General features: G+C 43.0%; 1 protein-coding gene and 1 pseudogene across 1 annotated transcript; one reads left to right on the top strand and one right to left on the bottom strand.

Annotated features, from left to right (window-relative positions):
• Positions 1-4,386: 4,386 nt before the first annotated feature.
• On the top strand, positions 4,387-39,253 carry LOC127636914 (dopamine beta-hydroxylase-like). The gene is made up of 12 exons (XM_052117715.1): positions 4,387-4,717; positions 10,315-10,461; positions 11,537-11,794; positions 14,030-14,206; positions 16,564-16,666; positions 20,335-20,501; positions 21,802-21,945; positions 24,298-24,336; positions 24,637-24,696; positions 38,303-38,430; positions 38,758-38,917; positions 39,093-39,253. Exons 1-12 carry the CDS (start codon positions 4,391-4,393, stop codon positions 39,225-39,227), a joined length of 1,845 nt encoding a protein of 614 aa, XP_051973675.1. The 5' UTR covers positions 4,387-4,390; the 3' UTR covers positions 39,228-39,253.
• A 9,633-nt stretch (positions 39,254-48,886) lies between these two features.
• On the bottom strand, positions 48,887-126,438 carry LOC127636644 (sarcosine dehydrogenase, mitochondrial-like; annotated as a pseudogene).
• Positions 126,439-144,179: the final 17,741 nt, after the last annotated feature.

The raw sequence follows: 144,179 nt of genomic DNA, 5'->3' as shown, positions 1-144,179 counted from the left end.
TTTCAAGGACAGCAAATTTTGGTCATTCAAGTGTCATTTTGTTTTCTCATTTCCATCCCTCCCACACTTTCCCTGTTTAAATTAATTTCTTGTCCTCATTTTGTCCTAATTTGTTGCCTTTCTGCTTCCTTTCTCCACACTTCAGCCCTGTTTTTGCCTCTGTTCCCTCTCTCCTTTCCCTCCTCTCTCTGTTATTAGTAGTGTTTTCTAAACCAAACATTATCTGTATCTATTGCTCAAACTTTGTTTTTTGTTTTTTGAAATCTCCAACTCTCAGTAATAAATGTTAAACTTGGACATGTTTAACTCAAAATAAATGATTTTTCAAATCATGCAAAATGTTAAAACGTTAAAGAGAAGTCTATTTCTTTCTTATCCCTTCTACAGTCTTCATTACTGAATGTCACTCTTAGTATTGCCCGTTAAATTTGACTGGATACAGTAATCATGTATGTGTGCATATATATGTGTGTGTGTGTGTGTGGGTGGGTGTGTGTGTGTGAGAGAGAGAGAGAGAGAGAGTGTGTGTGTGTGTGTGTGAGAGAGAGAGAGAAAGTGATTATGTGAGTGAGTGAGAGAGAGAGTGTGTGTGACAGAGAGAGAGAGAGAGAGAGAGAGAGAGAGTGATTGCGTGAGTGAGTGAAAGAGAGAGAGAGAGTGTGTGTGTGTGTGTGTGAGAGAGAGAGAGCGAGAAAGTGATTATGTGAGTGAGTGAAAGAGAGAGTGTGAGTGTGACAGAGAGAGAGAGAGAGAGTGAGAGTGATTGTGTGAGTGAGTGAGTGAAAGAGAGAGAGAGAGAGAGAGTGTGTGTGTGTGTGTGTGTGTGTGTGTGTGTGTGTGTGTGTGTGTGTGTGTGTGTGTGTGTGTGTTAAAGTGTCTAATGATTTGTTTTTTCTTATGCATGATCAAATTTGACCGGGAACGATTTAGGTGTAGCACTGTTTGATAAAACCACCTAGAGTAATAGAATCAATTCCAATTTTTTTGTGTTCAGATAGCATATGTAGAAAAATCACCTTGTAACACTATTTTTATCAAAAAAATACAAATCAAATCAGTCAAAAATGACCAAAGAGAGTAAAAGGGTTAAATGATTAGGATTTTTTCCTGGCAGATGATATAATGGGCAAAAAAATCATATACATATACACTGAATCGGGGACCCGAACCAGGTCAGAAAATATTAGAGACTTGGGGGTTGACTCTTTCGACTTGGACTAGTAAGTAACCATCTAGCAATCACCCAAAATACCTTAGAAACCCCCTAATAACCACCCAGAACCAGACTGATCATTCTGTGAATTCAGCAAAAGGAGGTTGCAAGTTTTGCTTCTGAAAACAATCTGTGATTACAGAAATTTGAAGCACTGCCCCCAGTGGCAAAAGCTGGAAGTTTCCACGTGCCAAAAGTGAATTGTTGCTGTTGCTGTAAATTATGTAAAACAGTCAACAGGAATGCATATTTGATTTACTCTACCCACTAACCCAAACCCCAACACTAAACCCAACTGTCAGTGGAGTAAAAATGCTATTTAAGAGTGAAAATGCAACCTCTGAATTGCACTCACCATTGTTTACGTGAATGCGATTACTTTCTTGTTTCCATGGGACTAGAACCCATGCAATGCTCGAGCTCATGCTATGCTGTCAGTAACGCTACAGGGAAACGTGAAAATGCTTGAATTAATGCAAAAATGTCTGATGGGGAATGCCGCTTGTAAGTAATTTGGTCGACATGCACATAGCAACATGTAAACAACCACAGAGAACACCTTAGTAACCACATAGTCACACCCTGGCACACACAAGGAATATTCACATTTCCTTCAGAAGAAAATGTCAAACACTTGTTTTGTCTATTTTTGTGTTTTGTGACACATTAGTGCAACAGCAGGCCATGTGTGGTGTGTCATAGGCCTGATGATCTGCTGCTTCAGTCCACAGAACACTCATCTCTCTGGGGCACCGAATGGCCCTCTGGCACCGTGACTTCATTTCATTACCGGCTCAGACCGGCATCTGTTGCTTTCTCGTCCATCCTGTGTTCACACTCCCTCCTGCCATTGCCACAGGGACCTAAATAACCTTTAATTCTTCAAACAAGGTATACATGTTTCTTGATTGAGACAACAAAATTGGCAGCAGATGGACAGTGGCTCCAGGGCATTTGTTTTTGTGTGCATGTGTGTTAGTGAGATTGCAATTGTTTCATCTCAATATTTTTTAATTTCTTGAAAGCCAAGTAAAAAATAAAGACAGAAAATAAAGGTGTTGTTATTAGAAATATTCTTTCTATCAGCAAATGGCAAAGCATGAATCTGTCACTCATGCTATAAAACATTCTGTGTTGAATATAAAGTATATCTTTACTGACAACCAATAGCAAACATGTCACATATATTTACAAATATACTTTATATATTTACAAATATATCAGACATTAATGCAACTATTTTATAGGCTAATGCTAAATTATAGGCTAATGCTTTAAATGTTGTAATATAAAATTATATTTATTATATAAATATATACAGTACTTTATATATAATAACTATAAATATACCATATTTCATGTTCATCTCATTATTTATTTATTTATTCTGGTAAGTAGCCATATAATAAGCAGCATAACGTACTGTCAGCTGGTCATTACCACAAAATAAACTCTTTAGATTGATACAAGACTCCTCAACTCCATATCAGGCCCCTGATCAGACAGTTGGGGTTTATTTTGCCATAATAACTGGCTGACTGTACATTATCCCTTACATATGAATTGAAATACAAAAGGTAAATCAAGATATGTAAATTGCAAATACAAACCCTCTTTATTAAAGCCATTTTTCATCGTATTGGCCTTACCAACCCTCTCTCCTTCAGGCCAATGGAGATCATTGCTTTATAAAAGAGGCAAGCGCAGCAAAGAGCACATTCATTTAAAGCTTAATTAGTGTTTTTGTTTCCATTAACGATGATAATTTGACATTTATGCTCTCTAATGTGCAGCTTTTTATTTTCCACTTCAGAAAAAAATCTTTCCAAGACTCCCAATAGACATCTCTGGAAGTGAATGGAAGTGAATAGGATCAGTTCATAAATGCTAAAATACACAATGTTTCAAAAGTAGAGCCACAAGATGTTAACATTATACATATTAGCATGGTTTTAGTATGATAAAATCACCTTATCTGTACTTACTATAACCTTATATCCAATATTACAACTTTGTTGTCATGACAACTGAACCCTGTAATCCCAATTTTGGATTCAACTTTACACAGATAAGAGTGATACGTGTAAGTGATCACACTAAAATCATGTTATCACATATAATGTTTACATCTTGTGGCTATACTTTTGAATCTATGTGTATTTTAGCATTTATAGACTGGCCCCATTCACCTCCATTGCAATGGCCTGACATTAACCACCTTTTATATATATATATATATATATATATATATATATATATATATATATATATATATATATATATATATAAAAGGAGATTTTAACCAAGAATATTCCCTTAAAGATCTAGAAACAACCTAATGGAAGAGATTGGTTGAGGGTGAAGGTAATAAACTACTGTAGAGCACATTATCTTGGCCAACTTTACCAAGAACCTAATAACATGGTAACACTTTTAAATACAAAACAAGTAAAAGCAATGTCCGAATGCAAATGTCGTCCTATGCTTTAACATCGCAAATCGTCTAAGCAATAATTACACTTAAAGATTAGTTTTTCTTAAAATTTGTTTCACGTTTGTAGCACACAAACAAAAATATATAGTTTTACAGAAATCTGCCATTGGTGTACCCTGCCCACGCACGACAAGCAGATGTTGGAGAAAAAAAGTTTGACCAGAGGGCAAAATAAACAATTGAATTTACGTTAACCCAGCTAACACAATTAGCCAGGGTAAAATAGAGGCTGTCACAGGGTCGTGCTCTTAAAAGCCAGAGAGATTCAGTGCAGACCAAAAGCCACAACCAACAGAAGTCGACCAACACCAAAGGACCAGTGGAGACCGAAATGAGAATCAGCTACTGACTGAGAAATAAAATTGATCTAGAAAGTCATTTGAAGAAAAACTGACTTGGGATCCTCAAGAGACGGTCTGTCAACAGCAATAAGGTCTGAAAACTGCAAGAGAAAAGGAAAAGACAAGAAAGACTTCAACAAATCGTACATGAGACAAGAGGATAGAGGGACAAAACAAGTCACACCAGTCCCCAGAAGTGGACAACCACAAGGACGGACAGAAAGGCATTCCTTGAAAATATACTATTAAGTCAAACAGTTTAAATGGACCTAAACATAAAAGCATAAAAGCAAACAAACCACAAAAGTTGCAACAAGTGAAAAAAAGGAGACTTCTTTTGAAATGCGTCTTCTAAACAAGGACCTGCGGCTTCAAGACGTCACCCTCATGTACCTCACCGTTTTGGCCACTGTGGTGGTGCTGTTGGTGGCATCCTACCAGGCTCCTGCTATCCACTCCAGACCCACCCTGGCCTATCACATCCCCTTAGATCCCTCCGGTCAGCTGGAGCTGTCTTGGAACATCAGCTATCCCACCCAGGAAGTCTACCTTCAGCTGAGGGTTAAGGAGCTCCACCACGGCATTCTGCTCGGCATGTCTGATCGAGGAGAACCCACAAATGCAGACCTGGTGATTCTCTGGGATGACGGTCACAAATCATATTTTGGGGTAAGAACATAATTGATGCATGCGTTGCTTATACAATTTGATTTGATTAAGGTTTTGCCTTATGGGGTTGCAAACCTGTATTCTATACAAAGGGATGGTGCAGGATTAAGTACTATTACTGAATACATAACTAGAAGCACCTAAAAAACAAGAAAAAAATTTGAGAGAAAAATTGTTTTTTAAAAATGTATGTCCACATATGTGGATTTGTTTTTCTTCCCATCAAATTGCTATAATGTTTCCAGGTTGTTGCTTATAAAGGTTTTTAGACACTACAGACATTACCTTAGAAATTAGTATAATTATTTCAGATTCAAAGTAATGACCATTATCATCCAATCACTGCCAACCATGAAAAATTAAATTTAAAATTCTGAATCTATGTACTGATTATCATTTTAGCATGTCTGCCAAACATGTTGAGTGGTTCAAACATCATCTGCAGCCTGAAAAGAGGGAATGCACTTAGCTGCATAGAAAGCTAGGATATCCCCTTGCTCTCTATTTAGTGAATGACTTAACTCCAGTGTGTTGTCTGTCTCCACTGGTCTCAGAACAGTTTGAAATGCACCTTATTTTCATATTCATATTTTCATTTTCAACTCCGTATAAAACCTCTGAAAGCAAAATATTTCAGATTTGAGATGAACCCATTGAGTCTCAAATTGAAAATGCACATTTAATATAGAAATGCCTTCTCATGGATTGCACAGTGATAACAAAATAAAATTGTGGCAGGGCGGAGGGCGGAGCCGGGTCGTGATCATACACACCCGGTCCCTTATCAGGCTAATCAAACCTCCGAGAGGGATAAAGGTCAACTGCAAAGGATTGTGCGGGAGAGAGACATGTCCGTCATGTGTGTGTTTGTGTCTTCTGTTTAAGTTTTATATTAAAATATTATTTATGTTGAAAAGCCGGTTCTCGCCTCCTCCTTTCCATTGAATGCTTACAAAAATATAACACAATTTATATTAAAATTAAGCTAAATGTTTTTTCAACTTTTAAGCAACATGTTTTTTCAACTTGTAAGGGAATAATGTCCCAAAATCCACGTTTGTGGACATCATGTTAATCAGTGCGCTGAAGAACAAAAATGTTGTGAATTTTTTCTTTTCCCTGTGGGAGGGCATGCCCAGGGGCGAAAATTTCATCAGAATTTTGGGGGGGACAATAAACATAACAATTATCAAGAGCAATTTTTGAAGGGGACACCAAGGAGTTTTTTGTTGTTGCCCCATTTGCATTTGTATTATTTTATTTCTTAAACAATTATTTTAAGAATATATCATTATATTATTTACAATACACATATTTTAATGATATTTTAGGGGGGGGACAACCCTCAGATTTCCGCCTATGAGTGTGCCTTAAGCTCAGTCTGCCAGCAGGTCATCCCTGCCTTCCTGAATCTGGGAGGGGACAGGGGGAGGGAAACAGCAGTTCTCCCATTTGTGACACAAACACACATGACGGTCAGCTGCCCGTATATGATCTCTCTCTTGTCCCTCCACCATCCGCAATCGACCTTTATCCCTATCGGAGGCTTAATTAGCCTGATTAGGGACCAGGTGTGTATAATCACGACCTAGCCTCACCCTCCGCCCTGTCACAGAGATCAGAAGCACTTTTGTTGGCTCTGCGCCGGTAGAAGCGCTTCTTGGTAATCAACGTCATGCTGTTGTGTCACGTGTCTCTGTGTGCCAGAAGTTTAACCCTTAAAAGACAGTTTAGAGTCTTGTGAATAGTATTCAGTCTGTTTCAATTCATTTAAATTATGTGTTGCATATAGTGAAGCCAAAATACAACATCCACTCATGTGGATGTAGGGTCCCACGAAACAAAGTAAATAACATTAGAAGCTTTTCCACTATCAGGTCAGTGCAAGACAGTGCTATCAACTGGCCCAACGGGGCCAATAGCTTTGGACCTGAAGCTGCGAGACCAAAATCGGCCTGCGTTCCCACCATCGGGCCAATAGCCCTGCAGTGTTGCCCTGCCCTTACTACCCACCCTGGTGCCAATATTACTCACCCTACCTATTTCACAAGCAAGAGGGAGTCTCAAGCTGAGGTATTGTGTTATCTAGAATATCCCATTTATATCTTTTGTAAACATTAGATAGTTAGCAACTGCCACGGTGTCCTGAGTGGTCTCTACACTAATAGTAGAACGATGTACCAGCACACTGTCCAAGATCTCGAACCATGGAAAGTGATTTTTTTTTGCCACAGCTTCGGCATTGGGCATTTTAACAGATTTGTACTGTACCTGGAATTTTGTAATTTTTTCCAAACCTGTACCATTGTGCACTGGATACAAAACCTAGCAATTTCAGCGAAACTCCTTCAAAGCCTTTGAAATTGACCCGGCCTCACACCCAAGTTGGCCTTGTTTGGCCCAAGGGTAATATCTGGGCCAAAGGCCATTGGAAAACCATAGCGATAGTACAGGAAATGAACATAATGGTGAAAAAAATTATTTGTGGTTAAAAATTGTTTTTGTAAAACCCTTATGAAAATGAACCATGTTTTATGTTTATCCCCTTATAAGACCATGCTCAACTAGCCAGTTCTTTGTCATTCAATAATTGAGGTTTGATGACGAAACTGTAACTTTCGAGTCAGAGCATACTCTCTATTACTCTTGAGTCGAAATAGTGTTGCTTTATGGATGTTGTTATGATTTCCTGATACAGTTGACACCTACACACACATTGAGCTGAACAACTCTCTTTTCACCCATCGCACCCCAAATAAAGTGGTTCAAAGCAGTAGGTTATGCTTGTGTCGAAGTCTCCGTCATTCATTATGAATGTTTTCGGGTTTTTTTTGGCTATGGGCTATGCAGGTTGGTTCAACTTGAATAAATGTTGTATGGCCTGCCGTCCACCCTGCCTCCCACAGCATCTGTCTGTGAGAAGGGGAACAGACATCACAAGTCAAAACACTGAATCGCTGCTGAGACATGAGCTGAACTAACACATTAATGTGGGCTACACAGGGGTGTTTGGCTTTAAAATCGAATAAATGAATGAATGAGCAAACAAACAAACAGATAAATAGATAATAGAGAGTGAAAAATTTGATGCCATGAAATCAGTGTCAATGAATTTTGTGGCATTTACTTCCACAGTTAGCATTGTAGCTAATCTACCTCTGAGTTGACTAAATAATTAATACTTTTTTTTTTTTTAGCAATATATGCATTCCAAATTTACTGTGTTTCTCAAGAAAGAAAGAAACCAAAAATATTGACATTGAATATATACATCATATTAGACTCAGGGGCATATACAAATTTATGTCCAATCAAAATGCTCTCTAGAATGAGAAATTCATCCTTACTGACGTGGAGTGTCATAAGAGACAGATTTGGAATGCTCTTAATAGGGAGAAGGGTCTGTCTGCATCCTGATAGGTGTAGGTGTATGGTTACTGTGGGACTCCAAATAAACATAATACAAGCCTACTACAAGTAACGCCTCCTTTAAAAAAACAGCTAAATGCTTGAGTCTTGCCATAGTTGGATGTCACATTCATACACTGTGTTTGTTGTGTTTATTTGGAGTCCCACAGCAACCATACACCTACACCTATCCCTACCCATAAACCTAACCCTAAAAAGATACAAAATATTTCAAAGTTTGTGAAATTATTAAATATACCACAACTTAAAAGTTCTATTGAAAATAATCATACCGCCGTATCAGTAGGTGGCGACAGTGAGGAGAAATTTCATGAAAATGAAGCTGAGAAGAAGACAGCAGTATGCTAAGCTAATAGAGTAACTGGCTAGCTTGTAAGCTAATTTTAGAAAACTGAACAGATTAATGTTAAATTTTGCAATTTATATCTTGATTTATAATATGATATGTGTTGTATAATTTAAAAGTTATTCTTTGTTATATTTACACAGTTAAGACAACATGAATCATAGTGATTGTATAGGATTGTACATGTTTTTAAAAAATCACATGGAGCATCGTTGCTCAAAAGATTCCCTTACCGGAAACGTCGTCATATATTCTGAAGTCTCTCAAGTCATTAGAAGACAAGCACAAGTGTAATAAATGATGCCAAAGCCTTATTTTCTCCTTAAAAGAGATGTAGTTTGTCTTTCATCCCTAATGACAATGAAAGGGAAACAATCTTTTAAATATTAGAGTTGTTGAAATTGAGTTTAAAATGCATTTTTTCATTTTTTTATTTATGCCATTTATCTGTTATAATAACACTGCACGTTTGACAATCTTCAATGAAAATTAACAATAGTGTCATTTGTATGATATGCAGATTAAAAACAGCTACACTTGAATGCGCGAGCTCGTTATCGTGTCGCTAGTGAACATTGTCCCAATGTTCAATGAATGAACACCCTTGCCAGTGCCTGAATTTGTGTTCACGATATACTGATTCACGACATATGGAGCTGATTGAGACGCACTGTTGTTCATAGCAAGGAGCTCTGAAAGGTTAATTGGCGGCAGCTATATGCGTCATTCAATTAGTGCTCATCATGCACAGCGCATGGGAGACTCAACTCGTTGCAACTGATTTCAATACACTTTTCAGTACTGAATTGATTATTAGTATATTTATAATGAACATTTATCCGTCTTCGTCCATCAAGCTTATCACGCTGCATTCTGCGATCGTCTACCTCCGGGAAGGATATTTATGATGATATCTTAGAATTTGGCTAAAACAAGATACCTTAGGAAGCAGCATTATTATGATACCTACATTTTGAAACAGCTGTTGTTTCTGGAGCGCACATATGATGCCTAATGCTGCCTCTGGAGGCAGCTCACTATGTTTTGGAACAGACCCTTATTGCAACATTAGTGTAGACAGCTTCATTAATAATAATTGGATCTAATCGATTTTCACATTTGATTTATTAAAAATACCGTGGTCAAATAATAACACAATTAATAATGCTTCCTGATCATAATAAGGAATTGTCATACCACCTTCATATTTCAATGAGTCTCAGTCGGTAATAAGGGGTGGTAAGCGCAACTCCAGTTGAACAGGCAGCACAGCTGTAGAGGCAACAAACCACACTTAATGTACTGAGAACAAACAGCACAAGATGAGGACAGACAGACACAGCTAGAGGGAGTGCAACTCCAAATGTTTTTCTAAGTTTCAAACTACATTTAACTTGACACAGTATCCAAACTTTACTGTGTTTATAACGGGATTCAACCAAAGTGAGATGCTCCAAAAGTGTCCGTCTGACATATGTGTATCTATCTATCTATCTATCTATCTATCGTATCTGTGTGTGTATCTATCTATCTATCTATCTATCTATCTATCTATCTATCTATCTATCTATCTATCTATCTATCTATCATGTATGTGTATATATATATATATATATATATGATATATATATAGATATAGATGTCTAGATTGTTCAAAAATTTATTTTCATTGTCATCACCTCTGGATTCCTTGCTGTATATTCATGTATTCATATAAAGTATATACTTATTTAGTCCAAAATATTTGTACATGTACAGCGTTTGAACAAATATTCTCGATGCATATTTGATATTTATTTTTTTTTATATGTAATATTTCTAGGATGCATGGAGTGACAGTGAAGGTCGAGTGATGTTAGACACTCATCAGGACTATCAGCTGCTTGAGACTCATCAATCCACTGAAGGCTTCTTCCTGCTTTTCAAAAGACCATTCAGCACCTGCGACCCACGAGACTACATCATAGAGGCAAAGCACTAAACAAATTCAAATAGAACAGCTGTTAAGTAGTGGTATTTGGTATTTTTTTTATATGGTACTTGTGGTATGACAAGTAGAAATAGATAGAAAGAGAGAACAAAGTTTTTGTTCTATTTCTTTCAGTCTCCTTAAATGCTCCAAATTGTAAGAAAAGAGACTCAGTTAAACATATTAAAGACCTTATCTGTAGTATGTAATTTTTTTTTAGTCAAATGAATATTTCACCCAAAAATGAAAATTCTGTAATTATTCACTCACCCTTATGTCATTCCAAACCTGTATGAGTTTATTTATTCTATGAATAACAAAAGAAGATTTTAGGCAGAATGTTCATGTCACAGCTCCTATTCGACCTGCCCTGAATGATATTCGAACCGGCAATCCCTGGCATTGGAGTCAGATGCACTAGCAAGGAGGCTATAAAAGCCATGGCCTCTAGCATTGGCCATGAGTGCATCTCTTAAGGCCAGGAGAGTGAGGTTTAAACACTGCACAGCAATCATGTACCAGCTGGTTACCGTTACATTCACATTGCACTTTACCATACAATGAAAATAAAACAAACACCATAAATGTATAATTAAAGTGGTGCAAACCACTCATACACTATATTCAGAGTCTTCTAAAATTTAAAAACAAACAAAAGTTTCATCAATGATAATCTTCCCTGCATTAACGCATTGTGTTCCATATGGATTTGGAATATCAGAAGAGTTAGTACATGTAACAAGGTTTGGGAAGGGAGGATGCGGGAACCGAATTAACATTTAAAATAACTTTAATTAGACACCAACATAAAACTGAAACATAAAGACACACACAGAGTGGCTGCATGCGTCTCTCTCTCTCTCTCTCTCTCTCTCTTTCTGGCATCCCTGGGCATCCTCCATTATCCCTCTCCCATTGATTAGGCTACTCAGCGCCTTCCTCTCGGCCTGGCCATGCCCTCCTCCTCATCACAGTACATAATGACAGATTTTTCATTTCTGCATGAACTATACCTTAAAGGACCGATACCAATTTTAAAAGCAGTTGTACTTAAACCAAAACTTCTGATTTTCAGGAAGGCACTGTTCACTTCATCTATGCCATACTGGAGCATCCAGTCCTGTCTTTACATGAGCTCAACATGTCCCGCCTTCAGCCTGGTGTCCAGCGAGTCCTTCTCTTGCGTCCAAACACTCTCCCCCCTTCTCTCCCGAGAGATGTACGGACCCTAGAGGTCCTGGCGCCTGATGTCATCATCCCCACACAAGAGACCACCTACTGGTGCCACATCTATCAGCTTCCCCCCAATATGCCCAAGAACCACATTGTCATGGTAACTTCAAAGTCTTAGAGCCACTTGTATCATAATATTACATAAAACCTTTCTATGTAAACTTTAAGAGACATGGTCAATAATTGAAGCATGCCAGGTACCTTGATCAATTATATATTGTGCTTTTTGGTGCAAAAGTTTTGCAAGTTTGGGGTGATGTAAATTGAATATGATAATTAGTGTTGTTTGCTAAAGCAAGCATCACTATTATTATTGCTCATCTGTAGTGTTTGGGATTTGAACACACCCTTAAGCCCAAGTATTAAACTTAGCACAAAATGGTACGGCATGTAACTTTTGCCGCATTGTTCATGTTATGGACATGATGATACCTGAAATCATGTGGTTTGCTAGGAGAGGTGTGCTGTATTATTCTAAGTGATCACAGCAGTGTTTTCTACAGAATTATGTTTTTGTATCGGGAAAACCCACTTAAGTTGTTAATTCAGGAACTGCTCTGTCAGATTTTGTGAGTTTATTCAATGAAGGATTCATCAGACTGATTCAAACTGATAGCTTGTCTTATTGTGTGATTCATTAAAAAAATCAGAATATTTACTTGTTTGTGAAAAAGACTACTATAATCACACTGAATGTTTGTTTTTGAGCGTATCCAGTGAAGACAACACAATATAAAGATAGAAAGGTTGTCTTGGCATTATTTTGTGGTACACATTATTTTTATGTCATCACATTCAATTAAGATTGCAAGCTCAGGTATAGAAATGATATGTATTAAATATAACTTATTTTGCTCTGGTATAGGAGATTTAGCTGTGGAGCGCTGCTGGCGCTGGAAACACTGGATCAGGCTTATGATTTTTAACTACCACATGATAAAATGGGCAACAAATCCTATAGACTCCAAGCCATATTTATTCACCAGAAAAACATAGAGACATGGGTGGGCTATTTTAACATGGGCCAGTAAGCCCTGACTTTACAACCTCTCACAACTCTTAGCAACTGTCTACCAACACCTTAGCATCCACTAATATCACCCTAGCAACCACCTAGTAACACTTAAGTATCCACCCTGAACACCTGAGCAACCACCTAGCAACACCCAAAAATCCACCTAGAACACCCTAGCAATTACCTAGCAACACCCTAGCAAACATCTGACAACGAAACAACCACCCAGAACACCCCAGCAAACTCCTAGCAACACACTAGCAAACATCTAATAGCTTAGCAACCACCCAGAATACCGTAGCAAACACCCAGAACACCCAGGCAACCACCTTGCAATGTCCTAGAAAACACAGAACACCTTAGCAACCGCTCAGAATACCATAGCAACCACCAAGAAACACCTTAGAATCCACCAGAACACCCTAGCAACCACCAAGCAACACACTAGCAAACACCTAACAGCTTAGCAACCACCCAGAACACCGTAGCAAACACCTAGAAAACCCAAGCAACCACCAAGAAACAGCTTAGCAAACACCCAGAACACCCAGGCAACCACCTAGCAATGTCCTAGAAAACACAGAACACCTTAGCAACCGCTCAGAACACCATTGCAACCACCTAGAAATATCTTAGTATCCACCCAGAGAACCTTAGCAAAATCCTGGCAAGCACAGAAAAACTTAGCATCTACCCAGATAACACTGGCAACCTCCAAGAAACACCTTAGTATTCACTCAGAACCACTTAGCAACACCCTATAAAACACCTAACAGCTTAACAACCACCCAGAATATCCTAGCCATCACCTGGAAACACCTTAGCAACTACCCAGAACACCCTAGCAATGCCTAAGCAATCACCCAAACCACTCTAAAATATCCATATTAACACCTTATTATCCACACAGAACACCCTAGCATCCACCCAGAACACCCAAGCAACCAATTAGCAATGCATTTGCAACTACCAATAACACCCTAGCAACACCATAACAAGTACTTAACACCTTATCAATCACTCAGAACACCCTAGCAGCCACATAGCAACATCCTAGCAAACACCTAGTTACACCTTAGCATCGAGAATGGTGGAAGGATGAACGACATACCAAATTTGTCTCTGATTCCCTGTCACGTGGAACTTGCCGAAATAACAATTCAGTCAGGACCACATAACAACCCCCAAGCAACACCTTAGCATCCACCCAGAACACCCTAACCACCTAGCAACACATAAAAAATTAATGTTCCCCATTTTTATGTTGTTACGTTGGTTATATGATTGAACAGAAATTATTCATTTCATTTCTCTTTGCAGTATGAATCAGTGATCACTCCTGGTAATGAAGCCATCGTTCATCATATCGAGGTGTTTGAATGCTCCCCACAGATGGACACCGTTCCACAATACAGCGGCTCCTGTGACTCTAAGATGAAGCCTCGTAAACTCAATTACTGCCGCCATGTTCTGGCTGCCTGGGCCATGGGAGCTGAGGTACGGAAGCTACAGTTCTTCAAACACAATCCCAATCCAATAATATTAAATTAATAGATAACCCAAAAATGTATTCTGTTTTTATTTACTGTCTTGAACATTGTTCAAACCTGTATTACTCTCTTCTGTAAAAGACAATAGTAGCTCAATGTTCAAGCTGCTCTTTTCCATACAATGAAAGTAGAGATGGTGATCATGACTGTCAAGCTCCAAAAAGGACAGAAAATCACCATAAATGTAGTTCATTTGACTCATACATTATTATTTGAAGTCGTTCAATAGCTTTATTTTACAAAGCAATCTTATGGCTGTCGTAGAATACTTGACATACCGTATAGTGTGAATCACATGTACTACTTTCTTGTTGTTTTAAATCTGCTTTTTTGTCCTTTTTGGAGCTTGTCAGCTCCTGGTCACATGTGTTTGTTGTCTCCAAATCTTCGACAGTGTGTTTCCCAATTAATCAAATCCATAGAGGTCACTCTTCAAATCAATTGTTCCCTGTTTAGCTCTAAGTTGAGCAAGCTAAAAACAGAGCTTATGATAATAAGCATTTTTAGATGTTCATTTTAGGGGGCAAACATACAGATGGGCTTCATTTGAGCTAATTCGCCCACTCTTAGTAGGTGCCAGTCATGGTTTTTTGGTTTTGAGCAGAGCTGAGAGCCAAACTGAATGCAGAGGCGTCCTGATATGTCAGCTATGGAGCCAGGGACTGAAGGAGAGCTCGAAGAGAAAAAGAAAGAGAGAGACAGACCTCCAGTAGGATTACATGGGAGTAAAACAAACTCGAATCATGTGTTCTGCTCGCTGCCAATGTCAAGCTGGAGAGATGAGATTATGTGGTTTTTCTTCATTAGATTGCGGTTTCTCTTTTAGTTTTTCATCATTTTGTTTTTTAAATGTTGTTTGATGCCTGGCGAGAGAAAGAGCAGGAGTGGGTGAGAGACAGGGAGGGTGTGATGGAGAGAGAAAAGAGACGAGTATGGGGCGAGAAACTGGAGGTGGAAGGAGGGCGGTTATGTAATTCGGTATTTCAGAGTTTTCAGAATGGACAAAGTAGGGTCTATATTTCGCCTTTACTGTACATCACAAGTCTTAAATAATGTGGCCTTTCTGTGTGTCATTATGGCTCTAGCATTGGTTCCCAAACTTTTTAAAACTAAGGCACCCTTTTGTACGAATTCTTCGCCCACGGCACACGCAGACATGCGCAAGTGAGCATATGAAAGCAGCCTGCTAGTTTAGTATGTTTTTTAAGCATTTAAGTATTGAATTATAGGGACACTAGAAATGTCCTCATAAACCACATTTATAGCATACTACACTTGTAATTACCAGTTTATAACCTAAAACAATGTCCTTGTAAACTACCTAAACCTGACCCCACACACACACACACACACACACACACACACACAACACACACACACACACACACACACACACACACACACACACACACACACACACACAATCGTTTATATCCCAGGCAACTTCTGAACTTTTCTTGACCCCACAGGAACAAAGAACTAATATTATAACAATGTTTTTGAGGAACTTTCAAATTCTCACAAAGATTAAAAATGTATGTGTCAAAGCAAACTTCTTTGTTAAATATAAAAACAACATTAAAACAATACATGTGTGATAAATAGCACAAAAAAAAAGTTGTATAAAGTCAGGTCAACAAAGCCTACTATTACAGTAATTAGTTCCAAAAAGAAGTATAAAACCTGCTCTAATTACTCAAAATCAAGTTAACAAAAAGATCGAATGCAATATCTAGTGAAAATATATTCATAATGAGAGATTTGTATACATTTTAATGAGCTATTTTTGACCAGGAACACCACAAGTGTGTGCCATTTGTTACAAAAATGTTCTGGTTAAACATTAAAACAAAACAGTGTGATAAACAGGACAGAACATGTTAGATACTGTATTTAATATAATAAAAATATCCATTCAAAAAATATTTATGCAAAAATGTTTACGCATTAGCTCAGGTAATATAGGCCTATTGTCAAAATACTCCAAAAAGAGATACAAAACAGGTCACTACAAATCAAATTGAAAAAATATTTAATGCAATATTTAATGATAATATACTGTATGGACTTTATACATCCACTAAAATCATTTTGGGACCAGTAGGATTTAAGTCATTGCAAAAATGCCTTAGAAAAGTGAAATTGGTTCTGAGAAAAACTGAGAAATATGCTGAGATGGCATATGCCATTTTTTTGGTTATTTTATTCTTTAATGCAATGACATTCAGAATTTGTTTTAAACTGTGTCGAAATGTTCAAATAATTTTGGTGCCACCATATAATTTTGTATTTGTGTATGCACAGCAATTCTATTACCCTGCTGATGCTGGTTCGCCTCTGGGAGGAGATGGATCTTCTAGGTTTCTTCGTCTTGAAGTTCATTACCACAACCCTCTCCTTATATCAGGTATACTTAAAATACTTCCTATTGTTCTTTCTTAGGCAGGCAACATGCCATAGACTTCAATACAAGTTAAGCTCAATCAACAGCATTTGTGGCAAATTTATATTTATACTGACTACTCCTTTTCTTTTAAAAGCAAAAATGAAGATTATAGTGAGGCATTTACACTGATGATCCAAAACATTATGACCACCTTCCTAATATGCTGTTGGTCCTACTCGTGCCACCAAAACAGCACTGACCTGCTGAGGCATGGACTCTGCAAGACCCCTGAAGCTGTCCTGTGGTATCTGGTACCAAGACATTAGCAGCAGATCCTTCAAGTCCTTTAAGTTGCAATGTGAAACCACCGTGGATCGGACTTGTCATAGTAGACCTTCTGTCGGTTTGGACCAGACGGAACAGCATTTGTTGCCTCACGTAAAAATGAGCCTAGGGCGCCCAACACTCTGTTGCCAGTTTATGGTTTGTCCCTCCTTGGACCTCTGTTGGTAGATACTTTCCACTGCTGACCAGGAACACCTCACAAGGCTTGCCGTTTTAGAGATGCTCTGACCCAGTCGTCTGGCCATAACAATTTTGCCCTTATCAAAGTCGCTCAGGTCTTTACTCCTGCCCATTTCTCCTGCATTCAACACGTTGACTTTGAGAACTGACCATCAAAGACCATTAACTTACGATCTAATCTACCCAGACCTTGACATGTGGCCTTGTTTGTGTAACGGGAGCCAGCTGGTAGATAGCTGTGCAGTGTGTACACCTCACTCTCCTGACCTCAAGAGGTGCACTAGCGACTGGCGCTAGAGGCTGTAGCCTTTATCCTCCTTGTTAGCGCACCCGCCTCCCATGCCGGAGACGCCGGTTCGAGTCCCATTCAGAGAGGGGTGAGCAGGGCTGGTTACAATGGTGCCATGACCTGGATGGGAGTGAGGTTTAGGGGGGCAGCTGGTAGATAGCTGTGCAGTGTGTAAACCTCACTCTCCTGACCTCAAGAGGTGCATTAGCGACTGGCGCTAGAGGCTGTAGTTTTTAGCCTCCTTGTTAGAGCACCTGCCTCCCACACAAGAGACGCCGGTTCAAGTCACATTCAGAGCGGGGCGAGTAGGACCAATTACATTTGGAAATGATCAACATTATTTGTGTCACATGTGAGTGGTCATAATATTTTGGTTCATAGGTGTATAATGGAAGTGAATGGGGCCAGTATTGGAGGGTTGTAAACCTTATAATTTAATAAAAGCACTTACATGAGTTCTACTGTTAAAACTTGTATATTATTTGAGCTGTAAATTTGTTTAAACCTTTTTAGTTCTATAATAACACTACCTCAACCTTTTTTTTGATGAATGCCCCCCTACTTCATTCCCTTTCTACTGGATGTAGAAGTAAATGTATTGGCATCAACATCAGTAAGGATATCTATAACATCTATAAAAAGTTACCTAATATATGTGACTAAATTAGTCTAACAGTGTGACTTAGTTGGAACTTTTATCAGGTTCTTATTAATTCAAATGAGTCATTACTTGGAATTTCTGAAGGCAAACAAAATCACTTATATTTTCTTAGACACAAACAAAAATATTTTAGCCTATTTCTTTAAGACATTTCTATTTCATCTTTAAAAAAATGGTGTATTTTGCATTTGCCCTTTTGAAAATTTAAATGTATTTTATTTATTTTTTTAATAGTTTTAACAATGGTATTTGTAACAAGACCAAGCACATGAAAGCATGATCTACTTCACTAGCGTGGTTAGATGTAACATGCTTTCTATTAAACAAATTAAAGAATTTTTGTAATTACAAACAGCAGACCTACTGTACTCTAAACACATGTAAAAAAATAAACAAAATATAAACATTTAAAAGTTGTAACAAAAATGTATTATATTCCCTCACTCCCCTAATGTAGCCTATGACAAATGTATTAGAGCTGAAGTAGTGATATGATAATATTTATAATCAATCTATTTCTGCCTAAAGTACAGTTAGTGTTACAGTAAATTCAAGGGTGGGGATGTAGAATTCTGTGACGAATGGTTGCTGCATCTGGTGCCTTTCTTCTCACTGATTCTCACAGCACTGCAATGATCAGAGTTGTGCATTTAAGAGCTTGAGACCGGTCTGTGAGTAAAAACTCACCTGCTTTGCACTCGCGCTGCTCTGTCTATTGAGCCGTATCCACCTACTGAGCCATACAGGTGCATTAGCTGAGGTTGTGACTTCACCTGTCTATATGACGCTGCTAAACAAGATGCATCAGATACATCGCTAGACTTCAGAATCAGATGAACTGTGGTACAAGTGTGCACCAACCCCTATAATGGAGTCTAGATTAACATTTAAATGTAAACAGGGCTTGATGATAGATTAGATTAACATGACTGATAAACACCCAAAATGTGTAACCTAATGCCAAACCTCGCTACTAATTTGCTCTCAGCGCCCCCTGGCATCCTTTGAACGCTCACTGGGGGCAGTACCGCCCCCATTGAGAACCCTTTGATTTTTGGTACTACGGTGTCAAATTGGATATAACTTTACACAGAAATGGTTAGTAAGCGATTTTATCACACTTAAATCATGTTAACATGCATTTTGAATACATATTGTGGTGTATACATTTACGAATTGGCTCCATTCATTTCCATTGTAGGTGCCTCACTGTAACCCAGAGTTTTCACTGGTAAATTTTTTTTTTTTATGAAAGTCAAAATAATTTTTTTTGTGATAATCAACATTATGCCACAAATTCTGTCAATTGAGCTCAACTTGTATTGAACCCAGACTATTCCTTTAAACTGTGGGCATGCAGACAGTTGCTATAAACACCTTTAATAAATGGTAAATTGTCTTATATAGTGCTTTTGTTAACATTAGAGGTTACCAAAGCGCTTTACACTGTGTCCCAATCACCCATCCACATTCACACTCATACACCAATGGCGGCAGAGCTGCCATGCAAGGTGCTAGCCTGCCATTGGGAGCAACTTGGGGTTCAGTGTCTTGCCCAAGGGAGTATCCACAACTCGGCATGTGGAGTTGTGTGGGCCGGAATCAAACCACCAACCCTGCGATTGGCAGCCGACCTGCTCTACCACCTGAGCCACAGTTGCCCCATAGAGCATAACTAATAGAGTAAAACCCTAATGTTAATAGCCTTACTTTTACAACTAAGGGCTTTCTAAACTTTAGTTATAATTGTAAATGTACAGTATTGTCAATTAGGGTTTTCTTTGCATCTCGACTGCAGAACATCATAGAGACTTAGGTATGGGCTGTTTTGACTTGGTCCTGTAAGCAAACACCAAGATAACATTAAGCAATGCACTAAAAACCACCCAGAACACCTTAGCAACCATCTAGCATCACCCTGGTAACCACCCAGAACACCTTAGCAACTACCTAGCATCACCCTGGCAACCACATAGCAAGACCATAGCAACCACCAACAACACTTTAGCATCATGGTAGCGAGTTTTTCATGGATGAGCACCACTCAACCTTTCTTCAGAAAGCATAGTTTAGTATGACTCACCCCCCCCCCACCCCCCCCAACACACTTTCTTCAAAACTCCTCACAAGACTGATTAAACCAGCATTCTTGTTGTTATTTTTGAATACATAACTCCTCTTCACAAATTCTATGTGTGTTTATTTTTGTCACAGGACGAAGGGACTCCTCAGGCATTCGTTTATGGTACACTCCATCTCTGAGGAGGTTTGATGCGGGCATCATGGAGCTTGGGCTAGTGTACACCCCTGTCATGGCCATTCCCCCCCGCCAGCGCGCTTTCCAGCTGACTGGCTACTGCACCGCCAAGTGCACACAGACGGTTCGAGCTTCCTCACTTGACATGCAAACTTTCCTAAATACTGGCATCACTGCACATGAGTCAAAATGAGATGCAATGCATCAACCCAGAACAAATTAAGCAAAGCAGCTACGTTCTGACTTGAAGATAAATCCAATCTATATAGTTATATCTGCATTCTGGGTTGAAATTAAATTAAAACTCATTGGGTGGTATCGTGAAATCAGATTAAGCCTAATTTTGAGAAAACTGTGCAATCGCAAGAGACTGAAAGACTACAAAAGCACTAAAAATACTTTCCTATCTAGGACTATATGTAATAAAATTATAATAATCCAGCCCACAGAGGCAAAAACTCTTTAACAAAAGATTTTTTTTTTTTAAAGGAATAGTTTATCATCTACTTGTTAGTATTACAGAATATATATTTGGTTCATTAGCCACCATTTATTCACCCTCACTTTCAAACCAGAATTACTTTTTTCTACTGTGGAATGCAAAATGAGAAGTTAAACATGATGTCCTAGCTGCTCTTTTCCATGCAAAGAAAGCATACAGTGACCAGTGGCTGTCAAGCTCCAACAAGGACAAAAACACCATCAAATCCCCTAAAAATAGTCCATATCACTCGCATAATTTTCCAAGTCTTCAGAAACCAAAAGATAGGTGAGGAACAGACTACAATTCATATTAAATTATCATTGGTTTTCAAGTGTCTTGTGACTGACTGTGCAACATGATCACACAGGAAATCGAAATAAGTTGTCGTGTTCACATGGTAAGCGTAACTCTGAGGTTGGATTTTCACTTTAAATTACAAATTTTACTCCACTGACAGTTATTTTTACAGATGGGGTTTGGGTTAGCGGTAGAATAAGCAAAATATGTATTCCTTTTGACTGTTTGACAACATTTACAATTAAAAATACAACTCACTTTTGGCGCCACCCTGTGGACTTTTTATACAGAGACTCATCGCACATAATTATACAACACTTACAGCTTCGACCACTGGGGGGCAGGGATTAAAATTTAGATTAGCACAGACTGATTTCAACAGCAAAAATTTCGATCTACTGCTGCCGAATTCACAATGTGATCAGTCTGGACTGTGACAACTTTGAATATGTGCAAGAAATATAAGAGCCTTTAATCTTATTTTGTATTCCATGAAAGTAAGAAACAATACTGGCTTGGAATTATTCTTTTAAGCTTGGAATAAAGAATATTCAAAGATAACTGAGTATTGTTTTTACATTGCTGAAATGGCAGTTCATTATTAATTCACGCATGAAAATCTATGTTTATTTCTCTCATTTAGGCTCTTCCTGCAGGGGGTATACATATCTTTGCATCCCAGTTACACACTCACCTGGCCGGGCTGGGGGTGAGAACTGTCCTGGTACGAGGAGACAGAGAGGTGGAGGTGGTACAAGAGGACAAACATTTCAGCACACATTACCAGGTACATACACACACATTATCAAACAAGACCATCCATATTGGGCATACAAATCCTTTGCAGCATAATCAAAGACCCTTTAAGGCATGTCAGGTCTGTGGGTACAATTGCAGCTCCAATTTACTTGAATGGGGAAAGACCGAAATCTCCAAGATGGTTGGTCAAGATTACAAGCAAGTAACATATTTCAAATCAGCAATATTATAAATTGTGCTTGTTTAGCTTAGATCATGCTAAAAACAAAAACAAAAATGTCCAGGTTGTTTTCTGTTTTCAATGTGCATTATTGTTAACTAACAGGTAATGTCTCCGTCAGAAAAGTGATTGGCTCTCTTAACTGAAAGGCGGGATTTCAATTCCTACAGCAACCATATTCAGCACTATGGTTAGGGTTTCATGGACATGGTACCATAGTAATATGCATGTTTGTATACTCTATTTTTTATGCTATTTCTTCTTATATTCTTGTTCTCTTTTTTTAAATAAAGCACCTTGAGAAGCTATCTTTAAAGGCGCTAAATAAAAATAAAGTATTATTATTATTATTAATACCACAGCATTTTTTATGTACCTTGGAGTACCATGTAAATACCATGTTCAGTGATGATAACTTAGGAATAGTTCATCCAAAAATAAAAATTCTCTTATCATTTACTCACCCTCATACCATCCCAGATCTGAATAACTTTCTCTTTTCTGCTGAAAACAAACACAGATTTTTAGAAGAATATTTCAGCTCTCAATGCAAGTGAATGGTGCCAGAACTTTGAATTTCCAAAAGCACTTAAAGGCAACAGAAAAGTAATACATCCGTCTCCTGTGGTATAATCTATAATGTCTTCAGAAGCTATATGATAAGTGTGGTTGAGAAACAGATAAATTTTTTAGTCCTTTTTTACTATAAATATCCACTTTCACTTTCAAATTCTTCTTTTGTTTTTGGCGATTCACATTCTTCATGCAGATCAGCAATCTACTGGGCAGAGAAGAGAATTTATAGTAAAATAGGACTTAAATATTGATCTGATCATATCACTTCTAGAAATATGCATTTAACCACTGGAGTCTTGTGGATTAATGTTATGCTGCCTTTATGTGTTTTTGTAGCTTCAAAGTTCTAGCTACCATTCATTTGCATTATGTGGGCCTACAGAGCTGAAATATTCGTATAACAATCACATCAGGGATAGCATGAGGGACAGTAAATAATGAGAGAATTTTATTTTTTTTGGGTGAACTATCCTTTTAATTTCGTTCTTGCTAATTTGGGAGAACTATCCCTTTAATTTCCTTTTTGTTTATTGTCACAGGCAAGTGTTACACAGCACCACGTTTCTCTCTTAAAATGACTTGTTAGGGGGCACACGACCTTCAGCTCTCACAGAAACACAAATAGATGTACATATGAACATAATTCATGTTTTACATATAGTCGACATTATAATGTATAATTTTAGAAATATGTGTGACCCAAGTTATGTTCTTAAAAGTAATTAACCAAACTTAAAATGTCAAATGTTACACTTGTTGTACTAAAAAATTAATTATATTAAACCCAACAATGGTAATAATTTGTTACTATGCTATGTAGGTCAAAGTACTATGGTATTACTGTCTGATATGTTTACTGTACCATGTTGGCAAAATATAAAAGTAAGCTATAAATATGTTCACCTGACAGAAAGTATTTTATAAAAAAAAAAGATTTTAAAATTCAGAATAATTTTGATTACCTGCTTTCCATGCAAATCTCACCACCAGGTGAGTTGCCTTAGAGTTAGTACCATAACTTTAGCAAACACCACTAATAAAAAAACAAAAAACATGGGATCCATAGGTTGAAAGTTCTGCTGCTGAAATCGGTCTATGTTTACTGAAATTTAAACCACTGCCCCAGTGGCTGAAACTGTAAGTGTTGTTGACCATTTTCAGAGTGAAATGCCCACAGGGTGGCAACAAAAGTATATTTTACCCTATTCTAACCCTAAACGATGCAAATCAGTCAAAACATATGCATATAACTCTACCCCCTAAACCAAACACCAATCCTAAACCTAACCATCAGTGGAGTAAAAAAAATGTTTAGAGCGAAGATGCAATCTTCTGATCATGTTCACTTTCGTTTACATGAATGTGATTACTTCCTGGTGTCCATGGGACTAGAACCTGTGTCCCTGAGGCTGCTCATGTGACACTATCAGTAGTACTAAAGAAAAGGTTCATACGTACATGAACATTCGGAAGCAGCATGTCGATTTCCAGTGTGATCATGTTAGATGTATGGTTCAAATAAATGTAATATAAATGAAATATTAAGCCAACACTAACATTTGTAATAATTTCACTTTTGTATAGATCATTCGTGTATTGAAAAAGATGGTGACTGTTTTGCCGGTAAGTTGCTGTTCACACGTTTAAAAACTGAAGCATATTAACAGTATATTAGAGAAAGAGAGATACTGAAAACATTACAGGAAATGCCTGCAGCCAGCAAGCCACCAACAAAAGCCCAGATCTGCTGCATTTAGACTGTCAATAACAGCACCCACACATACCACTGAGCCTGCCAATTTAATGCTAACCTGCCAGCTCCTGAACTCTCACATTTCTCTAACATGCTCTACAAATAGCCGAGTGATAAACCTGATCTGAACATTTCTGACTGCTGCTTTGTGTGTGTGTCAACCCCCACAGGGTGATGTTCTTTTGACAAAGTGCACGTATAACACGGAAGACAGGAACAAAGTTACTGTGGTAAGTCTCGCAACAGCACATACATGTAAGTCAACATATGTAAATATTATATTAACAGAGTCCATGTTTATACACATCATATGATCTGATTTATCTTTGCTCAATATTTAAATTAGAACCCTGGTGATGAAAACATCTAGGTTACTGTTGTAACCTCCGTTCCCTGATGGAGGCAACAAGACTTTGTGTCAAGAAGCGACACTAGGGGTTTCTCTCTTGAGAGCCTTGCGCATCTCTGAACTTGAGAAAAAGACCAATGAGAAATTGTCAAACATTTGCATGTCCCGCCCCCGGACATACAGATATAAAGGGAGGGAAATACGTCTGTTCATTCAGGATTCTGCCTGAGGAGCCGACAATGAGGTTCGGCCGCAACAGTGTCTCGGTACAGCGACATGGCCGGGAGGACACAACGTCTCGTTCCCTCCATCAGGGAACGGAGGTTACAACAGTAACCTAGACATTCCCTGTCTGTCGCTCACTTCGATGTTGTGTCGAAGAAGCGACACTAGGGGTCAAATTTTAATCACGCCATGCACTGAACCGTGTATGTGCGCTGCTGACACAAGTGCGGGCATGGGAGCAAACCGCGCCAGCCACGCCTTTTCTCTCTCTATGTTTCTCGCATAGAGTTAAAGCGGCTGGGGCCACATGCATCTGGGAAGCCATTCTTTCCCAATTCCTATTCTTTTAGGGGGGAAAGACCCTGCGGAGACCACACCTGCCCAGGCTGAGGGAGGTAAAGAGTGGTGGAATACATCACATGGGATTCTAAGTCACATGTGGAGAATGGCGCGGTGGTAGATCCTACCTTATTGGGAGGGAGAAGTTGCTATAAACACAGCAACTGGGGGGCAGTGAGGACTGCCCAAGGGAGACGCGGGTCTGCTCGCAAGGGGACCGTACCGCGGAAAATACACACAGGGGGACAAATAAACATGGGGGCCCGACCTGTGGAGCAGCTATTCCATTACAGAGTAATTTGAGTACTCGCATTGGGTTTGGGCGGGGAATTCCTCCGCTGAATTCGTGGACCAGAGGGCTAGGGAGGAGTCATCCAGGGAGCCGAGTTAGTGGGATCTCCTGGGATAAAAGCACACAATATTACCTCTCTAGGTACAAGTGGTACACCCGGTCAGTTGTTACCACGTTACCAAGTTCTACTGGCTCGGATATGAGAAAACCGGGGATGAAACCGACTCAACCCTGAGATTGTAAAATCTCATAAATGTATTGGGTGTTGCCCACCCCACTGCTCTGCATATGTCTGCTAAGGAGGTGCCTTTGGCCAGTGCCCATGAGGATTCCACACTTCTCGTCGAGTGTGCTCAAACCCACAAGGGGGCGGGCACGGCCTGGGTGTGATAGGCCAATGCTATGGCATCAACCACCCAGTGGGAAAGCCTCTGTTTGGAGACAGCGTTCCCTTTCCGCTGTCTGCCAAAGCAGACAAAGAGCTGCTCATAATGTCTAAAGCTCTGTGTGTGGTCCAAATAGATATGCAAAGCACTTACCGGACAAAGCAACAAAGGGGCTGGGTCTGCCTCCTCCCGGGGCAGCGCTAGCAGGTTCACTACCTGGTCTCTGAAGGGAGTCGTAGGAACCTTGGGCATGTAGCCCAGTTGCGGTCTTAGGATGACACTTAGAGCGTCTGCCGGACCGAACTCCAGGCAGTTGTTGCTAACAGAGAACGCTTGCAGGTCCCCGACCCTCTTGATGGAGGCGAGCACGATCAGGAGGGCCGTCTTCAGGGAGAGGGCCTTGAGTTCAACGGATTCTAGTGGCTCGAAGGGGGGTCTCTGAAGGCCCAAGAGGACCACTGAGAGATCCCAGGAGGGGAACAGGCTTGGCCAGCAAGGGTTCAACCTCCAGGCGCCTCTAAGGAACCTGATAACCAATTCGTGCTTAACCAAAGACTTGCCGTCTACTGCGTCGTGGTGGGCCACAATAGCGGCAACATACACCTTCAAGGTGGAGGAGGACAGCCTCCCCTCCAACCTCTCCTGCCGAAATGAGAGCACTGACCCGACTTCGCACCTCTGTGGGTCTTCAAACCGGGAAGAACTCCAATTTGTGAACAAGTGCCACTTCAGGGCGTAAAGTTGCCAGGTAGAGGGAGCTCTGGCGTGGTTGATTGTGTCTATGACAGCAGGTGGTATGCCAACTAGATCTTCCGTATCCCATCCAGGGGCCAGACGTGGAGGTTCCAGAGGTCTGGGCACGGATGAAAGAGGGTGCCCTGTCCCTGAGAAAGAAGGTCCTTCCTCAGGGGAATTCACCAGGGAGGGGCTGTCACAAGGAGCACGAGATCCGAGAACCAAGTCCAAGAGGGCCAGTAGGGGCCGCCAAAATGACTTGTTGCTTGTCCTCCCTTACCTTGCATAGCACCTGTGCAAGAAGGCTCACAGGGGGAAATGCGTACTTGCGTAGCTCCCTGGGCCAGCTGTGTGTCAGCGCGTCTGTTCCGAGGGGAGCTTCCGTTCGGGAGTGCCAGAGCGGGCAGTGGAAGGTCTCTCGGGAGGCGAATAGGTCTACCTGTGTCTTGCCGAACCATTCCCAAATCAGCTGGACCGACTGGGGGTGGAGCCTCCATTCTCCACTGGGCGTACCCTGTCGCAATAGCACATTCACTGCCACGTTGAGGTTGCCCGGGATGCGAGAGGCACACAGCGACTTGAGTCGCTGCTGGCTCCAAAGGAGGAGATGGTGAGGAGGACGCCACATGCCCCAGAAGGTTAGTGACCGAGGAGGAGGTCCCATGGACGCGTCCTCTAGACTCGTCAGAACCGGCCGGCCGGAGGGAAACAGTCGTGGGTTTGGAGGCGGGAGGTCCACGTCCGATGTGCCGGGACTGTTGAGGTGTGGCACCGGGGTGCCTTGAGAACGGCATTTGCTGGCCAGGTGACCCAGAGAAAGAAGAAATTGCTCCTTTATTGAGATTGTGGGTACCACAATCCGAAGGGGGTGCGGCAAAGAAAACAAACTGAACTGCTTACCAGCTCCGAATCAAACGTCTCGATCTCTGGGTCGTCCGTCTCAGGAATGCTTGGGAGCCTTACGGCTCCTGGAGGGTGTTCGTGAGACGGAGGCATGCACTTCCTGCGGGGCGCTCGACGCTGGGGCTGAGTGCTAGGCCCAGGTTGAGGCGGAGCTGCACGTTTCTGGAAGCCACAGGAGGACGCCCTCGACGGGCAGACGGAGCACGGCCCGTGCTGGTGGTGCGGTGGGGCATGATATTAGAGATGGCCTCCGTCTGATTCTTCACCGCTGAGAACTGCTGGGAGAAGTCCTCGACGGTGTCGCCGAAGAGATCGAACTGGGAGACAGGTGCATTGAGGAAGCGTGCTTTGTCCACGTCCCACATCTCGACCAGATTCAGCCACAGATGTTGTTCCTGAACCACGAGGGTGGCCATCACCTGCCCGATTGTCCGCGCTGTCACCAATACGTCAGGGTCAGGACTACTTAAGTGCTGATCTTTAAGTTCCTTGTCCTGGTGGACTTGCAGGAGGGCCATGGCATTCCAGGTGGTGGTGTTCTCGGGACACAGGTGGATCACAACTGCTCTGTCCACCCGAGAGACCGCCGAGTACCTGTTGACCGCTCCGCCGTCGAGGGTAGTGAGAGCGGATGAGCGAGGGGTTCGATTACAGGCAGTAAATGGCTTTGAGCGGTGCGCAGACATGAGGAACCAATCATCCAGCCTGTGGGGAGGACGGAGGGTTCCAGTCCAACCCCACACTGACGGCAGCCCGGGCAAGCATGTCGGCCATCTGGGCAGCCCAGTCGAGTCTTCCACGTCAATGCAGGAACACTCTCCGATGCAGTGGCGACCTCATCATCCAGCTCAGGGGGCTAAAGAGGATACGCAGACTGGCCTTGAGGCGAGCCGATGTCACCCGAGCCCGGACGGAAGTCAATGTCGGGGGCGGGTGGTTCGTGGGGATGTACCCGGCCCCAAATCGCCTCCATCGCCAGCCGGGTAGTCCTCAATCCTGTGGGAAGAAGGAGTGACGCACGGGGGGGGGGGGGGGCTGGAGTGCCGTTCCTTTTTAGGAAGGAAAGGCGCTACCGCAACATTGCCATGGTAAGGTTCTCGCAGTGAGAACATGAACCATCCACAATCATGGCCCAGACACACGAGGCAGCGCCTGGGGCAAAGCTGCACTGACAAGCAGAGAAGGAAAAAGTCGCTGATATGCGCCGTAGATCCAACAGCAAGCACAATCTTTCAGGATATCAGCATGTTGGTTTAGAATATGTATGCCCCTGAATTTGGCCCGATGTGCTTTGCAAAGCCCATCCCGTTTGATCTCTGGCTAGCAAGATAATACATTTGCAAAGTTGAATTTTAAAAAACACAGATTTGTTCTCATGTTTTCTCATGTCTAGCACTAGTGCAGTGTGCCGTGCAAAGATGTGCATGCATTCAATTGTAGTTCCAGCTTTGGCTATTGGGGGACAGTTCTGAAATTCAGATTTGAAGATTTAACCTGAAGAATATCATCAGTCTGGGAAAAAAAATAATAATTGATCAAACCAGCCTAAGGTGGTTTTCTGGTCTTAGCTTTTTTAATATCGTCTAGCTGCTCTCCAATTCTGGCCAAGCTGGTGTTTAGCTGGTTGGCCAGCTGGTCTCCTAGCCTGACCAACTGCCATGTGCCAAAAACCCATTTAAAACCATCAAACAGACTAGCCTTACCAGCTTGGCTGGACTGTTTAAGGTGTTTCTTTTTTCTTCTTATAATTATTTTAGTAGGAAAATCAAACACATTCTCTCATAAGACTGTTATTTTGGGTAATTTTGGTATTTTGGTATTGGTATTTGGTAAGTTCTATGGACAGCATCTATGACATGCTGTCGATTACCACAGAAAATAATTTCGACTCAACCATCAATGGAAGGAAGATATAGAGCAAAATCCACCCACAGGAGTGGTAACACAACTAGAAGTTAATCTGCCAAGGATTTTTAATGCTTTGTTGAATCAACACAAAATTTTACTCCGTTATAGTTGATATGATTGTGAAAATGTTTTCAGAGGCACCTTATTTTCACCCAGAGATATATAATATCAAATCATAAAAATAAGAAAAAAAAGTACATTTCCTAACCAGACGTGATGCGTGATCCCCCTTGACCATTTGGGACAGCATGGCCCCCAACCCCCTGTCCGTTGTATCAGTCTGTAAAAAAAAAAAAGAGAGAGAGGGAAATCAGGAGAGTGTAACAGCGGCCTGCCACAAAGTGCAGCTTTCACATGCGCATAAGCCTGTTGGCACAGCTCCGTCCACTGGACCGGATCTGGTGCTCCCTTTTTAGTGAGTTCAGTCAGCAGGTGGATTCCCAGATACTGTACTTCCACCTGCCCAATTGTGCTATTCTTTGGGTTGGCCATGAGCCCCACCCAACTCAACAATCTCAGAACAGCCCTCAGATGCTGCATTTGCCACTGCCTATCATTACTGTAGATAATTATGTCATCCAGATAGGCAGCGACGTAGGCAGTGTGGGGTCTGAGGATCCTGTCCATGAACATACGGAAAGGAAAGGACACAAATTGGTGTGGAAAATGCTGTTTTCTCACAGGACATTGGTGTAAAGGGATCTGCCAATATCACTTTGTCAAATCCAGTGTCGAATAAAAGCGCCCAAATGATCGAGCAATTTGTCAATACAAAACAATGCGTACAAATCAAATTTTGACACTAGGTTGACTTTTCTGTAATCCACACAGAACCAGACCGACCCATCGCTCTCAGGGACCAGAACCACCTCGCTGGACCAGTTACTGTGTGACTCTTCTATTACAACCATATCGAGCATGGCGTTTAATTCTTCCTGAACCACTTTTTTTGTTCTAGGGTAATCAGAAGGGACGACTGCGTACCACTACCCCTGGGGTAGTTTCGATATGGTGTTCTATGAAATTCAAATGACCGGGAAGAAGAGAGAACATGTCAGAGAATTCGCCTTGCAACCTGGCAACCTCCATGACTTGGGATGGTGAGAGGTGGTCTTCATAAATGACCAGGATGACTTGATCGGTGGCTTTTAAGTTCACCTTTGCCCTCTCCGAAGTCATGAGGCCTGCCTTTCTCCATGGTTTTTGGAGGTTGAGGTGGTAAATCTGACGTGCTCCACCTCTATCCGTTCGTTTCACCTCATAATCGATTTCCCCAACTCACCGTGTGACCTCAAAAGGTCCTTTCCACTTGCTGAGTAATTTAGAGCTCATTGTTGGGAGCAATACAAGGTCTTTATATCCCAGTTTAAATTCCTGGCTGTATAATACCACTATTATACAGCCAGCTTTGATGTTCTTGAGCCTGGAGCAAATTCTTCTGTTTTAATTGCCCCAGTATGTGGAGTATTTCTCTCAGGTCAAGAATGTATTTAATTTAATTTAATCCCCAATAATTCGTACAGTTTGTGTAGTCTACGTGACATTAACGTAATACCCTGATCAGTGAGGATTTCTATCGGAATCCCCACTCGGGAGATAATTCTCTAATTCAAAAACTTTGAGATGAAGTATGACAACCAAGAAATGTCATGCAGAAACACTTGTTCCAGATATTGCATTGCATAGTCCACCAAGACCAACACAAAGTGATGCCCGTGTTCCATCCACTCTAACAGCCCGATGATGTCCATTCCAATTCTTTCGAAGGGGACCTTGATCAATGGAAGGGGGCGCAATGGTGCTGTTGGGGTGGCTGACGGATTCACCAGCTGACACCACCTGCGAACATCCCCGCATATGCCTGGCCAATATAAACAGGCCATTAGACGGTTAAATTTTTTCTGCCCTTAGTGACCCACAATCGGATTTTAATGAGCTGTCTGGAATAATATTTCCTCTTGGCTCTTTGGTACAAATAATTGTGTTGTATCCTCCTTTGTCTGAGTGTCCTGCGTCACTCGATACAACTGATCCTTGATAATCTAAAAATACAGGTATGAGAGACCTGGAGGATGGCTGGAGGCGTTGACCATTTATCACTTTCACTTGGTCGAAGGTGTGCCTAAGGGTCTCGTCTGTGTCTCACCGCAGGAATGTACTCCAAGGAGTTCCAGCCCCCAGGCAGGACCCACGTAGCAGTTTCGGGGAGGTCGCCGATGCCTGTTCCCAGCAATGCCTGGACAGCTTGGAAACAAATACTTCAGATCCTTGGGTACTCAAAACCATCAAAATTGGATAGAAGATTCAGGTTCGGTGATGTCCTCCCCCATTCTCTGGATACCATATGACACCGATCTGGGCAAATATTCTTGCCAATGAGATTGCAGCCTTACTACAAATCCTACAGTCCCAACGAACAGCTTACTGGGTTCTATTCCAACTAGATGTTGGGCTTCGAACCATCTTAGATCTAAGGAGACTAAATACTTTCATAAAGGTATTGCCTTTCAAAATGCTGACCACGACACAGATTCTGCAGGCTATCAAACCAGGCGAATGGTTCACCTCGATAGACCCCAAAGACAAGTACTTACATGTGCCCATTTGTCAGGAACACCTACAGTTTCTGCGCTTTGCCTTTCAAGGTCAGGTCTTCCAGCTCAGGGTCCTACAATTCTGCCTTTCCCTGTCCCCAGGAGTCTTCACCAGAGTGGTGTCAGCAGCTCTCTTTCCCCTTCAAGTAACAGGTCTGAAAGTTCTGACATACTTTGATGACTCATTGGTTTGTGCTCCATCACAATACCAAGCTGTCAAGAACACAGAGATAGTAGTCAAACACATACAGTCCCTCGGTTTCAGGATAAACTGGGAAAAAAGCTATTTGGAACCATGACAACAAACAGTGTTCGTTGGGCTCCACCTGAATGTGTTGTCAATGATTGCATCTTTGACTCCTCAAAGTGTTCTGAAAATTAACAATTTAGTGTAGTCATTTCGGTTAAGCAAACATATGAGGTTGCATCAGTTTCAGAGGCTGCTGGGAATGATCACAGCAGCAGTTTGTGGTTCCTTTGGGCCTTCTCAGAGTAAGCTCATTACAGCGGCTTCACCGCTGTAATGAGGGGACCAGATCTGGCACCTGAATCCGGCATGGTGTCACAGTCAACAGCTGGAACCTATCAGATCTGACACCGGCTTTGTTCACCTAATACAATAAAGGTTTATATTGGAGAAATTTCTCACATTCATGATTTGGTGAATAGAGTCATCATTGTGTAATTGTAAATTGTGTACAAAAATAAATAATTAAATTGTTAAATATTTAGTGAGCAAGCCGAATGCAACTGTGGCAAGGAACACAAAACTCCATAAATTGTTGGTTAATGGAGGAAAATAACCTTGGGAGAAACCAGGCTCACTGTGGGGGCCAGTTCCCCTCAGGCTAAACAGCATGACTATAATGTCAATATTAGTTATTTGTGTGCAGTGCAAGTCATGGTTTAAAATGTGGTTTAAACTAAGTACTGTAAGTGTTAAGGGCCAGTGTTTAAACAAAGAGTTTGTATGAACTGTAAGATTAATGACTAATGACTTTGATGCCATCCTGGATTATCTGCAGAAGTTCACATAGATGCATTGTCCTTTGTTTGTTGGCTGATGAATGCTTTTGTTGGCAATGAATTGATATTCTATGGATTCCATTTAGAGTGTAGTCCATCCTAAATCAAAGGTTCAGGCAGTGGCATATAAAGTATCTGATGACTTTCAGTTGGAGTTGGCATCAGTTCATCCTTTGAAGTCCATCGTAAAAGTCTGAAGTGATGTCTGGCTAGCACCGGCTGTAGTTTGTTATCATCACTCAGCGACTTGTAACAGTGGAGTCCGACACCAGGCAGGAATGGGGCTAAATCTAGCTGGCTCTGGTAACCTTGGAATATGAATCCAGAGGTTGAGACAGGGAAACAAACAGAAAAATATTAGCATAGATGCCATTCAATTTCAAGAGTTATAGATTATGAGAAATGTTTCTGAGAAATGTTTCTGGTTCCGGCAGAACTAACAAAGCAGCCTAATTGTGAGTTGATGGATACATTATGTGTATGCCTGGCTAAATAGATAAGTCTTTAGTCTAGACTTAAACTGAGTGTGTCTGTGTCCCAAACAGTGTTAGGGAGACTATTCAATAGTTTTGGAGACAAATAGGAAAAGGATCTACCTCCTTTTGTGAATTTTGATATTCTTGGAACTATTAACATGCCAGAATTTTGTGATCGTAATGAACGTGATGGAATATAGCGTGGTAGGTCACTTAAGTACTGTGAAGCTAGACCATTAAAAACTTAGTATGTAGTTAACAGAATTTTAAAAGTAATATGGAATTTAACAGGTAGCCAATGTAACAATGATAAAATTGGGCTAGTATGATCATGTTTCTTGGTTCAATCTGCACTCTGATAGCTGCCTTTTGAACCAATTGAAGTTTATTTATTGAACTTGCAGTACATCCTATCAGTAATGCATTAGAATAGTCAAGTCTTGAGGTCATGAATGCATGAATACATTTTTTGGCATCAGCCACAGAGAGTATGTGTCTGAGGTGGAAGAGTGCTATTTTACAAACATTGAAAATTAGATTTTCAAAGGACAGATTGATATCAAATATAACACCTACGTTCTTTACTGTAGAAGACAAAATAACAGTACATACATAGAGAGTCAAATAAAATTTAGCGGCATATTTTTTGAGGTTTTTGGTCCAATAATTAGTACCTCTGTTTAGTAGAAATTACGTAGAAGGAAATTCCTGGTCATCCAATCTTTGATTACATTGATACACTGATTGATTTGGAGAACTGTTCAATTTAGTTGGGTTTAGAAGAAATATAAAGTTGGGTATCGTCAGCATAACAGTGGAAACTTATTCCACGATTCCTGATAATATCTCCCAGGGGAAGCATATATAAGGAGAAAAGCAGGGGCTTTAAAACTGATCCTTGTTGCACTCAATACTTAACTTTTGTTTGATTTGACAATTCCTTGTTTACACATACAATGTAGTAGCGGTCTAATATACAGTATAGGACCTAATGCCAACATAATTCTCTAGCCTATTCAAGAGAATTTCATGATCTATGGTGTTGAAGGCAGCACTAAGATCTAAAAGCAATAGAAGAGAAATTAATCTGCAATCAGATGATAGGAGCAAGTTACAAAGAGCATTTGTAACTCTGATAAGTGCAGTCTCTGTACTGTCATGGGGCCACATTCCTGAATAAGATTGTTTATAGATACCATTTCTCTGTAGAAATGAAAATAGTTGTGAGGACACTTTTTAGTATTTTTGACTAAAATGGGAGATTTGAAATCAGTCTATAATTAGCCAATTTGCCAGGATGAAGCTGTGGCTTCTTAATAAGCGGTTTGATAAATGCCATTTTAAAGTTTCTTGGGAAATGTCCTAAGAATAGTGAAGAGTTAATAATATTAAGAAGAGGTTCTAATATTACAGGGAATACCTCTTTTAAGAGCTTAGTTAGTATTTGATCTAACATGATTGTTCTGGCTTTTGATTTTTTTTACAAGTTTTGTTAGCTCTTCATGGCCTATGACAGCATAAGATGGAAGTTTCTCATGAGGAAAATTATGAGACACTGTTTTATGAGGTGCTGTGACAGTTGATAATTCCAGTTTTATTTGGGGTATTTTCAGTTCAGAAATTCATGAAGGGAAGTACTATTGTGCTGTGACGGAATATCTGGTTCAGTCAAGGCTTTATTCCTAACCAATTTAGCCACATTACTGAATAAACAACTAGGATTGTTGTGGTTGTTTTCTATGAGTTAACTAAAATATGCTGACCTGCCAGCTTTTAGTGCCTCTCTGGTAGCTACAGACTCTATCCTTCTAAATATCTCTAATTTTGTATTCTTCCTCTTGCGCTCCATTTTCTGAGCCACTCTTTTGAGAGCATGAATGTGAACATTGTACCATGTTGTGGGGCTTTTTTCTCTTAATTTTCTATAATCGAAGGGGGTTGACACTATCAAGTTCTTCTAGACTTTTTGGATTACTGAGTATATACAATTCTGGAAGATTATTATTGAAGCTATCTATAGTGGTTGAAAGAATAGTTCTACGTCAAATATAGCATGGTGTAGATTGAGTGACATTAGCTGGTAATGGTCTGAGATGTCATCACTCTGCTGTAGAATCTCTATAGTATCAACATCAACTCCATATGACAGAACCAAATCTAGTGTATGATTATGGCGATGAGTTGGTCCTGTCACATTTTTTCTGACTGCAAGATAGTTGAGAATATCAATAAATGCTAATCCCGATGTGTCATTATCATTATCTATGTGAATGTTAAAGTAACCAACAATTAAAGCTCTATCTACAGTAACTACTAAATCTGAGTGAAAATTTGCAAATTCACCAAGGAAATCAGAATACGGCTCGGGTGATCTATATACTGTAGCAAAAGCAAAAGGCTACAGAGATTTTTTTAAATATATATGACAGTGTCACATTAAGCATTCTAAGTTAAAAAGACTTAAACTTATATCCTGTTCTCTGAGTAACACCAAAAACTTTTGTAGCAACACCTCCTCGACCCTTCAGGCGAGGTTCATGTTTATAACAATAACCTAATTTAAACTAATGTATTCATCTGGTTTAAGCCAGGTTTCTTTCAAACATCCAAACTATTATCTGTAATAATTTCATTTATAATTAGTGCTTTGGTTGAAAGAGATCTCATTTTTAGTACCTACCTTTTTACGATGTTTATCTTCAATAATTTATTATTATTAAGTTTGACTGTACATTTTTTCTTAATGATTTATTAAAGGGTTTGTGTTTGGTGGTCTGGGGAACAGTCCCTATATGATATCTAGGTGATACAGTCTCTATGTGTTGTAGTTTATGTGACCTGTGTGATGTTTCAAGCAGCTGGCAGACATTCGGATTGACCAGATTGTCTGCTTCCTGACCTGGACCTGGTCAGTGAAAACTGACTCAGGTTGAAGGCAGAGTCTGCTGGGGTCTCTCTCTGGCCCAATCCAGCCTTTTAGAGGTTAAACCAGGTACATTTACTCAGGTAATTGAACTGGAGTCTTTTCTGCCTGACCCACATTATATGGGTATAGGACTGGATATTTTGCCCTTGTGTCCATTCAGGGCACTACGTGCCTACATGAAGTGCACTCAGTCTTTGCGTATTTCACACACACAAATATTTGTGTGTTTTGGTAAAAAAGTCTTGGTCAGCCACTATCTAAACAGCGTTTGTCTCACTGGACAGTGGACACTATTGCTCATGCATACTCGAGTCAGAAAATACCAGTTCCTGGTAGCCTAGTTGCACACTCTACTAGGAGTATGGCCACATCCTGGGCAGCACTTAAGGGGTGGCACTCTCAGATATCTACTCTGCTGCTTTTCGGAGCACACCTTGTACTTTTTTGAGATTTTACAGCATTAATGTAGCTAATCCTGTTTTTTATGTCTTGTCAGCAGCTGCTAAACAGGGCAGTGAGGATCCCATCCCTCATGTCTCTGATGATAGCAGTCATTTAGGGTAAAAGACAGTGGTGACAGTCTAAGTGAGGTCGAAATAAATAGTAAGTTTTGTACATAATGATGGATCTATGAGACCGAATGATGACTGTCACCATACCTTGTCACTTGTGATGAACTGAGGCGTTCCAGGCAAAATTAAGAGGTCGGCTTACCTGGATGTTTATATAAGGTCAGTCAGCTGAGTTTGTTGTTATTAAGACTTGTGATAGGCAGTAGAATGGTAAAAGACCATGGTACATGTACATAACTTCTTTCACTGTTTCTTTTCATCAGGATGTGGTATTTGCAATAAGATCATAGTAACCAAAGGTAAAAGTAAAGCCATGATAAAATTATGCTATTTTCATAAGAAAAACACATCCCAAAATTAAATTGTATTCCCTCACTACCCCGATATATTGATATAAGTTCTTGGTAAATATATTTTTATATCTGTGATGTGTGGATTGAAAGCCTTAGCTACAATTTCTGTCTGTTCATGGGACAGATTTGTCCTTTATTCCTTTTCAGTGCTGTTTAGAATGTTTGGGCCATTTAACATGATTTAAAACTAGTTTAATCATCAACACATTATGCGCTTTCAAATAGGTTTTGAGCATATAGGTATATATAGGTAACAGCCCATGTTTCACGCATCACTGTTCTGTTCTGATTTGTGTGGCTGAGCGCTCAAGACCGGTCCGTGTGTAAATGCGCGTCTCTGCCCTGATCTGTCCATTGAGCCTTGTGCAGCACTAACTTATTTGGGTAGAACTATTTCCTTTAGCGTTTTGAACGTTTGTCGTTTGATATTTTTCACACACAACAAAAAATGACAATCAGAGAGTTGTCAACTTTGTAGTCGCTTCAGTTTGACCTCTTGCAAATTTTAATTGCACTGTTAGGAAAAATGGTCGCAGTCTAGAGCCCTGATACCAAACATTTGACCCTCCTTGTTTTTTTGTCGAGTTATAAGCCTTTAATTTTGGCCATTCCACTGAAACAGGAAATCTTTAAAAACACCCTCAGAGCTTAAAAGCTTACACTCCAGTTAAGTTAATCGTCTTTGATGTTCAGCTAAACTGCAGTGCTGGGGCAGCGCAGTCAATGAAGACTTTGCTTTCTCTCTTTTGCAGGGTGGTTTTGGAATTATGGAAGAGATGTGTGTCAATTACGTGCATTACTACCCTCGTACACAGCTGGAGTTGTGTAAGAGCCATGTGGACCCGGATTACCTACAGAAATACTTCAGCCTCATCAACAGGTACAACATGAGTACAAAAAACATTTCTGAGACCAAACTACACACTGCAACATCAGATATGACCTTCTAATATGGCCTTTTAATACCTGTTTACCATGAAATTACATTGCATTGATGTCCCCAAGAGTTCCAGACCTAGCAATGTGAAGAAAACCTTGAAAATAGCAACATTGCAGGGGAATTTGTTTTCTGTGTGTCACAGTTCTGACCAAGTATTGATAAATAAATACAAAAACAGTTTACTTGAAATAAAGTCTTTGCTTTGAGTCCAAATGCCCGAGGACAAGAAAGAAGTGGAATGATTTAAATTCCACAAAATCTTTGTAGGTTTCAGGGACGTGATGGTTGCAGCTGTCCCCAGACCAGTGTGGAAGATCAGTTTTCCTCATTAACCTGGGACAGCTTCAATGGGGAGGTGCTGAACTCCCTTTACACCACTTCACCGATCTCCATGCATTGCAACCAATCCACAGCTGAGCTGTTCCCTGTGAGTACAACAGCATGTTGAAGACCATATAGTCAATAAGGGAAAAGAATGCTAAAAGTATTCAAAATGACTCTTGCTCCAAAAATGTGCTACGTTTTTGTGTTACTTTTTAAACATGTATCTTACAGTAAGTCTTAATTATTTGCACAGAATGACGGTCTAATTTTTCTCTTAGGGACAATGGGAGAAACAGCAGATACCAGTGGTCACCGCAGAGCTCCAGAGAGCCCCTTACCCATGTGAATTAAGCCAGCAAGCAGCCTCTCAGAATGATAACCCTACAGAGGTCAAGTCAGACAGCAGTGGCTGATGCCCCAGACACATTGCTGCCTCCTACATAGTTTAAACTTTGTCATGCTTCTCCTGTCTGGCGTCTCAGCAACAGATCCACGCAGCAGCCTGTACAATATAGAGGATATGTGCTTTAATGTTATTTGATGAAAATAAATGACTGAAGTGTTCTTTTGTGTATAGAATATTATTTATTATTTAAACTTGCATTTGGACAGAATTAACCTAAGCACATACAATGGCACCAAAAATTATTTGAACACTTAAAATGTATGAGTTATTATAATATCTAAACAAATATGCTGTATAATATGCAAACAAATTATCCTTTTTCAGAACAACATTTTCCAGAGACTTTTAAATTTATCCAACTTGTGCCCAGGTGATTTTTACTGGATGTGTGAAGTCAGATCATACCACTTTGACCACCAGAAAGAGTCCCAACTTAAGCAATGTAAAACATTATATGCCTTTTTAAATTTCATAACAGGAAGAGACCCAAAAACAAATATTAATGTACTTTATGAGAAAAAATATATTAATAAAAAGCAATTGAGGGATCTTATATGCCCAGATAATCCACGTTTGTGTCAGATTTATCTCTTACCAAAAATACATAAGGCACCAAAAACATGGATGGTTCCCTTTCAAGTTCCATGTGGTTGACCCATAATATCGGTCTGTGGCTCGGAGTCATGTCGGGTGGCAGAATATATTGATTACTTTTTAAATCCACTATCACCGATGCATACCAGTTACATAAAGTATACATGTCATTTTGTACAGAGACTTAGAAATATTGTAGTAATTGAAAATACATTTTTGTTCCCCTTCTGTCACTCACTCGACGTTGTGTAGAATGAAATGACACCAGGGGTCTTCCTTGGGAGCCTCGCGGCCAGCCGGCATTCTCCCTTGAGCCCCCAGAATTGGATGACGACATCGCGGCTGCATCGGAGAGCATCACAGACTCGTCTGGGCTGCCACCTTTGGGTCTGCTCGGCCAGTTTGAAGCTGACACATGGATGTCAGCTATGCTTTTGGCCACCGTGAGCGCGAGCTTGGACTGGAGCTCTTCAAACTCCTTCGGCCCGCTGCGAAGCCCCGCCGGGTACGTCCAAAATACTTGTCCCCTAGGTGCCCCTAGCACGGAGTTTATAGGCATGGCTTTCACTGCCCAACCCGTCACACGGACCATTCGACTCGGTTACGTAATTCAGTTTGCCAGGCCTCTGCCCCCCTTCGCGGGCGTCCAAGTCCCTGCGTGAGGAAATCACCTCTCTTTTACTAAAAAAAGTAAAGACTCGCGTAAAGACTAGAGCCTGTCCCTCCACCCGAATCGAAGAAGGGATTCTACAGCCCTTAGCTCGCCCCGGTTCAGAGCATCTCTTTTCTCATCATGGAGTTAGACTCAGTCTCAATGTCAGCACGTCTCTCCAACGAGCGTGCACAGTCGGTGCTGAAATGCCTCGCTTCTTTCAAGCCAGGCACCGTGGTCCCTTTAACATTTCCAGAGGCTCTTGGGGCATATGGCATCCTCCGCGGCGGCCGCGCCGCTGAGGTTGATGCATATGAGACCACCTCAGCACTGGCCTCAGACTCCAGTCCCGAAACGAGCATGGCGCCGTGGCACGCACCGTGTGAGAATCACCACCGCCTGCCGCCAAACTTTCAAACCCTGGACAGACCTCTGCTTTCTACGGGCAGGAATACCCTTGCAGCAGGTGCCCCGACGCGTCCTGCTCACGACCGACGCCTCCAAATCGGGTTGGGGTGCCGTGTGCAACGGGCACGTAGCCGCGGGCCGTTGGTACGGGGCCCCGCTGCGCTGGCACATCAACTGCCTAGAGTTGTTGGCTGTTTTCTTTGCCCTGAGGAAGTTTCTCCCATTAATTCGAGACAAACATGCCCTAGTCAGGTCAGACAGCACCTCAGTGGGGGCCTACATAAATCGCCAAGGCGGAGTACGCCCCCACCACATGTCACAACTCGCCCGTTGTCTCCTCACATCCCCGGCAACCTCAATGTGATAGCGGACGCGCTGTCACAACAATGCTTGCCCAGTGGGGAGTGGAGGCTCCACCCCCAGTCGGTCCAGCTGATCTGGGAACGGTTCGGCAAGGCCCAGGTAGACCTGTTTGCCTCCCAAGAAACCTCCCACTGCCCGCTCTGGTATGCCCGAACAGAGGCTCCCCTCGGGGCAGATGCATTGGCACACAGCTGGCCCACGGGGCTGCACAAATATGCATTTCCCCCAGTGAGCCTTTGCGATGGCAACTCCAGTACCTAGACTTTGTTGTCCCTAAGCCATTTTGCCACAACTTTGGAGGTATGCTTGGGGTCCTTGTCCATTTGAAAGACCCATTTGGGACCAAGCTTTAACTTCCTGGCTGATTTCTGAGATGTTGCTTCAATATATCCACATAATTTTCCTTACTCATGATTCCATCTATTTTGTGAAGTGCACCAGTCCCTCATACAGCAAAGCACCCCCACAACATAATGCTGCCACCCCCAAGCTTCACGGCTGGGATGGTGTTCTTTGGCTTGCAAGCCTCATCCTTTTTCCTCCAAACATAACGATGGTAATTATGGCCAAACAATTACATTTTTTGTTCTCCAAAAAGAAAGATCTTTGTCCCCATGTGTACATGCAAACTATTGTCTGGCTTTTTTATTGTGGTTTTGGAGCAGCGACTTCTTTCTTGCTGAGCAGCCTTTCAAGTTAGGTCAATATAGGACTTATTTTACTGTGGATATAGATACTTTTCTACCTGTTTCCTTCAGCATCTTCACAAGGTCCTTTGCTGTTGTTCTGGGATTGATTTACACTTTTAGCACCAAACTATGTTCATCTATAGAAGACAGAATGTGTCTCCTTGCTGAGCAGTATGATGGCTGCGTGGTCCCATGGTGTTTATACTTACTGTACCTTCAGGCATTTGGAAGGAATTGCTCCCAAGAATGAACCAGACTTGTGGAGGTCCACAATTTTTTTTCTAAGGCATTGGCTGATTTATTTTGCCCATGATGTCAAGCAAAGAGGCACTGGGTTTGATGGTAGGCCTTAATATACATCCACATGTACACCTCCAGTTGACTCCAATTAGCCAATAAGAAGCTAATTAACTAATTTCATAAAGGTTTGACAACATTTTCTGGAATTTACCAAGCTGCTTAAAGGCAGAGTTAACTTCTGACCCACCGGTATTGTGATCTATAGTCAATTAAATTTGGTAATAAAGTGAGCTAAAAAAAATTATCATAACCATTCAATAATTTTTTATTTGACAGTTTTTGACCACTGATGAACAATTTTTATATACATCTATACATTAAAACACTCACATATTTAAACTAGTAGTAGGAAGTATGATTGAACTGAGGCTGGTTGAAGGATTGTGTAGGTCACAATCTGCCATTCTAGATTTGCTTGTTGAAATGTTATACATTTCTAAAAATATGAAAAATTAACGGCATAGATGCTTTTATCTGAACACTTTTATAAATGTACCAACAGGTCATTTTTGTAATTCACATTAATTATTTGTTCTTATATGATCATATGCCATAGATGATTTCTGTGTAAATAGCCTATGAAACTATTCTTAAGTAAATTGCCACTTTAAATTAAATGCAACAATTTACATAAGAATGGCCCATTCTGTTACAATGACATTTGGAGAACACAATTTCTGCACGCTTTAAATTTTAATTGTAGCCAAACAAAATAATACATGTCTGCTTTTTATCACTTAGGTTAATCTCTTAGAGCAAACTTGGTATATTGTATAACCTGTTAGCTCTGCCACAACTCAGTTTAATTATAAAATTCCTTTAATCCACATAAATATTTTTTCCTTTCAATGTGCAGCTTACAAGCTACTTGTCATTTCATTCACATCTTAGTGTCAAATCATGCAATTCAAACAAGGCCTGCCTCTCTTCACCTCTCTCTTTCTATCATTGTCCCTCTCGCTATCTCTTTCGGGAGTTGCATCTCTTTTTAATTAATTCTGAATAAGCTGCAGGCATTACCCTGTGGAGTAAAGATCAAGACAGAAGAAAACTAGCCTGTACTCTTTAAGTGGGCCATTGCAGCCTTAATGGACAAACTCACAGATAACCAATACATTTGTGCTAAGAATGAAGAAACATACAGGCTTCAAAGAGTGTGTATGCCATTTTCTACCAAGTCAAGATTTATAAAAACTTTGAGAATGCGAGCACACACATGTAAACTATTTTACATGCATAATTATAAATTAGACTATAAATTATAAGACTATGTCTTACAAACAAAATAAACAGAATTGAATAAGATGTACTTTTCCATTAATATACCAATCACCAAGCAATTTGTAGGTAATGAGTTTTCAATATATATTCGGCTCAGAATGAGTTTACTTTCATCAACAGATATCACTCAAATTCAATCAGTGTGCAATTAATTGTTTGTGCACAAAGGCTCTAAGATATTGAGGTGGACCAAGATATAATTTTTTTACTAAAGATTAAAAGACAAACATTGTTATGTTTGTAGATGCAATATTAAAAATTGAACAAATGGAACATACCAATTTAGAAATAATTTAAAAAGCAATGACCAGTTTTATGCACGAGTCCCTAAGTCTCTCTTCCATGACTAATGCTTATCCAACATTCTTATTTCTAACATTATTACATCCAATGTTGTGTCTGTTATTCTCTGTCCCTTTCTCTAGTGTGTGTGTGTGTGTGTGTGTGTGTGTGTGTGTGTGTGTGTAATGCAGTGAGCAGAGACAGTCTAGGTCTGATCAGATCAGTGCTTGCCTCTGTTCAACAGTACTACTGTCCGCAGGGTGGAATGGAGAGGTCTCAGTTCTACCTCCTCATCTGTCCCTCCTCATCTAGTCCTCTGTCAGTTAGCATTAAATACACATCCCCCGGTATCATGTTATTGACACGGTGCAGACTTCGGAGCCGTTCCTAAGCATTATAACACACACTCACACTGCAAAGCTGTATAAGAATGTTTCTCCTCTCTCAACTAAGACTATCATACAACCATTGAACCCCATGCTGGGTCGTAAAATGGAATATAATGTGTGACGGTGTTGATACTGCAATGGTGTTGTAATTCTGTTCACGCTGTGGTCGAATAAGTGGCTATATTTAAGTGGCTATCAGTGGGCATGATTGCTTTACATTATTTACACCTGACAAAGAAATATGCGAAATATATATATGTATATGTGAAAATACAGAGTGGGATGTGTCCAGACAAGTCAGGTTGAGGAAGAACTTATTATTAGGCGGAAATTAAGCAAGTTTTTTTCTGCTTTGCAAGCAATGTCACAACTTGCCAAATTAATATAGAGTCCAACTTTGGCTAAACAACAAGAATACAATGCCAATATTAGTTATTTATGTGCAGTATATGTCATGGTTTAAAATTAGTAAACTAAGTAAGTGTTGAGGGACAGTGTTTAAACAAAGATTTTGATTGAATTGTAAGATTAATGACCAATGACTTTGAAGTCCATCCTGGATTAACTGCAGAAGTTCACATATAGATACATTGTCCTTTTTTAGTTGGCTGATGAAGGCTTTTGTTGGCAATTAATTGATAGTCTGTATATTCCATTTAAGAGTGTAGTCCATCATTAGACCAAAGTGATGCAGTCAGAGATCAGTGAGGTACATCGCTGTTCAACTGGCAAGTCATTTCAGTGAGGCCTATTCTAAGCCAAAGGTTCAGGCAATAGCATATGAAGTATCCCATGTACAGTAGAAGACCACGTCACGTTCCAATTCTGTCAGCCAGGAACAGAAAGCTGGTCCTACCATTTGTGTACCTCATCAGAAATCCAGATTTGTCAGACCAGGCAATGTCTTTTCAATTGTCTACTGTCCAGTTTTGGTGAGCCTGTGCCCACTGCAGCCTCAGCTTTCTGTTCTTGGCTGACAAAAGTGGAACCTGACGTGGTCTTCTGCTGTTGTAGCCCATCCACCTCAAGGATTGACTACATGATCTACATGATTTTATGCACAGCTGCAACACGATTGGGTGATTAGATAATGGTATGAATAAGTAAGTGTACAGGTGTTCCTAATAAAGTGCTCAGTGAGTGTGTATCTACAGCATATCCAGTAAATATATACATTTGTATATAGTATTATTGTGATATGAAATTATGGTATAAGACTTTGGTCATATGGCCCATCCCTTCCCAACTCCATGTATCATTTTAGTAAGTATCACATCAACAATTAGTAAATCTGGAGAAATGCAAATAAGAACTCCACAGTATGGAGTATGTGTTAAGTAGAGAACAGTGCAGGAGCCAGTATCCTTGATCTAATAATCACTCTATACAGCTCTATGAGGGCATGACTCACCGTGGATCATCAAAACAGAGAGAGAGAGAAAAGAGAGTTTTTGCAACAGAGAGAATATTGAGACAAAGACAGTGTCTCTAAAAAGATAGACTGTGGAAGGTTTTATACTTATCTCTTAAGAGTTTGCGGCCAATCCCTCGAGTTCAATTACACTTAAAATACCATTGTAGATAAGTAAGTAGTTGTGTGACCCGTTTTATATTTTGACCTTTGACCTGACAGTGTGTATGTGTGTGTGTGTGTGTGTGGTAAACCTCCTCTTTAGCTCTTTAGTGACTAAATCAACTGAGTTGCTCTCTCCATTAAAATCACCCGCATAGCATGGCCTTTCTAGTGATGCTGATTGACCATGGACCTCTTTCTGGTTAAGCTAGTTATATAATATGCTGGTCTTTTTAACAAGATTGCTTTCTAGTGTCTACATAGGCAGCATCTAACTGTCATGAAAGTTAACAATTTGCAACACTCTTCTTAGACAATGGCGTGCCAAACATTACTGATTTCTACAGAGTTTGACATTAGCATGTTGCTACTCTAACAACACAATACTTGAAGCATAAAAATACATAAAACACAAAAATTGGGCAAGACAGTAATTTTTCTATAGATACTTTTCAGTAAATAATGAAATACACTGCAAGCATATTTACAGTCAACATTTCTATCTAATCTGTCAGCTTTCATTACTATGTATTAGCATTTTGTGAAAAACAGGTAGGGCGGTATAATGTTGCTGAATACTTTTTAACACAGCCTCAACGTTGCATACTTATGAATGCTGTCTGGGTAGGCAGCTCACTAAGTTCCCCGTCTGTCGCTCACTCGATGTTGTGTCGAATGAAGCGACACTAGGGGACTTTCTTGAAGGCCTCATTTACCTCTGAACTTGAGAAAAGGCCATTGAGAAATTAGCAGATAGAATTGGCATATCCCTACCTCAGACATACGTGTATAAAAGGAGGGAATCGTGCATCTGTCCATTCAGTTTTCTTCTTCCTCAGTCACTAACCCGCCCCCTGCCGAGTGTGCGTAGCAAGGTAAGTGCTTTGAGTCTTTTCTCAGCACCAAAGCCTCGGGACGCGCTTTTGCCCCTCCAGACTTCCAACCCTTGGACAAACCTCTGTTTTTTTACAGACAGGAGTCCCCCTATGGTAGGAGTCCCCCCTACGGGGCCCCGGCTGGGTTGGCACATCAACTGCCTTGAGTTGAGGTTTCTCCCGTTACTTCAGGGAAAGCCACTTTAGTACTTCAAGGGAACAAGTCACTTTAGTGGCCCCCTATTGACCCACGCAGACTTGATCTCATGCTCCTCGCAACAGCCCCTCCCTGGAGAATTCATCTGAGGAAGGACCTTCTTTCTCAGGGACGGGGCACCTTGTGGCACCTACCGCGCCTCCATGTCTGGCCCCTGGACGGGATGCGGATGATCTAAGTGGCCTACCACCTGCTGTCGTAGACACGATCAACAAAGCCAGAGCTCCATCTACCAGGCAGCTTTACACCCTGAAGTGGCATTTGTTCGCAAATTGGTGTTCTTCCCGATCTGAAGACCCTCAGAGATGCACAGTCGGGTCAGTGCTCTCGTTTCTGCCGGAGAGGCTGGAGGGGAGTCTGTCCCCCTCCTCCTTGAAGGTTTATTGGCTCACCACGATGCAGTGGATGGTAAGTCCTTAGGGAAGCACAACCTGATCATCAGGTTCCTTAGAGGCACCGGAGGCTGAACACTCCCATGCCATGCCTGTTCCCCTCATGGGATCTATCCCTGGTCCTTTCAGGCCTCCAGAAACCCCCTTTGAACCACTAGAATCAGTCACGCTCAGAGCCCTCTCTTTGAAGATGGCCATCCTGATCACGCTCGCTTCCATCAAGAGGTTTGGGGACCTGCAAGCTTTCTCTGTCAGCGGCACTTGCCTGGAGTTTGGTTCGGCAGATGCCCATGTCGTCCTAAGACCTAGACCGAGCTACGTGCCCAAGGTTCCTACGACCCCCTTCAGGGACCAGATAGTGAACCTGCAAGTGCTGCCCCGGGAGGAAGCAGACCCAGCCTTATCATTGCTGTGTCCGGTGCGTGCTTTGTGTACCTATGTGGACCGCATGCAGAGCTTTAGGTGATCTGAGCAGCTCTGTGTCTGATTTGGTAGACAGCGGAAAGTGCACGCTATCTCCAAACAGAGGCTTGCTTACTGGGTCGTCGACGCCATTGATTTGGCCTATCACACCCAGGCCATGCCCGCCCCCTTGCGGGTACGAGCACACTCGAAGAGAAGTGTGGCATCCTCGTGGGCACTGGCCAACGGCACCTCACTAGCAAACATCTGCAGAGCAGCAACAAGCAAGTTGATCAAATTTATGAAGTTTACAAAACGGATAGTTCCTTGTCTAAATTCTGATTGGACTAGCCATGTAAAAAACATTGTAAAATCACTATGGACTTGCACCCATGACTGCAAGTTTTAAAATAATGCGCAAATTTTTTTTATACCGATTATGAATAATATAAAAAACTTTAACTGCTTATTGATCATCAGTATAAGGATGGGCAAGGAGGAGATGGGAACTGGCTGAACAGTCAATGAAATGTTTAATGATATAAATGAACTTAAAGCCAACATATACAAACATGCCATGCGGCCAGGTTCCTCTCTCTCTCTCTTGAACCGGCATCTCTGGCTGCCCCTAATCTCACTCTCCCGCTGATCTCCACACCCTCCTCCTTGTCATACTCCTCCCCTGCCCGATTCAGGCCGGGACGCCACCGGAGAGAGAGAGGAGAGAGATAAGGCCTTGCTCACCAGCTCCCGGATGCGCTATCGCCCAGTCATTAACCGCTCCTCAAATTTGCCAAATGCCATAAATTGTGACATTCAGCTAAGTTCATTACAAACACTGTTTCTCCACCATATTGTCTTTTCTGGCTCATCCATTAGATGTATGAATTCATAACAGTGATAACTATGGTTAAGAAGTCCTTCTTGGCATGCTGTCACTCACTCATCAATGGTGAAGCAGACGATTCATCTGCGCAAACCCTCAACCTTTTGGGCCTCCAATACCTCCTTTCCCAGAAAGGGAATGGAGGTCTTCATCTTACAGGTTGTCAACATGTTGTTCGCAAATCATTTTACTTCAAAAATGCAAGACCCTCCCTTATAAATTGGTTCCAGGCCCAATGAATTCCAATGACAGTGCTGTGTTAATGTAATTTGCGAGAAAAATGTGTTGGGCAGGACACGATGTTATCTATCTGGAACTGATTGGATTGTGAAAGACAGTTATCTCAAGCTATTTAGAGAGACATTAAACAAGAACATTAACATGTCCTTTCTCAATACTGAGGGAGTCAATGGCCCTGTAGCCTGCATTACAGATGCCATGTTTGTCACCTGCAGTCATGACTGCGCACGACACAGGCAAACAGGACTCTTTAGGGATGTGAAGCTCCCAGCCCATCTCACCTACAAACGACAGACGCATGGCCCTCACCTATAGAAGACCTCTTTTCACAATCCAGTCAGTTCAAGATAGATAAAATCGTGTCCCGCCTAACACGTTTTTCTCGAAAATCACATTTACACAGCACTGTCATTGGAATCCACAGGGCCTGGAACCAAATTAATTTCTTAATTTCTTAAATTTTTATTTGCTGAAAAATATTGGGATACCTGAATTAACTAAATTACAAAAAAAGTCTAGCCTCCAAATACAAAACCAATTGCTCATTGCAGTCTGATATTTTGACCTCTGTTAAGAGTTTATTGAAATTATTAATCCTTTCCTTGATCTGTTTTCCTTGATTTTTATGCCAAATTCCAGACTTGGTGGTCTTATCGTGATGTGTGTGGAGTATTTAGAGTACATGAAGAAAAGAGATAGAACCCCTGAACAAAAAACAGAGAGAATCATAGACTGTGAGTGACAACTGTGACAATTGAGGGGAGCAGAGTTTTAAGAGAGGTTTTCCTATCATCTGTCCAGCTGCCTGCACCCTTCAGAGAGCTCAGCAGGGATCCATTCATTATACTGGGTAAAACTATCTACCTCTCACTCATTATGAACACACATTAAAGGAATAATTCATCCAAATTTTTTACTCACCCTAAAATCATTCCAACCCTGTTTGCTGTTATTGTTTCCACTGAATACAAAAGGATACCTTTTTTGAAGACACTTAATACAGCACTTTTCATATGACATTTCAGTTCATTTTGATGAACAGTTCAGTCTGAAATAATCCAAAAAGCACCATAGTACTTCTATGGTGATTTCTTGGTGTTTTTGAATGGTTGTTGGAGCTTGAAATGTAATCATTATGAACAGCTGTATATAAAGAGCTGCAGAACGATTCTACAAAACTTTTACTATAGTGTTCTAAAAAAAAGCCATTAAGGGTTTGCCACAAAAAGAAGGTGAGTAAACAATGCCCACATTTGTATCTTTATTGTACTTTCCTTTTAACAGTTCTCCAAGACACCCAACCAGGGAACAAGAGAGAGCAGCCAGCCAAACAAGTAGAATCAACAGCCCTAAACAACACAACAGTTTGCTTAGATCATAGCCTTGCTTATTTTCAAAACCTGCAGCAATAGCAGATGCATATGAGTGTGTGTATCAGTGAGTGTTTGGAGCACCGAGAGAGTTAATTGTGCCAGTCCTGAGGGTTTACAATAAAATAAATCTGCTTGGGCTTATATCATGTGAAGGACACCATTATTAGCCAGAAACAAGCACTGTGCTCTGAACTGTAACCTGCAGGGTGATACAGAGAGTACAAGCAGTGGGTTTCTCACATTATGCTTTTCCTACACTGGCTGACTGTATTTGAAATTCAATTGGGCACCAATGGACTCTGCCCATTCTACCCATAATGCATTAGTCTAAGACTCAGATTGACCACCTATGAGACATTCACAGGCCATTTGATGCATTTTGAACACAAAAATGGCAACCTTGACTGATCTGATTGGCTGGCTGGCTTTAATTAAATTACCGGTACAAGACTGCTATAATGGGCGCTTCCAAGGAAGAACTATTCACTGAATTTACCAAAGATTGCAAGTTTCATGGCATTGAAACTTTGAAAGAAATTCACAGTTTTGCCATTTAGAGACTTTTGTAAAGCATCTAATTTCAAGAAAATGTGACATAATTGAGCACACATGTATTCTGTCAGGTGTAATTGAGCACATCTGTCAAGAGTTACAACTGACTTAAAGGTCAAGTCATGTCTCCATCTGTGCCCTTCAACAAACTCTGACCCTCAAACTTCAGACTCTGAAAGTTTATAACTGTCTTTCACAATCCAATCAGTTCCAGATAGATAAAATTGTGTCCTGCCCAACACATTTTATGTCACAACAGTGAGACAGGTGAGTAGATAAATGTGGATGACATCAGCAAAGAGTTTTGCGTCTATGTCAGCCACAAGAGTGGAAGCAGTCTATCTGTCCAATGTGCATAAACGTACACACACACACACACACACACACACACACACACACACACACACACACACACACACACACACACACACACAAACAAACATGTTGGTGTGGCTATCCTTATGATGACTCTCCATAGACATAATGATTTTTATACTGTGTGATCTATAGATTCTATCCCCTAACCCTTCCCCTAAACCTAACCATCACAAAAAACATTCTGCGTTTTTACATTTTAAAACATAGTTTAGTACGTTTTTTTAAGTGATTTGAATAATGGGGACACAAGAAATGTCCTCATAGACGACATTTATAGCATAATACACTTGTAATTACCAGTTTGTAACCTCAAGAAATATCCTCGGACACCACCCAAACCCGCTCACATATGCGCGACACACACACACACACACACACACACACACATACAACAATATTACACTGGTCTCTTAGCACAGGGGCAAGAGAGTATGAGCTAAAGAGTTCATAATTCACTCTGGCACCCTCACAAATACATAAATGATCATTTACATTTTATATTAGAATGTGTATTAGAGTTAATCGCATAAAATGGTAAGACAAAGAGAGGACAGGGAGAGAGAGAGAAAGAATTAGCTTGTGTCCGGCAACGGTCACTATCTTGTGTGTAGAGAAGGGGAAAGCCTCATTGCTGAGATCTCTGTCCAACACTTCCTGCAGCAGCTCATGACTGTGAACACACAAATCACAAGAGTAAATATCTCATACATGTCCATATTTCAACCCAAAATCTAAATAATTAATTCATAAGTTTACAAGTAGTAAATACATAAACAAGTAAATACATAAGTGAATAAATAAGTAAATAAATAAAGCTATATGAACTTACAATGTGAAGAGTTTCTGCATGGAACATAGAATGAAGCATAACATAAAATTAACGGTTAATATTTTCAGTGGTATTTGCTACTGTAAGCATCTTACTATTGCTCACACTTAGAGTTAGGAATTTTAACAAACTCCTAATCCTAAGTAAGTAATACGCTTTCTTAATAACTCGTAACTCATTCTGTACTATACTACAAACATAAAAGCAACAGCAAATTGAGAAGTTTGTTGGGGAACCACCTAGCAATCACTCAAAACACCCTTGAAATGCCCTGGGTTATCAACACCCAAGATGAGGTGGTGGGCTGTGCACTGGAAAGGACAACTCACATTTACTTCAGAAAATTAAAAATTAACTGATTATATATCAAGTGCAGAAAATTACCCCATATGTCACCATTTATACTTTTTCATCTCATCAGTTCAGCTATCAGTCTCTCAGTCCTTTTAGCTCTCTCCGTCATCGTTCCTCCTCAAAAGATATTCTATTTTCAACATGTGGCCCTCATCTGACCTGTACTCTTCCTGCAAGTGTGTGTGTGGGTGTGATAGACTTGCTCTAGCTGCATCATATGGGGTGACAGATACAGACTTGCTCTATTTTGCATGTGTGTGTGTGTGTGTGTGCAACAAAGGCAGCTGTAGCCCTGATGAATGTTTGCTAAAAAACTTGTCTATGTGTGTGTGTGTTCATCTTCATGCTACATATATCACACAGTACAATTATCTTCCAGCAACAGCCACAGAGAATACAATGACGTGTGTGGGCTGAGCAGATGAAAGATAGATAAAGTTAGTTTAAAAAAGGCATGATGAAGGAAACATAGAGATGGAGGAGATAGAGCAATGGATGAGGTTTGAAATTACACCTTTTCGAAGGATTGCATCATTTGTATGCTTATTGATGTTATGTGTGAATGTGTGTGTGTGTTTGTGAATGTGTGTGTGTGTGTGTGCGTGTGTGTGTGCATTTGTGTGGACGGCTTTGACGTGATTAAGGAAAGTCTCCTCCTATCCGCCCACTGAAACATCACTCTGCTCACCGAAGCACAGCGGCCAACAACCACTCTAATTATATAGTGTGTTTGCATGTGTGTGTGTGTGCATGTGAATCTAATTAGCTGCTCTGCCTCTCCTTTAGCAGTGTCAGTTGAATAAGGATCAGATATTGTCTTAATGAAATCACTCTTGAGGGTGAGGCATTCTCAAAACGCTCTCAAAATCTTGCCATGCATAACATTTACATATGAAACTTTCACTTAAAGCTTTGTGATGTTTTTGAACAGAAAATATAAATATATTTGTGTGTAAAATATGCAGTGACATGAATAGATGCAGATTATTATAAGACAATTTATGCTTTGCAATTATGCATCGAGTATGTTTTTTTTACATATTTTTGTTTTTACAACCAGTGATACAGTGAGACTTCAAAATATCCCTTTGTGTCTTTCATAAGAAATAATTATGAACTGGGCCAGAACAATGGGATCGAACTCTGGGATGGAACACTGTTGTATGACTCTGTAAAGCAACAATGGGGTAGAACTCTGGGATGGGACATTGGGGCAGAACTCTGAAAAGGAACAATGGGGTAAAACTCCTGGGTAAAACTCTTGGTCGGAACACTGAGGCAGAACTGAAGGTCAGAAATGTGGGCCAAAAGACTGGGCAGAACTCTGGGATGGAACACCCGGGCAGAACTCTGCAAAAGATCGCTGGGATAGAACTCTGAGATGGAACACCCGGGCAGAACTCTGCAAAAGATCGCTGGGATAGAACTCTGGGATGGAACAATGGGGTATAACTCTGGAAATGAACAATGGGTTAAAACTCTGGAAAGGAACAATGGGTTAGAATTCTGGTATGGAAAAATGGGGTAGATCTCTGGAAAGGGAAAACAGGGTAGAACTCTGGAAAAAAAACAATGGGGTAGAACTCTGAAAAGGAAAAATGGGGTAGAATTCTGAGATGGAACAAAGGGGTAGAACTCTGGAAAGGAACAATGGGGTAGAACTCTGGAAAGGAACAACAGGGTAGAACTCTGGGATGGATTAATGGAGTAGAACTCTGGAATGGAACAATGGAGTAAAACTCCAGGACAGAACACTTGTGTAGAACTCTGGGATGAAACAATGAGGTAGAACACTAGAATGGAACAACAGGGTAGAATTATGTAAGGAACAAAGGAGTACAATTCCTGGGTAAAATCTAGGGCAGAACCATGGGCCAGAAAACTGGGATAGAACTCTGGGACAGAACACTGGGGTAGATCTTTGCCATAGAACACATGGGTAGAACTCTGGGACGGAATGCAAGTGTAGAACTCTGGGACAGAACACAGGGGTAGGACTCTTGGACAGAACACAGGGGAAGAACTATGGGATGGTACACAGGGGAAGAAGTCTAGGATAAAACACTGGGGTAAAACTCCTGGGTAAAACTCTTGGTCGGAACACTGAGGCAGAACTCAAGGTCAGAAATGTGGGCCGAAAGACTGGGCAGAACTCTGGGGTGGAACACCCGGGCAGAACTCTGCAAAAGATCGCTGGGATAGAACTCTGAGATGGAACACCCGGGCAGAACTCTGCAAAAGATCGCTGGGATAGAACTCTGGGATGGAACAATGGGGTATAACTCTGGAAATGAACAATGGGTTAAAACTCTGGAAAGGAACAATGGGTTAGAATTCTGGGATGGAAAAATGGGGTAGATCTCTGGAAAGGGAAAACAGGGTAGAACTCTGGAAAAAAAAAACAATGGGGTAGAACTCTGAAAAGGAAAAATGGGGTAGAATTCTGGGATGGAACAAAGGGGTAGAACTCTGGAAAGGAACAATGGGGTAGAACTCTGGAAAGGAACAACAGGGTAGAACTCTGGAAAGGAACAACAGGGTAGAACTCTGGGATGGATTAATGGAGTAGAACTCTGGAATGGAACAATGGAGTAAAACTCCAGGACAGAACACTTGTGTAGAACTCTGGGATGAAACAATGAGTTAGAACACTAGAATGGAACAACGGGGTAGAATTATGTAAGGAACAAAGGAGTACAATTCCTGGGTAAAATCTAGGGCAGAACCATGGGCCAGAAAACTGGGATAGAACTCTGGAACAGAACACTGGGGTAGATCTTTGCCATAGAACACATGGGCAGAACTCTGGGACAGAACGCAAGGGTAGAACTCTGGGACAGAACACAGGAGTAGGACTCTTGGACAGAACACAGGGGAAGAACTATGGGATGGTACACAGGGGAAGAAGTCTAGGATAAAACACTGGGGTAGAACTCTGGGATGGAACACTGGGGTAGAACTTTGGGATGGAACAATTGGGGAAGAACTCTCAAGAAGAACTCTGAGACGGAACACTGGAATAGAACTCTGTGATGGAATGCTAAGGCAGAACTGTTGGACGGAATGCTGGGGTAGAACTCTGAGATGGAACAATGGGGTAGAACTCTGAGACAGAATGCGAAGGTAGAACTCTGAGGTGAACAATGATGCAAAATTCTGTGACTGATCTTGTTAAAATGTCTCACATAAGTGAGGCTTAAAATGGTCTCCCCTGGACTTCTGAGGAAAACATTTCACCAACACGTAAGCAAAATGCAACATATTTGGGATTAAATTTGGTGAAATCTCCCTTCAGCCCACACTCTTTTATTCCTCTCTGGAAGTTTGAAGTCGTGGTGTCAGAATGCTAAATATCTTTGTCCTGCAAATGCCTAAAGTTAATGTTTCATTCACATTTCTGCCAGTGATTGCAAGTGCAGTTGTGGGAGCATGCCTCTGGATGATAGTAAAGCATAATTTCACACTTCAGGAATAAACATAAGCATACTGTCGCTTGCACTGCTAACGCTGCATAAATCTCACTATTGCCTGATAGAATCCCACTAGTATAATTTACATATGCACACAACAGCCTTCAGTCCGAGTGCAGCTCATAACATCACAACCCGAAAAATGTGTATCAAATGAAACTACCGAGCTGTCATACACATTAGGGGTACCGCTAGGGATTAGGGGTACAGCTAGGGTTAGGCCCTGGAACAATATTCCTCTTAGAGCTACGACTGATTCATCGGAATGTTGTTAGAAGAACAACGAAGGACATTAATCCAGGAACATTTCCAACTTAGGTAAATCAAGCTGTATGTCAGATTGCAATAAGAAACATTTTGAGGTTGAAGAGTACATTTTTCTATACTATATTTTAATTCTAGATAAAATATTGGGTTTAAAAAAACTCTCAAGAGGGCAAGGCCTGCTATAAAAATCAAACTAATATAGAGGGCCATGTCAGACATTACATCATTAATCAGAGTGACTCATTTTCTAACAATTCATGCTAAGTTGGCTCTACACATGGTGATCTCTGAGGACCAGCAGTTGCCACTATTCATTGGATCCTGCAGTGCTCTCTCAAAGATGCCACCATCGGTCAGCAAAGCTGACAGGAGTCACTGCCCTGTGAAGGGCACACTGAGAGTAAGATGAAGATTTCATAAGGCTGGTAACACTTTCATCTGGCTTTCATCATGACATTACAGGAAAGGACTGAAAGACATACTGTTGTGATGACTTCAGTCCTGCTGTGAAATGTTGAGCCCAAGCAGAAGTGCATTAAAGCTTTCATATCAGGAAAAATCTCATTTGCTTTGATCGTTTGAAATATAACAGTTTGGTATACTTTGAAAACATACTGTAACTCAACTTTCAGAACTTCCTGTTTAGTCCAAAAAGGCCATTTACTAAAATATGATGCGAACATAGTGCTTTCCAAACTTCTACAAATTTCTGACGTCAGACAGATGGCTGGGTAGATTGGTTTGTAAACCTCTGACAATGTAATGAAGGCTTTGCAGGAGGCTGTTATTGGAGAATGTTACAGCTATATCTACAGTATTTTGTACCCAACATTTAGCACAAAGCCCATGACCAAACCTTGTTATTGATTTCACATCTCTTCTCTCTTGGCTCTCAACGAAGGCGGTCACATTTTCTCACCCTCTCCCTACCCTTATCTTCCCTGCTTTGCTCCTCTCGTCATATCACCCTATCCCTCGCCTTCGCCGCTTTGTACCCCCAGTCTGACAGGCGGGTCTGTGACCAGCGCCGAACATGGCTGCAGGTCCGGATGGCTGCTTGCCTGTGCTGGGCCACCTCCACCCCCAATCCCTCCCCTGTTGCAAGTCTTGTTCATGTTGTAGAGTGTACTGATTATGTGCTAATGTTGCTGAGGTGTTTTTTTCCCTGTTCCCACACTGTACTTCTTAAGGAGCATAGTCTGGGGGCTGCCTTTTTTTTCTCCTCTCCTCTCCTCATGTCATGCTGTATTTCTTCTAATTCCCTGTCTTCCTGTCCTGTCTATCCCCTTGTCATATGTATGTTTGTATGGACAGGTCGATGGCCAATTTCACTGGTTTACTATGTGACAATAAAGGACTACTACTACTACTACTACTACATGTCAAGAGGTCATTTACATAGAGGACCTAAAGGTACAGCAGCAAAAATGGCCTGTTTAATTATTTGGGCCACTGTGAGGTTGGGCTTAAGTGCTGATGATTAAATGATCTATGAAACAACCTTTTTAAAATGCATTGGAAATGGCTAGAATGGTGAAGAAAAAGAAAATAGAAAAAAATAAGAAAAAACAAAAACAAAGAATATTTCACTCTAACTAATTTGGTTAAATTATGTAAGCTCACATCAATATGTCACAGCCTTAAGGTTAAAAATTATATGAATCACTTCACTTTACTTTAGAAATTCAAGTGTTCAGCTCAAAGTAAGTCATCCCATTACTCTTTCCTGCATCTCTTCATCTCTCCTCTTCTCCCTGCTCCTCTAAGACATCTTGTAATGAATGACTAATGTAAGAAATTTGATTTAAGGTCTCTTCCTCTTTTAAAATACACAAGTCACTGCTTTTTACAGTGCAGAGGACAAAAATTAAAAGAAAAAGAAAAAAAGACAGCATGCTGAATTCTTTCAGGTAGAAACAAGGAGAGGTCTGGTGGGCAGATTTCATTATATGCAGCACAACAAGAACATAGAGAGAAAATAAAAATGTAACTGAATATAAACATAGAAATATTATATAAATTGAATAAATATAACTTATAGGAACAGGACCTTTTCCATCTTGACCACCTTGTCTGCATACTGTATAATGAATGTGTGTGTTTATTCAGTATGACTCACATTAATAGACCACACTGAGGACATGGGCATGATCAGCATTCAAGGACCCAAGAGGTTTGCACAAGTACACACACACAGGCTCTGTTCCAGAACTTCCCAAACCTAGTGAGCTACCTTGCTATCTACTGACTACATAAGAAGCTATCTGATGGCAGCTTCTTAACTGCAATGGATTCAAGTCACTGGTTTGGAACACTTTACATCGGAAACAACTCCACACTAATCTGTTCAAGTTTGAAAACTACATTTTCAGTTTCCTTACATCATCGTTTACTAAAGTATATGGTTATGGAGACCTTAGTCAAAAGTCTGTTTTCGGTGGAGGAAAACGGCATTCTAGTGTGGATGAGGCACGTGAACTTAGCAAATGTATGTTTTTTCAAACAAAAACACATTAGCGTGGACTCATTATCCTCAGTGCGTCATACAAATAGTGCTCCTTACGTGACGCGCCCTCATAATTGATTTCAATAGTTTATGCTAAACTAATTGACTTGATCCTCTAATAAGCAAGCACATGAAAACACCACAAATATTAATACACTTTAAATTAGTCTGCCATCTTAGATGCATTTTTTCACTGTGCTTGTTGCAAAGCATTATGCAATAATCTTCTCCACAAAGGATAAATTCTATGCTGCCTTAGATTTTGGAAAAAAAATGCAGCTCTCTAAGTTCTGGAACAGAGCCTGTATATGTGCACTTGTGCAAACCTCTTGGGTCCTTGAATGCTGATCATGCCCTTGTCCTCAGTGTGGTCTATTAATGTGCAGCTATAACCCTGATCCTGCAAAGCTGTCTGAATATGGCTCCTGTTATGTTGGGCCACACCACCTCCTATTGCCAGGTAGTATGCATAACCTGGATCACACACACACACAGTGCTGTAAATATAAACTCCAGGCATGTCCTGTCAGGTTTCAATGTTTTGAAAATCAGTTATTTTACCCAGCATAAACACATGTCTCGTTTGTTTACCGTTTGATTCAGGTGTCAAGGGGAGGTGGGTGGAGTTTGGATCCAGACTCAACTCCACCCTACCTGTTTAACATGCAGCTGTACACTGTTGAACCTGAATCCAAACAAAACAAGACAAAAAACAGTAAGAAATATTAACCTTCAGTAAGGTTTATCAATTAAGTTTAATAGAAAACCAATGAATACTAGAGTTAAGTGGTACGTGTGTGTGTGTGTGTGTGTGTGTGTGTGTGTGTGTGTGTGTGTGTGTGTGTGTGTGTGTGTGTGTGTGAGCGTGTATTTATCACTTTATGGGGACCAAATGTCCCCATAAGGATAGTAAAACCCGAAATTTTTGACCTAGTGGGGACATTTTGTCGGTCCCCATGAGGAAAACAGCTTATAAATCATACTAAATGATGTTTTTTGAAAATGTAAAAATGCAGAATGTTTTCTGTGAGGGTTAGGTTTAGGGGTAGGGTTAGGATTAGGGGATAGAATATAAAGTTTGTACAGTATAAAAACCATTATGTCTATGGAAAGTCCCCATAAAACATGGAAACACAACTGTGTGTGTGTGTGTGTGTGTGTGTGTGTGTGTGTGTGAGCGTGTATTTATCACTTTGTGGGGACCAAATGTCCCCATAAGGATAGTAAAACCCGAAATGTTTGACCTTGTGGGGACATTTTGTCGGTCCCCATGAGGAAAACAGCTTATAAATCATACTAAATTATGTTTTTTGAAAATGTAAAAATGCAGAAAGTTTTCTGTGAGGGTTAGGTTTAGGGGTAGGGTTAGGTTTAGGGGATAGAATATAAAGTTTGTACAGTATAAAAACCATTATGTCTATGGAAAGTCCCCATAAAACATGGAAACACAACGTGTGTGTGTGTGTGTGTGTGTGTGTGTGTCTGAAGCAGAGAAAAAAGGAAGATAAAATAGACAAAGAAGAACAAAGGAACAGATAAATAGATGGAAAGACAGAGAGAGACTCATAGAGATTCTCATCTGGAGCTTTGTTGACATCAGCTGTAAACAGCCAATCAGCTGCCTTCTTTGCATCTGGACCAGTCAGGTAAAAATTACCAAAGTAAGACATATCAAACACAGCTACATTATTCCTACAGGTCAGACACTCATCCCGAATATGAAAATGTCATAACAAATGAAACATAACAAACCTGTTTAGCTATTGAAGGTTTCATGACATATAATTTTTTATTTGATTTTATTAACTTTCCTGAGGTCCACTATATGATTATTTTCCATCCTGTCTCTGGTCCTCTGTCTGAAACACTCAGTTTTGACCTAAGCACCTCCTTAAAACTTCAGCGTAAATGCCCACTGTTATGAATGGCTAACATTGTGCAGCCCCTGGAATACAGCCATATTTGAAACTCAACCATAAGAGAATGAACCTGCTCCAGAACATTATAAAACTAAATTTCAGGGTTTACACATAATGCACATCAAACACATTGCATCAGAATATATTAATATATTATGGTAGACACCATCACTCAGGCTAGGGCCCCCTCTATGAGACGCCTGTATGCCTTGAAGTGGAGTCTGTGCGTTGAGCTTTAGGATCTCTGAGCAGCTCTTTGTCTGCTTTGGTAGACAGTGGAAAAGAAGTGCTGTCTCCAAACAGAGGATCAACCACTGGATCATCGATACATACCTGTCGCCCCCTGCAGGGCTACCAGCCCATTCCACCAGGAGTGTGGCGGCCTCCTGGCTCTGACCAGTGGCGTCTCTCTAGCTGACATTTGCAGAGCAGCGGGCAGGGCTACACCCAACACCTTTGCAAGATTCTACAATCTCCAGGTTGAGCCAGTCTTGTCCTATGTCTTAGCAGGTACGAACGGGTAAGTCCGGGGCTGCTTTTGCCTAGCATATTTCACCTCCCTTGAGCTCCCCCATTGGGCAGGACCTACCATGGGACTTCTCCACATGACATATTTCCGACTAGACTCGCCAAGACCATGTAACGTATTTCCATTTAATACACCCCCCCCCCCCCACCCCCTCCGTGGTGTCTTCAACTTGGGAGTGACCACAACCCCCCAAAGAGGGAAAAGAGGCACGACTAGGACAAGCCTATCCATATCCTTTTGGGTAGTCGACTCAGCCCCGAAAGGGCTGTTTGACACACACACTAGCGTCAGGGTAGGTTATGGGCGAGCCTGGTGTGCTGGCTATTTGGCACACTGCAGTCTGACCATCTCGCACCACGTAACCCAGTTCAGCTAGTTGTGGCGTTTTTGTAGGGGAACCCTAGTGTCACTACATCGAAACAACGTAGAGTGAGTGATGTCCCCTCCTTTTATGTAAATACCACTAGCCAATTCACATTGGCCTTTTATCAAAGATCAGAGGTGTCTCTGGCTCTCAAGAGTGACCCCTAGTGTCGCTACATCGACAGAACTTCTCGTTCCCTCCATCAGGGAACGGAGGTTACGAAAGTAACCAGGACGTTCTGTAATTTACAGTATGTTTTTATAGTAGAATGAGCACTTGATATCAAAATATCAAGGAAAATTGGATTCACATAACATGACCCCTTTAAGATTAAGATAATCTTTTCATTCTACAAACACACACATTCAGATCTACGGAGTTTGCTCACCACATTATGATGTGGCGGGAAGTCAAAGGTGTATTCTTTGCCTAGCAGCTTCTTGTATTTGTATACAGTGTTCTTGGGAACATCATAGTTATAATAATCTAGAACCTACAGAGAAAAGGACAGTAACAAACACAATTACAAATCACCAAATCAGGAACTGACACAGTTTCTAAATCTTCAGATTGTTTGTTGTGGATTATACCTAGGTCCAGACGAAATTTGTTGACTTTATTCATATTTTCTGTGAAGAATTTTAAAGAAAATCTGTGTAATTCTGTGTTAAACAGAGTCTACAAGTTCTGCGGACATAGATTCCATGTGGGCCTTACATTTCTGCCAAAATGCACACTCTATGCAAGCTATTTCTGCCCTATACCGATGTAACAGTGCTGTATTTTGGTAAATGCGTGTATGCACATGTATTTGTGTGTCAAAGACTCACTGGCACAGGATGATCTCGGTTGAACCAACCAGGTCTCTCCCAGCTGTGCCTCTCTTGAAAAACACGGCCCTGTTCCTGCAGCACCTGTTACACAACACAACCATCAAATATCAATCCAAAGATACACACCAATCACTGCATCACAACCATAATTATACACAATTACAATTGTACACAATACAATTATACAAGAGCAACACTCTTACTAGAAATCATCATAAAAAAATGAAAAATGGAAGATCTTTTGCAGAAAATGTTAGTAGAAAAAACTCCTTGCCATACACTAACAATTTAGCATATTTTGTATTCTTAGGAAAAAATAAAAAATTGTTTTGAGTCTTGAGCATTGGTAATGCTTGGTGTTCTGGGTGGGTGCTTACTGGTCCAAGTAAAAATGGCCTGTTATTATGGTCTTTATATATGGTTCAGGTCCCTTCTTCAAAGTCTATGGGATACGCTCACTTGCTTTATCATCTGTCAGACAAAAATCGTACGTCTGATAGCACACTTCTCCTAAATAAGCTGCATAATTTGAGGTATCTCATGTCCGTAACACAAACAGGAGTTGCATGCTGATATTTAATACTCTGGGGTTAGGGGTTTGTTGAAATTCCTAAACCTAATTTTGAGCAATAATAGTTGTGATGAATAACTTAGCAAACACCACTAATCATCAACACAATTTTGAGCAGAAATGCCACAATTTAGGCAGCGCAAACATCTCTAAATATCAGTTTTGCTTTTAGAGTATTCTTCCCTCACACGTTTGCTTTAGACATCCCAAAATAGCCGTCACGATTTCATCTGCAATTCGCGAGTTCTAGAACAAAAAAGAAAGAATCGGTCCACCCTCTTTCTCAACCCCCCACACAGCACCAGATTTTTGTTCTTATTCTCACAGCCCAGAGAATTACTGGTTGCTAGGCAATTTGCCTTCTATCTTCAGAGTTTTTGAAGTCCATACGTTATTCTCCTGGAGTAAAGTATGGAGCTCACGAGCTATGCATGAGTCATGCACAGCAGCATGTCTTATCCAGCATGAAATGCTTTTATTTATTGTTTTTATAATGATAATGATAGAGTTCAGTCATTTGCCTGGGCTAAAAATATTATTTGCAGGAATTAAATTGCCTGCTGTTGCCATGCCAATGAGCCACCAGGGTTCTTTTTGTCCATGCTGTTACTTAACTGGAGAATTTGTAGAGGTATGTGTCAAAATACAGCCTTGGGCGGTTATAGATATTGAAACAGAGGCAAAAGTTTCTAGAAATAAAAACGTACTCAAGGGTTTTTTTTTTAGCACATACCGTCATAGGTGTAAGTGGGTATATGAAAGACACCTATGATTTGACAGCCCCAATCCCCACTTACTATCACTGTAAGGCAAAGAACAGGACATTCTGCCGAACATCTCTGTATGCATTCTATGGAAGAAATAAAGTCATATGGGTTTGTAACAACATGAGGTTTGGTAAATTTGTGGATTTTACATGCATCTTACATCAATTATGCTTGCTAACTCAACAACGTGTAAGGTCATGCCTAAATCCTAGTGTACACTACATGCTTCAAGCTCATCTTCTTAGATGTTCTTAATTTTAAGATGCATTTTGGGCGATCTGTTTGAAACGGGATTATGCTAAAGTCTACTGCCAGTTTTCGACAGTTCCATGTGGATTTTAAGGGAAATAAGCATATGATCGGAAAAGTTACAAAAGGCGAATGCGTGAACATGTACAATTGGTACACAGATATAAGGAGCATACACATTAGAAACTCCGTTACAAGCACTACACTAAAATGACCAGGAATTCTGCTCTAAATATCATGTTTGCGAATAAGTTTGCGATGGTTTTTAGCGGTTTACTTTTTTGCGCTTTATTATTATCTAGTAAAAGACAGATGTAATGATTGATGTACCGTATGTCCTCATAAAATCAGAGACTCTCTCCTCGAAATCAGAACACAAGAGGTCAAAAGAGAGGACCTTGTGTAACATTGATGTGTCTCGCTTGTACATTTGTAATCGGATCACCCAAAACACATCTTAATACCATAGCCTCAGTTGGGGGACAAATGGTTGTGTAGTTGTTACACTACAGCCCTGTATTGTGTGCACCAACATGACAAAAAACTGTAGGGTGCCAACTGCAAGTTGTGTAGTGTACGCTTGGCTTTAAACAGTTTTCTTCTGTCGTGGAAATGTCTTAAGCAAAAAAAAAAAAAAAAAAGATTGTCACATGTAGATTTTTGTCTATTTCCCTGATTTCACTCAGCATGTAAACACCTTTACCAGTGTTCTGCCAGTGTTCTTGCCAGTTGTTACCAGTTCATTGCGAGCATGTCTTGTGCGCATTTCATTTTGATGTCAAAACAAAACATCTCTTGAACATGCTCCACAAATGATCCAAAATGTAGCAGCACGGCTGGTCTTCAATGAACCCAAAAGCCATTATATGGTTAATATGTCTTTAATTTGAACAGCTCACAAGAAAATTAGTGAGGGTCAGACTGACATTGTTACAATTTGACTTGTGTATTGTGTTGCAGTTTAACTTTACCAGTCCCTGTTGAGTAACACATAATTACTCTCATTTGGCACTTGGCAATTGTTCATTGTGGGAAAAGTTCTTATGAATAATAAATAAAGTTTTTTTTACTTAAATTAATATAAATGAGGGCTGCCAAAGTTAACACATTAACTTTTGAGATTAGATGAATGGCAAGTGTCTTATCCCTTTGCTAGCACTGGATTCTCTCAGGAAGGTTTCTTTGAAGGAAAGAGATTAAATATTCAGTCAGAATGTCTACTTTATAGTCATCTTAGTGAGGCTCAGTGGTCTAAATGAATGCACAGTGTTATTATTGCTAGCTAGCATTTCAGAAGGCTATTATTCACTTCAAGAAGATGATGCTTCTTGTGTGGCTCAACGCCTGGAGCATAGCCAGAACAAAGTGGTATTTTTGGAAACACTTTAACATCATTTTTTTAGCAGTAGCTTAGCAACAAGTCTTTCAAGCAGCCACACTCACCCAGATGCTGGCAATATAACGTTGGATAATGGATTCACACGTAACACTTTTGGCTAGCTTAAGTGTAGGCAAAGTTGGCAAAGATGCAAAACGTTATTTATTGACACTTAAATCAAGGATGTCTTGGACGTAATTAACAAACATTTTTAAAAAGTATTTACCCATGTTTCCATTGACAAAGGTATAAATAATGGGGGGTTGTACTTGCTTGTTTTGATTACCCCCCACAAAAATCTACACCAATAGCGTCAGCACACTGTGGTCGACTCCAAGGGTATCAATTGTTACATACAATCAACACTGGCTTCCAATGTTGGGAATCCCCAATTCCCAATATGCTCTAAGTCCTCGTGGTGGCATAGTGACTCTTCTCAATCCGGATGGCAGAGGACGAATCTCAGTTGCCTCCACGTCTGAGACCATCAATCCGCGCATCTTATCACGTGGCCTGTTGAGCGCGTTACCGCAGAGACATAGCGTGTGTGGAGGCTCACGCTATTCTCCACGGCATCCATAAATGTATGTATTAACTGAAAGTATAGGAAATTATATTTGATTAGTATGAATGATAAGATAGTTGCGGTGTGGTAAAACAGATCGGTGAAGAGGGCAGAACCTGGTGAAGGGGGTCTCTCCTCATGTTGCGGCTGGCCAGAGGTTCGTCGAAGGGAAAAAACACTGAAAAGTTTTTGGCACATGACTCGTGACTTCAGTCTCTGATCTAGCGGTTGTTGTTGGTCAGGGAGTGATGGAACCGCCTGAGATGGAGAAAAAGACAGAAAAGCTATAAGAAACTGTTACACACAAAACCACACACACTCACTTTAGCCCGGGAGCCGAGCATGACTGCTAAGTTCACAGTGTGCTGCCCTTTGTAATGGCAGGTGACCTTGATAATCCCACTCATCTGATTCCCTGAGCTGGGTGTCATGATGGTACATTCCCAGACATCCGCTTTGGGAGGAATCATTACTTGTAAGGGCAGTTGGGCCCAACATGTTAACAGAACCCATGAGCAGTGCTTATAATGCCCTTTGAGGATCAGACACTTGTATGGTTGGAAATTGTGCCCATTTAAAAAAAACACAAGAACCAAATGATTTTGGTGACATTCCAATTTAATTAAATGTTGTTGCATGTCTGCATTCTTATGTTGATGTGGATGGAACAATCTGAGGCCATGTCCATTCGTTTTCCAAAAGTAAGCGGTAATGGAGAGGGTTTTCGAAATGCTCTGTTTTTGCATGTCTGCATTCTTATGTTGATGTGGATGGAACAATCTGAGGCCATGTCCATACGTTTTACAAAAGTAAGCGGTAATGGAGTGGGTTTTCGAAATGCTCTGTTTTTGGGGGAGAAAAAACTGTGTTCCATTAGTTCTCTTACGAGAGGTTCTCTCGTATTGCGTAAGCTAGCTTACACTACGGGAAAGATTCATCTTTTCTGAGATATTGAAGCCAAAAAATTATCCTTAATTTTTGTATCCATTGTCAACGCAGTGCGGCAGCTGCAGACCTTGAGCGGGCTAGCTAGCGAGCTCATAGGTTGCTCTGCAGCAACTGCTGCAGCCTATAGACGAGCTTGGGCGAACTCGCATCCAATGAGAGGCGTCCGCGCGCTCACTGCATCAAAGCCCGCCAAAATGGCCGTGACTAGAGTGCATATAAGCGTAGTTCGTAGGCTGGAACCCCGATTTTCATCTCTTCAGCGAAGCTCTTCGCGATCGCTGACCTGGAAGCCGTCGCCGCTCCAGGGGCATCAAGCAAGCGTGGACAGCGCTAGAAGAAGCCGGCCGTCTCAGCCACCTTCAGCCATCCTGCGAGCTACGCCATCCGACGACGTATCCTTTTTATTCAGCAAGCTAGTTCTTACGAACTATTCACAAAAGAGTACGAGCGTCTTTTTCAAGATGCCTCATTCCACTTGCGCCTCATGTCGCGCCCTTCTCAGCACCGGAGACCGCCACATCATCTGCGCTCTCTGCCTGGGACTGGGACACGCAGAGCTCGCCCTCACTGAGGGCGGATGCGATTTCAGCGAGGAGCTACCGATGTTGACCCTGCGGGCTCGACTCGAAGCGCTCAAAGCAGAAACCGCCGTGCCGCCTTACATTCCGCCGTGCAGAAAGAAGCGCCACTCCCAAAGGCTGCCGGAAACTGTGGTTGAAGCGACTGCCTCGCCGGAGCCTCTCCTCGAAAGCATCGCTTTCACCCTCCCGCCCCGGGACCGGTTACCACCGAGCGGCCGCACTGCTGCCATCTCGGATGACGAGGCGGAGGATAAGGGCTGCTGTTCCATCATGGCTTCGGACAGCGAGGAGTGGTCAGGCTCCCAAGCCTCCTCCTCGGCTCAGGAATCCAGCAGGACCCGCGCCGAGTCGAGCGGGAGTTAACACGCCTCCTCACACAGGCCGTCGACTGCCTCGGGCTCGAGTGGTCACCGCCCCTGAGCAGGCACCCAACAGACTCGACGGCTGCTTTCTTCAAAGCCATCGCCGCTCTACACCAGCTGCCCGGGCCACTCCCTTCCTGCCGGAACTACACACGGAGCTTGCAAAGTCGTGGAACGCTCCTTTTCGCCAGGTCCCGTTCCCACGTCTCCACCTCTCTCGCGTCGGTGGACGGCGCCACCGAAGAGGCTACTCCTCCATCCCCGGTCGAGGACTCAGTAGCAGCACACCTTTGCCCGCCCTCCGCGAGATGGCGGTCTAAGCCTGTGCTCCCGCCTAAGGCCTGCAGAGCGACTTCCGCCTATGTTGGCCGCGCCTATTCCGCCACCGGCCAAGCTGCATCTGCTCTGCACTCCATGGCCGCTTTACAGATCCTACAAGCGGACCTTCTTCGGAGTGGGATGAGAAAGGCAGGCACCCAGAGGCTGTTACTGATCTACTGGCGCGACAGACCTCGCCCTTCAGGCTACCAAAGCTGCAGCTCAAGCTCTAGGGAAGTGCATGGCCTCGCTGACTGTGACCGAGAGACACCTGTGGCTAACGCTAGCCGACATGGGAGAAGCAGAGCGCTCCACGTTCCTCAACGCACCGCTCTCTCCGACCGGTCTCTTCGGCTCCGCGGTGAGTGGCATTGTTGACCGCTTCTCAGAAGTCCAGAAAGCCACTCAAGCCATGAACCTCTTCCTGCCGCGTCGCGCTAGCTCCTCTGCAGGCCGCTCACGTGACCAGCCTCCTGCACGAGCCTCTTCACAGCGCCCAGCTCAACAAACTCAGACTTCTCAGCGTCGACAGGGCGGCCGCCCTCGATCGCGCTCAGACAGCCGCCGCAGACCGCCACCCCCCCCCCGCGGGCCTCGATTTAAGGTAACGCTGAAACCAGAGCAACCGAAGCCTTCCTAACTTTGTTGGCTAAACACCCGCGCGTCTCGCCGGGCTTGGGCCACAGGCCGCCAGCCCATCAAGGTGACTCAGACCTGTATATCAGCTCTGCAGCCCTGGACAGTGGCCGAATGGTATCAGCGGGGAGTATCCTACCTAAACCGTCAGGGCGGTGTCAGATCCAGGAACCTCTTCCATCTGACGAAATGCATACTGAGTTGACCAAAGGTCTCGCCGCCTCGAAACAGACACTATCTAGATGGATAGTGGACGCTATTGCTGCTGCATACGCGTCAAAAACCTGGCATGCCCGTTGGGCATTAGGGCTCACTCCACTAGAGGCATGGCATCCTCGTGGGCATGGTCCAGCGGGATTTCCATTCACGAAATATGTGTAGCAGCGGGATGGACTTCCCCCTCCACCTTTGTCAGATTTTACAATATGGAAGTGCCCGCTCTGCAGGCAAAACTACTAGCGGTTTAATACGCTACAGCTCCCCTGGTGAGCTGCACTGATGGGACACATTCCACACAGACCGCCACCGCCGCTCTGTCGTTCCCTTCCCACTATGTGCTTATGTATTACACAATCAATGACCCGCATTCTTGCCGGCTAAATATTATTTCCCCACTCATAAGGGCTCCCCGGGTCCCCCTTAATTCCCTGGGGCTCATACAGTGGATGCTTGGCGCGACGGCGTTGACAATGGGTTCCCGTGAGCGTAAGCTAGCTTACGAAATACGAGAGAACCTCTCGTAAGAGAACGTATCGGTTACCTAACGTAACCTCGGTTCTCTCTAGATGAGGGAACGAGTATTGCGTAGCCGGCCGTGCTTCAGCGCCACGCGCGACTTTTCGCTTCAGTCAATGAAAACCAGGGTTCCAGCCTCACGAACTACGCTTATATGCACTCTAGTCACGCCCATTTTGGCGGGCTTTGATGCAGTGAGCGCGGACGCCTCTCATTGGATGCGAGTTCGCCCAAGCTCGTCTATAGGCTGCAGCAGTTGCCGCAGAGCAACCTATGAGCTCGCTAGCTAGCCCGCTCAAGGTCTGCAGCTGCCGCACTGCGTTGACAATGGATACAAAAATTAAGGATAATTTTTTGGCTTCAATATCTCAGAAAAGATGAATCTTTCCCGTAGCGTAAGCTAGCTTACGCAATACTCGTTCCCTCATCTAGAGAGAACCGAGGTTACGTTAGGTAACCGATACGTTTTCAACCAAAAACGTATTAGTGTGGATGTTGCCTTAACCTCTTCAACTCTGGTGCAATTTTTGGCTGCTGCCTGCAATTTTTCACTCCCAAATTTTAAAGCTCACCATACATATGTAGAGTATATATATATAATTGCATAAAATTGGTCTCTTTTTACAGCCAACTCCCGAAAAGATTACAATCATTCATAAGTAATAATGTTTGTTTACAATCTTATAATGAACATATATAATTTTTATTTCCCCCCTAACTTCATAAGCATGTAATTCTGGTTCCCCTTCTGTCGCTCTCTTACGTTGTGTCAGAGAACGACACTAGGGGTCTCTCTTGAGCGCCGATATTCACCTCTGTACTATGAAAAAAGGCCAATGAGAGTTGGCAGCCAGTATTTGCATGTCCCACCCGGACATACGGGTATTTAAGCGGCGCAAATACGGGAGTTCATTCAGAAAATTTCTTCGAGCCGATGGTCGTGTTTGCAGTTTGCTGCGTGACTACACACCGAGTTCCTGCTATCCTCTGCTGCATGCTGTTGGATTTTGCGGCGACAACAGCTGCTTTCTCCTGGTTGCACGGCTGTGCACTTCCTGCCCCTGAGCGCATCGACAGTTGCAGAAATAAGAAAGATCTCTCACGCAGTCTTTCTTTCATAAAAGAGTTATTTCCTTCTAAAAGAGTAATTTCTCTAAAAGAGCAAAAACACAGCGGCGTGAACGTCCTTTTAAGGACGCGTCTTTTAAAGATGCCCTTCCGCCTCTGTGTTGTTCCTGGATGCGTAGAGTACTCTCCGCTCCGACGGCCACAGGCGTTGTCTCGCGTGTCTGGGCAGTGATCACACCGAGGCTGCGTTTAGGAATGGTTCATGTTCTCACTGCGAGAACATGACCATGACAACGCTAGGTCGCGGCTTGCTTACAATCGTAAGCAAGCCACTCCAGCCGCCCCCGTGTCGCTCCTTCTTCCCACGGGATTGAGGACGATGCGGCTGGCGATGGAGGCGATTTGGGGATGGCAGCGGTGCAGCTCCGCCGGCACGCTCGACCACCTACGCCCGGCACGCCGTTGACTCCCGCCCTCGCCGAGGTGGCGGCGACTCGCCTACAGCCAGTCTGCCTACCCTCAGGCGATGGAAGCAGATGAGTTCGCCGCGACATCGGAGGGCGTGGGCTCTGACGCTGAGGGCTCCTCTGGGCTGCCGCCGGGCTTGCACGCCCAGCAGGAGGCCGACGCCGAGATGTCCGATATGCTTTCCGGGCAGCCAATAGCGTGGGCCTGGATTGGAACCCTCCATCCTCCCCGCAGCCATCACGGCTAGACGATTGGTTTTGGGCGGGGCCGCCACAGCCTCGCCCCCAGTACCTTTCTTCCCGGAGGTGCATGATGAGCTGACGCCTTCGCGGAGAGCACCCTCTCCACTCGCCGTGCCACCTGCTCATCTGCCTCGCCACCCTCGACGGCGGAGCGCCACGGGTACACGGAGATCCCCAGGTGGATAGAGCTGTTGCGATCCATCTATGCCCCGAAGCACTACCACCTGGCGGGCCGCCCTGTACTCCCTTCCCGGTCCTGTAGAGCAACATCCTCGCCACCGCTAAGGCCTACAGCGCTACCGACGCGCCGCTTCGCCCTGCATGCCATGGCTCTCCTGCAGGTCCATCAAGCCAAGGCACTCTGCAACATGCACGGGGTGGCCCTGATCCCGACACGCTGCAGGAACTGCGCCAGCGACCGACCTCGCCCTGAGAGCTGACGAAGGTCACAGCGGGCACTCGGCAGGCGATGGCCACTCTGGTGGTCCAGGAACGCCAGCAATGGCTGGACTTGGTTGAGATGTGTGAAGCCGACAAGACTCGCTTCCTCAACGCCCCTGTCTCCCAGTTCGGCCTCTTCGGCGACACCGCGGAGGACTTTGCCCAGCAGTTCTCCCTGGTGAAGAAGCAGACGGAGGCCATTTCTCACATCATGCCGCACGCAAGCCTGCCGCCACGCCCAGGCCCCATCTGCTCACCGAGGGCGTCCTCCTGCGGCCAGAAGACCTTCTGCTCCGCCCCAACCTGGGCCCAGCTCTCAGCCCCAGCTGCCGAAGCAAACCGCAGGAAGCGTGACGCCCCTGCCTCACGGACTCCGCCGAGGACCCGGAAGGCTCCCAAACGCCCCTGAGACAGTGGACCCAGAGGACGAGAAGTTAGCTCCGGAGATGGTGAGACCGCTCCGCCCCCGGTGGAGGGCCGGGAGGAGAATCTTGTGTTTTTTCATTTGCCGCACCCCTGACGGGGCTGCGGTACCCAAATTCTCAATAAAAGAGCTATTTCCTTTACCTCTGGGTCACATGGCTCGCAAATGCCGCTCTCACGGCACTTTTGTTTCAGGCCTCAACAGTCCCGGCGCCCAGGATGCGGTGCTCCGCCCTCAGCCCCACGACTGTTCCCCGGCCGGCCGGTTCAGACGAGTCCAGAGGACGCCGACATCAGACCTCCTCCTCTGTCACGTAACCCGCCTCTGCCGGGTGCGCTGAACAAGGTAAGTGCTTTGAGCTTATTCTCAGCACCAGAGCCTCGGACGCCACAGAGCCTCCCGACGCCAGCGCTACCTGTTCCAAGACCGCTAGTGGCCCTCGCCGGTACGCCCAAAATACTTGTCCCCTTGGTGCCCCTAGCACAGAGCGCAGAGGCATGGCTTTCTGCCCAGCTCGTCACGCTGGCTGCACCGACCATTCGACTCGGTTACGCAATTCAGTTTGCCAGGTCTCCGCCTCTTCCTGGGCTGCTCGTTCCTCCGCAGTGCACGGCGTAACATGCCCTCTCCCTGCGCGAGGAAATCGCCTCCCTTCTAATCAAGGACGCGATAGAGCCTGTCCTCCAACCTAAACGAAGAAGGGTTTCTACAGCCCTTACTGTTGTACCCAAGAAAGGCGGTTGCATACGACTCGATCTTGGACCTCGCGAAGTTTTCAATCGACCCTGTCCAAACTCCCGCTCAAAATGCTCACCCAGAAACAAATCCTATCTGGCGCTCGCATCTAGATTGGTTCGCAGCGGTAGACCTGAAGGACGCGTGACTTTCACGCCTCAATTCGCCCCGACACCGACACTTTCTACGGTTCGCGATTCGACGGCCAGGCGTATCAGTACAAGGTCCTCCCTTCGCCTGTCTCTGTCCCTCGGCCTTCACGAAGGTCGCAGAGGCGGCTCTTGCCCCGCCACGAGGAGCGGGCATACGATACTCAATTACCTCGATGATTGGCTCATTCTGGCCCCTCGCGAGGAATTACTATGCGACACAGAGACCAGGTGCTCGAGCACCTCCACGCTTGGGGCTTCAGGTCAACTGGGAGAAGAGCAAGCTCACCCCAGTCCAGAGCATCTCTTTTCTCGGTTTGGAGTTAGACTCAGTCTCAATGACAGCACGTCTCTCCAACGAGCGTGCTCAGTCAGTGCTGGAATGCCTTGCTTCCTTCAAGCCAGGCACCGTGGTCCCGTTGAAACGTTTCCAACAGCTCCTGGGGCATATGGCATCCTCCGTGGCGGTCGCGCCACTAGGGTTGATGCATATGAGACCACTTCAGAATTGGCTCCAGACTCGAGTCCCGAGACGAGCATGGCGCCACGGCACGCACGGCGTGGAAATTACCACTGCCTGCCTCCAAACCTTCAAACCCTGGACAGACCTCTGCTTTCTTCGGGCAGGGGTACCCTTGCAGCAGGTGTCCCGTCGCGTTCTGGTTACAACCGACGCCTCAAATTGGGTTGGGGTGCCGTGTGCAACGGGCGCAAGAGTCGCAGGCCGGTGGAACCAAGGTCGCTGCGCTGGCACATCAACTGCCTAGAGCTGCTGGCCGCTCGCCTTGCCCTGAAGAAATTTCTTCCGATGATTCGTGGCAAACATGTCCTGGTCAGGACAGACAGCACCACGGTGGTGGCTTACATAAACCGCCAAGGCGGAGCACGCCCCCACATGTCACAGCTCGCCCGCCGTCTCCTCCTTTGGAGTCAGCAGCGTCTGGAGTCGCTACGTGCCACTCACATCCCCGCAACCTCAATGTGATAGCGGACGCCTGTCAAGACAAACCTTGCCTGGCGGAGAGTGGAGGCTCCACCCCCAATCGGTCCAGCTGATTTGGGACAGGTTCGGCAAGGCCCAGGTAGACCTGTTTGCCTCCCAGGAAACCTCCCACTGTCCGCTCTGGTATGCCCTCACAGAGGCTCCCCTGGGGACAGATGCTCTGGCTCTGCAAGGTCAGGGAGGACAAGGAGCAAGTCACTCTGGTGGCCCCCTACTGGCCCAACCGGACGTGGTTTTTGGATCTCACGCTCCTTATGACAGCCCCTCCCTGGCGAATTCCCCTGAGGAAGGACCTTCTTTTTCAGGGACGGGCACGCTCTGGCACCCGCTCCAGACCTCTGGAAACTCCACGCCTGGTCCCTGGACGGACGCTGAGGGTCTAGCCGCCTACCTTTAGCCGCCATAGACACTATTAACCAAGCCAGAGCCCCTTCGACCAGGCATCTTTACGCTCTGAAGTGGCGCCTGTTCGCTGAACTGGTGTTCTTCCCGAGCCGAAGACCCGCAGAAGTGCGCAGTTAGGTCAGTGCTCGTGTTTCTTCAGGAGAGGCTGGAGAGGAGGCTGTCCCCTCCACCCTCAAGGTGTATGTTGCTGCTATCGCGCCCACCATGACACGGTAGACGGCAAGTCTCTTGGCAAGCACCGACTTAATCGCCAGGTTCCTAAAAGGTGCCCGGAGGATGATTCCTCCCGGCCTAACCTATTTCCCTCCTGGGATCTCTCGGTCGCCCTGAGGGGACTCCGAGACCCCCTTCGAGCCACTTGACTCAGTTGGACTCAGGGCCCTCTCTCTCAAGACCGCCCTGCTGATCGCGCCGCCTCCATCAAGAGGGTCGGGACCTGCATGCGTCTCTGTTAGTGACGCCTGCCTGGAGTTTGGTCCGGCAGACACTTTCGTGATCCTAAGACCACGACCGGGCTACGTGCCCAAGGTTCCTACCACACCCTTCAGGGATCAGGTGGTGAACCTGCAAGCGCTGCCCCGGAGGAGACAGACCCAGCCCTCTCACTGCTGTGTCCGCACGTGCCTTACGTATTTACCTGGACCGCACACAGAGCACCAGACGCTCTGAGCAGCTCTTCGCCTGCTTTGGGGACAGCAGAAAGGGAACGCTGTCTCCAAGCAGAGACTCGCCAACTGGGTTGTCGATGCCATTTCCCTGGCTTATCACACCCAGGCCGTGCCCCCCTTTGCGGGTCCGAGCCCACTCCACCAGGAGTGTTAGCGCCCTCATGGGCACTGGCTAGGGCACTGCCCTAGCAGACATTTGTAGAGCTGCGGGCTGGGCAACACCTAACACTTTTGTGAGATTCTACAATCTCCGAGTTGAGTCAGTTTCGGTCCCGTGTTCTCTCAGGTACCGAGCCCGTGAGAACTCGGTGACACGCCGACGATCTGACCGGGTGGATCGCTTGCACCCAGCCCTTCCCCTAACCAGGGAAACAGTGCTCTTCTTCCCAGGAGATCCCAGGCTTGGGACACTGGTTGGCTCCTCCCCTAGCCCTTGCGGGTCGCAGTTCTGCGGAGGGACTCACGACCCAAACCACTGCGGGTACCGCTAGCTACCCTGTACTGGTATAGGGGCCCCACAGGTAAGGCCTCCTGCTCGGACTCCCCTGTGTGTAAAACCACGGTTCTGTCCCCTCACGTGAGTTGACGCCGTGTTTCCCTTAGGCAGTCACAGCTGCCTCAGGTGCCGTGGCTGTATGCTCCCCTCTCTGAGGCTGGTGCTACCACCAAGCACTATTGTTCCAAGATAAGGCCTAGGTATAGGCCATGCGATGTATGTGCCACTCAAATTTGCCTCCTCCGGGTAGGTGTGGCCTCCAGCAGGGTCTTCCCCGCCCTACCAAGGGCTAAGACCCCCTTCCCTCAATGCGCGTAAGGGCCCCGGCTGTAGTTGCTCTATGCGAGAAACATAGAGAGAAAAGAGGCCCAGCCAGGCTGCTCGCCTCCTGTATCAGCCGGATCACGCATGACACGGCTCAGCGCATGGCGCTTTTAAGTGGACCCCTAGTGTCGCTTCTCTGACACAACGTAAGAGAGCTGACAGAAGGGGAACGCCTAGGTTACGTATGTAACCTCAGTTCCCCGATGGAGGGAACGAGACGCTGTGTCCCCCTTGCCACGCCGCTGAGCCGAGCCCCTGTTGTGGCCGGACCATTTCCGCTCCTCAGAAAAATCCTGAATGAACTCCCGTGATTTGGCGCCGCTTAAATACCCGTATGTCCGGGGCGGACATGCAAATACTGGCTGCCAACTCTCATTGGCCTTTTTTCATAGTACAGAGGTGAATATCGGCGCTCAAGAGAGACCCCTAGTGTCGTTCTCTGACACAACGTCTCGTTCCCTCCATCGGGGAACTGAGGTTACATACGTAACCTAGACGTTCTGTTTGCTCTATCTCCTTGCAAAACATGTTATTAATTCCACTATAAGGCAGCAAGTGCTAGGGAAAATACATTTTCATCTATAAATGTCCATCACAATATACAGATCTGAAATGTAGGTAGCACTCACACCTTAGACATCCAGTCAATTTGAATCACATGCATGTTTCCCAATGTTTCGGCATATATTTCTGCATCTGAATGGACAAGAAGCTCAATCCATTGTAAAGCTGAGATCCTCAGCATTGTGATGATATATAACATTTCATTATCAATAGTTGGTCACTTTTTTTGCCAATGATTTGTTTATAATGCTTTTCTGCTGGACTTAAAATTTTTTCTGGATATCTGAGATATAACACTGGATTATTTGACCAAGCATGCTCACAGAAAAGTTAAAAATTTAACTCATTTTATAGAAGACACCATAAGGTAAAATCTGATATGGAGTTTGGGCTACTTTTGGGCAAAAAGCAGTGATCTGAGCAGACATGAGACATCTGTCATTGATGTCTTACAGAGATCATATTTCACTTTGTGATTCTTTTAATAATTATTCAAACTGTGATGCAAGTGCAACAAATAAGCTGTATAGTCACATTCCTGATAATGATTGCTTTCCTTTGATATATGACTTGAGTACTTAAGTGCTATGTGAAAAGCTTATTCAAGTGCATATTTTTATATTGCCAATTCTAGGTGGTGCTCATTTGCCACACAAAGATTTTAAGGCTTTATTTTGTTACTTTACGTAACATAAATGGAAAAGGTTTTCTCTGCAAAGTTTTCAAATGAAACCACGTACTTGTGACTTCTATATCAAGGGACTTAAACATTTTAAGCGTAAATTTACATTGTGATATAGCTTCTCCATTTTTGCCACAATCGTCATCTCCCTCATGCTGGGTGAAACATTTCATGAGTTCTTACAGCAGAGAGATGCTGGGGTGCATTGACCTACAAAAAACAGTTGTAATCAGGATACAGGGTTAATCATATTTTATGTAGAAAGGTGTTACTGTATAAAAACCTTTGTAAAAGACGCCACAAAACCTTTGTGGCGTCGAACCCTTGAACTTTATGCACACCTCTTAAGGTTACTTTCTTTACACTGCCAAGTTAAGGCAGCTCTCTAGATTTAAGCAACTGGATCTGACTTTTCACCCAGTGGATGGTAAACTGGGCAAAAAACTAAACAAAACTAAACAAAAAACGTTTATTCACATTCAGTATGATTACATACAAAGTTATAATGGAGCAACAGCAAACTTTTGCGTAGTCGCATAGCTGCAGTCTTCATCGTTCTGACCAATTATACATTAAACTAGGGGTATAATATTTGCACTGACTTTGATTTGCTTACCTTTCTTTGCCTAACAATTATGGTGCCTTGTTAATCTGAAATTTGTTCTCGATTCGATCCGATTATTTAAGAACGATTCAAAATTATTTTAAAACATTTGCAGGAAAAAGATTTAAAGCTGCACTATGTAAGATTTTTTTGTTTATAATTAGCAAACAATCATTAATGAGTGAGTACATAAAAAAATCCATGTTCAAAACCATACCCTTGTCTTACCCTGATTCACTACAGTAAGGCTACAATAATAATCTTTATTTTGTCAGTTGTCGGATCAGATTTGGCATGAAATAGCAGGCATATGTCATTCGTTCTTGCGTGTTTACGTCATATCCGTAAGCTCAGGAAGAAGCTCCAGCTGTTTCCTGAGAAGTGGCAAAGTTGTTTATCTGCTTTTGATGAGGAGGAGGGCATGGCCGGGCTATAATGGAGCACAGCCAGCTCTGAATCAGCTGATCAGCGGGAGAGCTAAAGGGTTGGCCGGAGGCGCTGGTTCGAGAGAGCTGCACTACACGTTTGTTTATGTTGTTTTTAAGTTTAACTTTAGAGGGCCAAGTTACATAGTGTAGCTTTAAAGTTGATTGAAGGATCTATCAAAGGATAGAATGTCATGGAGACTTTTTTTAAACTCTTTTTACTTCTAAGTACATATAAGGCCAATATGTTCGTAACCACCAAGTAACCACTCAGAACAGCCTAGCAACCAAGCATCATGGCACCACACTTCAGAAATCTATTCTACATCTAATTGGCCATTTGATTTGCATGACCCTCAGAGTGTTTTGTGCATTATACACAACAGCAATACTGTTCCTCTCCTCCAGAACAGATGTCAAGTCCTTACACAGTCACCCAACATAAGCTTGGGACAGAAACAGTAATTGTAAGCAATATGTCCCTTCTTACACCATTGTATTCTTGCAGTTGGTCAGTCACCCAAAAAATGTATTATTTAAGAAGTATTAGACTACCTAAAGGCATTAAATTGCAACTCAGAAAAAGCTCCTAGTTATATTTTATCCATGTAGTGTTCCCTACACCATATCACAGTCTTTCTAATCATGTGTAGCTAGACTTTTGGCAATCAGCATTAAGTTTGGTCCACATTACCGATTATTCCGGTAAACAGCCCACTTAAGGCCAAAGTAGAAGGCGTGCAATGTGTGTGAATTTCATCAGCAGCACAGTCCACGCATACTGTCTGTGTAAAACACAGTTCCCCTTCTGTCACTCACTCAACGTTGTATCGAATTAAGTGACACAAGGGGTCTTCCTGGGATGCCATACGTACCTCTGAACCTGAGAAAAGGCCAATGTCATGTTGGCAGACAGAATTTGCATGCCCCACCCAGACATACGGTTATAAAGGGAAGCGGGCCAGCGAGTGCCAGTCAGAATTTTTCTTCAGTTGTGCAACAGCTAGCTGAAGTTCACCACTGTCTCACTCACATCTGTCAGTGAGAAGCATTGCATTGGATCTACGGCGCGTTTCCAGCTGGCGTTCTCTCTCTCTGCACACTGTGGAGTCTACGCCCCTGGGTGCTTCAACAGCGCTTTTCACTGTTAAAAGTGTGTTCTCCTCCTAAAAGAGTTTTGAATTCTCTAAAAGAGTTTAAGTTTTCCACTCACAAAAGAGCAATACACAGCGGCATTGAACGTCCTTTTCAGGACACATCTTTTTCAAGATGCCTTTCCGCCCCTGTGTTGTTCCTGGATGTGGCCGATTTCTCTCCAAGACCGACGGCCACAGATGCAGCCTCGTGTGCCTGGGCAGCGATCATACTGAGATGGCGTTCGTGGATGGCTCATGTACTCATTGCGAGAACATGACCATGGCAGCGTTGCGGTCGCGGCTCTCCTTCCTCAAGGTGAATGGCACTTCAGCCGCCCCCCGCGTCTCTCCTTCTTCCCACGGGATTGAGGACGACCCGGCTGGCGATGAAAGCAATATGGGTATAATGACGGGCTCGGTTTCGCAGGGTAAATCCCCACGAACCACCCGCCCCCCGACTCGCTCGCTCGCTCACTTCCGTCCGAGCTCTGGATGAGTGCGGCTCGCCTCACAGCCAGCCAGCATTCTCCCTTGAGCCTTTGGGCTTGGATGATGACATCGCTGCTGCATCAGAAAGCATCCATGCCTCTGACGCGGAAGACTCGACTGGGCTGCCACCTTTGGGCCAGCCCGCCCAGTCTGAGGCAGATGCGCAGATGGCCGACATGCTTGCCCGGGCTGCCGTGAGCATGGGCTTGGACCGGAACCCTCTGTCCTCCTCACAGCCTTCGCGGCATGACAAATGATACCTCAGCTCCGTGCGCCGCTCACAGCCATGTCCCCCCGGTACCGTTCTTCCCATAAGTGCATGACAAGCTGAGGCGGTCGCGGAGGGCACCTTTTACTGCCCTTAACCAACCCCACCGCTCGTCCACACTCACTACCCTGGATGGTGGGGCAGTCCACGGTTACACGGAAGTCCCCCAGGTGGATAGGGCAGTTGCAATCCACCTGTGTCCTGAGAACGCCGCCACCTGGTGGGACCGCCCAGTACTCCCCTCCAGAGCCTGTAGGATGATGTCATCATTGACCTCCAAAGCCTACAGCCCCACCGGACGAGCCTCCTCCGCCCTGCATGCCATGGCTCTCCTGCAGGTCCATCAAGCCAAGGCACTTAAAGATCTGCACCCGGGTAGTCCCGACCCCGACGTGCTGAAGGAACTGCACTCTGCCACTGATCTCGCTCTCAGAGCCATGAAGGTCACTGCGCAGGCACTCGGGTGGCCGATGGCCACCCTCGTGGTCCAGGAGTGCCACCTCTGGCTGAACACGGTTCACATTCGACGGCCCGGCGTATCAGTACAAGGTCCTCCCCTTCGACCTGTCCCTGTCCCCTCGCATCTTCACGAAGATCGCAGAGGCATCTCTTGCCCCGCTAAGGGAAGTGGGCATCCGCATACTCAATTACCTCGATGACTGGCTCATCCTGGCTCACTCTCGAGAGTTACTGTGTGCTCACAGGGTCCAGGTGCTCAGGCACCTCAGCCGTCTTGGGCTTTAGGTCAACTGGGAAAAGAGGAAGCTCGTTCCGGTTCAGAGCATCTCTTTTCTCGGCATAGAGTCAGACTCAGTCTCAATGACAGCTCGCTCTCTTCGAGCCCGGCGCAGCGGTTCCTCTAAAAAAATTCCAGAGGCTCCTGGGGCATATGGCATCCTCAGCCATGGCCGCGCCACTCTGGTTGATGCATATGAGACCGCTTCAGCACTGGCTACAGACTCGAGTCCCGAGAAGGGCATGGCACCACGGCACATACCATGTGACAATCACCCCTTCTTGCCATCAGACTTTCAACCCTTGGATAGACCTCCACTTGCAGCAGGTGCCAGACGTGTCGTGGTGACCACAAACGCCTCTAGACAGGGTTGGGGCACCGTGTGCGTTGGCACATCAACTGCCTAGAGTTGTTGGCTTTATCTCTTGCCCTATGGAGGTTTCTCCCACTAATCGGGGCAAGCACATCTTGATCTCCTCCTTTGGAGTCAGCCAATCCCTGGCAACTGCAACACGACGGTGCACCCAGCAGAGAGTAGAGGCTCCACCCCCAGGTGGTACAGCTGATATGGAACAAATTCTGCAAGGCACATATAGATCTCTTTGCCTCCCAAGACAACTCCCACTGCCTGCTCTGGTACTCCCTGACAGGAGCTCCTCTTGGGACAGACGCACTGGCACACAGCTGGCCCCGGGGGCTAGGCAAGTACGCATTTCCCACAGTGAGCCTTCTTTCACCGGTGCTGTGCAAGATCAGGGAGGACAAGGATCAGGCCCCTTACGCTCCTCGCGACAGCACCTCCCTGGAAAATTCCCCGGAGGAAGGACCTTCTTTCAAAGGGGCAGGACACCCTCTGGCATCCTCTGGCACCCGCGCCCAGACCTCTGGAACCTCCACGTCTGGCCCCTGGACGGGATGCAGAAGATCTAGTGGATTTACCACCTGCAGTCTTAGACATGATCAACCAAGCCAGAGCTCCCTCCACCAGGCAACTTTACGCCCTAAAGTGACTCTTGTTCGCAAATTTGTGTTCTTCCGAGCCGAAAACCCGCAGTGCGCAGTTCGGTCAGTGCTTTCATTCCTGCAGGAGAGGCTGGAGGGAAGGCTGTCCCCCTCCACCTTGAAGGTGTATGTAGCTGCTATTGCAGCCCACCACCACGCAGTAGATGGCAAGTCCTTAGGTAAGCATGACTTGATTATCATGTTCCTGAAAGGCGCCCAGAGACTGAACCCTCCCTGGCCTAGCCTATTCTCCTCCTGGGATCTCTCAGTGGTCTTCTCGGGCCTTCAGAGACCACCCTTTGAGCCGCTTGATTCAGTTGAGCTCAAGGCCCTTCTGCCACAGCACTACACCTACCACTGTAAATGGCCGTACCTTATTTTCGGCTCCTCAGTGCAAAATCCTGACTGGCACTCGCTGCCCCGCTTCCCTTTATACATGTATGTCGGGGCGGGGCATGCAAATCTGTCTGCCAACTTGACATTGGCCTTTTCTCAGGTTCAGAGGTACATTTGGCATCCCAGGAAGACCCCTTGTGTCACTTCATTCGACACAACGTCTCGTTCCTTCCCTCGGGGAACGGAGGTTACAACAGTAACCATGACGTTTCACATGGTCTGTCTGTGTCTTTGCTTATCGTCGATACATGTGCTGCCGTTGATTGTACTCACAAAGCAATTGTATGTATTATAGTGGTATGTATTATACTACTCCTCACATTTATGAAACGAGTAGTAAGAGAAGGGTAGACATGACCCTTCCCACTCAGTTCACACACACTCACACATACACACACAGCAACAACAGTTCTGCTCCTTAATCAAAGCAGCGGCCGAATCACTAGCAGTATGTCTGTAAATGTCAGAGGAGATGAGAAGAAAACAAAGGCGATGAAAGAGAAAGAGAGTGATGGGAGCTGAGAGAGAAGTACAATTCAGAGTTATATATGAGACATGTGGAACGCATAATTTAAATGTCAGTATATCAGAATCAGAATCAGAATGAGCTTTATTGCCAAGTGTTCTCACTTACACAAGTTTTTTTTGGTGAAGAGAATCCAGTGCACACAGAGCATTACAGTGAGACACAGAATATAAAACAAGGTCAGAGTATAAACAGATATACAAATAATAGGACATATAACAGAATGGCATATGTACATGTGCAAGTGGTAATGTATGTACAAGGTAGGGGTATGTACAGTTATTGAATTAAATGTGAATTTACAAATGCACATGAGATAAGTTTTTACATTATTGCACTATGGGAGTCCTGAAGACAGTTGAATTGTTCATGAGGAAAATGGCCTAAGGGTAAAAATTGTTCTTGTGCCTGGATGTCCTGGTGCTCAGTGCTCTGGAGTGCTGGCCAGAGGGCAACATTTCAAAGAGGGTGTGGGCAGGGTGTGTGGGGTCCAGAGAGATTCTACCTGCATGTTTCCTCACTCTGGAGACGTACAGGTCTTGGAGGGTGGGCAGGGGGACACCAATAATCCTCTCAGTAGTCCTGACTGTCCATTGTAGTTTCCTTCTGTCTGATTTGGTGGCTGAACCAAACCAGACAGTTATAGATGTTCACAGGACAGACTCAATGACAGCCGGGTAAAACTGTGTCAGCAGCTCCTATGACAGGTTGAACTACAACCTCTGTTGAGCCTTCTTCACAATGGAGTCTATGTGGGTGTCCCACTTCAGGTCCTGAGAGATGGAAGAGTCCAGGAACCTGAATGACTCTACTGCTGCCAAGGTGCTGTCCAGGATGGTGGGGGCATTGTGCAGTTTCCTGAAGTCCACTGTCATCTCCACTGTTTTAAGCATGTTCAGCTCAAGGTTGTTGTGACCACACCAGACAAATAGCTGATCAACCTCCCATCTGTATGCAGACTTGTCACCATAGTGGATGAGGCAGATGACGTGGTGTCATCTGCAAACTTCAGGAGTTTGATAGTGGGGTCTTTTGCAGTGCAGTCATTCATGTACAATGAGAAGAGCAGTGGAGAGAGAATGCATCCCTGAGGACCACCAGTGCTAATAGTGTGGGTCCCGGATGTGAGTTTCCCCTGTCTCGCTAGCTGCTTCCAATCTGTCAGAAAAGCCCAGATTGGGCTGGGCACAGAGAGCTGGGCAAGTTTGGTTGAGAGAGGATCTGGCATGATGGTATTGAAGGATGAACTTGGAGTCCACAAATAGGATCCTTGCATAAGTCCCAGGTCTGTCGAGGTGTTGCAGGATATAATGCAGTCCCATATTGACAGCATCATCCACAGACCTGTTTGCTCTGTATATGGCTCTGTTCCAAATCCTAGAAAGCTACTGTCGAAGGGGCGGTACAAAATAATGTGTTTTTGTGTTCAAAAACAGCTAGTTGTAAAGCAGCAGAATTGAACAGAAAGTCTCGGGACTTGTTTATTTTAAGTTAATATGTTTTTATCTTGACACGTGTCTTAAAAATGTAGCACTCATGGTGGGAGACACTGATAAAACAGCAAGATGGGTCGCGATGGTCAAACATGTTAATCACAATCTGTACAGTTTTCTCTCCCTACTCTTTTGAACTAATTACATATTTGCATATACCCGAATATTTTGCAATAAATTTAAAATGCATTGTTTCTACACTTGTAATCAACAAATTTACATAAATCAAAAGTTTCCTGTCATTTTTAATTTGATTACGACATTCACATTGCATTATGGGATTGTAGTTAATCATTCTATCATTAAAAAATAACAACAACAAAAAACATAATAAATGTACACAGTCTTGCACCTTTGTCTTTCTGACAATTTTTAAATACTTTCTTCCAATCAAATTTATTAATTTGATTCAGCCAAAAATTAGGCTAAATCTTGGAAGGCAGCATGATTATGCTGGAGGTGTGTGCGGGACAGCAGGCGGTTGGACGGCGTGGGGGTGCATGGCGGCCATTTCAAATAAGTCAAAAAATACGAGTAAGAGGGATCGAGGAAATCGAACTGGGAATGGATCAGAGACTCTAGGAATGGAAGATACAGGTGAAGAAGAGGATGATATGGAGGTAGGATGGACAAATGTCAGAACAGGAAAAAAGGTTAATAAAAAGAGGAAACAAGGTAAGGAGGAAAGATCAGGAAGCAGTTCAATAGCTAGTGAGGAAGATGGGGAAGAACGAAGTAATAGCAAGAGTGAATTTAGGATAATATTGAAGTTTAAAGGAGAGGTAGGAGTTTCAGGAGTTAATCCATTGATGTTGACATATGAACTGAAAAAGCTGGTAGGAGAGATAGCTTTTGCAAAAGTGCTACAAGATGGAGCTTTAATGATAGCATGTAGGAATGAAGAGCAAAAAAATAAAGCCATAAAAATAAAGACAGTTGGGAAACAGATGGTAATGAATTACAAGATTGTAGGACAGGAGTCATGGGTGTATGGAGTAATAAATGGAATTCCGTTAGGAGTTACTATGGATGAATTAAAAAAGAATCTGGAGGGGGCAAAGGTCATAGATGCAGTCCGATTACAAATGAACAGAGAAGGTAGAAGAATGGATAGCTTGTCAGTACGTCTAAAATTGGAAGGAAAAGAAGTGCCAGATCGGATTAAGATGGGTTATATTAGTTATCCGATTAGGAAGTATATAGCCCCTCCTTTGAGGTGTTATAATTGTCAGAGATACGGACATACTGCGTCAGTGTGTAAATCTAAAATGAGGTGTGCGAGATGTGGAGGGAGCACGAATTTGGGAAGTCGCGGAGAAGGAGTAGGATTGAAGTGTTGCAACTGTGGAGGTAGTCACAATGCAGCATATGGAGGTTGTGAGGTGAGGAAAAAGGCTGTGGAAGTACAACAAGAAAAGTCAGAAAATAATCGAACTTATGCTGAAGCTGTGAAAGTAGTAAATGATAGAGATAGGCAAAGTAAGACTGAGAGAATGGAGCATGGAAAAAGAAATAAAGGTACAGGAAGAATTGAGGAAGGTAGAGTACCAGAAGATGTAATGCTAGTAAGTAAGAGAAATTTTGTGCTATTCATGGTGGAGGTAATTAATTGTACAGCGCAAACAGAAAGGAGAACAGAAAAGTTACAAATAATAGTAAAGGCGGCAGAGAGATTTCTAGATATTAAGGGATTGAAAGGTGAAGATATAATGAAAAACCTTAATACAGAATCTCAGTCAAGTCAGGATTTAGGGGTTGGTTAGTATGTTAAATATTTTACAATGGAATGCCAGGAGCCTTTGTGCTAATGGTCAAGAATTTAAAGGATATATAAATCAAATGAAAGATAAGCCAGATGTAATATGTATTCAAGAATCATGGTTGAATCCTAGACTAGAATTTGTTTTAAAAGGATACATAAGTGTGAGAAGAGATCGGGAAGAAGGAAAAGGAGGAGGATGTGTTAATTTTGTAAAAGAGGGAATGCCTTATAGAGTTTTGGAAAAAGGGGAAACGATGGAATATATAGTTGTAGAAATATGGTTTGGAAATAAAAGTTATGTTATAATAAACTTTTATAATCCGTGTAAAAAATTAACACAAGAAAGTATGGAAGCAATAAAGGGATTAAGAGGAAGTAGAGTAATATGGTGCGGGATTTTAATGCCCATAATACTTTATGGGGAGGTTTATCGACAGATGCAAATGGTATGGTCATTGAAGAGGTGATGGAAAAGAAAAATTTGGTTTGTATAAATGATGGAACAAAAACACGAATGGATGTAAATTCAGGAGGGAATCTGCAATAGATCTAACAATTGTTTCTAATGCATTAGGGGAATAATAAATTGGGAGGTATTAAATTGTACAGCGGGTAGTGATCATTTCCCAATATTAAGTTCAATTGTAAATAATGAGATAGGGAAGATAAAGAAAGGAAATATAGGAAAATGGAAGTATGAGAAAGCAGATTGGGAAAAATTCGAAAGAATATGTGAGGAAGGATTAAAAATGATCAAGATGAATGAAAGAATAATAATTGAAAGAATATATACAGAATTAATATCAGTGATACAGAATGCTGCTAGAGAATGCATTCCAAAAAGCAATGGAAAGAGGGTGGGGAAAATAGTTCCATGGTGGAATGAGGAGTGTGCAATAGCAGTTAAAAGGAAAAGGAAAGCACTTAAAATTCTAAGGAAAACTCATAATTGGGAAAACATGATAATATATAAAAAGGCTCAAGCAGAAACTAGAAGAACAATAAGGGAAGTGAAGAAAAAGTATTGGAGATCATATTGTGAAGAAATTGGGAAAAATACTCCAATTGAGGAAGTGTGGAGTATGATTAAAAAAATGAGTGGCATTCGAAGAGAATATGAGTACCCTGTGTTATGTATTGGGGAAGAAATAGCAATACGTGATGAGGAAAAAGCAGAAATGTTTAGAAAAGAATTCTCAAAAATAAATAGTTCGGACAATTTGATGAAGGAGTGTAAGGAAATGAGGGAGAAGTTGTTAAAAGAACATCCATTTATTTTAGAAAAAAAGAGAGTAACAAATAGTTTTCTAGATGTGCCCTTTTCATATTCAGAATTAAAGAGGGCATTAAAAAACACTAAAGATTCAACTCCTGGACAGGATGGAATTAGTTATGTAATGTTAAAAAAGTTAAGTGATGAATCTCTTAAAATTATTCTAGAGTTTTATAACAGCGTATGGGAAGAAGGGATTTTACCTAAGAGATGGAAAGAAGCAGTAATAATTCCCATTAAAAAACCAGGTAAAGATCCAAGTATCCCTTTAAACTACAGACCGATAGCATTAACATCACATCTAGGTAAAGTTATGGAAAAAATGATTACAGATCGTTTAATGTATCATATGGAGAAGAATAATGTTTTTCCCCATATCAAAATGGTTTTAGACATGGAAAGAGTACAATGGACTCAATTGTTAAATTGGAATCAGATATAAGGAAAGCATTGATAAATAAAGAAACTCTAGTAGCAATTTTCTTTGATGTAGAAAAAGCTTATGATATGTTATGGAAGGAGGGTTTGTTGATAAAGTTAGATCAAATTGGAATAGAAGGAAAATTATATAATTGGATTAAAGAGTTTTTAATTGAAAGGAATATTAAAGTGAAGATTGGAGAATATATATCAAGGAAAGGAATAATTGAGAATGGAACTCCTCAGGGTAGTGTTATAAGTCCTTTGTTGTTTATTATTATGATTAATGATGTATTTGCAACAATAGATAAGAATGTAAATAAATCGCTGTTCATGGATGATGGAGCTCTGTGGCTTAGAGGTAGGAATGTAGAGTATATTGTTAATAAAATGCAAGCAGTTTTAAAAAATGTTGAGGAATGGTCTTACAAATGGGGTTTTAAATTCTCAGTGGAGAAAACCAAATATATATTTTTTACAAATAAAAGATCAAGTATAGATCTAAAGATTAATTTATACAACAAAGAGATAGAACAAGTTAAAGTGATAAGATTTTTAGGTATGTGGTTTGATGAAAAGGTTACATGGAATGTACATATAAATAAGATGGAGGATAAATGTAAGAAGATTTTAAATGTAATGAGGTGTATTTCAGGACGAGAATGGGGAGCTGATAGGGTTGCATTAAAAACAATTTATTCAACAATGATAAGAGCAGTATTAGATTATGGTTGTATCGCATATGGAACAGCAACTAAGTCACAGTTAGGAAAATTAGAACGAATTCAATCACGAGCTTTGAGAATATGTTGTGGAGCTTATCCTTCCTCTCCTGTTTCAGCTTTACAGGTGGAGATGGGGAGATGCCAATTCACTTAAGAAGGAAACAATTGATACTGGCATACTGGGTAAACCTTAAAGGGCAGAAGGATAGTCATCCAACAAAAGGTATACTTGAAACATGTTGGGAATATGGGAAAGGAAAAGTTAACAGTTTTGGTTGGATTATTAAGGATTTAGTTCAGAATATGAAATTAAATGAGTATAGAGTTATTCCAGCAGTAATATTACCAACAACACCATTATGGATTTTACCTCAACCAAATGTAGATCTATTCTTATTGGAATCAAGACAAGATAAAGATCAGAGGATGTTGGAAGCAGAGATGACAAAAGAATATATTGGTATTAAGTATGAACAATATATAAAGGTTTTCACAGATGCATCTAAGGATCCACAGAAGGGACAGGTTGGGGTAGCGTATATCATTCCCAGATTGAAAGTGGCAAGAGGGGAAAGAGTATCAGATCATGTATCTGTGTTTACAGGAGAGCTACTAGCAATTATGATAGCACTTAATAAAATAAATGAAATGGGGCTAAGTAAAACTTTAATATGCTCAGATTCAAGTTCAGCCTTGAGGTGCCTGGAAGTTCAAAAATCAGATACTAGACAGGATATTGTTTTGGAAATCTTACAGATATTGTTCATGATGCAACAAAAAAATAAGATAGTTCAGTTTTTATGGGTTCCGGCACATACCGGAGTGTCTGGAAATGAAGAAGCAGATAAACTAGCAAAACAGTCTATGGCAAAGGAAAATATAGATATGCAAATTAGGTATAGTAAATTAGAAATCAAATCAATAATTAAACGGGGATAAATAAAAATTGGCAATCGTATTGGGATAATGAGGAAAAAGGTAGACATTTATATTTAATACAACCATTGGTAGGTAGAGGAAGGAATTCAAGTGGGAGAAGGAAGGAAGACTGTATTATTTCTAGATTAAGACTAGGACATACAGGACTTAATTCAACAATGCAAATAATAGGAAAACATCCTACAGGATTATGTGAATGGTGTGGAATCAGAGAAACAGTGGAGCATGTACTTATTAAGTGTAATAAATATTCTGAAGAAAGAAGTAAGATAATTGAAGAATTTGAGATGAAAGACAATCAACAATTAACATTAAAGATGGTTTTAAACTCAGTAGAGGGGGTAGGTTAATAATAAAGTTTTTAAGTAGAACAAATTTGATCTTTAGAATATAGATAGGCTATTAGTGTTTTTAGTATCAGTATCCCTCTCTGGAAGATGAGGGACTTTGGCTGTAGATGGAGGAGCTGAACACGCAGCAACATTGAAAGCACGAGTCCTGATTGTTCTGGGAGTTGTGATATATTGTCTCTGATCTATTACCTACAGTAGATGGCGGTAATGCTCTTTTTAAGAATGCGAACCGCCAATAAGCCCAAAGAAGAAGAAGAAGAAGAAGATTATGCTGGAACATAACAGGTGTTCTCTCCCGAAGGGTATCTTAGCAATCACATCAACAAGAGGTCACCATCTGCCTCAGATTAATGTCTTCTCTTATCACACACACTCACACACACACACACACTCTTATCGAGACGACTTCCACTTCTCCATATTTGTCTGCCCCTATTGGAGGCACTGAACAAGAGGATGACAGAGACAGACAGGGAAGAACCGGACTGAAGACAAATGGTGGGACATGTTGGAAGCAGCAGGGAAGGACGATATCTTCGTGGATATGCATACTGATGGAATCCTTTCCATTCCAGTACACACACACACACACACACACAAAATTCTCCCACAGCTCTGATGCAATCAGACCCAAGGAGAATCCCTGATCAAAATCTTATAGCATGAGTACCAGGCTAAAACCCACTTTAAGCACTTCTCATTACAGCTTTGACATTCATATGGATAGAGTGTCTATCACTTTCTCTCTTTATTAGAATTGTACATTACCATCACACATTTTTCTCTAAGAGGAAATCTGTATAGCCTATTTCATCACAGATTTCATTGATTTTCATTGTTATGATTCATGATCGAGTACAGCACCAGTCAAAAGGAGTAATTTATGTTTGTCATGATGCAACAGGAATAGTTCACAAAAATGTTTACTTTACATCCCAAGACCTATGTAATTTTGCCATCAATGATATTGACACAAAATGTTAAATTCTGGATGCGTGCTAGGCGAACTTTGGCAGGGGCAAGATTATCAGTGAGTAATTTTAATTTCAGGCTTTGCCTCAGAGTGCTTGGAAAACAGTGCATGACTCACATGGACTACTATTATGGTACTTGTATAGTGATAGCAATGGTCACTGTGGACCTCAGAACCATTTAAAAAGAAAAAAAACATGTATTTTTAATGGAAAAAATATTAGCGTGTTAGCATGTTAGCAACAACATGTGGGTGAGTAAATAAAAAACAAATAAAAATTTTTGGGTGAATGTTTGCTTAAAAGACCTTTTGACTAAAGGCGTATGATGGCTTAAACCTTTTGTTGACGATGGCTAGAAACATACCTTACACAAAAACTTGAATGCAGACCCAAGTGCTTAGCGAACGCATTGCAAAAGAATGGTTCGGCTAAAAATACTTGAAGTGCGTTTTTGTGTTACTGTGGCAGTATGAAACCTTTCCACGCAAGGGTGCGATAGAGTTATCTTCAAAAGTAAGTGTTCAATAAAACTAGATGTCTTCTTATTAAGTTAATTTAACATATATTGACTTGCTTAGCAATATTCTCTTCAAACTGTTGCTCCACCATGACTTGAAAGAGAACATTTGCTTTAGAAGCAGGCATTTCAAACTAAAGTTTGCTACATAGCACCCATTCCAACAACATTGGGCATGCAACGCATACTTGCGTTGTGTTATGAAATGACACTTTTTGAAAGCAACGATGCACAAGCAAGAGTTTGCGTAGCTAGAAGCATCTGCGTTCACGTACTTGCTCAGAGTATTTCAGGCTTAAGTTGAGCCTTTGTGTGAATGTGTCTCCAAACTAAAAGTTTCAACCTACTTTTTTGCAAAATCACATTTGAGTGCCTCATCCTACCAGTTTTTGACAGAATACCCAGAGTGTGCAGTGCTGTAATGTAGACATGTTTGGCTACTTTGAAGAAGCTACACTATATCTTAATATAATTTTTTTGTTACCACATTACAGTATTTTCATACTTACATTTATTTAATAGATTTGATGACATAACTACTATTAAAATGTGGGAAAAATGTATAATACAGATGAGTATTTGCAAATGTTGATTGGTGATGTCCATCAAAGAACATAACTCGTCGAAGCCTCTTGTACCCTTCTGTTCCAGGAAATACATTTTGCATGCTGAGGTCAGAAATAAATGAGTCATAAGAAAAGTATGTATGTATATCTGATTATGATTCCTATCGCTTATGTATTCCGATCTGTTCACATGATCGTGGCCCGTTGTCCGTCAGCAGCTTTGAATGCCTGCAAGGTGACCCACCCAAACTGAGCACCATCAGCGTAACTCTAGAGCCGGAATGAGTTTCATACAACCTTCAAAATCACGACCCATCTACATCCAAAAATACCACCACCTATATTCACTTTGCAATCTCTAATTATCTTGTGTTTACCATGTAATATCACCAGGGCTGGGTGTTATAGCAAAAACAATATTATTATAAATATTTTTTAACCTTTTCACCAAAAAAGCAATATTCAATACAAATCTCAATATTTATGAATATGCTCTCAAATAGCTTAAAAGGAAATTTTGTTTAATCAGATGAAAGATTGAATAGTGAATATTAGATATATCGCCCAACACTAAATAGTAATCATAATCGTTATTCTGATTGACTTGTTCCTTCTAGATACTTTCTTCAGAAATCTCTATAAACTATGCACATTGAGAGCACAGTAACAGAAGGCCACAATGCAACACACTGGATCTCTTAAGTACTAAACGCACAGGGGTCAAAGTTTAAACTGTGCTGACCTTGGGTGAAACTCAATCAGCTCCCCAGTTCAGTAGTCAGGGCACTGACCAGGGAGTCAGCCATTTCTAGGACTGTCCCAGTCGCAAAATTGTTCCAGTACACTGGAATGGTCGATCCCTAAAAATGTCCAGAATGCACCCTAAAAACCAGGGAGCATCGTTGCTCACTATATTCCCATACCAGAAACGTCGTCATGCCTTCTGAAGTCATTAGATGACAAGTCGAAGTGTAAAATTATTAACTCAAAGTCTTAAAAGGGATACTGTTTGTATATCTTCCATCCAAACAATCTTTAAATATTAGACTTTTTAGAAGATAAAAAATACACTCCTTGTTATTTTTATTTCCTCTTTTATGTCATTTATCTTTCATAGTAACACTGTAAGTTTTAATATCTACCAAGAAAATGCACTAGAGTGTCAACAGCATTTCATGCGTGACCTTGTATCGTGTCTCTGGTGATTGAGTCATAAGTGTCCCAGTGCTCAGTGGATCAACACCCTTGCCAGTGACCAAATTCATGACATAGGGAGCTACCCAGCAAACACAGAACGTTGCCTCAACGTTGCCAACCATCTACCAACATTGTAAAAATGTGGCCAAAATGTTGCCAATTTTAAGTCGTGTTGTGGAGGTTGTAACCATGCTATCACAAAGTTGCGGTTTTACCATCGTTCCGAGTCACCAATAAAGGCTGTGCTGACATCGTGCTGATCACCACTCTACGACATATACTGCAGACGTCACTGTCCTGAAGCGCGAATATCATTTACATTTCAACTGAGAGTTGGGCCGTCTGACGCGGAGTTGCTATGATTCATCAAGGTGAGTATTATATTTCTATTTCATGTTTCAAATATTGAAACATAAATAATTTGGGACATTTCTAAGATGTTATTGAATTTCTGAAACCACGCCACTGGTCTAAATATTGCTGTAGCTTAAAGTGTATTAGGCATTCTCTGTGATGTTATGATTTTTTTATAATACTATTTGTTTTGTGACATTTTCAGTCAGATGTCTGAATAAGCATTTTACTGTGAACTATGTAGAAATGCAATGAATTACAACTTGTGACTTTTTTGTTGTTGTCGAAGTTGTTGTTGTTTATATTTGATAAAACGTCACAGCTTTAAACTATTTAAATGTTTCCACAAAACGTAAACAATGTTGTAGCTTGACAAATCGCTGGGATCGCTGGGATGCTGTATGCTTACTACAAGTTGTTTTATGTATGTTTGAATAAATCTTCTGTCAAATAATGTCTTAAAAAGTAAAGGTATGTAGCAGAAACATAACAATTAGCCTATATAATTAGAAAGCTGATGGGTGTCCTGTTATTCACCAAACAGTGATTTAAAAAAAATCTATAAAAAAAATTATAAATTTTCTGGGTCTCAGGATGTTAGGGTAAACAAATCAAATATTCTGCTAGTGCTGGACTAAAGCAATTAATCAGAGTTATTGTTTTACTTTGCTCAACAGCCTTATGTTTTTGTGTCGAGGTAAGCTGGTTAAAGTATTTTAAGTCTTTTCTTAAATACAGTCATATTAAAAAAAGATTTTACAACATTGATGTCTTATCTTCAAGAATGGAAAACAAAAGATGAGTTTGCAAAATTTTGTTGGATTTTATGGTAGGTGTGAGAATTAATGTAGAAAAACATATTCAAACAATTCACAATATACTGTATGTCAAATGGTTGCAGGCAAGTAATTTATTAATACATCATCGATCCATAGATGCCAGTGGTCAACAAATCAGCTAAACTTGCAGATAGCACACATTCAGTCATGCCACAGCATCTGGAATGTAATGCTTTCCTTTTTCCTTTTTTTCTTTTTGGAATGCACACATTGCAAATTTCTATGAAAATGTCATTGACCCAACTACTAACCATTTAACAGCTGGATTGGGCAGCCAATACATTTAAAGCAAACGTTTAAAACCATAAATGTATTAACATAATATTAATATAAGACTAATATACTAATATATAAAGATTTCTGCATCATACCCAATTGGGATGTCCAGAGTGAAGGATGCAGATTTATGGCACATTTGAAAGTTGAAAATTAAGTGAAATTCCCAAGTTTATTATGTAATTTACTAGAATACTCAAATCTGATTGGTCAATCTTGGCATTCAGTGATCATATATTTCTGAATAGTGACCACACATCTGGGCTCAAACTTATACAGTACTTAAGAGCCTATGATTGGATCATTACTGTAGTGAATATTTTAACCCTAACTGATGCAGTGTGTAGCTTCTCATTTCTTAAATGACCATGTCAGAAGATGTATCCTGTGGACATGGAAAAGATGTTACTGTGTTTCAGAAGGGGCAAATTATTGACCTGCATGAAGCAAAGAAATCAACTAATGAGATTGAGAAGAAATGGGGTCATAAAAAATCTTGAATGATCTTGATCAAGGATCACTAAAACGCTCGGTGAAGTCACATCGTAAAATCAACAGCAAATCTCATGGCTGTTTAATAGTGAAACTAAGAGCATTTCCACAATCACACTTTTGATTGGGGCTAAACAGCTGTGGCCACAAGAAAGCCACTTGTTAATGAGACTAATTGGAAAAAAATCACTTCAATTTGCTAGGGTGCATAAAGATTGGACTGTGGAGCAATGGAAAAAGATCATGTGGCCTGATGTGTCCAGATTTACCCTATTCTTTATTTTAGATTTAGTTTTTCATGATTTAACCACATTTTAGCTTTTTTTAATTTACAAATTCTATGTAGCCTATCCTATCCATATGATGTCATATTGCATGTGTGATTATGAAATAACTTTAAAAAAAATTCACAACATTGTAAATAAATAAAAATCCAACCCCCTCATCTGAACATATAAGTGCTTGTACTATGTAAAAAGAGCAGTGTAGTTGTCTAAATGTGACATTATCTGATTTACCTCCGTGCTCAGGTGGTAAATGAACATTACAGAAAAATACTCAATTACGTATTCACGTGCTGCACAAAGAAATAGATCGGCTTCTTTCAGCTCGTTGTTGAAAACACATTTTTTATTGGTGCATTTCTACTTGTGCTGACTGACAGGATGACAAAGAGTGTGAGGCAAGCATATGACGTCATTAACATGGCATCCAGATATGGAGGACAAAACATGCAAAAATAATAAATAAATACATAAATAAATAAATGTAATAATAAGAAAATAAATAAAGGAATAAATGTCTTGATAAAACAAATATAATTAATTTTTAATGAAAGTTATTCCTGAATTTATTTTATTACTTTTTTCCTTTATTTATGATTTTCTCTTTTTATTTTTATTCTTTAAAAAAAATGTATTCTTTCATTTGTTTTTGTTTTTTTATTATTTATTTATGCATTCATTTATTTGTATATTTATTTATTCCCACATGTATTTATTTCTATATTTAAATATTCCCACATTTATTTATTTTTGTATTCATTCTTAAATTTCTGTCTCTTGTATGATAATGATGTGGGCGGGTCCTGCTTACCATTGGCTTATTGTAGATTGAAGCATGTGCTCGATTACTCTTGACTTGTTTTGATGTGACGTTAGGTCATAGCCATATTACGTGTAAACTATTGCTATTTGTGGGGCTAAAAACATTAAGAGCTTAAGTCAAGCCAAGATTTATTGGTTATACTACAATCACAAAATAAATGGGGAGCTGTTTCTTTAACAAAACCACAAAATGAGCAAGTTTCATAAATGATATGATTTAACCTTGTCCTTTTCTCTTTTTTCTGTGTATATAACTTCATATTTTGATGTCTGCAAATCCATAATATTGTTTTCTGTTGTTATGATTGTTCATTGTAAAAGATACAACCATGCTTCATTTCCCTGATCGTTTATGTATGTATACATCTGCAATAACAAAATAAAAAAATCTATAGCGGACTCTTCACATATATCTAGAGAGTTGCGCGACATGCAAATGAAGTCGATAACCACGCATCAAATAAATATGGAAATAAATATATGTGGGAATAAATAAATATAAAAAATAAATTAACACATAAATAAAGAAATATGCAAAATAAATGATTAAATAATTAAAAGTTAAAAAGAATAAAATATAGAAAATAATAAAGGAATAAAGTCATACAATAATAAATTCAGGAATAAATTTAATTAAAACCTAATTATATTTGTTTTATCAAGACATTTATTCCTTTATTTATTTTTTATTATTACATTTATTCATTTATTATTTATCCAGATACATTTCAGCAGATTTGTAGAAAGACTAGAATGAAAGTATTGCCAAATCAAAGTGCAACACTTCGAAATTGCTTCTCTTCTCTGCAAACAATGCCAAAAACAAAAGAGAGAAGCAAAATGAGTACATCAAATGTAAGTAGAAAACTATCACCAGCTGAAACAAGGACATAATTACAATGTTTAGAGAATTGTCGGGACACCGGGACACACCTCTTCAAAACTGGATTTCTGGTCACCCTACATAAATGCAACGAGAAAGCAATCCTGCAACAAGAAAACAATCCCTCATACAACATTTAATGCCATGACCTTATTAATTAAAGACTTGTTGCTCCGATTTAAGACCTTATTTAAGGCCTTATTTTGCGGAAGAGCAAATTAAGACTTTTTAAGACCAGCAGAAACCCTGGTTTGTTGGTCTGCAGTGAAGCACTCTAAGAAAAAAAATTTTTACATCCACTTTATGTCCAACACTTTAAGAAGAAACCAACTAAATGTATCATATAATGGAAAACATGAGTTCAGTGTCTTTAGTCTTGGGCCTGTTTTACACATACTGCATCTACAGGGCGTGACGGGTGAATGTTCATTTTAGCAAAAATATTAACGTCTAGGCTACTTACATTGTGTCGAAGAAGCCACACTAGGGGTCTCTCATGAGAGCCTGGGACATCTCTGAACTTGAGAAAAGGCCAATGAGAAATTGGCTGACAGAATTTGCATGTGCCTCCCCCGGACATACGGGTATAAAGGGAGGGAAATGCGTCTGTTCATTCAAGTTTTTGCAAACAAAGAGCTGCTCAGAACGTCTAAAGCTCTGTGTGCGGTCCAAATAGATACGCAAAGCACATACCGGACACAACAACAAAGGGGCTGGGTCTGCCTCCTCCCGGGGCAGTGCTTGCAGGTTCACTACTTGGTCTCTGAAGGGAGTCGTAGGAACCTTGACATGAGTGTGTTCCGGACCGAACTCCAGGCAAGTGTCGCTAACAGAGAACGCTTGCAGGTCCCCGACCCTCTTGATGGAGGCGAGCGCGATCAGGAGGGCCGTCTTCAGGGAGAGGGCCTTGAGTTCAACGGATTCTAGCGGTTCGAAGGGGGGTTTCTGAAGGCCCGAGAGGACCACTGAGAGATCCCAGGAAGGAAACAGGCTTGGCCGGGAAGGGTTCAACCTCCGGGCGCCTCTAAGGAACCTGACAACCAAGTCGTGCTTACCCAAAGACTTGCCGTCTACTGCGTGGTGGTGGACCACAATAGCGGCAACATACACCTTCAAGGTGGAGGGGGACAGCCTCCCCTCCAACCTCTCCTGCAGAAATGAGAGCACTGACCCGACTGCGCACCTCTTTGGGTCTTCAGACCGGGAAGAACACCAATTTGCGAACAAGCGTCACTTCAAGGCATAAAGTTGCCTGGTAGAGGGAGCTCTGGCTTGGTTGATCGTGTCTACGACAGCAGGTGGTAGGCCAGCTAGATCTTCCACGTCCCGTACAGGGGCCATATATATATATCTGAGTTGACACAAAACTGGCTTGATTTTGAATTTAATGCCAAAACAGCTCAGAACATCTGCAAAAACAAAAGCGAAGGTTTGGCTCATGAATATTAATTAGGTAACGTGACTGGACAGTGTAGGAAGATTACCTAGTAACATCAGAATATGCTAATTAATATTAATGACCTCAGTCTTATCGTGCCATCACCACCTGCCCATATTTGATTACATTTTTTTTCTGTGTTAAAATTGTTTTTTCAAAGATTAATATAAACACGATCTACTTGAGAGAGTGTGTGTTACTCAAATTACAACACACTTCAGTTGCCCTGTTCTGATTCAGTGTATAGCAAATAATACATTCAGTATATCCTGGTAGACTACATTATATATATTTATATACAATGGCAAGACGTATGTGAACGTATCGTATTGGTGGTTTTCTGCATTAATTGATCATTAAAATGTGATCTCGTCTTCATCGAAGTTACAAGTATAGACAAATACAATGTGCTTAAGCTAACAACACACAAACAAGTATAATCGTTTATGACTTTATTGAACACATCCCATTAAACATCCACAGTGCTGTGGAATTTAATAACTGGTTGATCCTCCTTTGGCAGCCTCAACCAAGCATTTGTAGATACAGATTAGACCTGCACAACGTTCAGAAGGAATTTTCGACCATTCTTCCTTACAGAACTGCTTCAGTACAGCCTTATTCTTAGGATGCCATAGCTCTCTTTAGGTCATTCCACAGCATCTCTATTGGGTTAAGATCTGGACTCTGACTGGGCCGCTCCAAAAGGTGGATTTTCTTTTTTGTAAGCCATTCTGTTGTGGATTTACTTCTATGTTTAGGGTCATTGTCCAACTTCTGCTGAGCTTCATCTGGCACACAGCCTGACATTATCCTGTAGGATATCTTGATAAACTTAACAATACATTTTCCATTGATGATGGCAAGTGGTCCAGGCCCCAAAGCAGTAAAGCTGGCTCAAATCATGGCTGGACACCCACTTCTAGAGAGAGCTGCCACAGTACTAAATCATCTCCATTTATAGACAGCTTTATGAGACATAATTTTATGAGGCATGGTCCACATCAGCAGATGCTTTATGTGAATAGCAAACTCAAAATGTTTGATTGATTCATATAGGTTAAAGTAGCTCTAACCTACACCTCCAATCTCATTTCATTAATTGGATGCCAGGTTTGCAAACTCATGACTCTAATGAACATTTGTTGACGTTATTAGACTACCCTTTTCCAACCTAAACTGTGAATGTTTCATGGTGAATGATGTATTCAGTATGCACAAGAATAATCAAATAATGTGTGTGTTATTAGTTAACAGATTTGTTCATTATTGTAACTTAGATGAAGATCAAACCAGACACATTTACACATAAATGCAGGTAATTCCAAAGGGGTCACATTAGGGGTGTAACGGTTTATTGTGGCATGCATTGTGGTTAAAAAATGTGACAATGCGTATCGTGGAAATGGGTCATTTTTTATTTATAATTATTTTAGTCTGTTCTATGCAATACACATGACGTCCTACGCCTACATAACGCAGCATGCACATGGAAATCACTTCATTGGACACAAGGATCTCTAAATTATGATTGCACACTAGCAGCCACAGGTGTTGTACCATGAGTTTGGCTGAAAGTGAAAACGGATGTGGGAGTGAGATTCGCCATTTCAGTGCAAGGTATCAAAGGTCTGTTTGAAGTGCAAGAGTAATCTGCTCTGAGAGGGTGAGAGAAAATTAAAGTTCACAGAGGTTTAATGAGAGTGCCATATTAATCTACTATATATAATGCTGAATATTATGTATAATAATGCTATGGGGGAATATAATCCTAATGTCAAATGTCATGTCTATGTTATTTAACTGGATAAGCGTGCACTTCCATTAAATAGTGTAGGTATTTTTTTTAAATAATACTTAGATGCAATCAGAGACTATATTATTTGAGAAAGACACAATTTTAATTAAAAATATTTTAAATGTATGTAATCAGCAGTAGCGGTTTTAACCACCATGCAAACCACGCAATTGCGTGGGGCCCCCGGACGACAGGGGTCATCCTGCCCCATTAGGAAAGCTCCAGTAACCACTGGAGGAGTAAGACATTTTTCAGGGTACACGGACAGATGGGCTATTGTCAGCGCTCTCAGAGCGGTTCACATTAGAGGTCCGCCGGGCTCAGGTTTTTCTAGTAGGACCATGAGTTTGGGGTTTGTTTATTATTTTTAATTTGTCATTATTATTTAAGCCGCTAGTGCGACTTATGTGACTTTGAAGTGTTGTTTTAAAAGCTGAAGTGTGTAATTTTTGCATCACTAGTGTCACCAAACGTAATTGATAAAATAATCTTAGTTTTTATACATATTCCTTGAAACTCTCCTGTCTTCCTTTGGTTGTACAAAAAGATTGTCCCGCCCCAAACTCACACCATTGGTCCTGCCAATGTTGCTGATTCGGGCTGGATGCTCAAACAAACAGAGCATTGTTTTAAAACCGTAATAGAGCCACAGTGTTACCCTTTCAGGTGAAATAAACCTACTAATGGCTTACTTACTGTATAGATGTCTCTGCATATTAAGCTGGGATTCACAAAATAATTGTAACATTAAAAAAATTATACACATTAGCTTGAACTAAAATGAATGCAGTTAAGCCATAAGGACACCCCAAGGTCACACACAAATTATAGAAGACCAGATCATAATCTTGTTGAATTATATATACTGCATGCTCAACATCTCTTTTTAATAGCTGATGAGTGGGTGAATAGAGACTTTGATAGCATTCTCTTAAAAGGATTTGAGAACTGCTTATCCACTGACCCGAAACCCGTCTCCAAGTGACCAACAGTCACTACTATGTGTTAGCGGCATTTCACACATGTCAACTTTTATTATAGCCAATAAAGGTTGACTGAATTCCTAGGGAGAGCCAGAACAGTGACAGATTAGCCAATCAAAGTGCAGTGTCACTTGATTGGCAGCCTGATAATGCAGCCAAAGCCAATCGAATGGTGAGATTGAATGCCAGGGCATTGGGTTAGGTGGTAGCAAGAGTGGACTGTATTGTGTACTGATAGAGATATTAGAAAGGCATTTGGAAGAGTGATGTTTGTAAATGTCTACATTAAATTACATTTAGTGATATAGAATATTCAATTAGAACAAAAAAACAAAAGAAGTAGGCTGAGACATTTTTATCCATCAGGAATTGATTAGATCATGAAAATTGGGAGTACCATACCAGAATAGCACCACAATTAAATGAAAGTTTGCTAACCCTTAATACCTATTTGGCTATTTGACCAACCCTTAGTCTAGGCAGCCTAGGTCATGTTAGCGGACAGTGGATTCGATTCCAGTTTGTTCCAGAGCAGATACACCATTAACAGCACCCTCGATGTGTTGCATGAATACGTCCCAGTCCAGATCAAACAGGCTGAAGCCAAACTTATCAGATACCTGTAAATCAGAGCAAAAGAAGAGCGAGAGAAATATTGACATACTGTTCACAAATGCACGATTGAGTGATTGGGCATGTTGTGGTTCACTGACAATATTTATTTGTTTAATATGTGCACACACAAATGTGTACTCTTCTGTGGCCAAACAGTGTTATAACCTGGTGAGCAATAACACGGCCAAAAAAAAGAAAAGAAAAGGATAATCCCCTTGCAACCACCTAGAATACTGTGGCAGCGGGGGCGTGGTCAAGCGCCCGTCCGGGAGAGAAAAGCGGTAAGGGCGCTCACACCTGAGCTAAATGATGACTAACACCTGTCTCTAATTGCAGTAGAGCGAGGAGAGCGGATAAAAAGCCAGCAGCCGCAGAGCAGGGGGAAAAAGAGAGAGCCCGACACCAAGCCCAGCGAAACGAACTGTGTAATATTATTGTGTGAAAGTGGAAAAAAGATTAAAAAAAGCCTTACTTTTGATGCTGTTTCCTGTCCCTTCCTTAGTGGAAAGCCGTACAAATACCCTTAAGGTTTCTGAGTTTTGCATGGGCAGTCACCAAAATATTATTTTCCCACCCGCACTGCCTTGGTAAAATAAAAAGCCTTTTCTTTAATGAAAGATGATGACTTTTTGTATTTTAGAAAACTTGCACTTGTGAATCACACAATCAGAGCAAGGACAATTTGGACAGGAAAATAAAAAGGGTACATTTTTATTTAATGACATTCTTTGTTCAGTGGAACACAAAAGGGGATATTTTGAAGAACATTCATGCCATTCTTTTTTATATAATTGTACATTTAGTCATTAGCTAAATGTAAAATGAGCTGCTTACAAATGAGGAATATAATTAGCAATATATATATACACACTGCCTGGCCCAAATTAATTGCATATTAAATTTTACGTTGGACCGCCTAAAGCTTTATTATGGTGCGCATTCCTTGTGGCATTGTTTCAACAACCTTATGCAACGTCACAACATTTATTTCCATCCAGAGTTGTATTAATGTTTGGCCGAGATCATGTATTGATGATGGGAGAGTCTAACCACTCCGTAAAGTCTTCTCCAGCACAACCCAAAGACTTTCAATGGGGTTTAAGGTCAGGACTCTGTGGTGGCCAATTCATGTGTCAAAATGATTCCTCGTGCTCCCTGAACCACTCTTTCACAATTTGAGCCCAATGAATCTTGGCATTGCCATCCTGGAATATGCCTGGAATATGTGTCGTCAGGGAAGAAAAAATCCATTGATGGGATAACCTGATCATTCAGTACATTCAGGTATACGGTTTATATATACATTGTATATTTATACCATAGTCTGTTTGAATACTCGGTTCTTGGCTGTAATGAGTGTGGTTCAAACCATTGAATGTACAGGTAGGTCAGGTCAGTTTTAATCAACAAAATGCAGAGTTTGTAACATTAGCAACATGACATTATTTCCCAACCACTTTCTTCAGCATAGCTAATATAATGTTCCCCTTCTGTCGCTCTCTCCACGTTGTGTCAGAGAAGCGACACTAGGGGTCTCTCTTGAGCGCCGATATTCACCTATGATCTATGAAAAAAGGCCAATGAGAAGTTGGCAGCCGGTATTTGCATATCCCGCCCCCGGACATACGGTATTTAAGCGGGGAAAATACGGGAGTTCATTCAGAAAATTTCTTTGGAGCCGATGGTCGTGCATGCAGTCTGCTGTGAGTTACACATCAAGTTCCTGTTTAAATCCTCTGACGCTCTGCATGCTGTTGGACTTTATGGCGCACAACATGGGCTTTCTCCTTCGTGCACGGCTGTAAAGAGTTACTCTAAAAGAGTAATTTCGCTCTAAAAGAGCAAAACACAGCGGCATTGAACATCCTTTTCAGTGCGAGTGTTTTTAAAGACGATTTATTCCGCCCCTGTGTAGTTTCTGGATGCGGTGATTCTCCCCACCTCTGATGGTCATAAAAACTGCCTTGCATTCCTGGGTTGTGATCACACGCAGGCAGCATTTTTATGAATGGTCTATGTTTTCAGTACGAGAACATAGCCATGACAGCATTGCGGTCATAGGCTTTTTCTTGTAGTGAGAGAAAGCCACTTCAGCCACCCCCCGCGCCTCGCCTCCTTCCTACGGGATTGAGGCAGGTGCCGCGGGCGATGAAGACGATACAGGGACAGTGACTGGCGCCGTTTCGCCGGGTGAATCCCCTCAAAACCCCCCGCCTCCCCGGCACGCTTGCTTATTTCCGTCCGAGCTCGGGATGAGCATTCTCTCCAATGGGTTATGTTTTCAGTGTGAGAACATAACCGCGGCAGCGTTGCGATCTCTGCGGTCGTAGGCTTTTTCTTGTAGTGAGAGAAAGCCATTTCAGCCGCCCCCCGCGCCTCGCCTCCTTCCTACGGGATTGAGGCAGGCGCCGCTCCAGCCTCCCCGGCATGCTTGCCTGCTTCCCCAGAGCTCGGGATTAGTGCGGTCCGCTTAACGGCCAACCATCCGGTCCCTCGAGCTCCCCAGCATTGGATGATGACATCACCGCTACATCAGAGAGCATAACAGCAGTGTCGGATGTGGATAACTCGCCTGGGCCGCCGCCTTCGGGTCTCCGCCCAGTCTGAGCCTGACGCACGGAGGTCCGCTATGCTTCCCCGGGCTTAATTGATTCCGCGGGCATGTGCGCCGCTCACAGCCACGCCCCCCCCCCCCGGTTCCTTCCCGGACGTGCATGACGAGCTGAGCAAGACCAGCTTACTCGCTCCTCCGCTCTCGCTACCCTCAGTGGTAGAGCGCTCCCAGACTGCTCCCCCCTGCACGCCATGCCCCCCTCCTGCAAGTCCACCGGGCCAAGGCACTCCAAAATCTGCACTTGGGTAGTCCTGTTCTTTACGTGCTGCAGGAACTGCACTCAAACGGACGATGGCCACCCCCTATGGTCCACAAACGCAACGCATGGACAGGACCTGTTCGCAGTACAGGAGGCAGACAAAGCACACTTTCTCAAAATGCCCCCGTCTCCCAGCTCCGTCCATTCCACTTGACGACTCCGCCCAGCAGTCCTCAGTGGTGAAGAAACAGACGGAGGCTATTTCACACATCTTGCCCTGCCGCAAACCTGCCGCCAGGGGCCATATTCTGTCTGATCGCAGAGGGTGTCCTCCTGCGGCTTTCAAGAAAGAAAGAAAGTGGTGCTCCGCCTCAACTAACAAAGAGAGCGGGCCCAGCTCTCAGCCCCAGGGTCGAGCTCCCCGCAGAAGCTGGACGCCCCTCGTCTCATGGACCCCCTCGAGGACCCAGAAGGCTCCCAGGCGCTCCTGATATGACCGACCCAGAGACCAAGAAGGTAGCTCCGGAGCTGGTAAGACCGCTCCGTTCCCCGGTGGAGGGCCGGGAGGAGAATCTTTTTGTTAAGTTCATTACATTCTCAATAATAGAGCTATTTCCTTTTGTCTCTGGGTCACCTGGCCCGCAAATGCCATTCTCACAGCACTTTGCTTCCAGGTCTCAACAGTCCGGCATGCTGGATGCGGCCACAGTCTGCCTTCAGCCCCACGACTATTCCCGGCCAGCCGGTTCAGGCGAGTCCAGAGGACGTCAACATCAGACCTCCTCCTCAGTCACGAACCCGCCCCCTACTGGGTGCTGCAGAGCAAGGTAAGTGCTTTGAGTCTGTTCTCAGCACCAGAGCCTCGGGACGCTTCACTGACTCCGGCGCTGTACTACCTGTTCTGCCCGCTGCGAAGCCCGCCCGGGTACAGCTGGACTCAGGGCCCTCTCTCTCAAGACCGCCCTGCTGATCACGCTTGCCTCCATCAAGAGGGTCTGGGACCTGTAAGCGTTCTCTGTTAGCGACACTTGCCTGGAGTTCGGTCCAGCAGACACATACGTGATCCTAAGACCGCGACCGGGCTATGTGCCCAAGGTTCCTACCACACCCTTCAAAGATCAGGTAGGATATCGGGAGGAGGCAGACCCAGCCCTTTCGTTGCTGTGTCCGGTGCGTGCTTTGCGTATCTATCTGGACCGCATGCAGAGCACTAGACGCTCTGAGCAGCTCTTTGTCTGCTTCGGGGGACAGCGGAAAGGGAACGCTGTCTCCAAACAGAGGTTTTCCCACTGGGTTGTCGACCCCCCCCCCTTGCTGGTCCGAGCTCACTCCACTAGGGGTGTTGCGTGGGTGGGCAACACCTAACACTTTTTCGAGATTTTACAAACCAGTGCGGTCCGCTTAACGGCCAACCATCCGGTCCCTCGAGCTCCCCAGCATTGGATGATGACATCACCGCTACATCAGAGAGCATAACAGCAGTGTCGGATGTGGATAACTCGCCTGGGCCGCCGCCTTCGGGTCTCCGCCCAGTCTGAGCCTGACGCACGGAGGTCCGCTATGCTTCCCCGGGCTTAATTGATTCCGCGGGCATGTGCGCCGCTCACAGCCACGCCCCCGGTTCCTTCCGGGCGTGCATGGCGAGCTGAGCAAGACCAGCTTACTGCGCTCCTCCGCTCTCGCTACCCTCAGTGGTAGAGCGCTCCCAGACTGCTCCCCCCTGCACGCCATGCCCCCCTCCTGCAAGTCCACCGGGCCAAGGCACTCCAAAATCTGCACTTGGGTAGTCCTGTTCTTTACGTGCTGCAGGAACTGCACTCAAGCGGACGATGGCCACCCCTATGGTCCACAACGCAACGCATGGACAGGACCTGTTCAGCAGTACAGGAGGCAGACAAAGCACACTTTCTCAAAATGCCCCCGTCTCCCAGCTCCGTCCATTCCACTTGACGACTCCGCCCAGCAGTCCTCAGTGGTGAAGAAACAGACGGAGGCTATTTCACACATCTTGCCCTGCCGCAAACCTGCCGCCAGGGGCCATATTCTGTCTGATCGCAGAGGGTGTCCTCCTGCGGCTTTCAAGAAAGAAAGAAAGTGGTGCTCCGCCTCAACTAACAAAGAGAGCGGGCCCAGCTCTCAGCCCCAGGGTCGAGCTCCCCGCAGAAGCTGGACGCCCCTCGTCTCATGGACCCCCTCGAGGACCCAGAAGGCTCCCAGGCGCTCCTGATATGACCGACCCAGAGACCAAGAAGGTAGCTCCGGAGCTGGTAAGACTGCTCCGTTCCCCGGTGGAGGGCCGGGAGGAGAATCTTTTTGTTAAGTTCATTACATTCTCAATAATAGAGCTATTTCCTTTTGTCTCTGGGTCACCTGGCCCGCAAATGCCATTCTCACAGCACTTTGCTTCCAGGTCTCAACAGTCCCGGCATGCTGGATGCGGCCACAGTCTGCCTTCAGCCCCACGACTATTCCCGGCCAGCCGGTTCAGGCGAGTCCAGAGGACGTCAACATCAGACCTCCTCCTCAGTCACGAACCCGCCCCTACTGGGTCGTGTGAGCAAGGTAAGTGCTTTGAGTCTGTTCTCAGCACCAGAGCCTCGGGACGCTTCACTGACTCCCGACGCTGTACTACCTGTTCCGCCCCGCTGCGAAGCCCCGCCGGGTACAGCTGGACTCAGGGCCCTCTCTCTCAAGACCGCCCTGCTGATCACGCTTGCCTCCATCAAGAGGGTCTGGGACCTGTAAGCGTTCTCTGTTAGCGACACTTGCCTGGAGTTCGGTCCAGCAGACACATACGTGATCCTAAGACCGCGACCGGGCTATGTGCCCAAGGTTCCTACCACACCCTTCAAAGATCAGGTAGGATATCGGGAGGAGGCAGACCCAGCCCTTTCGTTGCTGTGTCCGGTGCGTGCTTTGCGTATCTATCTGGACCGCATGCAGAGCACTAGGCAGCTCTGAGCAGCTCTTTGTCTGCTTCGGGGGACAGCGGAAAGGAGCGCTGTCTCCAAACAGAGGTTTTCCCACTGGGTTGTCGACCCCCTTGCTGGTCCGAGGCTCACTCCACTAGGGGTGTTGCGTGGGTGGGCAACACCTAACACTTTTTCGAGATTTTACAAACCAGTGCGGTCCGCTTAACGGCCAACCATCCGGTCCCTCGAGCTCCCCAGCATTGGATGATGACATCACCGCTACATCAGAGAGCATAACAGCAGTGTCGGATGTGGATAACTCGCCTGGGCCGCCGCCTCGGTCTCCGCCCAGTCTGAGCCTGGCGCTACGGAGGTCCGCTATGCTTCCCGGGCTTAATTGATTCCGCGGGCATGTGCGCCGCTCACAGCCACGCCCCCAGTTCCTTCCTGGACGTGCATGACGAGCTGAGCAAGACCAGCTTACTCGCTCCTCCGCTCTCGCTACCCTCAGTGGTAGAGCGCTCCCAGACTGCTCCCCCCTGCACGCCATGCCCCCTCCTGCAAGTCCACCGGGCCAAGGCACTCCAAAATCTGCACTTGGGTAGTCCTGTTCTTTACGTGCTGCAGGAACTGCACTCAAACGGACGATGGCCACCCCTATGGTCCACAAACGCAACGCATGGACAGGACCTGTTCAGCAGTACAGGAGGCAGACAAAGCACACTTTCTCAAAATGCCCCGTCTCCCAGCTCCGTCCATTCCACTTGACGACTCCGCCCAGCAGTCCTCAGTGGTGAAGAAACAGACGGAGGCTATTTCACACATCTTGCCCTGCCACGAAACCTGCGCCAGGGGCCATATTCTGTCTGATCGCAGAGGGTGTCCTCCTGCGGCTTTCAAGAAAGAAAGAAAGTGGTGCTCCGCCTCAACTAACAAAGAGAGCGGGCCCAGCTCTCAGCCCCAGGGTCGAGCTCCCGCAGAAGCTGGACGCCCCTCGTCTCATGGACCCCCTCGAGGACCCAGAAGGCTCCCAGGCGCTCCTGATATGACCGACCCAGAGACCAAGAAGGTAGCTCCGGAGCTGGTAAGACCGCTCCGTTCCCCGGTGGAGGGCCGGGAGGAGAATCTTTTTGTTAAGTTCATTACATTCTCAATAATAGAGCTATTTCCTTTTGTCTCTGGGTCACCTGGCCCGCAAATGCCATTCTCACAGCACTTTGCTTCCAGGTCTCAACAGTCCCGGCATGCTGGATGCGGCCACAGTCTGCCTTCAGCCCCACGACTATTCCCCGGCCAGCCGGTTCAGACGAGTCCAGAGGACGTCAACATCAGACCTCCTCCTCAGTCACGAACCCGCCCCCTACTGGGTGCGCGGAGCAAGGTAAGTGCTTTGAGTCTGTTCTCAGCACCAGAGCCTCGGGACGCTTCACTGACTCCCGACGCTGTACTACCTGTTCCGCCCCGCTGCGAAGCCCCGCCGGGTACAGCTGGACTCAGGGCCCTCTCTCTCAAGACCGCCCTGCTGATCACGCTTGCCTCCATCAAGAGGGTCTGGGACCTGTAAGCGTTCTCTGTTAGCGACACTTGCCTGGAGTTCGGTCCAGCAGACACATACGTGATCCTAAGACCGCGACCGGGCTATGTGCCCAAGGTTCCTACCACACCCTTCAAAGATCAGGTAGGATATCGGGAGGAGGCAGACCCAGCCCTTTCGTTGCTGTGTCCGGTGCGTGCTTTGCGTATCTATCTGGACCGCATGCAGAGCACTAGACGCTCTGAGCAGCTCTTTGTCTGCTTCGGGGGACAGCGGAAAGGGAACGCTGTCTCCAAACAGAGGTTTTCCCACTGGGTTGTCGACCCCCCCCCTTGCGGGTCCGAGCTCACTCCACTAGGGGTGTTGCGTGGGTGGGCAACACCTAACACTTTTTCGAGATTTTACAATCTCCGAGTTGAGTCAGTATCGTCCTGTGTTTTCTCGAGCCCATAGAACTCGGTAACACGCTGACGATCTGGCCGGGTGAATCGCTTGCGCCTGGCGCCCTTTCCCTCAGCCGAGGTAAAATAGTGTGCCTCCGTTCCCACGAGATCCCATCTTCGGGTCCCTGGTTGACTCCTCACTAGCCCTTTTTGGGTCCGCAGTTCAGCAGAGGAACTTGCCGACCCAAGCCACTACGGGTACCCAATCTACCCTGTACTGGAATAGGTGCTCCACAGGTAAGGCCTCCTGTTCGGACTCCCCCTGTGTGTAATTCCGCGGTACTGTCCCCTCACGAGCGGACCCCCGTGTCTCACTTAGGCAGTTACAGCTGCCTCGGTCGCCGTGCTGTACGCTACCCCCCCCACGAGGTTGGGTCTACCACCGCACCAACTTTTCCACATAGGTCCTAACAGGCCATGTGATGTATTTGCCACTCTTTGCCTCCCCTGCAGGGTAGGTGTGGCCTCCACAGGGTCTTCTCCCCCTGAAAGAAGGGCTAAGACCCCCTTCCCTCAATGCGTGTAAGGGCCCCGGCCGTAGTTGCTCTATGCGAGAAACATAGAGAGAAAAGAGGCTCAGCCAGGCTGGCCTGTTCCCAAGTTGGCACCCATCACCTTGTTCCCTCTTCCAGGGTAACGAGAAGGACTCTGATGGCTTTAATGGGGCATTGGGGAAGGGTACGTGCAGTCTGATACAGCTGGTCGCCTTTGCACGTAAGAATACCTGCTCGCTCCTGTATCAGCAGTTCACGTACATGGTTTAGCGCATGGCACATTTATAAGTGGACCCCTAGTGTCGCTTCTCTGACACAACGTGGAGAGAGCGACAGAAGGGGAACGTCTAGGTTACGTATGTAACCTCCGTTCCCCGATGGAGGGAACGAGACATTGTGTCTTCCCTGCCACGTCGCTGAGCCGAGCCACTATTGTGGCCGGACCATTTCCGGCTCCTCAGAAAAATCCTGAATGAACTCCCGTATTTGCCCCGCTTAAATACCCGTATGTCCGGGGGCGGGATATGCAAATACCGGCTGCCAACTTCTCATTGGCCTTTTATCATAGATCAGAAGTGAATATCGGTGCTCAAGAGAGACCCCTAGTGTCGCTTCTCTGACACAACGTCTCGTTCCCTCCATCGGGGAACGGAGGTTACATACGTAACCTAGACGTTTTGCATGAAGGGTAAGAGAAGGAAATAAAGACCTATTAAATGCATCTGTCACTGTCTGTCAAGGCGAGGCAAGATGATTTAAACTGTAATGTGATATGTATGATATGTTGCTGTGCTGATGTGCCACCTATAGCCCGTGCTCTTGCATCTCTGACTCAAACGCTGTAGGAGAAGTGCTCTTTATTCATTTTGCTATTTCATTCTTAATTCCATCAATTGTGCAGCCTCAGAGGTCAAAATCCGCAGGTTCCAGAGTGTTTTGAATGGTTTTCCACTGATCATACAGTAAGTGTTACTTATACTGTCACTGCCACATTTGAAACGTCAGTTTTTCCACATTAATGTGAAAATGACAATGAATAAAAATTAAATAATATATTTCTCTAGATTGACAACCCCTCTTCATTCTGCGTATATTATTATACCAAGTGTGTGGTCGCACTACTTTTTCTCTGTGTCTGAATGGGTGAGCTGTAGATCAAAAAGGTATGTGAGAATCTGATTAAAACACAAAGACACAACACTGTGTACTTGCCATCTTTCACAAGGGCACGAACTACAATCCCATGATACATTGCTAATGAAGTAATCAGATAAAAAACTATGGAAATATATAAAACTATTGATTCTTGGTTGTTAATTCTAAGTAGAGAAACAATATATTTAATGTTTTCTCCAAAATATTCCAGTATATGCAAATAAATAAGGAGTTTGAGTGAAGACTTACTCTAATGCCTCATTCAGAGTGTGTCATGAAGGTGGATGGTCTTTTCCAGACATTTTGCGTGGGCTTGCTTGGCAGCATTTCTCTGATTGGTGGATCTTTCACTGCTGTAACATGGGTAGTTTAGTTGTTTATCAGAAATTCCAATATAAAACATGATTTTTTAACAATGAAGTTGAAATAACGCTGACTGATGGCTTCAACAGAAGCATATACAATGGATAAACAACCTCAAAGCTCACTGTAGGTCTGTCTTTAAAGGTTTATAAGTCATTGTTGAAAAATCAATTCGGCTATGGAAAAAGTTAATGGGATTTTTACTTCAGGAAATTGACTGTTGTGCTCTATAGCTCTCAATGCATGTCATAAGCCAGAGGTGCCCAAACTTTTTCGTACAAAGGCCCAAAATTCAAACTTGATTGAGGGCCGTGGGCCAAAAGAGAACCTATTAATTCATTTCTGAAAATGATGAGGATATGGAAAATAGGAAAATGATTCATACACCAAATGTGGTTAATGTTCTGTAAAACAATTATTGTATCATTCATTTTCTCCAATATCTAATGATATTGTATCATTAATTATCATTGATCATTTTAGCGCTGGAGCATGACATCGAACTGATATGGAGAGTGAGAAGCGGAGTGCCTGTCTGTGTGCTTCTATGGAGATGAGAGATGTAACAGGTGTTTACGTGTCTCTTTTCACCATGCAGCTGGTACATTAAGCAAAAAGATTTTGCTATCCCTGCCTTTCTTGCAAATGTGCAGCTTTGTTGATTATAAACAGGAATGATAGTTTTATAGTGTCGCTCGCTTACAGAGACGTGGCGTAACGCCAGTTGCATGTCGAATTAACAGGTTTAGAAAGGTTTATACATCTGTAACATCTAAAGTTCAGTATCTATGCGACAAATCACTCCCTCACTGCACGCACTCACACTAAACTCAACAACTGCTCAATGCGCTGCCGACAGCTCCATAAGAGAGAGAGTGAGAAACAAAGCGGATTTACTCACGCAGCTTCTGGAATTATAATTTGATACAAAAACAAGTTTATGGATTTAATTTGTTCATCTGTATCTGTTGGTGTACTAATGCACAGCTGCATTGTTCAGTGAATATTAAAATCGTGTGCAATACCCACGCCGAATTTCAGGCTCTGCAAACTCTATTATATCAAAATATTAAAGTTGCCCTGGTTCCCCTACTTTATGATTGTCAAGTTTAAATTTGTTTTTGTTCAAGTCTTTTATTTTTTAAGTTAGTTCCTGTTTTATAGTCATGTGATTTCCTGTTCCCTCATGTGATCTTGTCATGTGTGTCCCCTGTTCATGCGTCTTGTTTTCATCGGTTCATGTGTTAGGATCTTGTTATCTTGTTATTAGTTTAGTCTTGTTATTGGTTGTCATGTCATGTGTTTGCTCATATCCATGTATTTTAGCCCTCACATTTGCTATTGTCTTTGGTTGAGTATTATTTTGGTGTATACGTTATCTAGTTTGTAAATTAATAACAAATACTAAAATTAAAAACTGAGTTAATAGCATTTTTCGTCCTCTTGTCCTATACGTCAAGGCAGGCCAAATCAAAGGCCATCCTAGTTTGGGCATCTCTGTCATAAGCAAACATAGCATGCCTGAATATATGCGTGAATGCGATTTGAGAGCTATGACAGAGGGCAAGATTTTCAATGGACAACTTGAAATTCAAGCACATTTTTATGGTACTTTTAATGTCTTTTTGTAGCTTTATATAAAAAATATTTTTCCTTTGTGTTCCTCGAAAGTCATACGGTTTGGAAAGTCAAGAGAGTGAGTAAACAATGACGTAATTTTTATTTGTAAGTTGAACTATTCCTTTAAAGTTCAGATTGACAGTATTACTATGTTACTCTGTATATTCCAACCATCTTGCAAAGCCCAATTTGTATTTATCTGCAAACTGTACTTTCTTTAAATTCCATGGCCACTTCTCTTCAATTTGTAATTTTATTGAAAAAAAAGAGCTCTCTGCTTGTCACTTTCTTCACTTGCCACCACAGGGGACTGTCAGTGAACTCCGAAGGCGTGGGATGGTATGGAGCAGACGGTGTGAGCAATCTGACAGCTGATGAAATACTGATATGTGGCCGGTGTTGAGCAGTCTGCAGTTTAAAAATAAAAACTGTAGAGGCTGCTCGTTTTGAGAAGAGGCCAGCCTTCACACTGTCTAATTAAGAGTTTCAGACCAGAGCTATTTCTAAAATCACATTTCTCAAAATGTTCACACTTTTCTAGCTTATTGATTCGCTGGTTCCATGCAAGACTGTCCCTTTGTAGCACTGCGGGCTGAAGATAATTGTTAAGGAAGTTAAAAACTGAAATGTGGACATATGGGAGAGTGACAAGTTTAAAAACTTACGTCGGCCTTAACTTGAAAAAACTAAAATGCAGTCGCATTACACATAAAAATGCAACACACATACCCAAACTGCAGACAGAAATTATTCACCCTCACAGATGCATACATATACAGTAAGGCTGTCAATTTAACCTTTTAATTCAGTCTGATTAATTATATATAAAAAAAAAATGTAAAATTAAAAACACAATACATTTTGCCCCAATTCTGTAATAAAGAATTTTCCTGCCAAATTAGATTTTTTTTACTTGATTCAAGCTTGATCTAACTCCTTCATGTTGCTTGGTCAGTAAGCAGCTTTCTCCACAGACACGTCATTTCCCCACAACACTTGTGTAAACAAAATCATGGGATCTGAGGAATTCGCTATTTTATTCTCTGTTGCTTTGCTTTATTTCCAGATATTCAAGGGTTGTTGTAGTGTTTGTTTCCATGTGACTTGTTCAAGTGTGATTACCCTGCAATAGTGGGGTTTTCCTCTTATTGAAAACACTGGGATTCCCCCAGTGTACTTCAGTGCATATACACGGATGTGAGGGACAGTAGTCGATATTTTAAATTGGTGTATATAAATGGATATAGTTTATAGTGTATTTACCCACTGTACTCCAAGAAATGTTGAATTCTTTCAACTGTGTTGAGTTGTTGTTGAGCTCCATCCTATTATCCGATCTGTTCCAAGCACAGGCGCACACCTCTAAATTCGGTATGAATGTCGCTTATGAGTTTACATGACCAAATAAACCGCATTCTTTGGGAGAAAAACAGGTTTTTTGAACCACTTTCTCTTAATCTCTTAAAAGGTTTAAGGAAAATGGTGTTCTTGTTTACATGATGTTTCAGAACGCCGCCGCAAAAACCCTGGAATAAACTGTTTTCTTTAGTGCATATAAACGTGGTCAATATATTGAATTTAAAGCCACTTTTTTTGTTGTCTAATCAATTCACATTAACGTTATTTATTGGAAATATTATTACAATTATATTATAATAAATATTATATAATTATATAAGAATTATATTATATATGAATTTATGAATTGTCTTTCTTAGTGAATATTGATATGGGATTAATTGCTATTAAGTAATCAGCATTTCAAGGAATTAATTTGATAAAAAAAAAAAATCGATTGACAGTCCTAATATGGTCAATTTTTAGAACTACTATGAGCAGGATTCAAAGGGATGTATCATGGGAAAGAGGTTTTTATTAGTGGAGTTTATTAAGGTACGCAAATTATTACTGTTGCTCAAACTTAGGGTTATAGATTTGAACAAACCCCTTACCCTAAATATTCAACTTCAGTGTGTAAATCGTACGGCACTGTTTATGCTACAGACATATATGACACCTCAATTGATATTGAAATCATGCACCTTGTTGAAGAGAGGTGTGCTGTTACACTTTTCCAAACAATTTGACTAGAGATTTCTGTCTGGCAGATTATAAAAATAAAAATAAAATCACAGACTCACAGAAGTACAGAGAGAACTACACCAGTTTGTAGAGATAAGTCAATCATAACAGAGGTCATTTACATATAGAATACTTAAAGATACGGTATGAAAAACAGGGTCAGAGAGGGCTTTGAATGTAATAATACAAAACTCAATGAAGTACAGCAGATCATTCTTTAGAGGCACAAGACACAAAGAAACACACACACATTCACATGGCCCACAACAGTTAATAAAGTGGCTAATGAAACATATTCTATGTCAAGTATGGAGAAATAAAATTACATATCAAGAGCTGAAGCAATAGCTACGATTTTAAGAATATGTACAAACTGCAGCTAAATAATGTTGTCACTTTACCTTTTCAGTGCCTAATCCTGTTCTGTACACACATTAATTTACAGAAGTGACAAACACATTATACAACTGAATTAACTCTGCATTTTCATAAATTCCAGGTAGTGCAAACTGTTCAACTAGTTGTTAAGGATGGCAATAACACATGTGAGATATGATAATAATGGATGATTATATGTCGCTGATGGGTAATACTCATTTGGTCAAAAATAGTGAAAACCAAATGGGTTAAACTGGTAGTAAACTTGTTGATAGGTGCGAGACACTGTAACATAGCTACGGTTATCACTTGTCAGTCATCGCAATTTCGGGAATAAATCCTGAGTTCTGCACACACACAGAACGATAATTAAATGCATTTGTCACTCCCAAAACTTTGCAGTGTGTAAGTGACAAATGATACCTCAATTATGCACGCACACACACACACACACACACACACACACACACACACACACACACACACACACACACACACACGGCAGTACATGAAATTCCTCTGACTCACACAAATGCTTGTGAAAAAGCTCATGCAGAGATTTACTGAAATCTGGTTAAGGGAACTCACACAAACAGAACACTTACCTCATAAACAACTATGGAAACAAAAAAAGGAAATGTAACATATAATGTAAAAACAGATGGTCATTATTGCAAAATACACTCAACATTGAGCTCTATTTCCTAATAACGACCGGCTGATATTATTTAGCTAATTACATGGTCCCTGATGTTGGGCATATACTAGTGAAACAAATACAAATCTTTATACATGGTTGATTTTTCATAACATTACTGCAAAAGTCTGCAAAAGAATTGCTCATAATGTAAATTTACAAAAGTGTGGATAAAATGTATTTAATGTAAATGTATTTCACTACATGCTAATATAATCACAGTTTATAGTGATATATCTACTGTGTTTTTAACACTTGTTTGTGTCTCGTAGGAGCAAATCAGTCAATCAGTTTCACAACCACATGTGTGGTTGACAAATATTCCATCATTTCAGTTTAAAAGATGGCACATAATAGTTAGACGCCTTCCATCAACCATGCATCAAACTAAAAGCTCACACACACACACACACACACACACACACACACACACACACACACACACACACACACACACACACAACACATCGAGAGAGAGTTGCATAATACAGCTTATTGGTTATTTCACAACTGCTGTTGTTTTGCCATTGCAGTGTGAAGACTGCAGTAAGATACACCTATAGGTTTCAAAACACAGACCAAAGAGCATAGAGACAAAAGGTGAAAAAGGCACAGACACAACACAGTAGTAACTGGCTTAAGACAAAACTCCAGTGATTTAATCCATGTCTTCAGAAGTGATATGATAGTTGTGGGTGAGAAACAGATCATTATTGAAGTCCTTTTTTACTATAAATCTCCACTTTCACTTTCACACTCTACTTTTGTTTTTGGTGATTCGCATCCTTTGTGCATATCGGCACCCACTGGGCAGGGAGGAGAATTTACGGTAAAACTTTACTTAAATATTAATCTGTTTCTCACCCACACCTATCATATCAATCCTGAAGATATAGATTTAACCACTGGAGTCGTCTGGATTACTTTTATGCTGACTTATGTGATTTTTTTGAGCTTCAAAGTTCTGGTCACCATTCACTTGCACTGTATGGAACTACAGAGCTGAGATATGACTTACATTACAGGCTCTAATTTCATGACCATGCTCGGTGAAGGGATAAGTGCTACAACTATGCGCAACGTCTTGTCCAATTTTCGTGAGAGAACTAATTCTAAGCACAAATTCTGTGCCAGCACAAAGAGCAATTGGCCGTGGGCGGAAGTGTTAGCATTATCTGTGGGTGTATGCACCCAAATTGAGGGTGTATTGTACCTTAATGAAGAGGCACAAAGCGAAATTTGCTCTTTTACTGAGAAATAGGCAATTGAGTCTGAGAACCAAGTCTATTCTCGGTGAAAGTCTGAACCCAGTTCCTGCATTTGCAGTTTGGGGATTCAGCCAGCAAGAGCTATCGATCACTTTTAATATTAGACATACTTTTTTAATAAAATTATTTGTCAGTAGGTAAATAAGTGTATATTGTATAGTGCCTTTGCAAAGCGCAGTACAGAAAAAAAGAAACATATAAAAAACACACATTACAAAACAATGAAAAAAGGGAGAGAAGCATATTTCAAGCAGGTGAGACAATGGTGAGCAGGAAGAGAGCAAACAGTCACAGAGATGCCGATAGAGAACTTACAGCACACACAAATGTCCGCAGCTCAGGCGACAAATAAAGCAGACTTTATTATAAAACTTTTTGGCCATGCCAACTGACTATGCGCATATGATGTATTGCATAGCACTGTGCCTAGGCATAGGGATCTTAAAATAGAGCCCAGGTTTTTTCTTAACTAAAACCTATCATATGTCTTCAGAAGACTTGGAATGTGGTGTAAAACTAGCATGGACTACTTTTATATTACTTTTGGGCTCTTTTTTAAGCTTTAAAGAGAGACACTTTCCACTGCCACTGTACAGAACAGACGGACCACATTATGCATTAACATCTCAGTTTGTGTTATGCATAAGAAAGTAATTAGGGTTTGGAACGACAACATTTTTGGGTGACTTTTCCTTTAAAGACAGAGCTTGTAATGATTGTTAATTTGTCTTACACAATACTGAACAGCATGAAAATGTCAATAGCTGAGCTCTAAATACAAGAAGGTTACCTGAATTCCCTGGATTCTCTCTGTGATGACATAAGCATGGTGCATGTCTATCAACAGAACATTCACATCTGCCATTTTACCCAGTTTAGTAGCCCAGACACCTGATAAAAAGTTGTATACTTTAAAAATCACATTGCATCATGTGACATCAAAACTAATTATTGATAGGCTAAACAACAAATTATGTCTTTGCAATGACTGATTAGCAACATTATGTTGTAAAGTTTAAAGGTCAGTGAGGCAAAAAATTATTTAAAAAGTTCTATTAATTATCAGTGAATTATATAATTGCATGTGATGAGATATTTGATCTCCGTCAATAATCAAATTTTGGGGGTTTGGGGTTAAGCATAAAACAGCATTTCACTGTCATTGACCGCCCTCTGCTGGTGAAGACATGGCAAGTTTGCATTATTCTGACCTGCACAGTTGATCACACCTGGTGTTTGGATAGTCCCGTGAGGAGTTTTAACTGCTTTCACTCTCTTCACTCCCAAATCATCAGCCTTCACCTGGATACCAGTCATTGGACAGTTCTCGATCACCTGTAATTGAAAGGATTATTTATATTACTAATATGCTTCATAAATTCAATCACAACTTAAACAATACCACTGACCTACAATAATTCACTCAGCGATATAAGCCTCAACTAAGGCTTGTCCTATCTTGATTCTAAACGTACATATATATATATATATATATATATATATATATATATATATATATATATATATATATGTATATATATATAAACATAGTGCCCATTTTATAGAATGGCGCAATCACTAATTTCCATACAATAGCAGTTGATGATTTAAAGCTTAAAAAAAGCTTTTGATTCAATTTGAGAGTAAAAATGACATTAATTTTTCTCTGTTCTTTATTCAAGAGAAGACTCTGAAGATGATGCACTAGTCAAATGGATTACTTTGGGATGCTTTTTTAAGCTTTACGTTATATAAGTCACTATCTGCAGCTATAGTATGGAAATCAGAAATCAGCAATCATGATATTTTTTTTAATATTTTCTTTTGCGTTCAATAAAAGAACATTATATGAGTTTAGAACAACATGAGGGTGAGTAAATAATGATGGAATCTTTGTTTTTTGGTGAACTATTCCTAAATCGGCTCACTGTAAATAGGTTATTTCTTCAATGGTATTAGTAACTAAAAATGTTTGCTTTTGCGTGATGCTGCATCCATGCCCATAGGTGTCAGTAAAAAGTCCAAGAAAATGCTTCTTCTTTTGATTTTGGAGATTCACATTCTTTGTGCATATTGCCACCTACTTGCCAGGAATGAGAATTTATAGTAAAAAGGACTTAAATATTGATCTGTCTCTCATCCACACTTATCATATCGCTTCTGAAGATATCGATTACTGGAGTCATATGGATTACTTTTATACTGCCTTTAAATGCTATTTTGGAGCTTCAAAGTTCTGGTCACCATTCGCTTGCATTGTATGGACCTACAGAGCTTAAATATTCTGCTAAATATCTTAGTGTTCTGCTGAAGAAAAAAAGTCATACAAATCTGGGATGGCATGTGGGTGTGAATATTCCTTTTAGGGTGAACTAAAAGGAATATAAAAGGTGAGAGATGCTCGCAGTGAGCATCTCTCACTGCGAGAACATGACCATGACCACGTTGCGATCACGGCTTGCTTTCAACAGAAAGCAAGCCACCCCAGCTGCACCCCGCATTGCTCCTTCTTCCCACGGGATTGAGGACGATGCGGTTGGCGCTGGGGGCGATTTGGGGGCGGCAGCGGGTGCAGTTTCGCCGGGTAGCCCCCCCGCGAACCTCCCGTTCCCCGACACGCTCGCTGGTCCCCGTCCATGCTCGCCTCATGGCCTGGCTGTCTATCCTCCCGAGCCCGAAGCAGATGAGCTCGCCGCTGCATCGGAGAGTGTGATATTTGATGCCGAGGACTCCCCTGGACTGCCGCCTTCGGGCCAGCAGGCCCAGGCTGAGGCCGACGCTCAGATGTCTGACATGCTTTCCCGGGCCGCCGTGAGCGTGGGGTTGGATTGGAACCCTCCATCCTCCCCACAGTCTTCACGGTTGGATGACTGGTTCCTGGGGGCAGCGCGCCATTCGCGGCCTCGCATCCCCCCGGTCCCGTTTTTCCCGGAGGTGCATGACGAGCTGACGTCTACGTGGAGAGCCCCGCTCTCCGCCCATCTAGGTGCCACCTGCTCCACTCTCACCACCCTCGACGGCGGAGAGCGCCACGGATATGGGCCGATTCCCCAGGTCGATAGGGCAGTTGCGTACCATCTATGCCCCGGTAGCCCTACCTCCTGGCGTGGCCGCCCCGTACTCCCATCCAAGCCCTGTAGGACAACATCCTTGCTCAACGCGAAGGCCTACAGTGCGGCTGGACGCGCTGCCTCCGCCCTGCATGCGATGGCCCTCCTGCAAGTCCACCAGGCCAAAGCACTCAGAAACATGCACGGGGGTGGACCTGATCCTGATGTGCTGCAGGAACTGCGCTCAGCGGCCAACCTCGCCCTGAGAGCGACGAAGGCCACAGCGCAGGCACTCGGACAGGCGATGGCCACCCTAGTGGTCCAGGAACACCATCTTTGGCTCAATCTGGTCGAGATGCGTGAGGCCGACAAGAACCGCTTCCTGGACGCACCTGTCTCTCAGATTGGCCTTTTCGGCGACACCGTCGAGGACTTCACCCAACAGTTCTCCGCGGTGAAGAAGCAGACGGAGGCCATCTCTCACATCATGCCCCGCCGCACACCTGCCGCTACGGGCCCTGCCCCATCTGCTCACCGAGGGTGTCCCCTTGCGGCGAAGAAACCAGCTCCTGCTCCGCCTCAACCCGTGCCCAGCTCTCAGCCCCAGCGTCGAGCACCCCACAGGCGGCGCACGCCCCCTGTCTCACGAACCCCCTCTAGGACCCGGAAGGCTCCCAAGCGTTCCTGAGACAGCCGACCCAGAGCTGAAGACGTTAACTACGGAGGTGGTAAGACCGCTCCATCCCCCGGTGGAGGGCCAGGAGGAGAATCCTTTGTTTTTTCATTTGCCACACCCCCTGACGGGGGCTGTGGTACCCACATTCTCAATAAAAGAGCTATTTCCTTTGCCTCTGGGTCACCTGGCCCGCAAATGCCGTTCTCACGGCAATCTGCTTTCAGATTACGACAGTCCCGGTACACCGGACACGGCGATCCCGCCTTCTGCCTGCCCACGACTGTCCCCCGAGCGGCCGGTTCAGACGAGTCCAGAGGACGCCAGCATCAGACCTCCTCCTCAGTCACGAACCCGCCCCCCGCCGGGGGAGCAAGGTAAGTGCTTTGATTCTATTCTCAGCACCTCAGCCTCAGGGCGCAACGAAGCCGCCCGACGCTGCACTACCTGTTCCGCCCCGCTGCGAGGCCCCGCCGGGTACGTCCAAAATACTCGTCCCTTTGGTGCCCCTAGCGCAGAGCTAGGAAGCGCGGCTTTCGCTTCCCAACGCATCGCGCTGGCTGCACCGGACCATTCGACTCGGTTACGCAATTCAGTTTGCCCGGCTCCTGCCCCCTTCAGGGGCGTCCGCTTTTCCGCAGTACACGGTGAGCATGCCAGTTCCCTGCGCACGGAAATCGCGACCCTCTTAGCCAAGGGCGTGGTGGAGCCCGTCCCTCCAACCGAAATGAGGAAGGGTTTCTAAAGCCCTTACTTCATTGTACCCAAGAAAGGCGGCGGCTTACGACCAATCCTGGACCTGCGAGTTTTCAATTGGGCCTTGTTAAAACTCCCGTTCAAAATGCTCACACAGAGAAATATTCTGGCTGGCGTTCAGCATCTAGATTGGTTCGCAGCGGTAGACCTGAAGGACGCGTACTTCCATGTCTCAATTCTGCCACGACACTGACCCTTCTTACGGTTCGCATTCGACGGCCAGGCGTTTCAGTACAAAGTCCTCCCCTTCGGCCTGTCTCTGTCCCCTCGTGTCTTCACGAAGGTCGCAGAGGCGGCCCTTGCCCCGCTACGAGTAGCCGGCATCCGCATTCTCAACTACCTTGATGACTGGCTCATCCTAGCACACTCTCGAGAGTTACTATGCACACACAGAGACCAGGTGCTCTGGCACCTCAGCCGTTTGGGGCTTCAGGTCAACTGGGAAATGAGCAAGCTCACTCCGGTTCAGAGCATCTCTTTTCTCGGGTTGGAGTTAGACTCAGTCTCAATGACAGCACGTCTCACGAGCGAGCGTGCTCAGTCGGTGCTGGACTGCCTCGCTTCCTTCAAGGCAGGCACAGTGGTCCCTCTAAAACTTTTCCAGAGGCTCCTGGGGCATATGGCGTTCTCCGTGCCAGTCGCGCCGCTGGGGATGATGCATATGAGACCACTCCAGCACTGGCTCCAGACTCGAGTCCTGAGACAAGCATGGCACCACGGCACGCATCGGGTAAGTATCCCCCCCGCCTGCCTCAAAACACTCCGACCCTGGACAGACATCTGCTTTTTACGGGCAGGAGTGCCCCTGCAGCAGGTGTCCCGACGCGTTCTGGTCACAATCGACCAGATTTTTTCCCGATCGTTAGTTCGGGACAAACATGTCCTCATGAGATCGGACAGCACCACGGTGGTGGCATACATAAATCGCCAAGGCGGCGTACACTCCCGCCACATGTCACAACTCGCCCGCCTCAAGTCACTGCATGCCACTCACATCCCCGGCAAGCTCAACGTCGTAGCAGACGCGCTATCATGACAACGCCTGCCCGGCGGGGAGTGGAGGCTTCACCCCCAGTCGGTCCAGCTGATTTGGGAACGGTTTGGCAAGGCCCAGGTAGACCTGTTTGCCTCCCAGGAAACCTCCCACTGCCCGCTCTGGTACGCCCTAACAGAGGCTTCCCTCGGGACAGACGCGCTGGCACACAGCTGGCCCTCGGGGCTGCGCAAGTACGCATTTCCCCAGTGAGCCTTCTTGCACCGGTGCTGTGCAAGGTCAGGGAGGACGAGGAGCAAGTCACGTTAGTGGCCCCCTACTGGCCCACTCGGACTTGGTTCTCAGAACTCAGACTTCTCGCGACAGCTCCTCCCTGGCGAATTCCCCTGAAAAAGGACCTCCTCTCTCAGGGACGGGGCACGCTCTGGCACCTGCGCCCAGACCTCTGGAACCTCCACGTCTTGTCCCTGGACGGGATGCGGAAGAGCTAGCCGGCTTACCGGCGACCGTTGTGAATACAATCAACCAAGCCAGAGCCCCCTCTACCAGCCACCTTTATGCCCTAAAGTGGCGCTTGTTCGCAGATTGGTGTTCTTCCCGAACCGAAGACCCGCAGAGATGCGCGATCAAGTCAGTGCTCCTGTTCCTACAGGAGAGGCTGGACAGGAGGCTGTCCCCGTCCACCCTCAAGGTGTATGTTGCCGCCATTGCCGCCCACCACGATCCTGTAGACGGCAAGTCTTTGGGTAAGCACGACTTGATCCTCAGGTTCCTGAGAGGCGCCCGGAGGTTGAATCCCTCCCGGCCAGGCCTAGTTCCCTCCTGGGATCTCTCGGTAGTCTTGGCAGGACTCCAGAGACCTCCCTTCGAGCCGCTTGAATCAATTGGACTCAGGGCCCTCTCTCTTAAGACGGCCCTGCTGATCGCGCTCGCCTCTATCAAGAGGGTCGGGGACCTGCAAGCGTTCTCTGTCAGCGACACTTGCCTGGAGTTCGGTCCGGCGGATATGTCTGTGATCCTAAGACCGCGACTGGGCTATGTGCCCAAGGTTCCTACCGCACCCTTCCGAGATCAGGTAGTGAACCTGCAAGCGCTGCCCCGGGAGGAGGCAGACCCAGCCCTTTCATTGCTATGTCCAGTGCACGCCCTGCACATTTACCTGGACCGCACACAGAGCACCAGACGCTCTGAGCAGCTCTTTGTCTGCTTTGGGGGACGGCAGAAAGGGAATGCCGTCTCCAAACAGAGGCTCGCCCACTGGGTTGTCGACGCCATCACACTGGCTTATCACACCCAGGCCGTGCCCCTACCCTTGCGGGTCCGAGCTCACTCAACAAGGGGTGTTGCGTCCTCGTGGGCACTGGCCAAGGGCACCTCCCTAGCAGACATCTGTAGAGCCGCAAGTTGAGCAACACCCAACACCTTCGTGAGGTTTTACAACCTCCGCGTTGAGTCGGTTGCGTCTCGTGTTTTGTCAGGTCCGAGCCCGTAGAACTCGGTAACACGTAGACCGACCGGCCGGGTGGATCGCTTGCGCCCAGCACCCTTTTCCTGACGTCAAGGTAAAGTAGTGCGCCTTCTTCCCAGGGCGCCCCACTCCGAGTCGGGACCCTGGTCGATTCCTCCCCAGCCCTCCGGGTCCGCGGTTCAGCGGAGGAACTCGCCGATCCAGGCCACTGCGGGTACCCTGATGGCTACCCTGTACTGGTATAGGTGCTCCACAGGTAAGGCCTCCTGCGCGGACTCCCCCTGTGTGTAATTCCACGGTGCTGTCCCCTTACGAGCGGACCCCCGTGTCTCCCTTAGGCAGTTACAGCTACCCTGGTCGCCATGCTGTAGCAACTCCCCCCTTTCGAGGCTGGATCTACCACCGCACCATACTTTCCACACGAGCCCTAAGACGGCCGTGTGACGTGTCTACCACTTTTCCTCCCCAAGAAAAAGGGCAGGTGTTGTCTCCGCAGGGTCTGGGTAAGACCCCCTTCCCTATATGCGTGTAAGGGCCCCGGCCGTGATTGCTCTATGCGAGAAACATAGAGAGAAAAGAGGCCCAGCCAGGCTGGCCCGTTCCCATGTTGGCAAACATCGCCTTGTTCCCCTCCCAGGGTAACTAGAAGGATTCCGATGTTCTTATGGGGCATTGGGGAAGGGTACGTGCAGCCAGGTACAGACGATGCGCGGCACTGGATGAAATCCCTGCCCGCCTCTGTATCGGCGGTTCACATACACGGTTCAGTGCATGGCAAGATTGGAATGGGTCCCCTAGTGTCGCTTCTCCGACACAACGTGGAGAGAGCGACAGAAGGGGAACGTTTGGACACGTTGTGTCTTTCCTCTGCCATGTCGCTGAACCGAGCCACTGTTGTGGCCGGACCATTTCCGGCTCCTCAGAAAAATCCTGACTAAACTTCCGTATTTGCCCCGCTTAAATACCCGTATCGCGGGGCGGGTATGCAAATACTGACTGCCAACTCTCATTGGCCCTTTTCAATAGGTCAGAGGTGAATATCGGCGCTCAAGAGAGACCCCTAGTGTCGCTTCTCCGACACAACGTGTCGTTCCCTCCCTCGGGGAACGGAGGTTACATACGTAACCAAACGATTTCAATAAAATAATTAACAAACTCAATGTTTCTAATCTTAAAAATGAACTCTTACTTTTACCTCCAAAACTCACATTAGTCTGTCAAAACTTTTGGTTTTCAGCTTTGAGCTCATTAGAGCTGTCTAGATAAGGCTGTCTACATATTTATTTTACCTGTGACAAATTTTTACATTGAATTATTCCATCATAATCAACAGTTTTAAAGAATTGCACTGATACGTTCAGTGGCCCTGTCATGTTTATTCTGTGTTGTTCTTGTTTTCATGTCTTTTATTTTGAAAATCTAGTTCCTGTTGTCATGTCATGTGATTTCCTGTTCCCTCGTGTGATCTTGTCATGTGTTTCCCCTGTTCATGTGTCTTGTGTTCATTGGTTTGATTACTTTGTTATCAGTTCTAGTTTGTAATTGGTTTAGTTTAATAGTCTTGTTTATAGTTCTGTCTGTTCACTGGTTTTCTTGTTACTCATGATTGTGTATTTAAGCTCTCATGTTTGCCTCAAGTTTGTCTCTTGTGAGGTATTGTGAATGTAACTTTGTTGTTTTGCTCAAGTCTAGTCCAGCCACGTCAAGTTTAAGTCAAGTCAAGTCAAGTCATGTTTGTTTTTGTGAAGTCTATAGTCAAGTCATGTCAAGTCAAGTCTAGTCAAGTCAAGTCGTTCATGTTTATGTTTTGTTTTGTTCATGTTTATAGTCAGGGTCTTTGGGATAACACGTTTGGAAATAAACTGCACTTGGGTTCATCACATCATCATGGTCATCATCGTCTTTGTCATTTTTGACTTCTGCTCTCTGGCAAGTGATGTGGACTTTAATGAGGTGGCCCTCAAAGAATATTTCCGTTTTGGGCTGAATGAGCCAATTTTCTATTTAAGGATTTAAATTTCCTATTTCTCCCTCAGCCTCACTCAGTATATCGACCTATCCCTGCAGATCACTGGTTCTGTGTTCACTGTGGGGGAGGCGGATACCGAGCCGGAGTCTCACACCATGTTCGACTAGCCAGCGTCCCACGTCACGGTCAATGAGGCCACTTCTGCCATGGCAAATGAGCCAACGGCCATCCCTGCCACGGCGGACAAGCCAAGGGCCACACCAGCCATGGCCAACGGCCACACCTGCCAAGGCCAATGAGCCAACACCCACACCTGCCACGGCCAACAAGCCAATGCCCACGCCTGCCACGGTCAACGAGCTGCCTGCCTCGTCCGTCCCAGAGCCTGCGTTGCCAGCATCATCCATCCCAGAGCCTGCGCTGACAAATTCGGCCTCATGGAGGAGGAGGAGAAATACTTTTTTTCCAAGTCTATAACCATGTACATGACCACAGAGGTCATTTCCAAGTCTTTGCCCATGTACATGACCACACTCCACGTGGGATGGCCAACGAGCCAAAGCCCACACCTGCCACGGACAACAAGCCAACGGCCACACCTGCCACGGCCAATGCCCATGCCTGCCAGGTCCAACGAGCCAACGCCCACACCTGCCACGTCCAACGAGCCAATGCTCACTCCTGCCACGGTCAATGAGCTGCCAGCCTCGTCCGTCCCAGAGCCTAATTTGCCAGCCTCATCTGTCCCAGAGCCTGCGCTGCCAACTTTGGCCTCACGGAGGAGGAGGAAGAGAAATACTTTTTTTACAAGTCTCTACCCATATACACGACCACAGAGGTTATTTCCAAGTCTCTGCCCATATACACGATCATGGAGGTCGTCTCCGAGTCTTTGCCCATGTACACAACCACAGAGGTCCTTTCCAAATCTCCACCCATGTATATGACTACAGAGGTCATCTCTGATTCTCTGCCCTTGTACTCAACCACAGAGGTAGTTCTTGAGTCCCAGTCCATGCCCACGACCACAGAAGTCGTTCACGAGTCTCAGTCCTTGCCCCCGACCACAGAGGTAATTCCTGAGTCTCTGTCTACGCCCACAACTCCAGAGGTCGTTCCCAAGACTGGCATCCACTATCCAACCCTTTAAAGTGACCTGTGAATCAGACTAAGAGCTGATCCAAAAGCCGCATTTGCCTCGTATGACCTATATATGCACACAGTGATCTTCAGGACAAAGTGTGTGTAGCCTCTTTGCTTTGTCCAAAGCGAATGGAGGGGTGGGGGGGACTGAAGGGTAATAACCTGAGCCATAAAGGGAGTGGTCAAAACTTTCGTTATGTATCCTTTCATGGTTTAAGAATGGCTTTTGATAAGCCTGGTCCAAACTCTAAGCAGGACAGCGCTTGAAGGTCCCCGACACATTTTACTGAAGCCATAGTGAGAAGCGGCGCAGTCTTTAATGAGAGTTTGAGTAAGCTCACTGAATCCAATGGCTTGAATGGCAGGCCTGTGAGTGCTTTTAACAAGTCCCAAACCAGCACGGTGGTGGGGCGAGATGGTCTCAATCGCCTTTCTCCTCGTAAGAATTTCACAACCAAAGGGTGTCTGCCTATTGATAGACCACCCACTGGGATATGTCCGGTTGCTATGGCAGTGACATACACTTTGAGCATAGATGGGTTGAGACCTGCATCTAAACGTTCTTGTAGAAAATTAAGTATAGGCTGTACGGTGCACTGTACAGGGTCCTCATACCAAAAGGAACAACAATCAGCAAACACTTTCCATTTCAATGAGTATAAACGTCTAGTTGATAGGGCTCTGACTTGTAATATGGTGTTGAGCACCGGTTGCGAGAGCCTGTGCGCATCAGTTGGGCACCGTTCAGTGTATACTAATTATTGATAGGCTAAACAACAAATGATGTCATGATCTTTGCAATGACTGATTAGCAACCTTATGTTGTAAAGTTTAAAGGTCAGTGGAGCACAATACTTGGTAAAGTGGATGGGATGGAATGAATACTTGCATCCCGCTAGTCAATTGTGGACTAATGCATCCAAGCCCAGCATGGAATAAGTCAGGACATATCATGGTTGACAGTGTCTTGTGTGATGTAAATAGATCTATTTCGCCTTCTTTTACAATTCCGGTGACCTGGAACAATCATCGCACGTAGTGATAGGAAAAGTTTCTCGCACCAGAGGAGAAGCTGGCATACCAGGTTCATTAATGATCATTATCAAACTCCCCCTTGGTGATTTATGTAATCCACGACTGTCATATTTTCAGTTCTGATCCGAACATGAAACCCCTGGATGGCTAGTCAGAAAGTAATTAATGCTAGAAGTAGTTCCAGACAATTTATGTGCCAGGTTGCTTGAGCACCTGTCCTGGTGCCAAAAGCTGGGCGCCATTTGCACAAGGCTCCCCAGAAAATTTTCGACGCATCTGTCGTGACCACTTTGCATCTGGACACTTGACCGAGTGCCACGGCCGTTTGATAGAATGTGGACATTTTCCAAATGGTTAGCACTTCTAGACAGCGGCGCATCATCAAAAGACATAACCACCGTGTCGCCATGAATGATGGGGTACCTTCAATCTGAGCCAGCATTGAAGTGGTCACATCCACAGTAGTCACAGTGGGGTGACTGCTGTTGCAGAGGCCATTAGGCCTAGGGATCATTGAAAAAGTTTAAACGGAAATGTTTTTCCCAGCTTGAAAATTTTCAAACACCAGTGAATAGAATGAACGCGTTCTTCTGACAAGCATGCAGTCATAGATACTGAGTTGAGATTCATACCCAGGAATTAAATCTGACAGCTGGGCATTAACATGCTCTTAGGCCAGTTGACTTTCATTCCCAAATGCTCCAAATGTGCAAATAACAGGTCTCTGTGTTTGCAGTCTTGTTCCTTTTACTGTGCTAAGAGCAACCAGTTGTCGAGGTAAATCATAACGTGAATGCCGCTCAGCCTCAACGGAGCGAGCACCACATTGACACATTCCGTGAATGTGCAAGGAGCCAGGGATAACCCGAACGGCAAGACTTTTATCTGGTTAGCAGTCCCCTCGAAGTCGAATCTCAAGAAAGGCTTGTGATGAGGGGCTATATGGATGTGAAAAGGATGTCGTCCTATAGGGCCTGGACAGGTGAGCAGGCCTGGATTTTCACCCCGGGGTCGAGGAGGGGCACAGATGGGCCGCTACTGCCTCTTCAACCAGGGGAATGAATGTATATCGCCTTTCCTCAGTGAGTTCCAGCGTTGTTAAGATTGCGGCTCCTGAGATGAGTGTTCGCGCCAAATATGGCAAACGCCACATCTTCGTGAGCTCTTCATGCAGCTTGGGGAATAACACACTAGGCGGTGGGTCACAGAGTCGTATAAAACTGAACGTCTAGTCGACCACCCGAGCAAACTCCTGAAACAAATCGGTTTCAGAAACACTAGTGCTGTCTTCCTCGCCTCTGAGAAAAGTCCCGGTGAGCTCATCCGATGACTGTGTCCAGGGCTAACCTTCCAACACCATATCGTCCTTATCCTCGGAGTGAGTGCCACACGTGGAGACACACGTGGCTTGTGCTGGTGAAATCTCCTCCACAAACTTATCCAGCTCATCCCGCCCTTGCAAGTCGCAAAATGTTGCAGGCAAATCCATCTGAATCTGATATTTAACATTGGGACTCAAATTAAGTTAAACCAGACCAGAATAATTTGTTAAGGGATAAACAAAGGTGTCTGGCTATGACCAAAACCGCAATAGTAATACTCTGTCGACATTATCACGGTGTCTTGCGAGTTTCAAAATAAAAAGTTATCCAGTCAATAAATCAAACTTATTGAATAAATGGGGTATTAAATGCAGTAAAATTTATCCTTTACTCATGTCTAACATTCGCACAGAATAACAGACACAAGTCTACGAAGCACGACTCATTAAAACACCCTGAATTGCTATTCCAACACCTGCAAATAGATTTTACACATGCCGCCATGCAGAAATAACAAATTATTGCTCGTGATCGTCGACCGCTTTTCTAAATGGATAGAACCGTGTGTGAGGGAAAATTATAAAACAGTGGTAAAAATTCTGGCAAAAGAAATAATACAGAGATTCGGCATTCCAAATGTTATTGAGAGTGACAATGGCACTCCGTTCATGTCCAAAGTTACGCAACTACTGGCGAAGGAATTGAACATAAATTGGCATTTCAACATACCATATCACCCACATTCGGCAGGCATGATTGAATGAACAAATCGAACATTAAAAGAACGCTTAAACAAAGCCTGCACCAGAACCGGAAGAACATAGGTTGATGTTGTACTGGCTGTGTTGACTGAATTCAGAATGTCACCATCCTCTGTTGTTAAATTCTCTCCATTTGAAATACTAATGGGTAGGCCTTTCTCGACCACTTTGGTCAAAGGCTGCGCTGGCTCTCTCTCTACAGGTTACACAGAGGCGGTGATTGCAGAATATGTGGATTCCCTCATTAAGACATTAAATGGCATAAATGGTGATGTCTCTCTTTCTTTCCCTCTGCCTGCAGAAAGCCATACTCATCAATTTGTTCCAAATCAGCAGGCTCTGGTGAAGTGTCTGAAGCCAACGAAGTTAGGTGAACCAAAGTATTTGGGCCGAACTACTGTACTGGCGGTGACCAGAACGGGGGTGCTGAATGACCTTCAACCACAGTGGATCCACGCAAGCTGCGTGAAGCCTGCACCAGAGGAGGGCCTTACTGATTCAAGGGTGAACGGTGAAAGCACTGGAGGAGCTGAACACACAGCTCCAGTGCCTAACCGGGAATCTGTGAATTAGGACGACCTGAGGAGGGACCCGGAACAGTCAACGTGAAAACATTCCTACTGATGCTCTGCATATGGCAGGTGGTCATGCTTGCCTATGCCCATTCAGCATTAACACAACAGCAAGGAGTCACAAGTGTAATTCCAATTCCTAGAAATAATGTATGGTGGTTGTGGATGAACTATACCGCTGGTGGTAAACAATGTATAGTGTGCTCTCAATCACCAGCATCGATTTATTATGTCATCTCCAATGAATACAACAACATGCTTAACTTATCAGGAGGAGCTGATGAAGAGGAGGCCTCCATATCTGAACTATACAATAAATCTGCCACTAGCCGGAACCAACAAAACAACTCAGACTTGCAGCGACCATGATGCCCTAACAGTGCTTCAGAATGAGTCAATGTGCCCTTTTAACTGTGTGCCCTTTTGGCCCTTTCAGGATCAAAGTGGGCAATGTGGAATAATAAAGGCCTCTTTTAAACTTCTTCTCTTGTTGGTGTAGCTTGCTGTGTCATCACAAAATACAGTTGCAGCTGTTCCCTTTTCTGGATGTGTCTATAGAAATGTATTTCTTGTTTCTGTACTCAAACATATATGACACCCCCATAGTAAATAACTATTTCATTGGTGGGTCTAGTGGAATGTTGTTTTGCTGGAACATATAATGGTGGGCTGCAAAAATAAACTTTGAAGAAGCTCGGGTCTCTGTGTCATTTCTTTCTTCCCTCAGCTGGGCTGCATCGAGACAGGGATTGTAGATCAAGAATAATAAATAAATACATTGCATTACAAAATTATCTAACACAGTATATCATGAACACGAATTCGGTCACTGGTAAGTGTTCATCCACTGCACATTGGGACACTTATGACTCAATCACCCGCGACACGATAACGAGCTCGCGCATTCAGCTGTTATTAAGCAGCATGCCGCTGTATAAATTACACTATCGTTCATTTTCGTTGAAGATCTTCAAACGTACAGTGTTATTATAACAGATAAATGGTATAAATAAAGAAATAAAAATATATAGGAGTGTATTTTAAACCTTCTTTTAACTACTAAAATATATTGTTTCACTTTCATAGTAATTATGAATGAGAGACATTACAAACTCAACAAACATCTCTTTTAAAGAGAAAATAAGGCTTGGACTTCATAGTTTTACACTTGCACTCGTCATCTCCTGAGAGACTTCAAAAGACATGACGAAATTGCCGGTAAGGGAATATATTGAGCAATGATGCTCCCTGGTTTTTACAGTGTTTTTTTTTTTTTTTTAGGGGGAGCCAATCTTTCAGTACACTGGAAAGTTTTTGTGATTGAGACAGCCCTAAAAATGACTGACTCACTGATTAGTGCCCTGACTACTGAACTAGGATGATCCCTTATATACTGCCTTCCGTTCAAATCAGATGTGGGATATTCCTACTTGATATCTCCAATGTCCAACCAAAAATGCATTCCATTTCCAGATGCTCGGAAGATGACGTTAAAGGAAACAAAACTGCAATGTTCCTGTTAACTTAGCAGATGTTGACTGTCACCAGAGATGTCTCCTAGCAACCCAATTCTTAAACAATTTGCAACACTAACATTTGTGCTACTGGTCTACGATTATCAAAAGAGAGTATAATTTACCATGTTTTGAATACCTGCTACTCTGCTAGCGTTTGTTAAACACATGCTAATATCATGTAATGTAGGAACTTTGACTAATTTATCTATATTATTTAATACAAGTGAATGTTCATCACTTATTTTGAATATCTTCCTGGGTGCTGACATGATTGTGTTACGTCACCCACCTGCATCTCGGTGAAATCGGAGTTTAATATTTCTGCACAATTTTCCAAGTTGGAATTATGACTTTGTGTGGCATTGCACTTTTCCCAGTAGGAAGTTGAAAAATCAGACTTTCTGAGTTGAATGGAATGTTGCATTACAACTAGAGAGTTACCTCTAAATGAGTACAAGAGAGTTTATCAGGTTGTAGTCCACAAACCTGGAAGTCTGATTCGCCATGTGTTCCCTCTGGATTTTCCAATGGGTTTTTATAATGGGGTTTTTCAAATCATGAGTAAAATAAGGTCTGTGGTAAACAATACTATGTTTTTTTTCTACAACATACATACAGTCATATCTCAAATTAATTATAAACTTGTTTTAAATACACCATGGCTTCAAATTTCATGTTTGAGGTATGAAAGTGTGTAATTTATGTTGTTGAACAAAACGTCCACGTATCATCAAGTGATGTTTACCACAGACCTTATTTTACTCGTTATTTCAAAAAAATCCATTATAAAAACCCATAGGACAATCCAGAGGGAACCCATAGTGAATTAGGGTTCGCCTACAGATTGGCATCACGGCTAAACAGCTCTATGGTGTGTACCTATTAGTATCTAAAATATTTTAATTTGAGTTTAAATTATTATTATTCGAATGATCATTATAATACTAAATAATTGCCTCTGATTCAAAAGGGGAATTTTGTAAGAAAACTAAGTATCACTTCTGCTAAAAAAAGGGTCAATCTAAACCTGTTTACATTAAATAAACATGGTGCCTTGCAGCTTTGAGCTAATTTGTCAGTAAGTGATGAGATAATAATCGGCAAATCAATTAGATAATGGACGAATTCACAAAAGTGTGTGTAATGGGCTATGATTTAGTAGGAGCTTTTAAGACAGAAAGTAATGTCGATCAATAAAATAGCATCAGTCAAGGGTGAAATAAGCAGTTTCATCGCAGGCAGGGAACATTATATATATTTGATGTTTAAAATGGAGAATCAGCTCCCATGTGAGTTGTAGGTATTGCATAGGTTTTGACATTGCTTGACACCGAATAAAAGACTCACATTTCTCTTAATACGGCTTTATTCTTATGTACAAATCACATGAAACACAGAAATTATATGTTTGGAAGAAACTGACAGGAAAACCACTCTGAATTTTAGGATGACTTGTGATTGTCTCAAGAGTTAAGGTGATTTATTGGCATGTTAAAAAAAGCTTTAATTTTCTAAACCATTAAGTTTTTAATACACCTACATTATAGGCTTTTATAACACAATGTTTTATGTTATATTGTTTTCATAAATTTGACTCAGCTGAATCTTTTTTCTTGTTGCAGTGTTGAAGTCATATTTTGGTTGGTGTTTGAGACTTGCCCTTTTTTCAAAGCAGGTCTTCCCATCTTTTGTAGTCAGGTTTGAGCTTGATATGCTTTCAACTACAGCATGTAGGAGAGTTTGTCCTTGTGCTAGCTTTTCTTCTCTAATTTATCTCATTTAAAGATTATCAGTTGTTGTTTTGAAAAATCCAACAATATATAAAAAAACAACAAACATTAATCGTTTCTGCGTGAGAGAGAAAGAAATAAGTCTAAGGCAACAAATTTGGTATTCGTAAGAAGAAACGGTTAACAACATCAAAATTTTTTCTCAATCTGAAAGTTTCCTTCCTAGTCCAGTCCTTTTATGGATGTATGCTAGGCTCCTCCTCAGCATTCAGCGCTAGTATGAGATGGTCTAGTAAGTGCATATGTGCAAGGTATTGTGGGTGATTGAAAGCCACAAAGGATGCACTTGAAGTAACCTCCAAAATATGGCGAACGAAGGCTGTGAAATGAAGCTGCCTTCCTAGGGTCCTCACAATTGAAATGGCCTTTGATGTTGACTGATGATGTGGCGGCTGAGATATCCAGCCTAACTAGGCTACAGCTTTCTGATTGAGAAGCACCCTTTGAGAGTTGGAGTTCCTGAGGCCTTGTGTATGAAGCCGGTTTCATTGGCTAACCTGGTAAGTTTGAGTTTAGTTTGAGGAAACATTTGTTTTATTGGTCTCAATAAGGTGAGTTGGTTTTACCGGTGTTCATCGCTATTGCAACTTACACTACATGGCTTTACAGATCGCAAACTATTACTCAACCAATCAGCTGTGAGTAAAGTGACACAAAGTCACTCTGATGCCACAAAGTCACTCCCCTTGAATCTCTCGCTCCAAATTAAAGCACTCTTCACAGGGTAATTCATATATTCAATACATAGTAGACCTATTAGATATTATAAAATGGTTTATTTGAGAGATCGGTTAACCTTGTATGTTTTGAGCAAAGTATTATTTTTGGATTTCTTCACATACTGTACCTGTATGCCATGAAAGACAAGTCGTTCCACCTAAACAAATACAATGGTTGAATAAAGTAACATGGCTTGCACTTTGTTAAATTATATTAGGCTTTTAATTTAAATAAATATAAAAGCTTTTATATTTTACATAAATACATAGATTTGTATGCTTTTAATTATTTTTGTGATTTTATTTAATTCTTGTGAACTACAAATTCAATTAAACATTATGTTAAGGTTTTTTTTCCAACAGTCACCCCAGACTTCCATGGCAGCAGTGCTGTTTGTTCATGCTATGTAAATGTTTGAATTCTTCATACTTTCATAATGATCTCTTGAACTTCTGCAGAAGTAAATCATGTAGAAGTTTCAAGCATTGGCTGTTCATGGCAAATGTCTAACTTTCATTAGGAACGACATTTCATGTGGCGTCCCCTTCCCATTTCGCCCTTCAAGGACGCATAAATGCAGTTTGGAAAACGCCCTTAGTAAAAAATTTGGTATTTTGATGGAAATGTCCTTTAAATTGAATCATTATTTTTTTTTTTTGTCATCTTTGTTCATTTTTGTCAATATTACCAAAATGGCATATCATTTTAGATAACAAAAATACTATTGTCAATGACAATAATGTACAGAATGACAAAAACGTGTTAAACTGTAATGGACCAAACTTTAAAAATATTCAAATATTTGGAAAAATGTATAAACAATAAATGTAAACATTACAAACATCAAAGATTGTGAAAAAAGACAAGAACATCGGAGCTGATGAACTATTCCAGCCTTCAACAATCAGTGATCCTGAAAAGAGATGAGAGCATCAAAGCTGTTGTTCTGCACACACAGGTGAACGACATACAGTCAGAGATCTTGAAAAGAGACATAGTGTTACATTTTCACTAATGTATTTTATTTTTGTTCTCCCACTTTGTCTACACTGGACATGAGTGACATGCAGATCATTCACAATTGAATCTATGATGCTCTCTACTACTGTCGTGCTGAGTATCACAAACAGTTTACAGGTGGCACCCCATTCTGTTTCTGACACATTTGACGCTGCAGCTCACAGCTGATTGTCTGTGCATGTCATCTTTTTAAGACTTTCGCTTCTAAACATCCTGTGTAGACAGCCTCAAGATGTTGTGGCGCAACACTTCCGATGTAGACAGGCTGAGAGCTTTTGATGAAAATATCTTTGAAATTTTGTCAAAAATGTTTTCTTGTCATAATTATTTCTAAATAATTACTCTTTAAAATGGAATATAATTTTTTAAATAAAATTTTAGTTGACAAATAAAATGACAAAATGTATTTAAACTGTAACTGGAGGTGAACGACATCAGACTTTCGACAGTCGGAGATCCTGAAAAGTTGAGTGAGTAGAGCCGTCTGGGGGAGAATGCTCACAATCTGCCGGGAGAGGAATAAGGTGGAGCCAGAGCAGTTAGAGAGAGAGATGCCTGTCTGTGTGTGTCTTTGTTTATAGGTACAGTGAGGAAAATAAGTATTTGAACACCCTGCTATTTTGCAAGTTCTCCCACTTAGAAATCATGGAGGGGTCTGAAATTGTCATCGTAGGTGCATGTCCACTGTGAGAGACATAATCTAAAAAAAAAAATCCAGAAATCACAATGTATGATTTTTTAACTATTTATTTGTATGATACAGCTGCAAATAAGTATTTGAACACCTGAGAAAATCAATGTTAATATTTGGTACAGTAGCCTTTGTTTGCAATTACAGAGGTCAAACGTTTCCTGTAGTTTTTCACCAGGTTTGCACACACTGCAGGAGGGATTTTGGCCCACTCCTCCACACAGATCTTCTCTAGATCAGTCAGGTTTCTGGGCTGTTGCTGAGAAACACGGAGTTTGAGCTCCTCCAAAGATTCTCTATTGGGTTTAGGTCTGGAGACTGGCTAGGCCACGCCAGAACCTTGATATGCTTCTTACAGAGCCACTCCTTGGTTATCCTGGCTGTGTGCTTCGGGTCATTGTCATGTTGGAAGACCCTCCTCGACCCATCTTCAATGCTCTAACTGAGGGAAGGAGGTTGTTCCCCAAAATCTCGCAATACATGGCCCCGGTCATCCTCTCCTTAATGCAGTGCAGTCGCCCTGTCCCATGTGCAGAAAAACACCCCCAAAGCATGATGCTACCACCCCATGCTTCACAGTATGGATGGTGTTCTTGGGATGGTACTCATCATTCTTCTTCCTCCAAACACGGTTAGTGGAATTATGACCAAAAAGTTCTATTTTGGTCTCATCTGACCACATGACTTTCTCCCATGACTCCTCTGGATCATCCAAATGGTCATTGGCAAACTTAAGACGGGCCTTGACATGTGCTGGTTTAAGCAGGGGAACCTTCCGTGCCATGCATGATTTCAAACCATGACGTCTTAGTGTATTACCAACAGTAACCTTGGAAACGGTGGTCCCAGCTCTTTTCAGGTCATTGACCAGCTCCTCCCGTGTAGTTCTGGGCTGATTTCTCACCTTTCTTAGGATCATTGAGACCCCACGAGGTGAGATCTTGCATGGAGCCCCAGTCCGAGGGAGATTGACAGTCATGTTTAGCTTCTTCCATTTTCTAATGATTGCTCCAACAGTGGACCTTTTTTCACCAAGCTGCTTGGCAATTTCCCGTAGCCCTTTCCAGCCTTGTGGAGGTGTACAATTTTGTCTCTAGTGTCTTTGGACAGCTCTTTGGTCTTGGCCATGTTAGTAGTTGGATTCTTACTGATTGTATGGGGTGGACAGGTGTCTTTATGCAGCTAACGACCTCAAACAGGTGCATCTAATTTAGGATAATAAATGGAGTGGAGGTGGACATTTTAAAGGCAGACTAACAGGTCTTTGAGGGTCAGAATTCTAGCTGATAGACAGGTGTTCAAATACTTATTTGCAGCTGTATCATACAAATAAATAGTTAAAAAATCATATATTGTGATTTCTGGATTTTTTTTTTAGATTATGTCTCTCACAGTGGACATGCACCTACGATGACAATTTCAGACCCCTCCATGATTTCCAAGTGGGAGAACTTGCAAAATAGCAGGGTGTTCAAATACTTATTTTCCTCACTGTAGCTAACTGAAAAGCAGTGTGTGATTTTTATTTTTTTTTTGTTATACACTGAAAAGTGTTTATTAAATGTCTGACATGGATTGTTCACACGGTCCCCGCTTCCTCCTTTCCACATTGAGAACCTGATTTGCCACAAACCAGGGACTGGAGGAAGACGCGCCATCAAGGAGTCCTCGCCACTGACTGACACAGAGGGAGTGTTCGATCCTGTGGCGTTGGGGCACTGCGTCAACCGGCAACTGAAAGGGACAGCTGAGGTGTCCAGTGCCATTGCCCGGCGTCACGGATGGAAGCAGTACAGTGGGCTGTGGACCGTCTGGCGGCGTGTATGGGGACCGCCAAGTTTTTCTTTCCTCTCTCTCTCTCTCTCTCTCTCTCTCTTCTCTCTCCCTCCCCTTCTCACTATATCTTGTTCTCTCTCTCCCCTCTCCTCCTCCTCATCCTGTTCCTATTCCCAGGAGGCAAGGAAAATTTTCTGGAAGTGGGACAGGCCAAAAAGACAATATTTCCACTATAGAAATGGGTGGGGGATTGCTCCCTGGCCTGAGTCGGGCGATGGGGGAAATGTGGAGAACAGGGGGTTATGTGGTTATGAACTAAATGGGAAGCTAAAACTTTATTAAAGTGTGATGACTCTGCGCTTTTCCACAGATGAGCAAAGCGCATGCAAACCATTTGCATGTAAAGAGGCACAAATATGTCATAAACTACGTTAACTCTGTTTGTACTCATTTTGTGAAATTTTACTATCATCGAAGCACTCATGATGCTCTATGACACATTCACAAATCATGCTGGATAACATGGATCATCAGGTTTTGCCAAATTTTTCACTCAAATTTTATCCTTATAATACAATTTGTAACAATAAATATTTAGCTGTATTAAATTTGAAAAATGCTAAATAGATGTTTTAAATATTTTATATTTAAAATAATACATTTTAAATACAATTTATCATTACTGAATTAACCTTAAAGGGGTCATGACATGAGAAACCAAATTTGCCTTGATCTTTTGGTATATAAGAGGTCTTTGTATCATTAAAACGTCCTGCAAGTTTAATATTTTAAGACGTCCTCCCCATTCTAAACGAATCATTTATTTAATCAAGCTCAAAATACAGCTCGTTCTGGATTCATGGTTAGAAGTGACGTGTCGGTTAGAAGTGACGTAACAGCGTTTGCATATGACCGCCTCCAGCACAAGATAACTACGCTTTAAGCGCAAGACAACTACGCTCATTTCAGTATCGCCGTCGCCTCACAAGTGTTCAGTCGATGGACAGCGAGCTCTGACAGAGACTACTTGTGCACAGGAAAATTACGATGCCACACAGATGTGCTGTTCCTAGCTGTGGTCAAACAAAACCTCTGAATAAGCTGCCGAAAGATCCAGACGTCAGGGAAAAATGGATGCAGTTTATTTTTTGAGGACGTCCCAGTCACAGCAGTGTTAACTTAAGCGTTTGTTCTGTACATTTTAAGGATGACTGTTTTGAGAACAAATCTCAATATGATGCTGGCTTTGCCAGAAAACTGTTGCTCAAAGATAAGTCCGTGCCGACTATTCTGGGAACAACGACGACGCAAACTGTAAGTAATCTATTTTAAACTTTAAACTACTTTTTAAAGCGCAATTTCATTCATTATGAATAATCACAGTGTTTTTACTTAGTTTACTTGCATATTGTTCTGGCTGGGGCGTCAATAATTGATACATAGGCACTGACGTTAGCCAATCATAACAGTGGGCGTTAACACTGAAGTCTTAAATGGAAAACGCCCCCAAAACAGACTGTTTGAATCAGAGGATGAGAAACAGGGTGGGAAAAGGTCATAAATCACTAGATTTTAAAAGTTTTTCTTAAAAACAAATATATTAATACTATAATTGCACCTAAGGGAACATAATAATACAATAAAAAAAACCATGTCATGACCCCTTTAATACATAGGTTAAACCAATAAAACAAAATTGAATGGTTAAAGGTGCATTCAGTAATTTATTTTCTTATTAAAAGAGTTTAACATTATTTACACATGAACACATGAATTGTAATTTTGCAATATTTGCAGGAAATCATGAGCACTCACATTAAAATGAAGACTCCAGTCATATCTGTAACCTTATGAAAGCTGTTTTATTCTACAGGAGAGGGTCCGCACATGGGGGCCGCCATGTTAGAATCACATGACCAGCCGAGTACTACTCGCTTAATCTCAGTAACCGTCATGTAGTTTGATACTTTCACTCATTGATTAAAGTAATCATGGATGACTGTGAATACAAAATTTCTAAAATGGCACTGAAACTATTGATTTTAAATAGTGCTGCATCCAAGCCGTTAAGCGTCAGTGTAAGTCCAAGATGGCACAAAGAAAAAAGTTACTTAGTGCACATTTAAATGTAGAAATTGTTACAAAGAGCATTGTAAAAGTGCTCAGCCCCAGTGCCGTTTTCAGATTTTGTTTGTGTGTGTGAGAGAGGGAGAGAGAATAGGTGAATGGGACATTGCTAAGGTTAAAAAAGGCACTATAAAAGTGCAGGCCATGGGGAGAATTTGGCCAAGACACCAAGGTTACACTTTTCAAGAAGTGTCCTGGGACTTTTAATAACCACAGAGAGTCAGGACCTCGGATTAACGTCTCATCTGAAAGACGGTGCCTTTTTACAGTATAGTGTCCCCGTCACTATACTGGGGTATTAGGACCCACACAGACTGCTGGGTGAGCACCCCCTGCTGGCATCCCTAATACCTCTGCCAGTTGCAACCTTAGTTTTCCCCAAGAGGCCTCCTATCCAGGTACTGACCAGGCTCAACCCTGCTTAGCTTCAGTGGGCAACCAGTTTTGAGCTATAGGGTGATATGGTTGCTATGTTCTTTCAGTTAATCACCAATAGTGATGATGACCAGCTAGTTTCCTGATGCTGTGGGGAATTTATCTGGAACAACCTCGAAAAACTGAAAAATGTTTTTTTAGATTTTATTCATGGATGTGGCCCAGCATCCACCTATTAATGTTAAAAGGTCACATCACTGAAATTCCTTTGAAACAAACACCAATGCCAGCACAGCTTTTATATACTTTGCATACAAGCCATGATAGATCAACTTATCGCATACACTGAGGAACAACCTTCTTCCACAGCTCAAAGGTCCAGTTCCGACGCTCGCAGGCCCATTGTAGGTGCTTTCGATGGTGGACAGGGATAATCGTGGGCTCTCTGACCGGTCTGCAGCTACGCATACCCATACACAGCAGGGTGCGATGCACTTTGTGTTGTGACACATTCCTCCCATAACCATCATTAACATTTTCTGCAACTTTTCTGCCTCAGTAGACCTTCTATCGGTTCAGACCAGATGGGACACCAACACCCTATTACCAGTTTGTGGTTTGTTTCTCTTCAGAGCACTATCGGTAGGTACACACTACTGATGACCAGGAGCACCCCACAAACCTTTCCTTTTCAAAGATGCTCTGACCCCTCTAGTCCCTTTCAAAATCGCTCAGCTCTTTACTCCTGCCCATTTCTCCAGCATTCAACATGCTGACTATGAGAACTGACTGTTCTTTTGCCATCTAATCTACCCAGACCTTGACATGTCACCTTGTTAGGAGATGATCAACATTATTCTCTTCACTTGTGAGTATCATAATGTTTTGGCTCAACAGTGTATATCATACTGAGTAACAATATATTAAATAAATTCAAGAACCAGAACAAAAGCTAAATATTTAATTAATCACTGATATCTCCTCTATCATAACATGACCTGCTGAAGTCAAGGAACACAAGTTTGTGATTGTTGTGCTTCTGTAGTTTAACCAATAGATGGTGATAGAGATGCACCAGTGTAACAGCTGGTGGCTCTGTTATAGTTCCAGCCTTTTGTGCTCCTGCTGGAAATAGAGTGAAATTGCCCTCCAGAATGTGTCTAAGTAGATTTTTTATGTTTTTCTTTATTAAATCACTAGACTATTTTCAATTTGGAGATTAATAAATAAAAATAAGTCTATGGGCTAATATGTTTAAATATCTCTTTTCTATGAGGTACACAATACATACACCGATCAGCCACAATGTTGTTAACACATTTACAACATTAAAACCACCTGCCTAATATTGTGTAGATCCCCCTCGTGCCACCAAAACAGTGCAAACCCGTATCTCAGAATAGCATTCTGAGATGCTATTCCTCTCACCACAATTGTACAGAGTGGTTATCTTAGTTACCGTAGACTTTGTAGACCAGTCTGACCATTCTCTGTTGACCTCTCTAATCAACAAGCCATTTCCATCTGCAGAACAGTTTTTGGCACCATTCTGAGTAAACTCTAGAGAGTATCGTGCGTGAAAATCCCAGGAGATCAGCAGTTACAGAAACACTCAAACCAGCCCATCTGGTGTAATGGTATCCAGCTGGTAGGTAGCTGTGCAATGTGTAAACCTCACTCCCCTGGCCTCATGAGGCACACAAGCGACTGACACTAGAAGCTGTAGCCGTTAGCCTCCTTGGTAACGCACCTGCCTCCCACGCCGGAGATGCCGATTCGAATCCCATTCGGAGCAGGTTGAGCAGGATCAGTTGCAGTGGTGCCGTGACCCTGATGGGAGTGAGGTTTAGGGGGTGAGTGTAGCCTTCTTGTTAGCACGCCTGCCTCCCATTGTGGTTCAAATTCCATTTGGAGGGGGTTGAGCAGGACCGGTTGCACTGGCACCAACAATCATCCATGCGATTATTTAATGTGGCAGCAGTGCAGTGCATAAAACCATGCAGATATGGGTCAGGAGCTTCAGTTAATGGTCACATCAACCATTAGAATGTGGAAAAAAATTTATCTCAGTGATTAGGACAGCCTCAGTATCATGATTGTTGGTGCCAGGCAGGCTGGTATGAGTATTTCTGTAACTGCTGATCTCCTGGGATTTTCACAGACATCAGTCTCTAGAATTTACTCAGAATGGTGCCAAAAACAAAAACATACAGTGAGCGGCAGTTCTGTGGATGGAAATGCCTTGTTGATATGAGATGTGAACGGATGGAAATGGCTTGTTGATGAGAGAGGTCAATAGAGAATGGCCAGACAGGTTTGAACTGACAAAGTCTACGGTAACTCAGAAAACCACTCTGTACAATTGTGTTGACGAGAATAACATCTCAGAATGCTATTCCGAGATGTGGGTTGGCACTGATTTGGTGGCAATATGGGGACCTACACAATATTAGGCAGGTGGTTTTAATGTTGTGGATGATTGGTGTGTGTGTATATATATTGAAGGGTGAGGGTCGAAATCCCTTGTCTCTTCAGATATATCAATACATATATATATCCTTTTATATCAATATCTATCTATATTCTGTTGCTTAACTTCTTTAATAAAATGATGAATTAACTATATGCATGATCACATAATCAATTTTATTTTTCTTATGCATAACTGAAATATACGCTGAATCATATGTGTGTTAAGAGTTAATTTTTGATTTCATGCACATTCCTTGAAGCCTCTCTCTCTGTTCTGCACGGAGGCTGACTTGAAGGTCGTCTTGGGAATAAGCTTGAGATGAGGGGGGGGGGGATGTTAAACATATGTTCCAGATGTATTCTGTGGTTGATTTTTTCCTGTCCATGACTAATTATATGATTTAAAATCCTATGTAATAGCCCTTTAACTGTTTTGGTTAAAATGACCTGATAAATGTGTGCTCTGGTTCCCTTGTGCGCAGAGAAACACTGTCGTTCGTCAGTGTTTCGTGTGTGCGTATTGACCTTCTACCCAGGTTTTGAACCCAGGGAGACACAGCAGGCAGACTCGAAGACGCCCGAGACCATCTGCGAGGTCACTTCAGATGTAAATCTCGGGCCAGGACGACAATTGCGCTGATTAATGTTGATGTGCTATAGCTATCTATATGTTGTGACTTTATACTCT

The sequence above is a fragment of the Xyrauchen texanus genome, chromosome 44 (genome assembly GCF_025860055.1).
Source record: "Xyrauchen texanus isolate HMW12.3.18 chromosome 44, RBS_HiC_50CHRs, whole genome shotgun sequence".
Classification (NCBI taxonomy): Eukaryota; Metazoa; Chordata; class Actinopteri; order Cypriniformes; family Catostomidae; genus Xyrauchen; species Xyrauchen texanus.
This window is presented reverse-complemented; position numbering and strand designations above follow the sequence as displayed.

Coding starts and splice junctions, on each gene's coding strand:
- LOC127636914 (XM_052117715.1), top strand. CDS start 4,391: ATGCGTCTTCTAAACAAGGACCTGCGGCTTCAAGACGTCACCCTCATG. Junction 4,718..10,314: donor GTCACAAATCATATTTTGGG/GTAAGAACATAA, acceptor TAATATTTCTAG/GATGCATGGAGTGACAGTGA. Junction 11,795..14,029: donor CCAAGAACCACATTGTCATG/GTAACTTCAAAG, acceptor TTCTCTTTGCAG/TATGAATCAGTGATCACTCC.